The sequence below is a fragment of the Phlebotomus papatasi genome, chromosome 1 (genome assembly GCF_024763615.1).
Source record: "Phlebotomus papatasi isolate M1 chromosome 1, Ppap_2.1, whole genome shotgun sequence".
Taxonomy (NCBI): Eukaryota; Metazoa; Arthropoda; class Insecta; order Diptera; family Psychodidae; genus Phlebotomus; species Phlebotomus papatasi.
In genome coordinates, this window is record NC_077222.1 from 61735515 (window position 1) to 61879693 (window position 144179).

General features: G+C 34.0%; 10 protein-coding genes and 1 long non-coding RNA gene across 17 annotated transcripts in view; 7 read left to right on the forward strand and 4 right to left on the reverse strand.

Annotated features, from left to right (window-relative positions):
- Positions 1 to 16492: 16492 nt before the first annotated feature.
- LOC129809596 (uncharacterized) lies at positions 16493 to 42375 on the forward strand. Of its 2 annotated transcripts, XM_055859549.1 has the most exons (4): positions 16493 to 16868; positions 17110 to 19172; positions 34841 to 35373; positions 41361 to 42375. In XM_055859549.1, exons 2-3 carry the CDS (start codon positions 18880 to 18882, stop codon positions 35355 to 35357), a joined length of 810 nt encoding a protein of 269 aa, XP_055715524.1. In that variant the 5' UTR covers positions 16493 to 16868; positions 17110 to 18879; the 3' UTR covers positions 35358 to 35373; positions 41361 to 42375. The 2 variants fall into 2 exon arrangements, with proteins under 2 accessions (XP_055715524.1, XP_055715523.1); XM_055859548.1 differs by having other exon boundaries at positions 16494 to 16868; positions 34841 to 42375.
- Positions 42376 to 47807: 5432 nt separating this feature from the next.
- Positions 47808 to 60212, forward strand: LOC129809594 (hypoxia up-regulated protein 1). 2 transcript variants are annotated; one of them, XR_008752655.1, is made up of 5 exons: positions 47808 to 47981; positions 48132 to 48260; positions 48327 to 48538; positions 52646 to 55153; positions 60023 to 60212. XR_008752655.1 is itself a non-coding variant. In XM_055859546.1 (4 exons), the coding sequence occupies exons 2-4, from the start codon at positions 48141 to 48143 to the stop codon at positions 55092 to 55094; spliced, it is 2781 nt and encodes a 926-aa protein (XP_055715521.1). In that variant the 5' UTR covers positions 47808 to 47981; positions 48132 to 48140; the 3' UTR covers positions 55095 to 60212. The 2 variants fall into 2 exon arrangements, 1 of the variants encoding a protein (XP_055715521.1); XM_055859546.1 differs by having other exon boundaries at positions 52646 to 60212.
- Positions 60213 to 60220: 8 nt separating this feature from the next.
- On the reverse strand, positions 60221 to 69306 carry LOC129809595 (armadillo-like helical domain-containing protein 3). Its single transcript, XM_055859547.1, has 3 exons — positions 67868 to 69306; positions 67422 to 67781; positions 60221 to 60715 (listed from the first exon to the last, which is right to left on the reverse strand). Exons 1-3 carry the CDS (start codon positions 69177 to 69179, stop codon positions 60345 to 60347), a joined length of 2043 nt encoding a protein of 680 aa, XP_055715522.1. The 5' UTR covers positions 69180 to 69306; the 3' UTR covers positions 60221 to 60344.
- A 4374-nt stretch (positions 69307 to 73680) lies between these two features.
- LOC129809598 (uncharacterized) lies at positions 73681 to 75073 on the reverse strand. The gene is made up of 2 exons (XM_055859550.1): positions 74310 to 75073; positions 73681 to 74023 (listed from the first exon to the last, which is right to left on the reverse strand). Exons 1-2 carry the CDS (start codon positions 74975 to 74977, stop codon positions 73756 to 73758), a joined length of 936 nt encoding a protein of 311 aa, XP_055715525.1. The 5' UTR covers positions 74978 to 75073; the 3' UTR covers positions 73681 to 73755.
- Positions 75074 to 80379: 5306 nt separating this feature from the next.
- LOC129809599 (galectin-9-like) lies at positions 80380 to 81649 on the reverse strand. Its single transcript, XM_055859551.1, has 2 exons — positions 80808 to 81649; positions 80380 to 80735 (listed from the first exon to the last, which is right to left on the reverse strand). Exons 1-2 carry the CDS (start codon positions 81512 to 81514, stop codon positions 80468 to 80470), a joined length of 975 nt encoding a protein of 324 aa, XP_055715526.1. The 5' UTR covers positions 81515 to 81649; the 3' UTR covers positions 80380 to 80467.
- Positions 81650 to 89609: 7960 nt separating this feature from the next.
- On the forward strand, positions 89610 to 90546 carry LOC129809600 (vasotab). The gene is made up of 2 exons (XM_055859552.1): positions 89610 to 89740; positions 89871 to 90546. The coding sequence occupies exons 1-2, from the start codon at positions 89713 to 89715 to the stop codon at positions 90110 to 90112; spliced, it is 270 nt and encodes an 89-aa protein (XP_055715527.1). The 5' UTR covers positions 89610 to 89712; the 3' UTR covers positions 90113 to 90546.
- A 4571-nt stretch (positions 90547 to 95117) lies between these two features.
- On the forward strand, positions 95118 to 95746 carry LOC129809603 (uncharacterized). Its single transcript, XR_008752656.1, has 2 exons — positions 95118 to 95531; positions 95601 to 95746. It is a non-coding gene; the product is annotated as an uncharacterized LOC129809603 (long non-coding RNA).
- Positions 95708 to 99810, reverse strand: LOC129809602 (iron-sulfur cluster assembly scaffold protein IscU). The gene is made up of 4 exons (XM_055859555.1): positions 99635 to 99810; positions 99406 to 99525; positions 95929 to 96112; positions 95708 to 95862 (listed from the first exon to the last, which is right to left on the reverse strand). Exons 1-4 carry the CDS (start codon positions 99710 to 99712, stop codon positions 95792 to 95794), a joined length of 453 nt encoding a protein of 150 aa, XP_055715530.1. The 5' UTR covers positions 99713 to 99810; the 3' UTR covers positions 95708 to 95791.
- A 50-nt stretch (positions 99811 to 99860) lies between these two features.
- Positions 99861 to 101422, forward strand: LOC129809601 (nucleotide exchange factor Sil1). Its single transcript, XM_055859554.1, has 2 exons — positions 99861 to 100076; positions 100142 to 101422. Exons 1-2 carry the CDS (start codon positions 99959 to 99961, stop codon positions 101359 to 101361), a joined length of 1338 nt encoding a protein of 445 aa, XP_055715529.1. The 5' UTR covers positions 99861 to 99958; the 3' UTR covers positions 101362 to 101422.
- A 4845-nt stretch (positions 101423 to 106267) lies between these two features.
- Positions 106268 to 107025, forward strand: LOC129802771 (uncharacterized). Its single transcript, XM_055848891.1, has 2 exons — positions 106268 to 106427; positions 106493 to 107025. The coding sequence occupies exons 1-2, from the start codon at positions 106343 to 106345 to the stop codon at positions 107023 to 107025; spliced, it is 618 nt and encodes a 205-aa protein (XP_055704866.1). The 5' UTR covers positions 106268 to 106342.
- A 33319-nt stretch (positions 107026 to 140344) lies between these two features.
- LOC129809605 (toll-like receptor Tollo) overlaps positions 140345 to 144179 on the forward strand; it is a 6125-nt gene continuing 2290 nt past the window's right edge. Inside the window, exons 1-4 of one of the 5 annotated variants that reach the window (XM_055859557.1) lie at positions 140360 to 140610; positions 143268 to 143374; positions 143615 to 143875; positions 143990 to 144179. The exon at positions 143990 to 144179 is cut by the window's right edge and continues 2290 nt beyond it. In XM_055859557.1, coding sequence (XP_055715532.1) covers positions 143859 to 143875; positions 143990 to 144179 — 207 coding nt within the window. In that variant the 5' untranslated portion in view covers positions 140360 to 140610; positions 143268 to 143374; positions 143615 to 143858. Of the gene's footprint in view, positions 140636 to 143267; positions 143375 to 143614; positions 143876 to 143989 lie in introns of all 5 variants that reach the window. The other 4 variants (XM_055859560.1, XM_055859561.1, XM_055859558.1 and 1 more) reach the window with 4 other exon arrangements.

A 144179-nucleotide genomic window follows, 5' to 3' on the forward strand; every position in this document is an offset into this window, starting at 1 on the left:
TCTCATATGACAATTTTGCGCACCATGTTGGACTTTAGATTTAGATCATCTCTCCGCCTACACCATTGTTACATTTTTTTGTGCTTCTCCAGAAAAAAGATCAACTTAAGCTAACGTGTGAATGAGTAGCAAGAAATACACACACTCGATATATGCTCGATTTCTGACATCAATAATTTGATGGATAAATTCTTCTGAAGCATGGAATGCCTAACTCCAATACCTATTGCATGGTAAAATATGCGATTTCACAATGATAACTATTCCTGCACTCTCAGACGAAAACCATGGTGAACATCTGAAAATATGCTATTTATTGACATTACCTCATAAAATAATAAACAGACGAACGAAAAAGGAACATTTACACTGTTACGTCTTGAAGAGATAATCATGTTACAGTTGAAGAATTTATTTTTCCCAGTCAATACTTTATAATGCAAAGATTTTGAATTTTTGTATCTTTTACATCTCATTTTGTCAGCATAATTCTATCACTCATATAAACGAGATTCTAATGGAACTGATACATTGAAAATAGTGGTAAAGCGTTAAGAAAATAATTCATCTGAACTAACTCAAATTTATCGGTCGAGACTTGGGATCGATGGAGTTGGATAGGAAATTTTGAATCCTTCCATTACAAGGCCAAGCCTTACCAAAGTCGGTCCATAAATAAACTCTTTGAATTTACCTATTTTTACCTTTTTAAATTTCAAATGAATCAAATTTTTGATTCATTACAAAAAAAATCTATTCAGACAGAATTCCCACTTGGATTCACTTAAAAATTATATAATTTTCGAAAATCAAAGAAATCTTTGAGTCTGGTGTCAAGGAAAAATGATTCTGCAAGATAAGTTTAATTACCAGGAGATCACCAAAATCTGAAACCGGAATCCCTGAACATCTTAGCTTCAGACCGTTACTAAACAGAAAATATTCAAATTATAAGTCTATGAGTTCAAGACCATTTACACTGCAGTATTAGATTAAGATTGAACCGTCCCAAAATCGGATTTTGGGACAATTCAGTTTCAATCTGATGCGACGGTGTAAATGGGCTATATGAAACCGTTTAGATTATCGCTCTATATTGAGACTAAATTGTCCTAAAATCCGATTTTAGGATAATTCAATTTCAATCCATTGCTGCGGTGTAAATGGCCTCTTCGACTAAAACTGAGTACAACATCCCCATAGAAGAACTAGGCTTTCTCATATGATAGGTTTTATTAACGCAACAATATTCTTTCGTAAAGATCAAGTTCAAATATTGCATAGGGGGAGATTTGGCTACTTTGAGCTGTGGGGCTACATTGTTATACGATTTTAGTCTAACTTTGAATTTGAAATAACTTTCATTATTCTCTAATCAGAAATCTTTTTTGTATATCTCTAAAAAACTTCACGTGTTTTTTTTAATATGTTTTCCGGGTAATATTTTGATAGCTTTTTTGGTCGGCTAATAGATTTTCAAGGTCAAAGGATTAGCCCTTGAGAACATATTTTTCAATCGATTCAGACAAGTTTAAATTCATTGAATAGATATTTGAGTCCCTGACATATCTAAACTGATTTCAATCGGTTATTAACCGGTGATAAAACGGGTTATAAAATTATAAACTGATTTAAATCGGTATGAACTATTAAAACATAAAAAGAATAAAGTGGAAAAAGTTTACGAAATGCTCGAATTCATGCGCATATACCGCTAAACAACTTTCTTCATCAAAACTATTGATGCATAGAAAATTTTAGGGCATAACATCAAAAGCTATGAGTTCGAGCATACAGCAAAGCATAGACGCTTTGTCATCGTTTAAGTACTTAAAAGTTTTTTTTATATAATTTTTTTTATTTTAAAAGTAATATCACAATAACGATCTTAATATAACCAAATAAACCTCAATGAAACATAATCAAAAGCTCATATAAAACGCGTTTTTCTGTCAAAATTTAAATATCATTATGTTAGTTTATTAATTTCCGAATTATATTTACTTGTGAACCGAGAGAAAAGTTTTACTGGAAAGATTAATTGCCGTGTTACAAAAACTTTTATATGCCCAACTATGTATATATTTCACTATGTAGTAGTGCAATATTAATACTGAATTTTATTTACTTACTCGTCATTTATTAATATGGGGATTCACAATACACATTAAATAATTTAAGGTCGAATGGGATAGATAGTACTTGAAGAATTGACAGATTGTGTGTATCGAAAAGAGAAGAAAATTTACAACGGTGGAAAAAGAGCAGATTTTGAGCACGTATACCTCAATAAAATAAACAAATTAATTCGATTGACGCCTCCATGGTATTTTTTGTATTCTCAACTTTATATGTATCTGTACACACAAAAATTGTTTTTAATTTATCAATTCGTCCACAGACTTTACAATTGGCCGCGACCATACAATAATATTTGTGCTTTTGCATTAAACTTTTATGCTGCTTAAATAAATGGCGGGACTTTCCGGTATTTGGATGTTCGTTGGGGGAAAAAACAATCTCAAGGCACAATAGTGTAGTGATTTCGTTTTTTTTTTCTTCGAGGAATTTATCATACATTCTTAGCAGTGTTAGAACAAAAAAAAAAGAATATCCGCTAAATAATTCTAAATGTTTCGTCACGATGCCATATTATAATTTCCATGAAACAGAGATTGGATAATTTCTTCAAAATTTTATCCACAGTAACAGAAAAATGTTTCTGGAATTTCATTTTAGAACGATATTATTGATGATTATTTGAGATCTTTCTCTCTTTCAAACATGCCACACAAGTGCTCAACTTCTTGCCTTCTTATCATCTGTCGGCAGTCTCTTTATTTCTTTATTTTGTTAATTCTTTCATTCTCTCTTGTATCTCATTCTTCCACCTATTACACTGTATTCTCTTTATTTCACATTTTGTTATTCGCCTCTTTACACATTCAATACAAATGTACAATAAAATAATCATAATACTAATGTTATTTCTTTCAAATTCACCTCTTGGCTTTTGGTGAGAATTTGTCTCAATTATTGAACAAGATCTTATTCTTTATTTTTTATTACATTTTTGCTCGAACGCTTATGACAAAGCAATATCTGTAATTTACATTTCGAATATGAATAGTTAACGTACCGACAAAATGCGACAAAACAACCAGAAATATCAATTTTAGTAGATAATTGTACTCGTGACCTATCAGTCGTTGGTTGCATTACCGTTGTCATACCTGCAATTGTTTTATATCTGCATTTGATACAAGCTACGATACAGATGTCGCCTCTTGTGTGAAATGCTGATACAAAATAATTGCAGATACGACAACTGTCGATGCAATTGACGAAATATCAAAAACGTGTAGAAGGAGGTGGGGCTATATTGAGCTGTAGGGCTACATTGATATACGGGATATACGAGTTTTCGCATATTCTAAAAGAAACTAGATTTTACAATTATTTTATTTAGTGAAGCGAAAAACTAGAATAGTAAAATTTACCATCCTCCTTACGAAATTTTTAATATCCGAGTTAGTAAAAAGATCACCCAATAATCGGGATATTAGATCGGACAAACGAGAACAATTGTAGAAAATACGTGCATATCGTTAGAATTTAATATCTTATATGGATAGTAAATTCTAATATCCGGATAACAATATCTACTATCCTCCTTTAGATTTTACTAATTTGGACTAATTCAGACGATTCAGATGATTTAGACGATTCAGACTAATTTGGAAGTGTATACCTTGATACTCTAGTAATACCAGTACAAAATAAGTATAGAACTTCGGGAATTATTCAAGTTTTTTTTTATAAAATCTTTAAAAAAAAGTTGTGCGAATTCTTTTTTTAATTTGTCAGGTTTTCTGCATGTTGTCTAGAACCTTTAAGGGCGAGTAGTACACTATTGTTCCAAAAACAAAATAAATTTTTACTAGGGGAGACTGGGGCAAAAAGTCACAAAACGGATATTTTATTTTTTCATAGGCTACCCAAGCGCTTCAGAAATTTCTAATTAGCACAGTTTTACAGAAAATTTACCGCTCTATAACTTGGTGAAAGTAATTTTATTCTATTTTGTAAGGAAATACATTTACGGAGCCGTTTTCTAAAAGGCGATTTTGTGACCATTCTCAAAAATTCAGGGGCAAATAGTACCAGGAATGGGGTATTATCACATTTTGATTCGCTTCATTACGGGCTTCCGTAAATTTGAAAAAAAAATACCTAAAGGACATATTTTCACAGAAAATTTATTAATCTACATTTTCGTAAAACACCGTTTTCTCTATATGAACGAGAAAACCGTTTTTAATGCTATTTTAGAAAAAAAAACACATACAAAAGACTGCAAATCATTTGACCAATGCAAACAACAAGCGGCGAGACATGGTAATAACGTTTCTTTTCGCCGTGAGACATCAGAAATTGCTTCGCTTCTTGCTACTTTTTACTCTATGCCTTTTGTTACTTTTTACCCCAAGTGGCCATTTTTAATAAAAGGATTTTTGGAGAAAAGAACCTTTGTGAAATTCTAAAATAGATAGCGGATTCGTATCAAAGAATCCAAATTTTTTAGGAAATATTCACCCGTGCATCAATTTTGGAAAATAAGTAGGTAATAATTGTTAACCTCTGCAAGCAAAATATTTCAAAACTAGGGCTAAAAATTTCGCTATTTTTTATTTTCTAAATTCCTTGTTCAAATTCTAAGAAATTTACGACATTGAAGAAGGTCTATGAAGGCTATCTATAGACACAATTTTGAGGCGCTATCTTTTTTATTTTGGAAGATATTGAATTTCGAATTTTTCGATTTGTGACTTTTTGCCCCAGACTCCCCTGCAGAAAGTTATTTTGTCCTTTTTAAAGATAGTTTTTTTTATTTTTGAGAGACCGGTCTTCAACTTGTCCATAAAGGCTTAATTGGAACCAGAAAGGCTACCAATGGCAATAAGAATTGATACCTCGGCCTTTTTTGTATTCAAAAATATTTCGCAACAAGGTTTCCCTTATTTGAAATATACATGATATAGGTTGTAGGGGTTGCAATGACTTTTGGGATTTTGGAATATCGAGGTTTAAGGGGGAAGACTGAATTATTAGGCCAACAATTGCTTATTTTTCGCGGCTTTCTTTTTGGGGAATATTCATCTATTGATATAAGGCACTTTAGGCTATGAAAAATCAATTTTTTGACCTTGTACCTCAGGCTCGCTCCTTAAAAGAACGCCTCAAATAATGCATATTTTCTTACCGATTTGGACACAATTGGATTAAATCTCTACTTCAAAATCTCAATTTTGTGCACTCAGCGAATATTTATTCATGTTGGACTTCCAGAAAAGTTGTACAGAAGTGTGTTAAAAAAATATTTTTCTCACATTAGAATAAAATATCTCTTTCAATATGAATATTTTTCGCAACTCACAACCATGTCGATTACACACGGTATAAGAAATTGAGTGGGGGAAACACTCTTTCTGCGATATGGGGAATATTAATGTGGTTTACGGAGAAAAAAGAAGTGGATTTTTTTTTTTATAAACCAAGATGTATTGCTCGTTCCAAAGTACAATTTATTCCATTCAGTGAAATAGTTCAAGAGAAAATTGAGCTTGAAAGAATTGAGAAATATAGTCTTGAATTCTTTTCTGAAAATTTTACTAGATTGATTGTTTTATCTGAAATAATTCTCATGCGGAAAATTGTATTTTCAACCAAAACAATTCAGAAAGTAAGCAAAGATAATAATGAATTCGGGAAATGCCTTTTTTCCGAATTGGAACGATTTTGTTTGTTAAGTAATTATTTCTATTTATTCCTTTCTACGTTGCTGAAAGGGCATTCAGGAAGGTTTAAATGCTACTGACTTTAAGGTATTATAGCTTTCATATAAAAAAAATTGGTTAAACTAAATTTATGCTAGTCTGACAAGTGCATTATAGTACAATAAAATGTGGAGGATCAGATTTTTTATCACTTTACTTCAGAAACCCTACTAGATTTTAAGATTTCATTGCGATGAAACTTGGAAATAGAAATATAGAAATCATCTTTTAATAGCTAACATCATGAGCTGAAAGGCATGCAAATGTAAGTGATAATATTAAGAATCTCTCTAAATTACTCTTTCAGTGGAATTTCGCTCTTTTGCCACACAATCTGAAAAATAAACTTTAACAATTTTTCATGTAATGTACAGTAAAATTTTCAATATGCTATAAAAAGAGTGATTAACTTAATTATTATTATTATATTTTATTTATGTACAGTGCCACTATGTTTGTGTTTAAAAAAATTAACGAGAGCAAAGAATTTCAAGAATGTTTTCATATTTAATTCTAAAAGTATTATTTAGCATTAAAATGTTCAGATTAACAAAATTGATTAACATTTATTTATGATTATTTAATTATGAGAAAAAGCATCATATGTACATATACATACTTCTATGAAAAATTCTTAAGCTTTTTCACCGTATCTTTTTTGAGTATCGGTTTACATCATAATTTTAAAATGATGAATAGTTCAATTCCAAATTTGTTCAAAATCGCAGGAATAATGCTTTGAATATTGTGAGAATAGAAACGATTTGGGACCTGAGAAATGTGACCAATGCATAACTGATAGTGGTGATCTTAATATTCTCTTGCTAAGTGTGTAGACAAGGGTACCTATTCTGAATTGCTTCTAAACAGTTGGCTTAGTCTTACTACTCTGTACATGTTCAGAACGAGTTACAATATTTTAGAATTTCAGTATATCAAGTACATTTGTTCAGAGTAAATTTCATCATAAAATTCGCACTTAATGTACTAAAATTACAAAAATTACTTAAAAATTTCATTTATTGTTCTAACAAGTTTTATAGGCTAACTGTGCTATCACACTAGGTTTTTTTTCAATTTGTAAATTTAATTTAATTTTCAGATGACTTGTTCCTATGCTTTATTTTGCATTAAAAATCATTTGAATTGATAGATTTTCGCTTATTTATTGATATAAAGTTATACTTGATTCACAAAAACACGTCTAAAAGTGGTAAAATATCAGAAATGTGGTTGCTCAATTAAATTTGAATTCAGCAGATTAAAATGTTAAAATTGCTCATTAATTTCAATTTTATTGCAGTTAAACAAGTAGTCTTTTGAACCAAATTGTTCTTATTAAATTTATTTACTTATAATTAATATTATTTGTGGCCAAAAAATAAAATAAGTACAGTGATTAGTGATAAATTTGTACGCAAGTGAAACTTCAGTATCGGGAGTAATTTGCTAAGTTCCTCCAAATCCATTCGAAGGAAATTGTTGTGTCAAGAAATCGCAGTTGGGATGACTTCACACAGATTTTCAACAAGACTGTATGAGACTCTCTTCATGAGATCCCTTGCCTACAACCCTTAATTTTGGCTTTGGGGATTATTTTCCATAATAGATAAATGACTTATAAGACATTTTAAGTACTATCACACATTTTCCGAAGTCATTCATAATCAAAAATCTCGCGGCACTATTTAAAATTGAGCAAATTTCTAGCAAAATATGTCCTGGCTGTGAGAATTTTCAAGTAAATTCTAGAAATCTTATAATGCTCAATTGGCTTTATTGAATTTAAAATTAAATTGTGAAAATCCTAGTGTGATAGTACCCTAACGTTTCGGTCCTAGATTGAAACCTTTCTAAGGGCCTACATAACAACAAATTATGAAAATATATTTTTTTTGCAAAAGCCTATTCTTGATGGAATATTTTTATAATTTTTTAAGTGCTTTTGTAAAAAAAAAATATTATAATTTGTTATTGTGTGTAGGACCAGAGATGGCCTGAGGCTGGTCCCAATCAAGAACCGAAACATTGGCCAATAAAAACTTGAAAAGAAGAAATCAAAGACCTATATTTCAACCTTGATATCTAACTAAAGCTATTATTCATAACTAGAAACACTTATGAATTTCACCCCCGGATCAACAGACTGCCTGCCCAAAACATGATTGCTCTTTGCCTAGACTCTTACACTACCGGAAGACAAGTTAACTACCAGAACTAAAGATATACGTCCTTCACCTCCCACTCAGAAGACTATAACCATAGGGACAAGACACATTTGTGTACCCCATCAGTCTTTAAGAATACACGGGATTTACATATCGACAGAGATTGTAGTAGCGGAACCGATTTATCTTCCAATATTGATTAAAGTTTATAGATTAATTTTTAATTCATTATCAATACGTAACCAATTTAAGACGATACAGACTTGTCGGGAATTTGAAGACCTTTTAAATTATCTCATACTTACTCCAATCCCTACTCCATAATTTGTTGAGCATCAGTTGAGAAAATAAGCTACCTACAACAACTGATTAATCTTTCACCTTTAAAAATCTCAGTTTCGCATGAATTTACCCCACAATGAGGGATTATGCGGTATTTTACCATTCAGCTTTCTCATTACAAATAAATTAAATTCTAGGTTTTTTGTTAAGATATTTATTAACCCTAATCAACTTGCAATAAAGCTTTTAGTTTGCATGATTTTTTTTTTGTAAATAAGTCTCTAAGTTCATTTTGAAATTCATGCGTAAACTTCTAAGTTTTGCAAGTTAAAGAGTTAAACGTTCAATGGGTTTAGTAGTTGAGTACGGGAGACTGGGGCAAAAAGTCACAAATTGAAAATTTTAAAATTCAATATCTTCCAAGACAAAAGAGATAGCAGCTTAAATTTTTTTCCATAGATGGCCTCCATAGACCTTCTTCAAAGTCGTAAGTTTCTAAGAATTCGAACAGGGATTTCAGAAAATAAAAAAAAATATATTGAAATTTTTAGCCCTATTTTTCAAATGTTTTCTTTACAGCAGATATCAATTTTGACCTCCTTATTTTCCAAAATTGATGCACTGGTAAATATTTCCTAAATGATTTGGATTCTTTGAATACGAAACCACTATCTATTTTAGAATTATACAAAGATTCTTTTCTTCAGAAATCCTTTTATTGAAAATGACCACTTGGGGTAAAAAGTAACAAAAGGTAAGGAGCAAAAAGTAACGAAGATCGAAGCAATTTCTGATGTCTCACGGCGAGAAGAAACGTCATTTCCATGTCTTGCCGCTTTTTGTGTGCATTGGTCAAACAATTAGCTGTCTCTTGTGTGTGTTTTTTTTTTCTAAAATATCTTGAAAAGCACTTTTCTCGTTCAGATAGAGAAAACTGTGTTTTAAAAAGGTGTAGAGGAATAAATTGCCTATGAAAATATGTCACCAAGCTATTTTTTTTTAATTTACGAAAGCCCGTAATAAAGCAAATCAAAATATGATAATACCCAATGTCTGGTACTATTTGCCCCAGCATTTTTGAGAATGGTCACAAAATTACCTTTTAGAAAAAGGCTCGATAAATGTATTTCCTTACAAACAAGAGGAAAATGACTTTCACAAAGTTGTAGAGCATTTTTCCTATAAAACAGTACTAATTAGAAATTTCTAGGGCGCTAAGGTAGCTTGTAAAAAAATAAAATATTCGTTTTGTGACTTTTTGCCCCAGTCTTCCCTACTCGCTCTATGATGCAAGAGCCCCAGGTTAGAATTCCCTCACCAGGAATTCTTCTAGCATTAAAGGCGTATGAATGATTTTTGAATTGCATCCAATGCGAACTTCACTGTACTTTATTCCACGGACATGAGACTGATAATCCCATTCCTGTATAAGAATTCATAATAATGGATGTTCCGGAAAACTCGCTTACGAGAAGATCTACGTTAGGTTCTCTATAGATCGTTGTTCCAGCATCATTATTATCATGATTAATTAAAGTTAAAAATCCCTTTTTGAAAGATTTGGTACTAGTTATATTTACTTCTCAGGCACATTATGATTTTGGGACATTTTCTCGAAAAGTTTCCTTATTAATCCATTATGCTTATGCGATAGATTTACTATGCGATACACATTTCAAAAGTAAACACTTTTTGTACTATCGAAAGTGTTTTAATTTCTTTATGTTAGTTAGAGAAAAGAAAGTAGTTTACTTTTTTTCCAGTACTTAAAAAAATATGTTGAAGCGTGTATAAGAAAAAAAAGAGAGAAGAAAACGACAAGAAAATCGCTTATTTGCACTTTGTTGATAGAACACAATTTTAATGTGCGATTTATTAATAAGAAAATTGCCACTGTGGGGCATAATTGTGTGACACACTGTGAAAAATCAGCGAGATAGAAGCAGTGAACAAATAGGAGTTAGAGCAAAATATTGCGATATATTTATTACCTTGACGTGCTTAGCTGTGTAAATCCGTGAAATAAATTCACTTTGAGCTGCTTCAAGAGCATATTTTCAATGTATTCGGAATAAAGGTGTTTGTTAAAAAACGTAACTTTATTGTTTTTCTTTTTTTTATAAGGAGTAATATCTCTTCTCTGTCTGCTATATTGGTATATGCCAAATTCTACAGCATGATCTTTTAGTCTCGTGCAACACTTTGTGATGTGTTTGAATGAAAATACCAAGGAATAAATTAATGTTCCTCTAATTTTTTTTTCCCTCAAGTTTTTAATGCAATATTTATTAAAAGTACTCGTCACTTGGATAGAGTGCATTAAAATTCCACTTGCATTGCATTTCTAATGATCAATTTCCCCATATTGTTAGGCTTTAGCATGTTGCATTTGACCATTGTTCAAGTCTTTCTCTTAGATTTTAATTGCTCAGTTGTTGTGGCGAGCCAAAAAGGGGTGTGTATGTGTATAATGCAGTACAAGACAAAGGAGCTCAAATATATGGTGAAGAAGTAGAGAAAATATTGAAAGACAGTGGACATCCATTTAATTTGCAGCTTTTTTATTACCCAACTTGCGCTACACTTCTGAGCTTTTCAGCGCGGCAAACAAGTGTGAGAGCGCGTGTCCACCGATAAATCCCAAGTTCATCCGAACCCAAGAATCGCTGATGCGAATGTGGTGACGTTTGTGTACATGTGTGTGGTGTGTAGCTTGGTACTTTGGATATTAAAACAAGCTGTGCATTCCTCACTCCAGGAAAAAAAAAACACCAAAGCTTGGAATCTCCTGTACTCTCTCCCACTCATACTTCCCCTTTCACCGACAGTCCTACACCTCGCTTCAAGCCACTTCAAGCCGGCCAACAAGATAGTTGGAATGGGGCATAAAGAAGAAACGGACGCGAATGACAATAAAAGTTCTTTCCGAGGGTGAAAGCGACATACAATGAATTTATATCCTCAATGGACTTCAGGAACTCTTACCCACCCACGATGCTATAAGATTCAGTCAGATCCTAAATTCACCCACACAGAAGCCATGTCCCCTCTACTTTACGCGGCTTTCTCATCCCAAAGAGGAAAAAAAAACACCCCTCAAATGCCACAAAGTCACCAGCAACAGGAGAATTGTAATTCAGCGATAGACTGAATTATACGATTTTCATGCTTTATTAATTACACATTGGCACAGTCGAGCTCTATACACTTGGATTGTTCACACAACTTTACGTTCCCCACACGCAGTGCTCCTCTCGGTACTTTATCTTATCGGGAACACCAAATAGAAGGCACGATGGGTGTGCTCAGAAGATGTCTAATGTGCTACATGATATGGTGTAATTGTAAATGACGAAAGGAATAGAATTAATGAATATCAATCGGCAGTATAATTCTTTGATTGATTTCAAATCATTTTTTATTAAGCGAAATATCTAATCAATCGCGAAATTAAAAGTTGTATACATGAATATGAAACTTATTTATCCGGTACTACAACTCATTGCTGGCTTTAGTTTGATTCAGTACTTGTCACTATTCGAGCCCGTTACACGTCTCTATGTTCTACAGTTTCGCATTTCTATGAATTTTCAGTCTAGTCTTCTCGGATCGTAGAGTCTACATGTAAGGGCCTCAACAGACCTAAGGATTAGCCGAGAGACGGCTTAGCGTAATTATATTCGAAATAATGATCAAAATACATTTTCAGCATTTTCCACTAAGTCGTCTCTCGGCTTAAGTCGTAAGTGTGTCTAGGTCATAGGACTTTTCTAGCTGGAAAATAGACACGCTTGTAAACTAGTTGGACAGCCCACATGGACCTCTTAATTAAGTAAATACTATGGCGTACTATATTTGAGAAGATATATTTCAAAAAGAACAATAGAAATAGAATAGAACTTTATAGAATAGAATTTTATAGAACCAAGGCTTTGATAAAGCTAATAACAAAATGCAGAAGAGTTAAACTTTATAGCCTAGCCTTATATCTGAAGACTGTATAAGTCGACTCAGAAAATACTACCGTAGATGTGGGTAACTTTGCATCCGTGCTTTTCATAGGCTTTTCCTTAATTCTAGCATTTAAGGACGGTCTTTATTATTATTATTATTTGATTTTTTTTGAATTTGAATTTATTTATTTGTTTTAAATCAAACATACTTAGGGTCCGTCCCTCTTACAATGTCTGATTAGATAAAAAAAATAGAATACAAGAAAAAAAGAAAATGAGAACAATTTAAAGTGAGAAAAATTTAAATAGAGAAGAGAGAAAAAAAAAGAAACAAAGAAACTCTACCCCGACTGAAAGGCACCAGAAATGACGGCCTGCGACGTCCTAGCGCGAGGTGGATGGGAGTTGTAGATTACATCCCCCCTGACAAAAAGAGTACGCGAAAGTTGGCTCGAGCGAGCTCTCGGAACCAGGAGTCCCCGTCCCCGCTGCCTGACCGAAGCCCCCAAAGCCAGGAGCGATGCTAAAAATCCCGGCCTCCGAGAAGTAATCAAACGGAACAGGAATAAAACAGCTCTCAAACGGAGGAGAGAAGGCAGATCACAGCCAACCAGAATGTATCGATACCGTGAAATGTGATCACGAGCACGAGAGCGATTATTATTAATCGTATCGAGACACTTTATTTGTATTACAATGTAATCTTTACAGCATGCTCGTATTGGAAGAATCTACTGATCGTAGATCGCCCAGGAAAGCCTTCCTGGCATTGTGGATGCTTTTTCCATATCCCCTGATTTTTTGGGAAGAGGTGGTGCATTTTTTATTACGTTTTATCGCAGTGAAAATGTCTCTTTCTAGACATTCAGATCTTTGCACCGGGAGGGACTCGAACTCACAACTGTGAGTCAAGCCGGGGATCTATCCGCCCAAGAACCAACGGTCTTGCCCATTGCGCCACTGAGATCCGCTATGATCTTTATTAATCGGACGTAATAGATAGGATCGATAAATACAATATTTAAGAGCTAGAATAAAAGAATATCTTACAAATAGCAGGAGTGTAAGGTCACTTACAGAATGTAAAGTCACCTACAATTACGGTACTTTGAGAAATGTTATTCCTGAAATCGAGCTACATGTAGTTAAATTTTCTTGGTTATCCAGTGTCCAAGTGATAAATTTTTCAAAAAAAAACTTTACTGGTAGCATAGAAATTTGTCAACTTTAAATGGCTCTACTGAAAAGTTGTCATTCTGAAATAGGTTAGATCGAATGGAACCGTAGAAATGAGAGTAAGTACTCGTAATTACTTACTTACTTACTTAGGTGGCGGCTACGTCCCATTGAGGGACAAGGCCTCTTGCACCATCCCTCGCCATTCTCCGCGATTCAAAGCGTTATTACGTTTCGGACAAATATGTGAGGACAGACAAGATCATTAGTCAGTAAGTTCTGTTTTTTGCTCGAGTTTTAGACCGGTGGATTTAACAGATACTAAAATCTACTAGGCCTGGTTAGATTTGGTAACCTTAGGGCCCAAGTAGACTCAGGCTGATCCTTGATAGTATTTAGCCTGTAAAATTTCACAGTAGAGATTTATCCGAAACTGACATACACTGAGGGCTTAGGATCATTGATTAGAAGTCCTTTGCATAAATTTCCTTTACCTAATCCTTTACTGTCAAATTTTACAGGCTAAATATTCTCGAGGATCAGCTTGAGTCTATTTAGGCCCTTACGCGAATTTATTTTGAGATATTTAGATCGATTGCAATGGTTCATCCAAGGTAAGCGAAGTAACTACGAAAACGCAGACTTCACATCCTTGAATTTGTAGTTCCCATTTGGATATCTTGTTTGACTCATGCTCTCCGGAGATGTCGGAGTTCCTAAACCCCTTGTGTAAACCGAACATTATATCGATACTACCAAGGGATGAGTGTAGTATCCCTTGCTTCGGGCTTACAAGGTCAGAATTTGTAAATTCTTAAATATGCAACTAATAAAGATTTAGGCAAAATTTATTTCAAAAAGTATAATATAAATTTTTTGACCTGAAATTGTCAAATTGTTCAGGGCGATTTTTAATTAATATTGCATTCCATATAGTATAGTATGTTCTTTTAAAGTGACTGAAATATTATCCAAATTATGGAAAAGTTCTGGGTATGAATTCTGAGATGCGTGAGTTTTTCACGTGAGAAACTCACGGTTTTTAGATCGTTTCCTGTAGGCCTTTGGTAAATTTTTCACAAAAAATCTCACGTGAAGCACTTACACCATCTAAGAATTTACATGAAAGTTTTTACGAAAGCTTGACGAAATGCATACTAAAGGTAATCTCACAGCCGTGAATTTCTCACGTGAAAAACTCATCATCTCAGAATTCATACCCTGGCGTGAAACTATTTAAAATCCAGTCCTGTGCGTGCTCTGTAAATCCAAATGCAATGTAGTGAATATTACTGGATGGATCTAAAGAGAATTCGAACTTGGGACACTTGCACCATAGAACAAGTACTCTACCCAAGACTTTACCACTTACCCTTAGAAAATCTAAAAAAAAAAAGAACTGCTAATGCTATAAAAATTAAAGAATTGTAGAAATCATTAATACTGAAACATTTACGGTTCAAGTACCAGTGCAAGCTTACTATCAAATACTTAGTTTGGTACATTATAAATTATATTTCATGTATTTATATTTTTGATGAACGCAGTTTAATGGCTGAATAGAACTTAGAACCTTTATGTTACAAAACCCCTGATTTTCCCATTTATCTACTAATTGAGATAAAGTTAAAGAAACTTGCTATAATTCATTGGTGTATTTTAGTGTCATTGAAACTAGAAGAGCTTAAATTTTTATTTACCTGAATTAAGCACTTAAGTTCTGAAAAATTGCAACATCCGGATTACAATAGGTATAAGTTTGTTAGTTGTTACAGCCTTGGACAACCAACATACCTATGTGAAAAAGTTTTCTCTTCAATACCCAGCATATAGAGAAGTTATACGTCATACGTCTTATGTTGAAAAAAGGATTAGTCTCTATTGTGACCAGTTTTATGACGTAGGGATATTAGGGTTTAAATTGCTTTTGACTTTTAAGCCTAAAAGTTTAAGGATGGTTATCGCTTCTATTGCTACAAGCCTGGGAAAGTGCTTGGAAATGCCATCTTCACTTTAAGGTTTAACTGATAAGGGGACTGTAAATTGGAAGCCCATATCAGTGTCTTACCACAAATTTTGATTTCCTGTTGAAAGACTGTGAAGTGATACAATTGAACTGAAAACTGTGGTGAGTAGCTTTTGTATAGGTCTGACTATCCTGGTATAGTTGGTTTTAGTTGCCTCTTTAGTCGCGAAGAGTGATTTATAGTGTGCTAGAGATTCCATAAATGGTAAAATGTCGATATTTTAGCAATTTACATTCGGGAGTGTCGCATATCATTAATTATCACTATTATGACACATTGTATCATAGATCACACTTGGCCCTATAGCATATGCTCTCGTCAGCATCTCTTATATTGCTCAATTGGCTCTTTTGCTCTCTCTCTCCCTCTATCTCTTACATTCTGACTGCGTCACTAAATTAGCTACGATGGCCAAATAAGTGGTCGCGTCATAGGAATCAACATATAGACATATTTTCAATAATCTACTTGCTACTCGCCTTTAGCACGCTCTTAGGCTGCTAAGTTGACAGCTGTTGTGTTGCCTCCGTATCACCTCTCTCGCTCAACTTCTCTTTAGCATATATCAATCCTCCTGGAGCGAACAGAATATCGCTCAGTGCATATCCGCATAAAAGGCGTAAGTAAAGTGGATACTACACGGAATTGATGTCGCCGTGTGTATCATATTGTTAAAGGCGCACAATCGCTTCTGAAGTCATAAATGTGAAATAATAATTATTACCACTGACTTGTCACGCACACACAAATGCCACTGCTCATGCCCCCTCCACATTGAGAGAGCATGCCACTGAGAGAGAGAGAGAGAGCAAGGACACAACTACATCTCTCACAATGGCACCCATTACACTTGATCTGTGTGAGTGAATTGAAATTTTATTTGCCTCTCGTGCCAGATAGAGAGAAGTAAAGATATTGGGAATTGTTCATGAGTGGAGCATCAAGTGAGAAAGTGAGACTAGTAGGCTACGTATGTATAGGTTGACACGGTGAGAGCGAGAGAGAGTTGAGCGAGTTAACGCATTTAGTTGGAAACATAGCGTATGGGAGTCGAAGCAGCAGCTCAGCAGCAAAGCAACCCAATGTCGGCTACTTGGGAGCGAACGACACAGCAGTCTGAAGAAAGCGTTCCACCAGTGAAGACGCAAAATCGTACGACGTGTGGTGTTTCGAAAGTCGTTTCAACGATAGGGTACCCCCACCCCAACCTCTACACATTACTCTCTTGTGTGCAGTGTAGACACATAAGTTGAAAAGCTATTAATCTCAAAAAACTCGGAGGCGAGAAGGAGAATTTTGTGAGAGAGTAAAAAAGGAATAAGACTCATTGGAGGGTGAAAAAATAACTATTTTCGATTATTGACAATATATTTTGACAAATTAACAGACACTGTTTGTGTGAAGAGATCTTCAAAGTGTATAGTGGTATGTCGAGCATATAGTGATTATAGACAATGGACTCTAGAAGATGTGCTATTGCTGATTCTTCACGCTGACACTTTAACAAGTTTAACTGTTGTTTGTCAACGATCTTAGTTTTTTTTTTTTAATTTCAAACTCTCCTCTCCATGTTCTTAATTTTCATGTTGTAATCTAACACAACAAATTGGACTTCACACATACGTTAATTATTTTTTTGACGTAACCTACATTCTTCTGCGTAAAGTGCAAAAGACAAAAAAATACAAAAGTGGAAGAAAAAGAAAAAGGCTAGCGGCAAGGCCGAACAGTACTTCTTTGAATGTGATTTAAAGTGATTGGTGTGACTTATTGAGCCAATTTTTTTTTCTCTCTCTTGGTCTTCGAGCAATCATCTTCTGATTGGCAGCCAGTGTTCAGGCCCAACAATAAACGTAATATCGGGGTGAATAGGATAATTCACCATCTGATAGTCTTCTGAGTGTGTAATTCGGGCTAGAAGATTCTTTTAAAAATAGAGATAGTGCTTGAGAGTGAAGCTTATTGGGTGTAATATACCTTAACAGAAGGAGCTATATATGCTGCGGTTGGACTATTTTTAGGACACCAAAATATACACATCATATACATTTTTATGCTGCCGCTTTTCACTCTCAAGTGTGTTGTGTTTTTCGATTTTGTGTGATTTTGTTTTTTTTTTCGAACACAAAGAGAGGAGGGCATACGCTTGATCAAATTGTGTCAATTGCGGTCACACCACAATTAATAACTCTGTGCCCAAGCAAAAGAAGCAACAAAGAATTCAAACAAAATTACAACGTTCGAAGGACTCTATAAAAAAAAAACAACTCCTGGCAAACACCTAATGAGATTAGTGGTGATGTTAAAAAAATTAGCACAAAAGGAATAAATAGTGAACAATTTAAATTGAAATTGTTTGAAGAGAGAAACAAACTTTTATATATTGTCACGCACAATTTATATTCAATTACTATCGGAAATAAGTGAGCGATAAACTTTCAAGGTATCCGCATTTAATATTTACCGTGGATACTCAGCGGTGTACTTGATACAGCCGTTTGGAAGACAGCAGAAAAAAAAACAACAATAGAAACGCGACGGTGTTGAAATTGAAGAAATAGTGAAAGGACTGAATACAGACAAAAAGTGGTGAGAAGAATTTTTGGCAAGGTGAAAAAGTAGGTGTAGGAGCCAGTTAGAAAGGGGGAGAAGAAGTGCATCGATCTCAAAAACTATCAAGCTGAAGCAGTTCAACAGCTGATAGAGGTGAACACTGTTCTCTCGCCTGGTTTAAATGCCCCCCAAGTTTAAGTATTATAGCTTGAGTGGTATGCGTGCCTATGAGACCGCCAGCTAGAAAGTCCCTCGTTAACAATCGACCATCAACACACTCGCGAATCGACCTATGCTGTCGATGGAACATAGAGAGGAACCGTGAAGTGTGAATGCTGCATTAAATTACGCTTCATTTCAGGCGTAAGTGAATCTGTAATTGATTTGAAAATTAAAAAAAAAAACAATACTGGGATCATAACTGAATAAAGGGTATCCCAAGACCAAATTTGTGATATTGAGAGGAGGACTACGAAAAATAAAAAAGAATCCCCATAAAAGGAGCAAAAATTCCAAGGAGGGATTTTCTCAATCAAAACCGTTTTCTTCGTTCTTTTCTGCGGGGTGAACATATTTTCACACATACAGCCGCGAAGGAATGAAAAAAAAGTAATTTCATATTAAATAATAAATATAGTACCACCATATACAAACGAACCGTAAAAACCCATAAACGCTTAAGAGGGAAAACCATATCTCAACAGTACATAGTTACTATATTATCACATCTACAACAATATAAATAACACTGTGAAAAAAAGAACGTAAAGAGAGAAGTCCCATAGCCGAAGCGGTAAAGCAGAAGGCAAAGCGAGCAAAAAAAAAATCAAATACAGAGCCAACAAACAAGTGAAGGAGAAATCATCTGCACACATTGGCAAATATGACTCTCCCCACCACAACACTAAATGCTTCCGATGACGATTCGGATATGTTCGGACCGCCGCGTTCATCACCTTTACGCCACAATAGGCCACGGGTGCCGATGATTTCGGCAAAATTGCGCCTGAGAGAGGAGAGGAAAAGGATATTACAATTGTGTGCACACAAACTTGAAAAGATTAAGGACTCGGAGGCAAATCTGAGACGGAGTGTCTGCATCAATAACACATATTCACGGCTAACGGATGAAGTGAGAAGGGAGAAGCAGAGCAGATATTTAGCAAATTTACCAAAGTAAGTACCGTACCAAAAGTTACATAAAACCGTTGCCTATGATGACGATGTAGCGCCACACATAGCACTGCGGTAGATTATTTTCAGTGGGAACAGGCATTGGACGTCGAGTGGTTGGCGTTGTATGACACCACCAATGGCATATCGTGACATTAGCAAATTTTTTTTTTTGAGCATATACTCTTTCCAAGTATATAAATGCATTACTAAACAGTAGGTCCAATTTCCAGATATTCTTTCGAAAGACTGAGAGTATATATTAAAATTCTTGTAATTATATCACAGACACAAATGTGAATGTGGTGAATAGAAAGCAAATAAAGTAGCCTCGAGATGTGCTACGACAATTGTCAACGACGAATCTTTCGTGAAGAATGAAAGTTTAGAGGAGCGAATAGAGGGAGTTGAGAGAGTGCAAGGAAAATTACAGTTCTCCGTTCACAAGACGCACCCACCCATTCTATCCAATTCACAAAGTTTTCTGCTGAGATTCTTTTTTGCGCTCGTCCATTCTATCAGTTTATTAAATCCCCTGGCTGGACTTTTTGTCAGTTGATATAAGGGTCGCTGTGAAAGTTTTGGTCCATTTTTGACTTCTTACAATTTCAATTCTTCCACACTTCAATTGTTTACATTGAGAGTCATAGGTCTAGGACACTTAGGATAATCTTCCACAACTTCAGGAAATCCTTCACATTTAATCTCAAGGAGTTTCCGTGTACGATCGTAAATATAATATCTGCGCCTTCATAATGGCTTGAAAACGAAGAAGTAGGTCCATTTGAAGGATAATGTACCCCATTCAATCTTTGCGATTGATTCTTTAAACTGCTCTAAGAAACCGTATTTCGGTAATTTGGTTATGTGATCTTGTCGAGGCAGACCTAGGACAAGGTGGCTGAATCAAATTCAGAATCTTGCCTTGGAACGCCTTGGGATCGAACCCGAACATCTTCATGAAGTGGCGGAGTATCGATAAGCGTGGGCTGCTAATTTGGATGTCATGGGCCCGCGACCCCAATAGGGATATGCGGTTGAAGTTGAAAATGAATGAATGATCTTTTTGATCATAATCCAAATCTCTCCACTACGTTAAGTACGAAAGTAATGCGCATCGCCGAAACTTCAGTCCGACCGAATCATCACTTTTAGTGATTTGAACTCCTTCACCTGTTTCAAACGACTCCCTTCCATTGTGCTTCCAGGTTTTCGAGAAGACTCTTCGATCTCCGTTTTCTTATGTTCATATTATAAAAAAAAAATACTTTGAAAATCCTCAGTTATCAAGAATCCAATAACTACGGTTTATGTTCCCCCTTCTAATTGCAATAACCCCAATATTAGGCTTAACAACTGCGCCTTCCTATATCAATGAAACATAGAGACGTATTTGCATTGGAACTTATAGTTCGACCCAATACTTCGTACATGTTTCGTTTCAACTCAGCAATATTCAATAATTGGTTGTATTCGGATGGCTTCTGTTTAATGTGGTTGAGGTTTTAGTCAGGGGCAAGAAAGACGGCAAAATGTGTTTTTATCAAATAAACGCTTAAACATTACAAATGAGATACGGTTATCACAGTCAATTTATTGATTGTTGCTTCATCTAATTCCATACATTTTGTCGTCATTCTGCCATTAAATTGCTTCGTTTGGGGTGAACAAAGGCTCAAGATATTCTAGCTATTATAAAAGTTAATGCGGTACTGATGAATGTGAAAATGCAACAGTGTGTAGAGGTCCCTTTCTCACTTGAGTAATTGGTTTCAACTTTCGTGATTTGCACTTCACATGCGCAGTATGATTAATTTGATACTAAAGGTCTCAGTTTAGTTTGCACTCAGATTATCAATTGTGATAATCCATTTAGTGTGTAGGGGTCGTTGTCTCTTTGATATTCATTCAAGATTCTTTCTTTTTTTCTCTTTCTTTCTCTCTCTCTCTGTTATTCTCTTCTTTAAATTATCCCCTCTTATTGGGCACTTGGTATTATTTAGTGCTGAAAAGGCGTATGGAAACGATGGAGAACAGAGAGGAGAACGAAAAAAAAATGTAGAACACCAGAGAGAAGGAAAAGAAGAAAATTTATCTAACTGGTGGTTAACATAAGTATGACGACGTTGACGTCGTACGAGTGCTCATCTCACACTCACGCTTTTGATGAAAAAGTATACGCGGTAGAGAATTGTGAATGTTATGTAAGATGGGTGAGAACGTAATAAAATTGTAACATTTTATACAAAATTAATTAAACGCCAGAATTATAAATAACTCGCGATCATCTAATTTTAGGAACATTAGCACGTACTACATAATGCATGCAAATTCACTCCTGCGGTGCAGTATTTTCACGGATTATAAATAACTCCAATCATCATGGCTATTAAATGCATTTGACACTTGTTATTGGTCTTTTTTTTACGCCTTCACATAGTTGATATAGAGAGAAAAAAAAGGGGAGCATAAAGCTATCAGACAAAGAAAAGCAAAGGTACACGAGAAAAAGTGTGGTATCGCGAAAATTGACACAGATAGTTAACCCAACATAATTGCTCCCGTAAGAGCTGCGTAGTGTCTGGCGCAACAATTCACAGTGATTGTATTACTTTTTTTTTTATTCCTCCAAAGTCGCATTTTCAAGACTTGAATAATTTCAACATGTACAAAAATTACTAGTTTAGTTTCCTGCTACATGTATAGCATCAAGGTCTATTTATTCTACCAACACAGTCTTACCTTGAAGAATTTGTGATGAGGCTGAAAGAAGGGGTTGCGTTGTGGGACATGGTAAAATTTTACACATTTTGTCATGGGATGGGTTGCCCGAATGACCTCTTTTCCGCGTCTATTCCTTCATTTACCCGGTAACGCCCATCGATATTGGGGTATTAATATTTGATGGGTTTGGATAGGGGAAAACACATTAAAGACGTCTCTTTCTCGTATGGTAATTAGGAATCACCGGTGATTTTTCAGTAGTTACGACAATCGTATCCTATAACAATTGATTTTTTTTTAATGATGCTCTAATTGAGTTGAAATATTAAATTTGCAATTGTAAATGTATTTAACAAATTGTTTTAGTCTTATATGAGATTTATAATGCATTACATCAATTAATATGGACATTTTGCCAAGTAAACTCCGAGATTACTTTTGACACACACATGTATATAATGTACAACCGAAAAGGTATAATAGAGAGCTTATTTCAAACATTGCTAGATTGATGGCCTGGAGTAGTAAGGCATTTGGTTCCAGTGCGGTTCGAATGCTCGAAGTGCATGAGAACTTCTGCTCATATTCGAAGTTTCAGAGAGTGAGAAAAGAAGAAAAAAGAAATGGAATCTCAAACAATTTTCTCCCTATCTTTATTCCAACATTCCACTCCTCTTGATCATCCCGTGACTCTTTTTCATTCAACTTTGCATTACCATTTGCGTTGGTAAGCTATAAGTTTTCTCCTTGTTTTTTTGCCTTGCTCCCTAGCATTTCAACATATAAGTCAGTGTACAAATTTATTATTCAGCGAAAAATCTCAAGTGGTAGTTTCAACTCTAAGTTCAAAATGCTCCATTTCGTAATCGATAATTACTCATCTTGCATGCAAATATAACATGCATATCTTCCAGAATTGAGGCACATCAAATTTTTGATGGAAAATATTTTGAAATTGACTTCTATCCATCTGCATTCTCCCACTTTTGACAATAACCCGTGCGCCTCGACATTATGCCTGAGCATGTGTTTTGTTTTTTTTTTTTTTGTTTTTCATCAAATAAGTGTGGGTGCTGGCTCTTGGACCCTACTAAACAACTGTCATTTGGCCGTTGATTAGAAACGGAGTCTCGCCGAGCAAATAGGAAACGTGAAATTAATAAAGTAAATTGCTTCATTGCACTACTTCTCGTTCAATTTTTCCCCGTTGATCTCTTTCTTTTTCCTCCATCGCTCAATATGTCGACGAGAAAAATTATGACACATCGTTCATTATACGGAGTCTGACAAACACTTTATGAATATGCTCATGTTGCTGAGACTGAAAGTGATCCCCATCAATACTCCGAGCAATATTTTTTTTTGGAGAAGTATATGTATACATATATCTGTTTTTTTTACACAATGAGGAAGAATGCGGTACATCACTTAATTTTGACAAATAATTAAATCATTTTTAATATCAAATGCCTTTAATTCGGTTAATAATGAAGATAGTTACGCGGTCGTTCTTTGATTTTAGTGTCCCAGATCCTATCCGAGTTAAGGGTAAAACAGTGAATGATAGTTACTTGAAGTTTTTAAAAGTTCTGTTTGACACAGAATAAAGTGGTACTAAAATCGTCCTCGAAGTGATGTTGGCATTATATCTCCAAATCCGGGACTCGATGCGAAATATTTTTCCCTTCCAAAAATGTCAAAAACTTAAAAAACGTAAAAAATAGTAATGAATTCCAAATATAATGGGGCTTTCCTGATACTTGGAAAATGCCCTATACACTCAGTCCCGGCATTATGCACTTCGGGATTATGCAGCTGACGAGATTATGCACATACAATTATGCAAGTTTGCCTACTTTTGGGAGTCAATTTATGAAATCATTTTTGAAATACGCCTGATTGTATACTATTTTGTGACGCGGGAAATTTGAAAACATTTTGCTACTTTTTCAGAATAAAACTTTAATTTATTTTATTAAGGTAAATTTTTTTTAATTTTCTAACCATTTATTGAAGAACTCTGGCCAATAAGTACTGTTTGTTAATGCATTTCTATTAAACAGTTGAATCTTTTTGTTTGAACTACTTTTATTCCGCGCGAAATTTGTTCTACGGCCGATTTATTCAAAAGAAAGCCCCTGCGGGTATGCAATTTTTCTCGATGCATAATGCCATTTTGCGCGTTTTTTTCGGTTCCGAAAATGTGCATAATCCCGGGACCGAGTGTACTCAGCTCTTCGTTATCCGGGATTTCGATACCCGGCAAACACAGGACACGAACTCACAATTTCAAGAGCTAGTCCTAGTCTGTTAAATGGCTTGTACACACTAGAGACATTTATGTCCATATTGAAGGAAATTGCCTACGCTTGTGAAGGAAAAACTGTTATGGGACCAAAAAAATAACGTTCTTGCCCATTGAACAAAGAGATCTCTGACCAGACAATAAAAATTAGATTTAGGTCACTCACACTAAAATGTTAAACTCACGTCAACTAAATATTTTGTTAGCATTACTTTGACAAACAAGTGACAGATTGACAGTTACTCTGGCTCACTCTTACGGGAGGTTTCGAAAATATTTTTACAAACCAATTGTGATGTGCTTGGAATAAGATTAAGAAAGTGATTTTGAGCATTTCGCGAAATCCTATTCAATTCACCTCTACTTTTAATACATTGAGCTATACAATGACCATTTTATGATACTGTTGATTTTTCGTGAATACAAATTACAAACTTTCTTTATTATGTGTCAATTAATTACGTGTAACGTAGAGTATCAACGGGCATCGTCTGAAAAATCTTCAAAAATTAAATTTTGTGCTTTATAGTACTGCTGCTTTTGGTGGTGGTGTCACATTGAATATGTCTAGTAGTAAATTCAAGACTGAATTTTATTTTAACTATCTGTGGAATAACTGGTGACTGTGTATAAGTTTTATATAGCGGGCGACGGTGGTAAAAGTCAAGTCCTAAAGCACCCAACATTGGATTCGGTCACTCCACTTTCTTGTCACCTCACAAAAGTCGCCTTGTAATATCATCCATGTGTCGTTTCAATTCTCCTTCCAAGCATAATGAATACAAATTTTGTGACACTTCACCGCGACGGTTGTTTACTTTTTACGATGTCGCGAGGCAGAGAGAGAGACCATACAGTAGCATATTGATTCACAAACTGCGCACATTTTTCGTTAAATAATTTCTGGAATAAACAAAAATATTTGTCGACACGGATTGGGACAATAGTGGATGGTTCAAGTTTGCGTCGTATTATTTTAAAAAAAAAAGTTGATGTTAATGTTGGTAATCGTGTAACTTCAATTTGAAGTGATTTCCTATGCGTTGAAAATTATATTGTCGTGTGTCTTGCTTGAGACTTGAAGTGTAAGACAGAAGGCATAAAAAGAAAAAAAATGTACATGGCTTTGTACTCTCTCTCGTTTGATTTTCTCATGGACTAATACCATTTGGCAGTGTAAGCAGTGTTATATCAATAAATATCCGACATATTTGTATATTGCAATGGCTGGGGAGATTAGACATGGTAAAAAAAAATAATGCTGTGATGGAATGAAAATTCACTCAATCTAATATTGTTTTATTATTGAGAGTGGAGTTTAGCAAAAAAAAAAGAGAAGAAAAAAGAGAGAGAGAGAGACCGAGAAAAGAAAGTGGTAGAAGGGGAGAAAAAAATGAGATTGAGGCAAAAACACGAGAAAAAACATAAACAAAGCGCGCAAAAAAGAATGTGTCTTTCGTCATATCAGCTGTGTTCTGTGTTAAAAGTTAGAGTAGATTTACCTATGTACATGTATATGTGCGGAAAATCGCCGAGAAATCAGAGTGGTAGACAGGTATGAGTGTGGCACATAACACCTACGTGGGGAAGTAGTGAGTATGTAAGTTTTATTCTGGGGAGGACAGAGTGAACGCGAAGAAAAGAAAATAAGAAAAAGAAGTTGTATATATTAAACTTTCGTCTCTTGGCGGACTATAAAGCATCTCACCATGGACTCTGCAGTCAGTGAACCAAGCCACTCAATAGCGGTTCCCAATACACTTGGGGATATGTAGGCAAAAGAGCCCAGAGTATCCAAATGGATTTTCTGCACTACACTCAAAAAGATACACCCGTGCAAATCCCACTTCTGAATTGGTGAACCAATTTGCTACACTCGCACCTCTGTATATATATAACGTTCCGACTCACACTTGTGGCCGACAAGGTGAAATGGGGAGACGTGAGAAATTGAGATGGAATCAACAATAAAATGCTGCTTTAAATCAGATTAATTTACAACATAAGCTGTTAACTACCAATAGCTCGATTTGACTGAATATCGCTTTTTTTCGTTGTTATTATTCCTCTCCGCCCCTACCATTTGTATAACGTTATCGTTTCAGCGATATGCGTATAGAAAATGATCATCACAGGAGAAGAGGATGTACCATAATTCATTCTGGAAGTCACGCAAAATGTAGTTGAATTAACAAATTTCACCGTTAGTGTTTATTATTCACTTGATGTGTGTGTTTTTTTTTTCTTTTATTCTCTCCCGTCTTACCACTAAAATTTCACACACACATGAGCATACTAAGTAAAAAAAAAATGAACAGTAATATTTATGAAATAATGATAAATGTACATAAAAAAATTTGCTGCACAATCTCAAAGTGTAAAACGGTCAGAGGATTGAGTTTCTTCTTGTGCTGAGCAATTAAGAGAATTTCTCCACTCTGTTCCTCTTTGTCGTTTTTGCAGTGCGCCGGAAAAGAGGGATATTGTATATATTCTCACGGTGACACACAAGAGACCAAAATCAGATTGGAAATTCTCTTTGTTACAGCAATAGATGGAAGTTTCATGAAATTTATGTATTGTTTTGAATAAGAGTCTTAAATTATTTAAATTGAACAAATTATAGACGCAAAAACTAAATTTAACGGCTACACTTTTTTTTACTACGACGATAGCAAGAAGTGGGGCAGTTCCATACAGAAAATTTTGCTTCAGCCTTGTGAATGTTTCACTAAAGAATAGTAAACAATAATACAACTTGCTTTTATCTTATTTTAGTGCAGAATGATTTTTCTTCTGTACATTTTAATTATGTACTTTAATAAGGCTGAATGATACCTAGTTATAGTTAACATTAAACTCACCGACCGTTTTCGGTCGTTTTTTCTAGATCGCTCGTTCAAATGACACACCGCGATATGTAGGATACCGAAAAAAATTTCCTTGCAAAATTGGAAAAAATAAGAATTAAACACTGAAAAATATATTACATTCATTGCTTTAAGAAATGCATAAAGGTTGTCAGTGACATTGTACCTTTTAAATACATATTAATTTTTAAAGTTTTTAAACCGGTAAATTTAAAATAACTTCAGAAATTTATTTCAAACATTTACATTTGTGAAAGTATGATTGTTCTCATGAAAGGGTTATTGTTTAAATATTGAATAATGTACGTAAATAGCCCTATAGGACAATTTCGTCAAGAGAACCATACAAAACGGAAAAAAAGTTTTTATAGCTCCGGCACACCTTTTAGACCAGGAAAATTTCAAGAAATCAAAATTCATGTCCCTTTTCTTCTCACATGCTTTACAGTATGTCATTCTTCGCACTCCAAATCCGATTCAACTAAATTGAATTAGTTTTGATGTTTAAAATAAGAAGAAGAGTGCAAAAGTGTGAGATAGACATATGTAAAACGTGTGAGAAAGAGAGAGATTCCAATTTCGACTTCATGAAATTTTCCTGATCTAAAAGGTGTGCCGGAGACATTACTTTCCAAATTCAAGTATCAGCATTCATCGAAAAGTTTGTGAAATTATAGGAATATCCTGAATATCACCCAATACGAGATAGCGGAGCACTTTTTAATTGAGATATATTTGAAATTGGCCTATTTTCTCCAATTTTGAAAACGAATTAAAGCTTATCATAATGTATTTTAGATACACAATTGGTTTATGGAGCTACATTATATCACGGTAATGTAAAGTTCCAATCAAAAATAGAAGAAAAAAATTCAATTTTGTAGAACATCGCTCAACGGCTTTATTCGAATTTGAATTTAGTCCCCTCTAAAGTAGTATCATAGTCACCTTCGTATCTATGCTCGCTGGGATAGAAGTCGTCACTTGAGGTGTGACGTCTTGAGGAGGGCTATGCGCATGTCTATTCTATTCAGGCAGTCTCGCGCCGATCGTCTAAGAGTGCGTTTAGGGTTGCGCTGGGGTTAGCCCTCCAATGGGTAACTATAATTCTCCCGCGAGTTCTAGAACACACGTTGGTGACTCGGTCGCGATTTAATTAATAATCCTCCGGTTAATTGGGGTTTTCTACAATTTTAAAGGTGCTCCATTTCAAAGGTTCCCTACTTCCTCCCACGCACTGTATCAAAAAAAAATTTTAAAACTTTTTAAAGTACATAAATTTATTTATTAAAAAAAATGGTTTAATAAATCAAAAAATGTAATTTAGAACTCTTCATATCTTTATAAATAATTTTTAGAAATAGCTTTTAAAAATTCAAAAACTGTTATAAAGCGGTGAGGAAGTGTATAACACTTTGCGGAATATTTAAGCCCTGGAGTTCGATTTCGTATCCTGAATCATAATTCATATGTTTAAATGTTTAACGTATTACGGAACTGACCAAAAAGTATTTGTTTCGAACTTAAAAGTTCAAGCAACTGACAAAGTTTTATCAAATCCAATTCTTATATTTAAAAGTTTGCTTAATTAAAACAATTTTAAATGCGTTTAAAAAGAATCATATGAAATAGTATCAGTTCGAAAAATCCCAGTTCAGACTAAAAAGATTTAAAACTTTTTAAAAATATTAACTAATTATTGCACTTGAAAACAAGATAAAAACTCTATTAGTTTAATGAACTATAAGAACTAAGGTGGCCGAAATATTACTCAAAGCTACGTGTACATTTTTTATTAATTTTAAAATGTATTAAGAATGATTTTATAAAAAAAAAAACAAAGACACAAAAACAAACAAAACAAAGAAAGATTTGAACTGTAAAAATACTACACTTCAAATTTAAGGCTTTGGCGCTCGCTTGCAACTATGCCGAAATTTGGTACAGTTACCCTGTTAGTATTATTACTCTAAGAAATCTTTCAAACCGAAAAGTATGTTTCTTTTTCCAAAAAAACGTTTCTTAAAATTAAGTCCCAACGGCTGAATTTTTAAAATTTTCAAATGAAAATTTGAGAAAAAATAACTAAAATGTTATATCTTTATATGCTTTAAAGCTCGAATTCAATATTTTTCTTGTTACGTTTGGAAAAAGATGTTAAGGAAATATTTGAAGATTATTTTTCAATTTTAACGCGTGTTTTCTCCGTTTTCATAACGAGATCGTTGTTAAGTCGGCGGCAGACGCAAGCTATATATGTTTGGTAAATGTAATGCAGTTTTGAATTGAATTGAATTTTCGTAACTTCTTAAACCTGGTATTACAAAACAAGGTATTTGTCTCAGGATTCATTATTAATTGATATTCCTTTTGTGAGTTTCGTTTCTTAAATCTTACAGGCAATAGAATAAAGAAAAGTGTTTACCAACAGTTAGGATTAATTCAGATTACATACATAGCATCTCAAAAACTTTGATAACAAAGGAGTCATATGATAAGTACATCTTTTTTTTTTCAAAAAGCACTAAATCAATCTCTGAATTGAAAACAGACGTATTTCTCACACTCCCAGCAAAGTTTAAAGCAAAGTTTGAATTTGTAATAATGATTGTAAATCATCCTCATTAAATTTATTTGATCTTCTAATTCTCTTTGTTGTTTTCTTAGAAAATATAAAGTTCTACGACTTTTAACATAATAAAGATTACTGTTCAAATACTTGCAATAGCATCTACCTTTAATGAAACATTCTGCGAAACACTGCAAAGTGATTCAATTGAAGATTAAACCTCGACTTGCGGCTCTTCTATAGCGCGATCCCACTTGTGAACAGTGCACCAAATTGGGCGCTAATTTATGTGCGTACTAATTCAAATTCAATTGGAGGTATTTCTCGTGTGATGCATCACATAAATCCACTGCACAAATATAGATTTAGTTTGAAGGAAAAAAAAATGCGCATTGAGAAGATCAAATAATTGAAAAATCAATAAGAATATTTTGCAATGTAGCCAAACAATCGCAAGATGCAGTGTCTTTAGTATAATTCCAATCTTCTCCAATCTCTGTGCTTTAGCATCAGTGAAGAAAAAGAGCAAGTCTGGAAGGTTGGCATGAAAATAGAGCTCAAGGTGATGAAGAATCTCATGCAGTGATTTATTTCACCAAGGAAATTTCTCGATTGGATTTAAAAACACGAGACTGTTGCTAATTTACTCTGTGAGAGAGACTCATGGCTCTTTTTTTTCCTTCTCTGCACTTCTTGCCATTTGTTGCTGATTGTCCGGAAAAAAAATGATCAATTATTGTATGGAAAATTCAGTGGAAATCTTTACGGAATGAAGAATGATCGTGATGAAAATAAATCACTTTTCGCTTTACTGTTTGCTGGATAATATGTTTCTTCTGATTTTTTTTTTGCTCGCACTTTTGAAGACTTTCCTTAGGAAATTGTGAACATAAAAATGATATTAACCTCTACAATATTGGTTGACTGCGTGTTAGCAATTGATTAGGTGACCTCATTCCTACATAATATACATATGTATTGTACATAAAATACATTGTGCGGAAAAGCCTGAGGCTAAGGGGAGAGAGCATGGCAGGGGGGAGCAGAGAATGTGAATTTGTAGAAGCACTAAATAACGACGTCACGTCTGTCTTTTTCTGCCATCCAATAAATATATATATATAAACATTTTCTCCCCTGATTTAAGCCCATGCAATAACTTAACAATTAAACAACCCAAAACTGATAAGACAATTCAGCTGAAATTCCTCATATTTACATTGAAAATTTCAATGGAATATTCAGAATGGGGGAAAAAACTGAGAGAGACGGAAGGTCTTTTTTTTTGGATATGGTTGTGTGCGACGTAGAAAGTGTTTCTACGCAAATTTTTATATATATGTACATATATTTATTGTGAATAGATATTAACAACGTAATTGGAATGTGATTCTATTTGGCGTTAAAATTTTTTATTCCTCGCTATTGACGACACTATTATAGTTGTTTTTCTTACCAATTCTCCGGTGTTTGGTGGAGAACTGTAATTATTTCGTGATGTGTACTGATGTGATGACGTATTCTTTTAATGCGAAAAACACATTTTTTTGCTGATGGGCCGGGGTTTGCACCTCAGCGGGAATTTTTTTAGATTGTTTTTCTAGTGAACAAAGTAATAAATTCGTGCTAAGTCTGTCAGCAAAGTGTATGAAGCAATGAGAATTTCTTCAAAATTTTAATATTTGCTATATTAGATAACTTACAGCAAGCTTTCGGGACTGACAGATTGTAGATCGGAAAATGGGGAAAATGCTATGAAGTTAGCGTGTTTAGACTTCTTTCTTCTTCGGCATCAAAAGTAACCAACTTTCTTTTAGTTGTTTTGAATTTAATACAGATCGATAGAATGTTTTGTGTTTTGTGTGTATTATCTCAAAAAAATGTAATCACTGTTAATAGCTTAAGTAAATATTAAGTTATGCACGATCTGTGATTCAAGTTCTCTGCTGTTTTAAAGATAAGATCGGTTCCAATAAGTCGGCAGTATACGTATTCCAAGCATACTTGAGGTGAAAAGTATTATTGAATTAAATTGAATGTTGGAACTTCCTGAAGCTAATTTTTCAGAGGGTAATAATGAATTTTCCTTTTTGCGGTTTTCAATGAAGCCTTACGAGATTATAACCTGTAAAAGCTATGCAGTTAGTTACAAATTCGATTTTTACGGCGTTATCACACTTGCTCATTAAAATTTTAATGTGATTCACATTAATTGTCGCTTGTGAGCGTCCAAATATGTTATTTGTGTCTTTGAGTCACTTAATATTTGGGGTTTTTCTATTTATTGATAAAGAAGTGGGCTTGGCCTGCAAAAATAAGTTTAAATTTACCTAAAGCATAAATATTTTTCACATTAAAAAATTAAAGAGAAAATCGCATTAATTTTTCGCATTAATGCTATAAATCAATTTATATCAAATTTTGCGGGCCAAGTCTACCTTTTTATCAACAAATAGATCAAATTTTGAATATAAAATGATTCAAACACACAAATTACACATTTGGACTCTCACCAGCGACAATTAATGTGAATCATATTCAAATTTTAATGTGCAAGTGTAATAACACAGTTGGATATACCTTATGGGTATAAGCCGACATTAATTGCAATCAACAATAGGGAAAACCGGAAGTCGGGAAGAGATAATCACTCAGGGAAACACATCAACTATCTTCAGAGCTTTCGGCTCGGTCTCCAAGCCTTCATCAGTGGCCGTAGCAAAAAGAAGGAGCCGTTTTTATTTGGATCTTTAAATAAATAACAATTTTTCTAATAACTTACTCAAGTCTTGCAATCTTTCTCTGAGACTCATTCAGGGTTTTGGTCAGAATTCCCTTTTATGCCCTGGTGTAATCCTGACCAAAACCCTAAACGAGTGTCAGAGAAAGATTGCAAGACTTGAGTGAGTTAATAGAAAAATTGTTATTTATTTAAAATCCAAATAAAAACGGCTCCTTCTTTTTGCTCCAGCCACTGATGAAGGCTTGAAGACCGAGCCGAAAGCTCTGAAGATAGTTGATGTGTTTTCCTGAGTGATTATCTCTTCCCGACGACTTACGGTTTTCTCTATTGTTGATTTAGATATACCATGTGAAAAATGTTAGTTACTTTCTGAAGCTATTACCACAGAATTGGATACTTATTTCAGGATTAAATACTTCTTTTTGAGGTCCTCTACCAAAGCTTATATGGATTGGTAGACCGTAGATGTGTGTATTAAATACCAACCATTAGCTTCTAATCCTAAATGTAGCACGTAGAAAATTTTGGGGTACAATAAATGCAGGTAACTTTGACCCCCGGGGATGACAGCCCCTCTGCTGTTCGCAAGCTTTTCTTTAATTCTAGCACTTAAGGATAATCTTCACCAATTGAATATGGTAGATCGAACGTGTGAAGACTGAAGACCATCCTCAATTGCTAGAATTCAAGAAAAGCTAACGAATACCAGTGGGGCAAAATCGCTCGTATCTACAATATCTTATTAAATAATTACAACAGAAAAAAATGTCGTAAAGTTTATGATAAGTGGATTTTTTTTATAGAAGCTTTTCTCAAACCTTGGAAACTAATAGTCTCTGTCCATTGAAGAAGCGTTTACAGTTAACCTATATCGGATCCTAAGCTCCAAGTATATTTATTCAAAAAAAATGATTAACTTTTTAATATTCCATTTGTTCTAAGATGCATTATTACTAAATATTTCGATGCTGTATAGCAAACGTTGTGAACTAGTACCCGTTGTAGTGTACCTAAATTTGTAGAACCTAGACTTAGGTCATTGATTGATACACTAAGGACTTAAGCCGAGAGACGGCTTAATGGAAAATTATAGAAATTTGCTTTAACTCTTTCCGGACCACAACATATCCAGCGAACGAATTTCAGTAAAACTCACTTTATTGTAAGTCTTACTGGTCAAATATGATACTTTTGTAGAGAAAGAATTTTCTCCGCCTCTGGGAAATTGGAAAACTCATGGGAACTCTAGTCCCCTAAAGAACGCAAAAGATAGAAACTTGGACAAACTTCAATTTTCCAAAAGCCAATAATATCAATTTTGTGAATTATTTTTGCATGTCAAATAACTCCTTTACAATGTTGATCACTAAAACAAGAAGAATTATTGACCAGTATCTTGTGGGATGTCCAGGAAGTGCTGAAAAGGACACTCAGCTCCTGCTTGCCAACAGATTCCTCAAAATATTTCACACAAAAACACTTTAACACACATTTCTCTCAACAGGATGTTATTGCAGACACATTAAGCTTTCTCAAGAGCCAAAAAAACACTTCCTGGACAATAAGAATTCACCAAAATCTGGAAGAATAGGAAAAACTTCCCCGAAAGCAATCTCCTTCGCTGCCAAATGTCAAAATTATCGGCCATATTGACAAAAATTTCGCTCCCGCTTGAATTTTCTTACAAGGTTGGTGTCAAAAACCAAATGGCGGGCACTGGCGGGATAACCTTACATTTGACCTCAAGATTCTTGGGGACGAGGGTGCCCATCAACTTTGAACAAGTTTTTTGAAAATTTAAGAAAAAATTGTTTTTCGAATTTATGTAATCTGTAATTGATAGTTATCATACTTATTGGCCCCGAGAGGTTTTTCCTTATTCGGGTCTAGAAATATGAAAAAAGTCACAATATGTGCAAGGAAGCAGAAAATCGAAAATTCACGATTTTTGACCAAGAATATCTTAGCTCAGGAGTTAATTGGGATCCTGCAAAAAATATCCTAGATTTGGACATCCTTATAGTTTGTAATTATCCAGAAGAATCGGATTTTTATCGATTCTAGATAGTCTAAAAAAATTGTTGTTTCCATGGGTACCCAGTGTCCCAAAGGAGACGAAAGAGTTAATCGTTATTTCGAATATAATTACGCTAAGCCGTCTCTCGGCTAATCCTCAAGTCTGTCGAGGCCCTTATGCCCTAGACACACTTACGACTTAAGCCGAGAGACGACTTAGTGGAAAATGTCGGAAATGTAGTTTGACCATTATTTCTAATATAATTATGGTAAGCTGTCTCTCGGCTAATCCTCAAGTCTGTCACGACCCTTAGTCTTTCAAAATCAGTTGAATTCCGAATACAAATCGTCATTATAGGGCACATATTGATTTATATGAATTTCAGAAATCAACATAGAAAGACCCCTAGAAGGTGGTTTAATCTTCCCCTTTTACATTTTCAGATCAGAGACGTCCAAAACGGACAATGTCGCACAAATCAGCAGCTCATCAGGCAATACTTGTGATGTTCCCGCCACTACAGTGAAACCTAAGCGTATGTCCTCAGCGACAGACGCAGATCTCGAGACCCTAGATCGGGAAATCAATGCGTTGGACGCAGCGATGCCCCTGGTTGATCCTGAGATCACTCAAGGTGCCGAGCAACTTGAGAAGGCGCTCGTATCACGCAAGAGAACCCGAATGGAGGAGGACAACGATCGCCTGGTGCGTGAAGCCCTATCGCAATTCTACCTGCCCAGTCCACGTCTTCTATCCGGCATCGACGACTGCCCTCTGGTGGCGGAGAAGCGACCCAAGACCGACCTCGAGTTAGACCTCAATCTCGATCTCAATCAGAACCAACGTGAATTCGAGGTGATAATGGAAACACTGAGGTTGGGTGATTCCTGTGGCCAGGCAGCCATGATGAGTGACAATGGTGTGTTCCATAACTTGGTCGTGGCGTCGTTGGAAACGTGAAACAGGCCCCCATACGGTGAATTTCAGTACATCAACTAACAGTCACCATTATTGCATGATGTTTAAAGAGATGTTTGTGTTAAAAACTCTTTTACCGAAAATTCACCCGCAAATTGACCATCTTCCTCCCCTCCCCGACCCCCCCCCTGGTGACAAAAAAGTTCTAGATCAAAAGCGCGCATCCCAAAAAAGAAAAAAAGATAACAAAATGAGAGATTTTGAGACAAAGAGGATTAGGAAACTGAAAACATCATCAAAATGCAATCTACATTGCCAATTAATCAAATAATTCAACTCTTTTGAAAATGTTACCGTGCAATTTCAATGCGTCAATGCTACTTTATGATACTTTTATCCCTCCCTCGGCATCAACTTTTCTAGAGTTTTTCTTTTCTTCTTCGACTCCACTCAAATGTGCATTGTTGCAAAACATTCACTCCAACCACTTCGAGCAACATTCACATTAAGGCGTATTTCACTTTTTACAATATACTGCTTCTTTTTTTTTAAGTCTTTGACAATATACTCAAACTCTCCAAAATTGTAAAATCTTCGGCACATTTTTCAACACATTTAGACACTCACACATACCATTGGACATATATAGCTTTTCAAAAGATTTACAGGTGAAAAATTTGTAAATTAACCAAATGAAAAGTCGGTCTTAATACCCATCACCTTGACACACTAAAAATATGTCGCTGTATTCCTCAATGAAAGTAATTAATTTTGGTGCAAAACTACAATTTTTTTTTTCCTCCAAATATTATCGCTCAAGGTATATAATCAAAAATTATATTTGTGATGATAGCAATCAAATATACCATAGTGTTCTATTTTTGGGACAGGGACTGTTTTGGTGGCTATTAAACACTTAATTGAAAGTTAAATAGGGGGTGGTTGGAGAAATTTGTCTGAGCCGGAAAGAATGACTCTGGAGAAGAAGCCCGAGAATATTACTGAAAGAAAAACACACAACATAACACATTATTGAGCTGTGATATTATTTAATAAGGAATTATATAAAGTTGTGTAAAACGTAATATGACTGGATAATTGCTTAAGCGGAAGAATAGACGCATTTATTTCTTTCCCTTTCTACTCTCCCTTCTATAATTCTATTTTCGGAATAATCTTTTTTGCTGCGGAAAAGCAGAAAAGTTCGCAAAAGCAAACCTATATTTTTTCTGTTTAATTAAAATAAGAAAAAAACAACTTAAAGATACAAGTTAAAGTATAGGTTCTGTTGAATTTACGAAAAAATTTCAGATTAGATTTATATTTCAAAAAAAACTTTGTGAATTTCGAAAATATATTTGTGATTTTGAATCATGGATATGTCCATTTTATTCCAGTATTTTGTTTTTAAATTTAAAATACCTCTGAAATTGTCAAACTGACAGATAAATAAGAAGGAATATAGAATATCGAATATCACAATGTCGCATTCAATTTCGAAAGATAATAAAGCTCAAAGAACGAATTACGAATTTTGTTGCGCGATGTTCGAAACTATATCAAACGATATTCTGAAAGAAGACATTAAACGACATGTCGATAAAACCTAAAATTTACGAAAATATTGTACGTAAACATCATTGATGTCTCTCGAAGTGGTATCGATTTCTCCTAAGAGCGCTACTAATGCTAACCTGTAAGTTACCCCTTCGAGAGGGATATCCTACAGATGTGTAGTGATGAGAATTAGTTCACTAGTTCATTCAGGAAGAACGTTGAAGGTTCTGAAGAAATTGCTGATGACCAAGACGCTCATTCACCTAATTTCCTCATGGGCTTCCGTCTTTATAAATTTCTTATTAGGGGCTTTTGGTAATTTTTATGGCATTGCCACATGTAAGTTCGAAACTTGACAATGACAATTGAGCTTTCTTATCATATAAGTTCGAAAATGCAATTCAGTGATTTTTTTTTAATAAACTCCTCTTCACTTGATGGTTTACAAATACAGGGGTGACATGATAACTTATTTTCGATACTATCATCTGTCGATTCTGAAAAATTTATACGATAGCAGAACTTCCTGAAACGAATACATATATTTATAAACAGTCACATTCTTTTAAGAATGTCACAATGAATGGCCCAGCAATGCGTAAAAAGTCGACATTCACTTAATCTAATAGATATAGATTTATCGATACTATCGATTCGATAGTGTCGAAAAGTTATCATTCCACCCCAGGCCATTCTAGTCGATTTGTTTTATAAAATTCATTGTCACTTGAATTGCTGGAAATCTTAAATCTGTGACTTCTGACATGGCTATATGACTATGTCACGATTGTAGAATCATATTTTCGAAAAAGCTCTATTGAGATTCGAACTTAATTTACCATGGGACGTTGCCAAAGTGTGACAGAATTCCTCTACTGATCGGATCAAACAATTTTTACTAAAAAGTTTCAATGTTTTGAAAAGGTAATAACACCTTTAATCTTTTCGTTTATTTTTTAGCAAAAACATGTTTCATTATAGAGAATAAATAAAATCCTTGTAATTCCTATCTGTCGACATTCTATCCGAATGTCGATCGTTCTGTCGTAAACAAGTTAGCGATTTTCTGTCAAGTTTAAAATTTATAAACTTCCAAAATGTTTTTAAAACATTTAAGATATATCCCTTCTTAAACTCATAAAACACTTTAGTATTCCAAACGACTGAATAAAACCATTTAAATTCCGTTAAATAATGTTCATGGACCTATCGAAGCATTTTCGGACATATTAACATCCAAGTGATACGAAAGAGATCCTAAAATCTCATGCTAAAACTGCATGCAGAGAAAGAGGTCAGAATGCAGTACAAAGCAAAGAAGGCACAAAGAAGGAAGGGTAGATAGAGAAAAGAGTTGATTAGCAACTGAAAACTAATTGCACGCCTCTTTATATACCAGCAAAATCCACACAATATTATTTATTAGGTGTAATGATAGTAGAAATAAAAAAAAGAGAGTATATAAATCAGAGAAATCAAGGCGGGTTAGTTTATTAGCACAAAGAGAGGGCAACAAGAGGCGAAAAGAAGAAATAATATTAAAAAAAAAACGGAACAGACTACCAAAAGACACTCCGGAGCTAAAGCACTGTGAAAAGAGAAAAGAGACACAGTGAAAAAGAGGATGATAAAACTTTCACGCATCAATTCTTCGTAGTGTGTTAAGAAATGTGTGCGGTCTCTGGGGGATGGGTGTGAGCGTGTTGGTAAAATTGTAGCAAGAGGTTGACACCTGTTGCCCTTTCATATCTAATTAAAATACTAACTAATTAGATCCCAAAAAGAGTCCATTGAATGAGGGAAAAAGTGCAAGTGTTGGACAGTGCAGAGAACAATGGCTTTTGCAATTCAATTGATATTCTCAATGCAAAATTCGCGCCAAATCTCACTGGCTTGGACTTCTTCTCGCAGCACCGGAGTGTCCTCCTATTTTACCTTGTCCAAAAAAAAATGAAAGAGAAAGAATAAAATGGATAAACATGTTGCTGCTTGAGTTGAAAGACGAAAAGTGTATTGTTGAATATTTCTCCCTACTCTCGTGAATTTTTCACGCGTAAAATCAATGTGAAAATCGTTGATGAAGCAAACAACGTTGCGGTGTAGGAATTAGCACGAAAGAAAAAAATAAGCTAACAGAACAATGCTGGAAATAATGGCGCTCAATCATATTCTAAATTAGTTATTCCTGAATTCTTTGTATTCAGAGGTAAGCTTTTCGAAGTTCTAGAAGTATTCGAAATATTTTCGAAAATGCATACGAGGTGTTTGCACATCTGTCGCTTAATGGTGCTATTCCAATGAAAAAATGAGCATGCTTTTTTAGCACATTACTGTTCTAAAGTACTAAAAAGACCATGACTGTTCCCACATGTTATTTCAATTAATGTCGGTTGGAAAATCGATAAGATTAATTTATTGTTTTCACTTTCATAGTATGTTCTTTATCATGATTGACAAGATGTAAGGTTCTTCTCTCTACACAAAAACGTCATATTTTCCCCAGGTTCAAAATCACCAAATAGAAATAGTCATGACAGGAACCGACACAAAAGCAAAGTTTAACCGAAATCCGAATTCGAATATTCTCTCCGAGCAAGCTTTCACCCGATCACAATGTCATCTGACATTCAGTCAGTGTGGAGTAACGTCATGTCAGCTTTGTCGCGCAGCATTACTATTCTCTACTCGTTATTATCCTGGAAATTCCGTATGGGAACAGACATGGTCTTTTTTAGTACGTGAGAACAGTAATGTGCTAAAAAAAATATGGTCACTTTTTCATTGGAATAGCACCATAAAAGCTGATGGTACAATTTCATATAAAACAAATTCGGGCATTTGCGATCGAATTTTCATCCGAATAATCAAAAAATTCGGATAAAAAACTGTTCAAACTCGTGATTATCGTAAACTGCATAAAACCCTTCAAACACTTTTAAATGCAATTACCACCCGAATTGAAAAGTATACCGATTTTAAAAGAATCGAATTAGCAAGAGCCTACTGCACATACTACAATTTATATATTTGACATTTTTGACAAGTTATCAACTTATTATTTTTTGTCATTTTTCAAAACGATTAAACCAGATAAAAATTCTGCGACTCCATTACATTATTAATTTTAACACTGAATATTCTATATAAATTCCTAAGTTTTTAATTATCTCAAAAATAAGTTCTAGAATTCTGTATTCTTAAATAATTTTATAATAATCCGAAAATCGGGTATGGTAATCTTCTTTTTTAAATCAATTGACCTCTGAGATTCTTTATTCTCAGAATTGAAATTTCATTAAGCTACTTTCTAACTTGCTTAGTAATTCTTTTAAAAACTTACAAACTGACCTGAAAATCGATTTTAAAAGCTTTCTTTTTATCACTTAATTGACTTTTGAGATTCTTCATCCTCAAAATTTATACTCAAAGCACAAGTTTGAAAGTGTTCGATAAAATTACAATTGAAAATTAAAATTCTCTACCTTTCGAACACCCTGAGTTCTCTTTTAAGCTTTTCGAGCCTACTCAAAAATCAGTTTTAGAAATTCTTGTCCTTTTCTTTCAAATTCTGAAGTCGTTTATTCTCAAAGTTGAAATTCTTCTTATATTATTTTTGAATTGAATTAAAAATTGGTTTCATAACAAGAATTGTCAACAGAATTTTGCTAATATTAAATTCGAAAATTGTTTGTCGGGTTTCTGTCAAAAATTTGAATTTTCTATCGAACAAATCTTATTTAACAAACGGATTTACAAGACAGTTTCCTTTCTGAATATCGAATCTTCAATCGATTATTTAAATTTTTCATTTTTGAATAATTTCATATTTATTACGAAAGGACAATTTTTCATATTACAACAATACAAATAATTTCGACGTTATTTACTTGTCAGAAATGCCAAATATTTGAATCTCTAAGATACATCTAGCGCTCAAACGGCAAATACGTAAACTCATGTATGCAACCCGAATTATGTATTTTCGAACAACGTTAGAATTTCGAAAAACTACTTATGCATGCATGGAATTTCAATTTAATTTTAGTAAAAACTAAATTTCGACTGAAATAAATTTTGTATTCCAGAAAATCAATGCAAACTAGAAAATATTTTCAACTATAAAGAAATATATGCGTCACTATTTAAGCCACAATACCGTGGAAAATGCCTATTTTTCCGCTCTTTTTGCGAACTATGCTTAGAATTGTCTTATTTATTTATTTTCTCACATTGTGCTAATGATTCGAAAAAAATGTGTCTCACCACTTGATGTCTCAAGATGATATTTCACTCTCCATACCTCTCTATCTCATCTCTCTCTCCTTCTCTCTGCGCATTCTAATCAATGTTCTGAGTAAAGAATGAGAATAATTTGATGTCTGGCACGTGCAGTAAAATTCACACACGAGTCACTTTTACTGACAAATAGGATGAAGATCTAAGCGTTTTTGAACAAGTTAATAACTCTGTTTTATTTTTTTTTGATAGACACCACGATGAGGTGAGTTATTTAGACAAGTTTGTGCAGAAATAAATGTAAATAGATGAGAGAATAAGAAAAAAAAACGTAAATTGTATTTAGGACCAAAAGAACGTAAATTATTTATGCCAGAATAACAACTTATACCGTAACAAAATATAAAAGATTATTGTTAAATAAAAATGAAACATAAAAGATGAAAAAACTCCAAAAGTGCTTGAATTTAGAGATTAATTTGAAGGAAAACTAAATGGAATGAAAGTGAGAAAAAAATCATAAGATTTTGTGGGCCAGATAAATTTTGTTGTCGGACGAAAAACAAAGAAAAAATGAATAGAAAAAAAAAGATAAGATTTCTATATATTTTTATGTTCAGAGAAATTAATCAGAAAGATCTCACATTGATATCAAATTTCTGGTATTTATATTAAAAAGTGTTTTATTTTGTAACTAGTTTTTGTGTAAAGAAAAAAAAGCATTAAAAAATTGTTATTATAAAAAGTGGCACACAAAAATTCAAAGATTAGAAATCTTGTAGCAAAAAAAAAGAAAGATGAAAAAATGAGTCAGTTCCAAAAAGTAGAATGCCAATAATTATTATTAATTATCAATTAATAATAAATAAATGTGTTTATTCTTATAAATAGAGTATAAACATAGTAAAAAAAAGAAACAAAAGAAAAATGCGTGAGGAAATGATAAAGTCCTCGCAGCATTTAAAAGTAAAAAAAAAAACGAGAGAGAAAAATGAAACTTAAAGATTTATTATACAATTAATTATAAATTATTATAAATTAAAATATACAAGACGAGAAATGAAAACAATGATAGAAAAAAACCTATAAATAGAAATATATTAATTAATTGTAGTCAATTAAGGGCATCTTGTACGTTATTTGTCTCTTTTTTTTTAATTTCAATTTATAATGTATATTTTCCGTTTAATAGTTTTATTTTGTTAAAATAATTGTCATCTATGGCGTAGACAAATTACCAAAATATAAATTGAAATTTTTGTTTAGACTTCTTTTAGTTTTTTTTTTTGTATTTTGTATCTAAACTTGTGGTTACCGACGTTTTTTTTTTATACTGCAAAAATATATTACTTTTAAAAAGAATAATCAAATAACCCGATAATAGGTTTTTATTTGTATTTTTGCATTTTATTTTTTGATTTCCGCTCTTTTTATTTGACTTTTTTTTTTAGTTCTCTGAAGACTTTTATGTTTGTTTTCTCTGTGTCTCAACCTTTGACCTGCCACCCGCGACTTAAACACACACAAAAAGGTACTGAAGGGTGACGAATGATGCGATAGGAGGTAGAGCAAGAAAAAAAAGGTGAAAATGGTCAGCAAAGAAGAAGAGATGAAGAAATAAAAGAAGTGAGAGTATTTAGAGATTGAAACAAAAATATTAACTGTAGCCAGAGAAGTAAAAAAGAAAAATAATTGACACTATGCTACTATTGATGAAATACATATACTACACATAAACTATATGTATGTACTATATGGATAAATTCAATATTAAACTCAATGGGTATCATTTAATGTTGTGTAGTAGAGCTCCATCTCCCACAATAAATGTACCTGGAAAAAATGAAAACAAACGGATTTTTTTTTAATTTTTCTTTTTTTTTATTTTTGCTTCCGATGCCACGTCGAATATCTTCTCACAAGACGCCCTTTTTCCCGCCTCAACACGTAATACCTGACGAGTGAAAGTAATTGTCTCTCTCTCTCACCGTCGTATATTATTCAATTCACATCATTTCCATTTTTCCGCCGCAAATCTCTTCTCTGGGAACTTTTACACCACCATTTCTTCTCTTTCCCGCTTTTTGGAGATGCTGGAAAAGATGCAAATCTCACACGCATTACGCACTTGCGGATGGACATGGAGGAAAAGCTTAGAAAGCATTGGAGAAAGGGCGCCAAATTCACGCACAATTGGTTGATTTTGATCTCCAAGAGCGCGAAGAGCAACAGTGTGAGAGTATCCGTTGGAAATGAGCTTTGGATTTGAAAATTTAATTTGATGTTCGAAAAGTTTATGGTAAATTAAACAATTTGTCTTCACTACAATCGAAAATATTAGACACTAGTCCAGACAACAACCACAAATAAAAAAAAATCGAAAAACCCAGCATACATCAACTGTTAAGTTCTTCAACGGCACAGGAATTCAGTACTCGTATAAGGAATGTTTGAACTAAATACAAAAATAATAAATTCGTGTCGGCTTAATTGCTTAGCGCTGATCATTCACTGAGAGAAACCCGAAAAAGTTAAAATAACATTCCGGAAATGTTAATTTTACCCTGCATTATTGATCCGAAATCAGTGTAAATATTATGCAATATTACACCTTAAAAAGGTGTAAAATTAACATTTAAAAATGTTGATATATTTTTACCACCTAAAGAGTGTTAAAGTTACGAGGAAAAAAAAGTTAATCGCACTCTGTTTTTTTTTTCTCAGTGTTTATCTAAAAAAAAGCAATATTATTTGCACAAATTTTTCTGCAAGAAAAATTTGGAGAAATTGTCTGAAAGTATGCTAACAAAAAAAAGAATATTTTTATTTATAATAATTTAATTTTCAAGGACATTTGAATTCACGAGCATTTAATACTTCTCGAATAGATGAAAAAGAAACAGTGCTCATAGTAGTATGAAAAACACGCAGATCGATGTACAAGTAGCAGCTTGAAACTTTGAGAATAAAGGTAATTAATGGAATCATAAAGTCGCTTACTTACAGGCCAAGGTAAGGAGAAAATTTGAAGGAAATCTTAATGAAATTATTTAATAATTGTACTTCATGATTAACGCTCAAGGAATCCAACTTTAAATGAAATAATAATTCGAAGGGAGTTAAGAAAAGCCTCTTAACACTGTCTTGGGGCTTCTGTAACTCACATTAAAAGATAGAGTCGTAGCAGACCAAATAGGAAAAGATTATCTTAACTGATAGTATTAAGAATTTGCTGACAATGAATCACCTGAGGAAAAATAGAATTAATTAGGGACTTAGTGAGATGATGAGTGCTCAAGAATTTTGCGTTCCTCCAATCAACTGACTAATTCGCGAGGGCAATTCGGAAGCCGAAAGTACACGAAAAAATATGTACCACAGTATATGTAGATAGAATGGAAAACTGAGTAACTTATACATAAAGAGATAAAGTAAAGTTGAAGTTAAAGATTTTAGTTTTAAAATAAAAATTATTTTGAATGGAATTAAAAAAAAGTTTATGTAACTTGAGCGCTCCATTGATTCCCTAACACATACGTTGTAAGTGTTAAAGAAACTAACGGCAATGAAACAATTTAATATTATGCCCTACTTAATGCCACATTAAATAAATTCAAATGATTTTATTTTTATAAATATACATTACGATGTCAGTGCAGACAATTTTCTTCAAGAAAGCCATTTTTGACGAAAATTGCTTCCAATGTGTAGATGCCGTTCAGAGAAATAGAGTTTGGAAGAAATATCCGAACTTGACTGCTAGGAAAAAACAAAACTTCCCAAAAGTGAATTGGACAATTTTCAGAGGAATAAGTGCTCTTGGGTGCTGGACAAACCTATGAATTAAGCCAAGAGACTGCTTAACGAAATTATAATCAATATAATGATCAGATTATATTTCCTTCAGTGTCTGACTAAGCTGTCTCTCGACTTAAGCCGAGACACGACTTAGTTAATGGGAAACTGTTGGAAATAATATAATCTAATCATTATTTGATTATAATTATTGTACGCGCCAATTCTTAATTTGCGCGCGAAAGCCTAAAATCACAAGTATTCAGGGGCAGTGATTGAAAAATAAGATGATTGGCAGAAAACTAGATATACTGTAGTGATTTAGGTAACGGGAGGATATGTGGCAAAGTGATCTTTTATCTCAATTTTTCTCTTAATTTCTACCAGTCTTGGACAGTCTATAGTAAAGTGAACAAAGTGAAAAAGAGTACTTGAGCATTCGATTAAATTAAAATTATTGTACAACTATATTGGTTAAGGAAGTTAAAGAAAAAGTTTAATAATCTATTTGTCAATCTAAAGTGAATTTGCTAATAAATTGTGAAGTGAAAAAGGGGAAAACTGAATTTTAATGTCAACGTGTGAACCACGAGGAGGAAGAAAGGGAGTGAAAATTAAGGAAATTCAGGAAATTTCCAGTGATCTCACAGTCTGCTGAAGGCAGCAAATAATTTGGGATCCCGTGAAACACAGCAGGATCAAAGTTTGGTCCTCCGGATCAAACTTTGATCAAAACCGGAGCCCGGATATTAAAGCTCTTTGTTCTTTTCATTCAATAGGTAGGCTACACTGAGAGAAAACCGTGTACAACAGAGGTGTGCAAGAACCGTTTGAAACCGAAAAAATGTCAAATAAAGCTTGTTCGTCAATGGTCAAAACGCTACCTGAGCAAACTTATTTTGACGTTTATTCGGTTTCAACGGTTCTTGCACACCTCTGGTGTACAAAGCTGAGGGTAGAATATTCATTTATACATTTATTCTCCTAATTTAATAGGTGGGCTTACATTCCGAGAAATCCTCACACAAATTAGAGGGAAGAAAATTATTCAATATTTATTCATCTCATTTTATAGGTGAGAATCATACATCCCCCCTACAATTATATTAAACTAGGTTTCGGCTTAAGTCATGTGTGTGCAGCACATTGCACTGCGTTCACTGGATTACTTTGAGCCCTTTAAGCACTTTGAGGCAACAGCAGATTAAATCTCGCGCAAAAATATATCGTCAGTTAAATCAGCATTTGTCGAAACTTCATTTTTGCGATTTTGAGATATATACATATTTAGAATCGGCGAAATGTTGTTTATTAAACGCACTTGAGAAAAAGAAACTTTTATAAGCCCAATAAAAATTATTTTAAACAAAAATTATCGTAAGTGCCCTTCATTAATAAAAATTTATCAGAATTTGTCGTAACTTCCATTTTTGGGAAGTTACGACAAATTTCCATACAAAATTTTCTCTAATCAACATTTGTCGTAACTTCTTTTGCTCATTTGCATGGCTAGTAATTTGCAGCAAAATTATAATATTTGTCAAAAAAAACGTTCGCATGCTTTTCCAAATATCCGAGGTCAGTCCTAATCATACGATATTAAATCATTTTAATTCAATATTTGTGAGAAATAAGTGAGAAACCCTGCCCATCTGTCATTAATTCAAAACAAAACAAACAACGCGGCGCACAAAATTTATTCAGTAAAATTTATGAAATAAAAGCTTTTAGGGATAGGAATAACAGTTTAATTAATTAATTTAGTCAAATAAAGACGCTTATTATCACTAGAGTAAATGAAATTGATATAATGCATTTTTGAAAATTGTCGTAACTTCTAAGATTTCCATACATTGGAAGTTACGGCTTTTATAAACGATGGAAGTTACGATAAAATCTTATTGTGTTTCATCGAACATACAGTAGACCAGAGGTGTGCAAGAAAACGTTGAAACCGAATTAACGTCAAATGAAACATGTACGTCAATGGTCAAAACTCTACTATAACAAACTTATTTTGACGTTAATTCGGTTTTAACGGTTTCTTGCACACCTCTGCAGTAGACTCTCGCTTATCCGTGGACTCTTTTTCCGGGTGATATAAAAAAATCCATGAGGCAGTTGAATTTTCAAAATTTTGATGACACATTGTTCCCGTTTCGGGTTTTTTTTGTTAAGCAAATGTGCTCTATCTACTGTAATTCTTACTCACTGTAATTTTTTTAGACAGTATGCATGTGTAGGGAGACTGTCGGATTCAGTCAGGTCAGGATTCACTCCATAAATTTTCAATGTAAACAAAAAAATCGTTGGATTTCAAACAATTTAATGGGTATCACTCTCAAAATCCGTATGACATTTTGGTCCCGCTCTCACGGATAAGCGAGAGTCTACTGTATATCTCTATATCTCAGCTTTTAAATCATTTTATAAAGATTTTCTTGAGTTAAGTTACAGTTTATTAGTACCACTTTTAATATTTTGACTCAAAAGTATCGCATTCGGGGCTCATTTTTAAGAAAAATAAAGCTGAACTGAAAATATCGTTTCCTGAAGAGTTGTCAAAAGGAAGTTACGACAAATGCTGACTTAACTGACGATATTCCACAAACATTTATACACGAAAATCTCGCCTGATTTTCGCTAATATTCGTGGATACAGAGAAAAGGCAGATGGGAAAATAGGTGAAAATCGCACAAAGTGTTCTCTCACCAAGGGGAGGATACAGCTTCCATACATTTTGCCCATTCTCCTTTTATCACAAATGACTTTTTTCAGTATACTTAGCAGTTAGCAGTACCACTCAGTTTGAAGTGGTCAGCCGGGAAGTGGAGAAATTTCGAAAAATTTCTCCCCTCCATTGGAGACTTTTTCGAATTAGACCACTTTTCGACGAGAGCTGTCTGCAACGTGGGCCAATAGAAATGCTCCAGCTGATTTTACTTTCATTCTGTGAACCACGTCAGTCAAATTTCAACCAATTTTGCTGCATTCGTGCGTCTTTCCTGCCCCATAATCTATTTTGAGGCATATCGGAGGAAGCCGGAAAATTTTTCTATACATCTGTAGTTTAGATTGTAAGTAAAGTTTACGGAAAAAGCACGAGTTTTCTGAAAACATCCCTTTGGCTTTCCAAAGAGAATGTTTTTCATCAACATAACCTCACATATCATACCGTCTGTTTGATATATTTTTTTAATCTTTTCCTTTCGGTAATTTTTGTACAGAAAAATAAAATGCAGCAATTGCATTGGAAATTGTGTGCAATTGCCTGTGTTCTCCTGGGAATCTTTTGTGCAAATGGAGCCAATGGGGCTGCAGTGATGTCCGTAGATTTAGGATGTGAATGGATGAAGGTGAGTGTCTGAAAGTCTGATCCCAAGGCCCTATTTCATCATCTTTACGATATTTATTTATTGTAGGTAGCTGTAGTGTCTCCTGGAGTTCCCATGGAGATTGCTCTGAATAAGGAATCCAAGAGGAAAACAGCTTCAATGCTGGCTTTCCGAGACGGTCTCCGGATTTTTGGAGAAGATGCTCAAAGTATTGGGGTCAGATTCCCCCAGAATAGCTATGGATATTTCCTGGACTTGCTCGGAAAGAGTATTGACAATCCAGTTGTGGAATTATACAAGTAAGTTAATAACTGTTAAGAATAATAGAGACAATTTTTTCCGCTTCACCCTGTCGTAAAGAGAATGGAAGATTTTCTTCCAAGGGGTAAGTCATTTTAGAGAATCATAAACCACTTGATGCGGAACCGCCTTTCCATTCAAAGACACGATAGAAAAATGAAACCAAGAAATCACACGAGACAAAAAATCTCTTCAGCTTGAAAAGGTTTTAGTAAAATATTTTAAAAAATATGTTTAAAATCATGAATCTTAAATCGTAAATTAAACAGAATATTTAAAAATAATAAATCCCTGATAAAGTCTATTGTGAAACCCTTCTTGGTCAGATCAAACCAGTTAAGATAAGAAGATAAATTTACTTAAAAAACAAATTCGGGGAAAAAAACTTGATACTCATTTTCTAATTTAACTAATGAAACGATTCAATTTTTTCCTTTTTAAGCTGTATGGCTCCAGCTATGCAAGCCACAAAGTCAATTCAAGTTAAAAATGAGATACATTTTTAGAAATCGAAAGCTTTATAAACAAATCTAAACCCGTGATAAGCCCAGATAAGCTTATGGTAGCTGAGATTCTTTACAGATGACCTCGAAATGCGTGAAAATTCTAATGTGAATTGAATTTTGGGGGTAAAGAATCGCATCGAGTAAACTGCTATTGTCGGTCAAAATGGATAAAATTGGCCCAGAAAGTGTTAATAATCCCTTGACCGAAAGATTTCATAATTTTTCCAATTAAAAATTTTCACATCTTTGACTTTTTAAGTATGTACATTTTCTTACGGCTGATTATAAGTTTTGAACCTGACATGAGAAGCTACAGCGCGCTCCGTTTCGAGTGACATTGCCGGAACCGAAAAGAATCCCGCGAATTCACTCCAGTTACAGGGAAGTTCCGGCTAAAGAGAAAACGAACTGAAAGAATTTGATAATAATTGCCTACTATTTGGAGCTAGCGTATAAAAATCATTTTTAAATCATTTTGCATGTTTTTTAAATCGTTGGCGTTGAGAATGCAGTAGACTCTCTCTCAATTGGGCATTTGGGGCAAAATGTCGTCCGAATTGTGTAGAGATTTGGGCGTCAAAGTCATTATAAATTCCACAAAAAGGGCTCAATTTTAAAGAATCACGATAAAATAAGAGGATCTATAGCGAATTTGAGCAAATTTGCTTCAAAATTAAACTTGAAAATTGTCAACAAATTTTTTAGCCCGATTGAAAAAGAGCCAATTGAGCGAGAGTCTACTGTAGGCCGAAAAATTGGCGCCGAAAATAACTTGCATACATCACGACGTTTTCGTAAGTTATTCCAAAGATATCTCCTGTAGGTATGAAATTTTTCTGTGTCACTGGAGTTAATTCGCGGACTTTTCTTCGGTTCCAAAAAATTCTTTCAAAACGGGACACTGTACACTGAAAAAAATGCATATGCGCGTAAGATAACTTACATATACAGATACGCCGTGATGTAAGCAAAATACGTTCGATATCAATTTTTCGGCTTATTGTGAGTGTCAACGTTTTATAAGAAATATTTTATAAGAAATACACTTCAATTAACCGGGTAAAAAATATTTGAAAATGTAGCACCCAATAGTAGGCAATATATATGAAAGTAATAAAGAATCTCGATAAAACGAAGAGAAACCATAGTCAATTTGAGAATATTTGGTTTTATAGACAAACTTAGCTAAACATGAAAATTGTTACCATACTCTTGAAATGCCAGGCACCCGAATGAAAAATTAGCCCGATTGAAAAAGAGCTAATTGAGCCATTAGCCACCACTCCGAATTACTACGCTAGAATTACTCGCGGTTCTCCCGGTCCCTCTCACTATCTATGGGCAGCCTATCCCGCTTGTTGAGCGTGCTCGCAACCTGGGTGTTATTTTTAATTCATCGTTCACCTGGTCTGATCACGTGTCTCATATCAATCAGATGATATATTGCACTCTCCGTACGCTTCGGTTTTTTCGCGAGATCACGCCATTCAATACTCGCTTACTCCTTGTTAGGTCGCTCCTCATCCCAATGATGACTTATGGTGCAGGATTATTCTTTGCAGCCGACTGTGAGACACTAAGACGCTTGATGATGACCTTCAATAATTGCGTTAGATATGTTTGTGGGCTGGGCACTCGTGATCATATCTCTAGGCACCGTAACATTTTGGTGGGTTATGGTCTACCATCACTCCTCCGTCAGAGAGCGGTTTCATTTCTCTTTTATCTGATAATATCAGAAGGGCCGCGTTACATGGCCTTACTTCTGATTCCTGGGGCCTCGGCCAGGGTGCGAAGACTCTTGGTGCCGAGAGCTCTCTCTAGCCAGCTATCGCGAACTATTTTTGCTGACGGAGTTGTCCTGTTCAACTCCCTTCCCTTGCTTGCCAGATCCTCACTGGCTGGCATTGCTAGATTCTACCAGATCGAGTCAAGCTAATCTTGAATTTTTGATTTCTTGTTGCCTATTATTTTATATGTCTTTGCTTGTACCTTTACTTTTTTCTTTATTTCTCTAATCAAACCATGTAAGAGGGGCGGACCCTATCTGCTTTGATTAAAATACCCAATTGAGAGTCTACTGTACTGGTTGCGTGTTAATTGTTTCAAATAAAAAATTTATCACGTATCAAATCTTATTGGAGAAATTATCGTACTAACAAGTTCGAGATTTGTGCAGTTGTTTTCTACTCGTTATCTTTTTTTTACGTTTACTTGTTGTTTCTTTAAATTTAGCTTCAAATTTTGCCTAAATTCGCGCCCATATAGCTATATTTCATTTGGGATCCCGGTTAAAATCCCGAACGCCAAAATCCCGAAATCTAAATTCCCGAATTCTTAAAAGTGTCACAGCTACTCCTACGATTGTACCCGCGCTTGCTGGAGACAAAGGGAAATCTTCTGTGTCTTTGGAAATTATTCTAAACATTTTCCTCCATATAATTTCATCCCTTTCAGGATTTTGAAAATTCGGGATTTTGGCTTTCGGAATTTTGGCGGCCACCGTTCATTTGCCAGTTCTTAAACGGTTCTAACTGTACAGTAAAAAAAATTAACACTATTATAGTGTGTAATCTTTCACACCACTATTATAGTGTTAAATTTGGAGAAAATGTTTAATTTAAAATTGTTTAATTTAAAGTTGTTAAATTTCAAGTTGTTGAATTTGGAGTTGTTGAATTTAAAAATTGTTGAATTTTCATTTCATCTCGAAGATTTTAATTTTTTGCCATTTTAGACATTTGTAATGTTTTTTCTTGTACCCGGGATACCCCTTAATGCGAGATGATCTTCACGAATCTTTCGAATCTTCACGATATACTTATTATGCATATAAATATTTGATGTTCTATATGACTTCCCCATTGAAAGGCATCTCGATTGAAGTATATGTCTTAAATGGAAATTCAACAATTTTTACACAACTTTTGTTTAAAAATTCAACAACTATAATAAATAATGTGAAAAACTATAATCCTACTATAATAGTGCTAATTTTTAGATTTTTTTAAACAGTTTTAAATCAACAAACATTGTAAAAAAAATTGTGACTATAATTGTGAGAAATTTTACACAGATCGCAATTAAATAATTAATTTATCCAATTTAACACTATTATAGTGTTAAAATTTTACACATTTTCAAATTAAACAACATTGTTGAAAATTTTTCAACTATAATAGTGGTAATTTTCAATCACGTTACAGTAAATTACCAGAATGTTGTGTATTTTTAAACATTTTTAAATTAAACACTTAAATGGTCGATTTTGTACTATTATAGTAGTAAAATTTTACACATTTTTTTACTGTGTGGTTCAAACTTGTCAGGCATTCCAAGACCCTTCTGATTAATCTATTTTTTTTATTGGTTAAGAAAATGTTTTTTTTTTAACTTTGACCTTGAAAAATTGAAAGAATAATGCAAGGTCATTTTCATGTAATGACAAAGTCGGCTTATCTTTTAAAAATAATTCATAAATTAATAATGGGAGTATTGGGTATATTCTTTTCATTATGACTTACCCCTTTTGTCTGAGATCTCGCCATTCTTAGGGACTTTTGCAGTGATTTCCTTCTAACTTTTTTCGTCTTCCAATAGGAAACGTTTCCCTTACTACAAAATCGAATCAGATCCCAAGAGAAATACCGTTGTATTCCGAATTGGTGAGGATGTTTACAGTGTTGAGGAGTTGGTGGCTCAACTTCTGCAGAAAGCTAAGCAATTTGCCGAGGAGACGGCTGAGCAGAAGATTACGGAATGTGTCATTGTTACTCCCGGCTACTTTGGTCAGGCCGAACGGGCTGCTTTGATTTCGGCAGCCAGTTTGGCTAATTTAAAAGTGTTGCAATTGATCAATGATTACACGGCCGTTGGTCTGAACTATGGGGTATTCCGGAAGAATCAGATAAATGAAACTGCTCAGTATTATGTGTTCTACGATATGGGAGCTTACAAGACATCGGCGGCTGTTGTGAGTTTCCAAATGGTTAAGGATAAAGCCACTAGGGAGACTAATCCTGTGATCTCGGTTCTGGGTGTGGGATATGATAGGACATTGGGTGGATTGGAGATGCAATTGAGATTGAGGGATTATCTGGCTAGGGAATTTAATAAGATGAAAAAGACAAAAACGGATGTTTTTACAAATCCCCGGGCTCTGGCTAAGTTGTTCAAGGAAGCTGGAAGGGTGAAGAATGTTCTGAGTGCCAATGTTGATCACTATGCACAGATTGAGAGTTTGCTGGATGATCAGGATTTCAAGATGCAGGTGACGAGGGAACAATTTGAATCACTCTGTGGAGATTTATTTGATCGAGTACCAAGTGTTATCAATCGTGCTTTGGCAGCTTCGGGATTATCAATGGACGTGGTGACGCAGGTGATTTTATTTGGGGGTGGAACTAGGGTGCCGAAGGTCCAGGAGATCCTCAGGAAGACCATTAAGCAGGATCTGGGCAAAAATCTCAATTCTGACGAAGCTGCGGCAATGGGAGCTGTTTACAGGGCAGCTGACCTGGCTACGGGATTCCGGGTGCAGAAATTTGTGACGAAAGATGCTGTCCTGCTGCCGATTCAGGTGGTATTCGAGCGAGAGGGTGATAGTGGGAATATGAGACAGGTGAAACGAACACTTTTCGGGCCAATGAATCCCTATCCTCAGAAGAAGGTTATCACATTCAATAAACACACTTCTGACTTCACTTTTGACGTCAACTATGCGGAATTGGATCATCTGACCAAGGAGGAAATACCCTTCCTGGGTTCTCTCAATCTTTCCCGTGTGGCCCTGAGTCAGGTGCAAGAGACCCTGAAGGATCATCTGAATGACAATGTCGAATCGAAGGGAATCAAAGCGCATTTTGCCATGGATGATTCTGGAATTTTTGGTCTGTCAGGAGTTGAATTGGTTTACGAGAAGGCTGTTATTGAGACAGCGGAGGATGATGAAGAGAGTCCATTCTCAAAACTCGGCAGTACAATTAGTAAACTCTTCTCCAGTGACAAGAATGCGAAGGAAGGAGAGAAGGAAGAGAAGTCAGAAGATGCACAAAAAGAAGAAGAGAGTACTCCTGAACCTCCAACGGAGGATACCAAAGCCACAAATACCACAGAAGATGCTCCAGGAACCAATGAAACAGTCCCGGAAAAGCCAGATGCCAAGGATGAAAATGTTCAGGCGCAAAATAAAACAGAAAAGCCCAAAATTGTGACAGTTAAGCAGCCAATTCCATCAGAAGTTACTCAATTATTTACCAAACCCCTCACGGAGGAACTCTATCAGGAGTCCAAGAAGAAGATTGATGCCCTGGATGAGCAAGAGAGGCAGATAATGCGAAGAGAAACAGCTCTGAATGCTCTGGAGAGTTTTGTCATTGAAGCTGCACAGCGCCTGGACCAGGAAGAATACTCTAGTTGTGCTCTTCCCGAAGAGATTGAGGTTATTCAGAAATCCTGTGCTGAGACATCTGATTGGCTGTATGAAGATGGTAGTAGTGCTGATGCCATAACCTACGAGGATAAACTCAAGGAGCTGAAGAAGCAGACAAATGACGTATATGCAAGACACTGGGAACATTCAGAACGTCCGGAAGCACTAAAAGCACTCGAAGGGATGCTCGAGGGTTCAGAAAAATTCCTAAAATCCGCCAAAAACCTCACCAAGGATACCAATGAGGAGAAAGATGTGTTCACAACTGTTGAAATTGAGACACTGGAAAAGGCTATCCGGGAGACGACACAGTGGCGTGATCAAGAAATCAAAGAACAGGATAAACTAAAGAGAAATGAACCTGTCAGACTGACAGTAAAGTCCATAATGGAGAAGATGTCACTGCTAGATAGGGAAGTGAAGTACCTGGTGAATAAGCTGAAAATCTGGAAGCCCAAGCTGAAAGAGAAGAAATCCAAGGCCAATGAGACGGAGAAGAAGGAAGAGGAAGCAGCTGCTGTGGAGGAAGAGGAAGTTAAGGATGAGGATGGACCTCAAATTGAGGAACCCGAAGTGCCCACAGACACAGATAAGGCTGAAACTCATAGTGAACTGTAGGCTCATGCAAAACAGCCTCTTAAGGTTGTCCTCTCACAGAGCCAACCTGAACAGGATAGGTTATTGCACAACTTTTTTTTACGTTAATGTGATCAAGGCTCGTTTTGGGACACTTAAGGATTGCTGTAACTTTTGAGGAAAAAAAATCCCACATTTTTCCGGAAGATAGTATTGGAATTTTAGTGAGCTCCGCATAGAAAAATAGGCCACGCCCTCTTCAAGAGTTATGCCCTAGACACACTTACGACTTAAGCCGAGAAGCGACTTAGTGCAAAATGATGGAAATGTAGTTTGACCATTATTTACAGTAGAATCCCGCTATAGGCCATCGCTCTTCTATAGTCCACAATTTATCGACCGTTTATTTCAAAACACTGATTTTAAGTTGTCATAATTATTTTAATATTTTTGGCAAACTTTACTGAGCCCAAACAGAAGTAGATTTTGATTCTCCAATAGTGTCTTGGATGAAAGATAAATGGAACTCTATTTGCACAAAAAGTCGTTGAAGTTCGAAAAATTCAAATTCAATTTCGAATTTTCATACTAAATTTTCGAACAAGTTCTTGTAATGTGAATAACCCAGCAACGATAAAGTTCCCTGTTCGAGATGTCGCGACGGTGGCGGCCTCCCAAATGTTCAGAAAGTGGTGGCCATCAAAGAGAACTATTGCTTCAACCGCGTTCGCTTTTCCCAGCCCGTAAGGATTTACATTGGACCGAACCCTGCTTCGAACGCGTTTGCTGAACGGTGTTCAAACAGGGAACTTTCGTCGCTGGGAATGTGTAATTGTGAATGGCTCCGTTCAGTAATAACCTTTCGAAGAGACAAACCCGCTCCAAAGTCAAGCCAAACCTATTCGAAAATCTACCGAAAGCCTAAATTGCAAGTTCACGAACTGGCCGCTTTGGCGCTGATTGTTTTGTTACTTCGAATTTCGGTATTCTTGACACTTCATAAATCATAAATTTCAACAACAGTGTGCGAACATTTGCTGCCAAAAGTGAATTTTTGTGTAGTTTTGTGGAAATTCAGGATGGCAGATCGTTTTAACCCATTAAGGACGATTGGAACACCGGTGTCCCATAAAGAAAATAATTTTTCCTGACTACCTAAAGTTATTTTTTTCTTATTTCTGTACATAATTGTAAAGTAGAAGGTTAAATGAATCTAGAATATTTTTTGCAATTCTCTAGCTATTTACTATGTACACTCGACTCTTCGTTATCCGGCTGACTGGGGGACAAATGACATTTAGGTTTTTTGAATGATCAACGGTTTTTCTATTTTGTGCTGTGTGAATTTATTTTCTGTCTGACAAAGAACAAGGGAATTTTCTTCATGTGTGGTTATGTTTAATTTTTTATCACAATTATGTATGAAAAACTTCGATACAATGATAATAATACTTCAATTCACTCTGGAGAAACTTCATGTTTAGTGAAAATACTTTTGAATACATCAACCGCCAGTGTTTGGCAGCTGTCACCCGAATAACGAAGTGCCGGATAACGAAGATCTGAGTGTAGTAAATATTGAAGCTCAAAAATGGCGATTTTTTAAATTCACAAATTCATAATTGATTTTATTTATTTTTTATACTTCCAATTTTTTTTAAACAAAACCCTTTTGGCAATAAAAACTACAATACTCATAAGTCATATTTTTCATTAAAGCGAAAAATATTATTCGTTAGTATTGTCAGAAAAATTACTTAAATTTTTGGGCTATTTTTGTCCCTATCGTTCATAGAAGCACAAAATACACCGAATCAGACTCTGTTGGACTTTCCAAGGTTAGATGTAAGACTTATCATTGATTATGTTTCTCAGTTTAATTTTTATTGTTGATTTTCAGTCCGTAAAAAGTGTGTCGTCGTTAAAGGGTTAATTGCACTTTCACTCAAAGAGATGTCCTTTTTAGGAATTTGCTCATTTTTGTGTAACTCGTCGGTTTAAACGTTCGAACTTCCAACGGATTTTTTAGGTCTTCGAATCGGTAAGGGAAAAACCTCAACCGGAGAGAACTCTCAAATCGGGAAGGTTATTACTGAACGAGAGGAATGAAGAGAGCGAGAACAAGTACCACAATTACAAAGAAAGTGGAAGTCGTCGAGCAATTTCAATACTAAAAGTCGTGGATAATTTTAAAAAATTACGTGGACTATAGTGCGACCCAAGTGTCAAATCTGGAACCAAATATAGACTATAGCGAGGCTCTACTGTATACAGTAGACTCTTGTTCAATCGGGCGAAAAATTTTGTTGACAATTTTCACGTTTAATTATGAAGCTAATTTGCTGAAATACGCTGTAGTTCTTCCTATTTTATCGTGATTCTTTATAATTGAGCGCTTTTTGTGAAATTTTCAAAGATTTTGACGCCCAAATCTATCGATAAACCGGATGACATTTTGCCCCAAATGCCCAATTGAGAGAGAGTCTACTGTAATATAATTACGCTAAGTCGTCTCTCGGCTAATCCTTAGGTATGTCAAGGCCCTTACGGTTAACTGAAGTTAAGATTTTTATTTTTTTAATTCCCAGTATTTAATAAGCAATTCAAAATGCAATCGTTGATAAAAAGTAGACTGCGACTTTGCGACTTTTTGAAGAATTAAAACTAGAAAAAAGAACTAGAACTTCTTCGATTTAATGAATCAGTTGATGATATGTTCGTGGAGAGAAAAGAGGTTAGGTTTTGTTAAAGCAACGAAGGTTAAATTCTCAAGATATTTGGCCTAATTTTTTTTATACAAGGACTAAAAATCACTGCTTCCAAGGTAAAATATTGCTTTCAAAGTGAAAAAGCCTGTAGTTTAAAATTTTAGGTTATGTACGACCTATTTTTTCAGAAACTGACAAAAATACTTTAAATAGCTAAAAACTGTTTTCCTTCTGAGAATGTTCATTTAAAAATTTCCCAAAACGTTAGAGTGAAAGATTCGGACATCGGAATGGTTCTTATATTTTTAAGGTTAGGCTAAACCTAACCTAAAATCTTTGAATGAATCTAGATCAAATAAAAGAATCAGGATGATTATTTTGAGTGGTTAATAATAATAATAATGCTGGCACAACATTCCATGAAGGAACAAGGCCTTCCCGCAAGGGGATTTCTAGACACGCATTATTATTTTTTCTTGTACGGGATGAGGTTGTCAGCCCATGCCTGTGGAATCAAGTACAGTGAAGCTCACTTGATGCAATCCAAATACCTTTAACGCCAGAAAAATTCCTGGTGACCTAAAGGGGATTCGAACCCAGGACACTTGCATCATAGAGTGAGTGCTCTACCACTTGACCCATTGAATGCCCTTTGTTGCATTCACAGTTGGAGTTTTAAAAATTCGAAGATCGGTTTCGAAAGCCAAAATAAAGTAATTTTTACTTCTCGCTTCGTCCGCGTGGTGGCTGAAATACTTCATGTTCGAATTTCCAAGTGTTTCGAGTGTCAGTCTTTATTATGAGAAAAGAGACGATCGTAGTATTCTTGTTAATTATAATTCCCCTTATAATAACAGTGTTTTTTAATGGCTTCATAATATGATATTTTTCAGATTTTCTCAACCTTGTGGGAAAATTTACTTTGAAAATTCGAAATGGAATTTAAATTCATCAAACATCAACGACATTTTTGCAAATAGAGTTTCATTTACATTTTATCAAAGACGCTATTAGATAATCAAACTTCCGCTGTGAATTTGAGGTATCCCTCTCGTTCGAAACTTGAAGTCTAAAAATTGTGCATATATTTACAAATTTACAGATTTTATTAGTGCAAATTTATATTTGCCTAATTGTACGTAAAATATGCAGAATATTTAATGATCATACATAGAAAAAGAATCTGCGTAAATAGGCGCAATAATTTTTCAATTTCGAAAAGTAACAAAACTGTCAAGTGGTAGTCTTCACTTTTTTTTATCAATACAATTATTGAAGCAAGGAACTTCATAATATTTTTGTTCCATTATAATTCTCCATAATTACTTGAACAATCCTTTTGAGATCTTTTTTGTGGTATTTCGTAAACTGTAACTCTTGCAAGGAAATTTGAATTTTCGAACAAAATCGAAATTTTGTTCAAGTAGAAGTGCCATTTAACTTCTAGCCGAGACACATAGATAATTATTCATGCTCTGACAGTAAGGATTTTTTTTTTCGAAAAATGGTTCAAAAGATAGAAGGTACGATATCAGCTGATGCAAGCGTCAATAGGAGAATTTTACAACAAAAATTCTATTTTTTGAATAGGTTTCAGTAGGTTTTGAAATTTGTGAAAGTTCCTTTTCTCGAGTGCTTTAGAATTTGTTTATTGAAAATCCAAAATAAGAAAATCAACAATCTTAACGTTCAGTAATAACTTCGATTTGAGCGCCCCCTTCGGTTGAAGTTTGTACTTTACCGATTTGAAGGCATATCCCTTTAAGGGCGAGAACTTTAGATGACGGTAGGAAAAATTTCATTTTTGGGTCACCGGTGATCCAATCGTCCTTAAAGGGATATCCGAGAAAATTACCTGAAAATCCATTGGAAGTTCGAAAATGTAAGCCGACGAGTTTTACAAAATATTTTTTAAAGAAATCGGTCAAAAATATCGAAAATTCGAAATGGAAGAACATCCAACGCTAAAGTGGAGAATACGTGAACTTGCACTTTAGACTTCCCCTTGATTTTCGAATGATATGACTTGGTTTTGTCTCTTCGAAAGTTTATTACTGAACAGAGCCATTTTGACCATAATTCTTGAAGAAGGCGTGGCCTATTTTTTAGGGCAGCCCTTACAAAGTACTTATACTAGTTTTCGGCAAAATATGGCATTAGAAAGTTACAGCAATCCGTAATTGTTCGTTTTTTACCATCGTTCTCCCCTGGATCTTCTTAGAACCAGAAAACATTCTTTTTTTTTGTAAAATTTGACTTTAGGAAAAATGCAGAAGGTCGATTTTTTGTAAATCCCGCCCCCCATTGATGAAAAATCCATTCCGTCACTCACTACCAACTTTTGTCACGTTAGAGAGTGTTCTTAGGCTGAACTCTGGATGTGTGGGAACTTATGCAAGGGACATTTATTTATTGCAATGAATAAATTAAAAGAAAAATTGTACGATAAAAACACATGTCTTTGCTTTTCATTCATCATGTTAAAAACGCTCTACAACTGTACAAATTGTAAATGTTTGTGTATGGAATTCCGGGAAGGAGGCAAAGAGACACGTGAGAAAAGAGCAGGACAAGGATGGGTATCCTACTGCGGAGTCAAGTAGTAATTTGCCTGTGGAGCCGCATGGGCCTCTTTGATAGCATAGTAGATATTTTTCCGAGTATCTGTCACCACTTCACGCACCATTGACGTGAAGAAGGCAGCATGTTTTGGCTTTTCCGCATACCTTTCGTACTGATCCAGTGAATCCTGCAGCTTCAGCGTCAGATCGTAATTCTTGCGTACGACTTCAAGAATCTGATCTTCGCTGGGCGTCGAAATGTTCTGTGAATCCAACCATTCTTTGATCTTAATCTGGAAGTGCTTAATGATCGCCAGGATATTCACGAGGGATTGAAGCAGCTTCAGCACGTCATCCTTGTACTCGCAATCAGGTATTGTGGTGTACCTCAGTACTGTAAATTGAAATTTCCATAAGGTCTTTTAGAAAAAAGTTAATTTTTTTTTATGTTATAATTTACCATTTAAATTACGCTTAATTTACAAAAACTTAAAAAAAAATGAAATTTAATTAATGATTAAACAAGAAAGTCAGAATAAGACCAAGATGGATAGCAAAAATTAAATCTAGCAAAATTTAAGAAGAAAAACAGCTTATTGTAGGTGAGATTCTTAAGGTAAGCAAACTCGAGCTGCATGCAAAATCAATTTAGAACTAAAGATGAGAGAGCCTGTACAATTATGCCGAAGTAATCATCAAAATCGGTTGAGCACGCGTCGAGATAATTGAGGTTATGTGATATTGAAATGGGTTTTCGACTGTGGCGCCTCTGGTGTTGGTTCTACGAAGTTCAAATGTTCTAGAAAGTTGTAGCATTTGGTGAAGTCTTTCGTTTAAGCCAGAGGTGTGCAAGAACCGTTTGAAACCGAATAAACGTCAAATAAAACATGCACATCAATGGTCAAAACGCTACCAGAGCAAACTTATTTTGACGTTTATTCGGGTTCCAACGGTTCTTGCACACCTCTGAAGCCCTCACTCATCAAAATCAATCTAATAGAACCGGAGATATGATTTCTTGAATTTCGTGAACTTTGACCCCTCATATCTCCGGTTCTATTGTAACCATAGCGAACCCACACCACTTTTTGTAAAATTTCATAGCCTAGACAACAACATTCTAAAATTTAATCAACTTGTACAGTGGAGTTTAAATTTTGACGCTATCGCAGCGTCACCTGTGATGACTTTTTGAACTTCCATCTGAAAGTACTCATCGAGACGAAACCAAAAAGCTAAAATTTAGGTCGATATGTTAATTAGAACCGGAGATAGAGGCCGGTCAATATTCGAACTTTGACCCCTTATAGCTGGGGTCAGGAGTTATGGATCGACTTAAGTATTTTTTTGTTTGGTAGGTATAATCAGCGGCTACAACATAGGGGAAACTGGGGCACAACCAAACACGGGGTAGCACCAAACGCTGCAATTTTTTAATAGGATATTCGACTTCAGAGCATAAGACTTATACAAATTTTTAGGCATTATAGGGATGCTTGTCCACTGAAGAAATGGTTGAGATAGTTCAAATAGTTTAGAAATAAAAATTAGTGTTTGGTGCTACCCCGTGTTTGGTGGTGCCCCAGTTTCCCCTACTAAAATTTGAGCTCGATGAACAATGGAATTTTTGAGTTATTTAACTTAGTACAGTAGACTCTCTCTCAATCGGGCATATGGGGCAAAATGTCATCCAAATTTTCAAGAAATTTGGGCGTCAAAGCCATTGTAAATTCCACAAAAAACGCTCAATTATAGAGAATCACGATAAAATAAGATGAACTACAGCGAATTTGAGCGAATTTGCTTTATAATTAAACGTGAAAATTTCCAACAAAATTTTTCGCCCAATTGAAAAAGAGCCGATTGAGCGAGAGTCTACTGTAAATTGAAAAATCTTCTTTTTAATAATAGCGCCCCTAGCGGTAGTTTTATAAACTTGCGATGTTAGAAAGAAAGTGAAATTTCATGAGAGCTTTCCAAAACGCCCTCATTTTTAAAATTCTGACAAGGGTCATCAAATTCTGATTGGCTTCACATTAAGAACATAGACAGGGATGGGCATCATAAGGATTGTGTCATACTGAAAAAGTGCTAATTTTTTTTCCTTTTAAAAAAAGCACTTAGAATGATTTCATAAACTGTATATGATAAAGAAAGTCTTAGAACCAACAGGAGCAGCGGTAGCGGAGCGAGCTAGCGGATGGTGTTTAGGGTAGAGTCAGTACTTGTTCGCCAGTAAGCCCTTTTTCGCCACCTAAATGAAAATCACATTTTAAAGAGAATTATGAGTTCGTGATACGACGAAATGAGTGTTATTTCGTGACCTCTAGCCTAAAGAATCAGAAAACCATATCTGGTGCTCCATCGACTAGATTATTTGCAAGTTAATTAAAGAAATTCTCGACAAAATGAGCAGTCACCAAAAAAGTATGGAGTTCTTAATAAACTTGTCAACGCTCAAAGAAAATGTTTTGCATTATTTTATGTTTTAGCTGTACAGCATTTAATATTTTTTCACTGAAGGTCAATTTGTTATTAACTAAAATTTATTCTAATATCATTTTTAATAACGTTTTCCCAAAAAAATAAAGAAATTTGGATGTGGTGAAATAGTGCTTACTTTTTTCGGCAGTGTAAGTACTTTTCGCCACTCATTTTTCCAAGCATTTTACAAGTGGCGCTCCTCGCGGAATTTAGTTGAAACAGGCGTAATTTTCAATTGCTTTTTTGTCGCAAATAAAAAATGTGCAAAAAATCATTCGAAACACTCTAAAAATTGTCTAATATTGGTGTTAAATAAGAAAAGTACTGTGCCGTGTACTTTTGGGAGTTTTCGAAAGCTGCTGTTTCTTTTAAAATCAATTGAAAACAAGTGGCGAAAAAGTGCTTACACAATGGCGAAAAAGTGTTTACAAAGTGGCGAAAAGTACTGAAACATGCATTGTTGCAGAAAATGTACTTTATCAACCAGATACTCAAAAGTTCCCGGAAAGTCTCCTGGTTCAATAGAGAGACAATGCTTCAAAGCACCTACACACAAAATTTCATTTTATTTCGACAAAAAGTATAAGAATCACAAGGGTATCAAACCTTAAGGTGGCGAAAAGTACTTACTCTACCCTATAACGCAAAGGTCTCGAGTTCGATTCTTGCTTTGGGCCGTTTTATTGTTTATTTTTTTATCCTATTATTTTTTAAAATCAGAAATACATTTTTTATCGTTTTCTTTTTATCAATGACCGTTTTTTTTTCATTGATATAGTAATATTTGCTTTGCACTGTAATATATTCCTAATTACGCTAAGCCGTCTCTCGGCTAATCCACAGGTCTGTCAAGGCCCTAAGGGCCTAAATAGACTCAAGCTGATCCTCGAGAATATTTAGCCTGTAAAATGCGGTGGTAAAGGATTAGGTAAAGGAAATGTATGCAAAGGGGCTTCTAATTGATGTTCCTAAGCCCTCAGTGTATGACAGTTTGGGATAAATTTTTACTGTCAAATTTTACAGGCTAAACATTCTCGAGGATCAGCCTGGGTCTATTTGGGCCCTGAGGAAGGGTGGGAGTAGAGGGTCAATGCTTAAAGTTACAATTTTCATTTTTGCCGTAAACCGGAAGTCGATATCTATCTCTCTTAATTTAAGTGATATTAAGCTCCGAAGAGCGGCCAACCGGCTGCGAACAAATAAAATATTCATGTTCAGGAAGTAGCCAAAACACATTTTGGTAAAGTTTGGGCCCGATCGGAGGACATGAAATTTTGGTAGGATTTATAGTAAGTGAGATTGTTAAAAATCTCACCTAAGAGGCCCCCCAGAGTAACTTCGACTTTCGAAAATTCTATATCGAAATGGTTTTCGAACATAGGTGTCCAAGGACGAAGTATTCACCTTGACTAACGAAAACGAAAAAACATGGTTTTAAGGAAAAATGAGGGGGGGTAAGGGGAAAAAGGAAAAAACGTATGGAGATAATGGTCATTTATGAGGGGGCACCGATGACCGAAAGTGGATATCCCTTACCGTTTGTGCTCCAGGAGGGGAATTCTGTAACGCTCTGGAAATGCCATATGAAAAATTGGGTTTGAATCTCAGGAGATCTTTTTCGAAAATGCGATTCTGTAGCCGTGGCATTGCCATTTCAGCTCACGTGACATTGTCAGAAGTCACATATTTGAGGTTTCTGGCAATTCAAATGACAATGAATTTTGTTAAACAAATCAACCAAGACGTAGGGGGAGGCTTTGAACTTTCGCACACAAAAATGATGTTCAAGTTCAGTGATTTTTTCTGATTACCATGCAAACCGTATGGATTCTCCAACTATGCCAAAAAAATGTCTTACTTATAAGGTTCATAATCCCACCAAACAAAATCCCAGGAAATCCTTAGATTTTCCTCCAGAGGAAAATGAAAATTGAATGGCGATTTGTCCGATAGATGAATCAAGTTTCTATTATCGCACACGATTCACGCCATCATTGAACACCCCATTTTCACCGTAAATTTTGCACCGGACACTAAAAGTTGCACATCATTGTTTAAAGGGAACTCTAATCTACTTGATTAAACCATTTTTATAAGGAATAAAACATTTTAATATCACTTTTTTGGAACTTTTATGAGAGATGTTTTATTGACATTAAAAACCATTTTTTTGCTTGATTCTACGAGAATTTCACTCCGGAAACGGTTAAATCTGATGAATACTTTCTTGAAAAGTCCAAATATCACCAAATTTACACGAATCAATAAGTTTTTAAAGCTAAAAATTGACTAAAACTTTGCAAGCGAGAAGACCACACAAGATTCCACCATTCCTCCACGGAGCCGGATATGCACAAAAACCTTTGAATGCGCATCATTGAAGATTTCCCTGTTCCTGCAGCTGCAGGAATCGGGATTTAGCACAGATATTGAGCTTCAGCAGGTGAACAAGCTAAAATTTTCACAAAACATCTTCTTACGGACAATTTCTTTTCTTTGACATGAAAAACAACACAATAGTGAGGTTATGTCAAAGATTGTCAAAAACCAGTTGTAAACTGTGTGAGCTTATTGTAGATGTGATTCTTTCATTGCACATTCAGTTTGTGCAAGCTTGAAAAATATTTTTATATCAAAGAAATGCAAAATTGCTTAATAATTACTCAACTGCAACCTATTTGAGTCAAATTACTTCTTGTTTATCAACTTTACGATTTTTAAGTTTTCCTTTTTAGTGGTGGATCAAATCGGTAGATTACAATAGATGTGAATATGAGGGATCGCATCTAAAATGAAGTTTCTTGGAAAATGTGAGAGAAGCCATGTCTTCTATGTGCGATCGATGAATCTGAGTCAAGTTTGTGAATTTTGTTCCACCCACAAAAAGTGCCTGTTCAGCCTAAAAGATTTTTACTTAAATCTGATTCCTAATAACCCTTCTACCCTGTGTGATAGTAGTTTTTCAGAAAAGTGATATTAATTGTGCACAATCGTATGAAATATTGCACAGCAAAATTACAGTTTTGGACCTGTTTTTAATTTTTGTTTCCTAAAACTAGGGGAAAAGGATTAGACTCCCAATTTTTTCAGGAAAGGTGTGATTTAAGACTAGCTACTAAAATATATAGCCATCAGTGAAAGTTATAAAGTAATACCGGAGAAATTCGAAGTGTCCGATGGTAGCGTATGTGCGAAACATCAAAGCCTCCCCCTACTGTATTTTCATAAAATCATCAAGTAAAGAAATTTCATTAAAAATTCAATGAATTGCATTTTCGAACCCATATGATATGACAAAAAAGCTCGAATGGCATTGTCAGGTTTCGAACTCACGCGTAATAATGCCACGAAAATTACAGAATTCCCCTACTGGATGGTTATTTGGAAAGATCTTGTTAAATACTAATTTTGCCAAAATATTAATTTAAAATGATCATGGCTAGGGGCGCTAAAATCGAAAAATCAACTGTTGAAAATTCGATGTCGAATATCTTGAAACTGCTATTTTCAATTTGAATGAAGTGTTAGTATGTTGTAGCTGAGGTCGAGACCTTTCTAATGAAGGGTCATACTTTCTCCTCGCTCTACCCTGACCCGAGCTACAAATAAAAATAACTTGGCCAAACTATATTTTTGGTGTTTATTAAATTAACTGATTTCTGAGGTTGAGGCCTATCCAACGATAAGTCGCACCCTTTCCAAAGAACCTCTATTTGCTCCTACCCTTATACGGGCTTTAGACCTGAGGCTTAGCCATATGGCTTAACTTCTCTAATATCTTATCAGTGAAGATTTTTTGGAAAATTTTGACTTAGGATTGGATTATTAAGGGCAAATGACCTATTACATTTTGAAAAATCAATAAAATCGGTTGCAGTTTAAGGTTTTGAGACCCTTGGGAACTGGGCTATACCTCTAGTCTGAATACGGTCTTATACGGGCTTTAGACCTGAGGCTTAGCCATATGGCTTAAATCCTCTAATTCTTTATCAGGCAATATTTTGGAAGAAATTGTTACTCCGGATTGGATATTGAAGACAAATTATCCATTATATTTTGAAATATCAACAAAATTGTTATTTAGATTTTTGAGGCTTTCGGGAACTGGCCTAAACCTCCAGTCTGAAGCCGGTATTACCATGTCGAAATTGACCGGACTCTATCTCTAACGTACACTGAGAAAAAAAAGAGGCTGCGATTAACTTTTTTCGTCATAACTTTAACACTTTTTGGGTGTAAAAATATATCAACATTTTTTAATGTTAATTTAACATCTTTTAAGGGTAAAATCAACATGAAAGTAGGGTAACTTTAACCCATAATACACCTAAAAAGGGTAATATTTACACCATTTTCGGATCAATACTGCAGGGTAAAATAAACATTTCCGGAATGTTATTTTAACTTTTTCGGATTTCTTTCAGTGTATATAAACCGATTTCAATGATTTTTTAAAATTTTTCTTGGCCTGCTGTGCACAAACTTTTTAAAAGAAAATTACCAGTGTTAAGCCCAGATAAGCTTGTTGTAGATGAGATTCTGTTGCACTTGGAAATTGTAGGCAACTTCAGTGTTTTTATTTTTTTTACTGAAAAAAATCTGGTAAATGGACTCACCCATTGCATGAATCTCGCTGAAGACCTTCTCTTCCCGATTGAGTTCGTAGTAGAGCTCATCGTAGCTGTTGGTAGTGGCGAGGAATGTGTCGCCGTACGTGATAAAAAGGTTGAAGATATTGACAATTTGGATAGCAAGGTGAAAGATGTTGCACTTCTTCACCAGATTCTGCTCCTGTCCCACGAGAAACTTCAGCAGACCTATCAGTGCTGACCAGAGCTCCTTCCACGGATACACCAGGCGCACGCGACAGCGTTTCTGGTAGCACAGCACACGATGGATGATCCCCACGCAGAGCAGGTACAGTTCCATGGGGAATTTCTTCATGAGGTGCGACACTATGAACTCCACCAGGAGATCTGGCAGGGAAGACAGATTCTGTGAGAATGGACAGCGCAGGGGGGACATGGGCAGGGAATGGGTTCAGAGGGAGAACCAATCTCACCTAAGAGTGTGGCAGCAAGTGGTTGGGACTTGGAAATTCTCTCTCCAGGCAGTTTTCTGTGTCTCATCTGGGCCCGATGGATGAGAACTTTGAAAGTGAGATTGACATCGTGCATCATGGAATTGGCATACTGATCCTCAGAGATGCACGTGAGGATCAGGAAGCAGAGCTTCAGATTGATGGTGGAGGACTCATTTTTGTGGTCCTGCATCACAATGGAGCAGTACTGAAAGACAGCCACGAGGAGATTTGTGGGGAACTGCGTGACGTCAATGATGGGAGCTGCAGCGAGGTCTGGAACAGGTTGACTAGCATTTAGGGTATTACTGGGCGATGGTGGTGCTGAAGATTCAGCCTGACTGTGTGCCAGGGTTGGGATGAAGTTCCTATTGAGGTGCACAGCCTCGTACAGGGCCAGCAGAAGGGCATTGTTAGCACGGATCTGTTGCACTTTATCACAGCCTTCGTCCGATACAAACATATTGCCCACGATGTTGGACAGTGACGAGAACCAAGATGATGACTGGGCTTCAGCCAGATTTTGGGTATATTGTCGGCAGAATTCAATGAGGGACGAGCTAATCACTTGGCCATAGCCATTTAGTGCCAATTCATCTGCCAGTATCGACAGCTGCACGATATAGGGATTGGGTGCTTCGTACTTACGGTAATTGACCAGGAGGGTCAGGAGGATGACAATGTCATGCCCGTGTAGGGCTCTCAAAGGGGGATCACTGAGAATTCTCACAAAAGATTCGAAGATGCTGTTAATCATGATATACTCCAGCAAAACATTCTGACTCACATTGTCCGTTCCAGTGACCAGGACCAGCAAAAGCTTCAAGCACATATCCCTGGGGCAGTCCTCAGTGTCACTGACAAGGAATTCATTGCAGTGATGAACGAGCTTCTTCATTTTCTCTTCTGCCTCCGAAAACCCGACCATTGTGTTGATAATGTCAAATCCAGACTCTGTACCCGAGGAGGACTTCTTGAAGATGGCATAGATCAATGCACAGAGGGTCTGAAGAGAATTGTACACTCTCTTCGGATGATCTGATCCCAGAATGTCTATGCATCGTGTAAACAGTTCATTGATATTCCCACGGATTGCCATCAACTGCTCATTTGTCTGCTTCAGAAGTTCCGCCTCCAGGCTCTCCACATTCGGCTGCAGCAGGAAAAACTCATTCCAGAACTCAGGATTGCTATTGCTAGTGGGATCCTCTCCCCGAAATATCAGTTCATAGATGTAGACAACTTTCTCCTTGGGGCGCTTCGATCCCGATCCACTTCTCTTCCTCGACGTCATCTCGACCACAAACTATTGCACTTCTGGTGGTCAGAGAGGTCAATTTCTCGGGAAATGAAGGTGAAAAATGCAAAAATAGTACGGAATAGGTTAGAGATTTTCGCCAGAATGACGACGTCGATGCCCAATTTCGAAAAAGAAAGTGCGACATATATGAATTTAAATTCGACATTTCGATTTTTCTTTCGCAACGGTCTTTTATTTTTGACTTCAAAAAATTGGAAAAATTTATTAGGTTTTTCTTTTAATATAATTTTGTAAATATTATATATTACAATAAAAAAAAATCGTGAATTGATATTTTGGTGCATTCCCACATTCCCCAGTTTTTTAGGTCTATTTTGTGGTTAAAAACAGGAAGTATAGCGCGGAAGAGACAGACTCCTTCAGCAATAATGGCAAAATAATAATAATAAATAAATGGAAACTAAAAATAAATTCAACAAAAACCAAGATTTAGCTCATTTGTAGAGTACTTTCATTAAAAAAAACCCTACACTGTTGTTTGTTTGTTGAATGTTTATTTTTTGTTAGGGGAGGGTGGGGCAGTTCACCCCTAAATTGCAAAATGGATTTTGGGACTATTTTGCAAAAAGGTGATGAACAGAAGTAAAACTTTGTATATTCTGTGAATTACAGTTGTGTTTAGGGTTAATAAAAATAGTAACAATAATCCTTTAATTTCATTAGTCTATTGTGGAGTAATTCATATCACTTGAAAGGCAGAATGTGTGAAAGTCCCCCATAGCGGGGCACTTTCAAGACAAATATGAGGCAATTTTTGAGAAAAATAAAACGTGTTTATAGAAAACTTGCGATACCAGAATTGATTAAAATTACTATTTTAAAGTCTTCAAAGACTCTAAAACCTAAAAATATAATCTAACAAGAACTTTATAACAGAATTTTAACACTAATTAATCTTACAGAGAAAATAAAATATCGCTAGAGATTTCCAAGCCTATTTCTCATTAATTGGGCAGTTTTCTTTGAATTTTTATACGATTGAAATGTCTTTTGTAGTGCTAAGCTAATTCTGTACATTGTTGAGCCATTATATCGCTTTAGAACATGTCTTTTTTAGTATAACAGTTTTATAATAGTATTTTAAAGTCTTGAATTTTTATAATACTAAAAAAATTTACAATATCTTGCTGAAAACATTCTGAAAATATATTAAAACAATTAAATTCATCATTTTTAAGCACTTAAATATCACTGAAAGATTATTTTTTTAAATTTTTATTATGAACTTTTAGGAAATACTACTTTCCATAATTTCGAACTTTATCGACAAAACAGCTACAAAACGTTTTCAATGATCATTTTAAGTTAATTTTAATTAAAAAAGTAAATTGTTAGACACTGGAAACTTCTCAGTGTGCTTGCATGAAACTGCCCCTCACGCACTTTCGAAACTCAAATGAAAATTGTCAGAACCGTCTTAGATTACATTTAACGCTAAGTGTCTTATAATAATCATAAAACCACTGGTAATTTAATACAATTATGTTACTTCGATAGATAAGTTCAATAGTTCAGAAATTGTTGAAAATAAAACATTACAAAAAGTTTCATTTTGATGCAGTTTTATAAAATCAATTACAGAATTCAAACGCGAAGTGTCACGAAATAAATTATTTTTATGAATATGGATCTCAGTTATCTCTTCAATAACATAAAGGTTTTATCCCATTACTTTCAAAGGGATAAAAAGAATATGCAAAAATTGAAACTGCCCCGTCGTTAAACTGCCCCACCCTCCCCTAAATCTCTTAATAAGTAATCTCTTATGCTTTCCTCCAAGCTTTCCAAGAAGCCTAAAATCATTCAATAAAAAAATATTTTATGATAAATATTTCAAAGAAAAATCAAAAAATTTTAAATTCAAATTAGTTATTTTTTGTAAGGATTTTGAAGAAACTTTTTGCCAAAAAGCTACACTGTCGTTTTAGATGAGTTCTTTTATTTAATTACTCAAAGCTTTTCACATCTGCCTTAAGCTTTCCAAAAGGCCCAGAATCATTCAATTGGATTTATTAATGTGTAATGTGTATTATTTAATTTATTATTATTATTATTTATTATGTTTATTATTATTATTATTTAATGATTTAGTTTTAATTGATGTTTTCAAAAGTTGCACAAAACTTGATAATTAAAACTTCAAGTTCAAATTTGCTTTTTTAGAAGAATTTTGAGGAAGGTTTTGTCCTTTTTGTCAATTTCCTTAACCACGCAGGGGTTAAATGATCGAGGCTTGACGCGATTTTACCCCCTGAATTCAACTGAAAATCGAATTTTCACACATTCCGAGTTACAGCACTTCGAGGTCTCTTGTAAAGAATCTCAGCTACCATAAGCTTATCTGGTCTTATCACTGGCCATCTTCTATTTCAAATAGTTTAAGTACAGAAGTCAACATTCGAATCCCTTTCATTCTCACGTATTTTGCATATGACTATCTCATTCTTTCGCATACCAAATTCGATTGAGCTAAATTAAATTTGGAGTAATGTTTAAAAGAAGAAGAGTGCGAGGGAATGAGATAGACATATCGTCGCTTGCCGCAGCAACTGTGCTAACTGCATTTGATTTGTGTCAGCATTCGTTGTAAGCAACGTATCGCTGCGCGGCGTTTGCAACGATTGCAGACACAAAGCAGATGCAGTTAGCACAGTTGCTGAGGCAACCGACGATATGCAAAGCATATGAAAAAGAAAAGGATTGGAATTTCGGCTTCATGAAATTTTTCTGATCTAAAAGGTGTGCCGGAGCCATTACCCCCAAAATTCAACTCACAATCGAATTTTCACGCATTCCGAGTTGCACGCATTTTGAGGCCGCCTGTAAAAAATCTCAGCTACCATAAGCTTATCTGGGCTTATCACTGGTCATTTTCTATTTTAAAGAGTCTGAGTGGGGAAGGCCAACAAGAGAAAGAAATGTTCATTGAAATCGGTGAATAAACATTAGATATAGACATAGACATAGTAAGGGTCGGGGTACAGTGGGTTGGGGTAGAGACGGATGGCACCCATCGTTAGAAAGATCTTGATCTCAGATATAATATATACTAAAACTTTGTCAAAATCGCTTCAGAGACACCAAAAATGCAGTCCGGCCAAGACATTTTCGATTATAGCTCGTGTCAGGGAACATCGAGGGAGGAGTGCGACCCACTGTTGGAAAGGTCTCGACCTCAGCTACAACATACTAAAATTTAAAAAAAACATAATCTAATTTTCGAAATATTCGAAATTGAAATTTCGAAAATTGTTTTTTTTTTCGATTAATCGGACCTTCGATTAAATCGGATGACATTGGGGTGTAATAAGGCTTTAGTACTTCACGAGAGCTTTCCAAAACACCAAAATTTCTCGAATTCCGATAATTAGAATCGGAGATATGGCCATTTGAAAATTAAATTTTTGACCCCTTCTAGCTCGGGTCAAGGGGGTCGGGCGGTCTTATTTTTTTTATCGAAAGCTTTTAAGCTTAGCTAACTAAAATTAAAGAAAAAGCATCGTCTGGTTTTCGATTAATCGATTAATCAAAAATCGATTTTTCGATTAATCAATCCTTAGATTTAGTCGGATGAAATTGGCGTGTCACAAAGGGTGTAGTACTCCACGAGGGCTTTCCAAAACACCGAAATTTTTCCAAATCCGATAATTAGAAGCGGATATATGACCATTTGGTGGTCGGAGGGTGTTAAGTTTGGTATCGATCGAAAGCTCTTAGGTCCAGCTATAACATACTAAAATTTGAGATCGGTAGATGCCATAGGGGCTGAGTTATTGAAAAAAAAAACAAAATTTAGGGATATTCCAAAATGGCGGAATGAGGGGGTTGGGGGTGAATCTGACATCACCTACTTCTAGCCACCCATCGACATTTAACCTTTTCCGAAAACCGCTTGTCGATATCTCTTTCCGTTCTCTCTCCAGAAGTCGAAATGTAACGGACGGGACGGTACGGGACGTCCACGAAAATCGATTTTTGGCGCATTCGTGATCTATGAGTGTCAAAACATGTAAATCCAAAATTTGGGCCCGATCTGACGAGGTCGGATTTCATCTGTGACTACAAAAGCCCAAAAGCTGAGATTGTAAAGAATCTCAGCTAAAAAAGTTCATTGACATTGATTAATAAACGTTAAAGTTCGGTCTATTTTGTTAAAGTAAGGGTGAGGCTGTATGGGCTGCATTATGGCCTCTACACACTAGGGACATTTATGTCCATATTGAAAAGTTTTTCCTGAATTTACTGAATTGAATGTCCATATTGAATTTACTTCAATATGGACATAAATTTCTCTACTGTGTACAGGCCATTATACCCATATTACAAAATTGATAAAATTAGACCGAACATGAGAGAAAGAATGTTACGATCGTTACAATCCCAAGTAATCCTTCTAAATCGCCTCAGATGAAGCGAAAGTTATGAATTTTTCATAACTTTAAACAGAAATATTTAACAATACAAAACATACATATTTTCTAAATTATGCTTCAGTTTTTATTATTCTCTATTAAAATTTTCCTAATTTTCTGGTTTACAGCGTGTGATATCAGATACGAGATAGTTGCTCAAAATTTGTCAAAGTCTTGTCCTTCATCACATGATCAACCTCCGTGATACTCAATGTTAGTCCATCGTGCTCTGAACATTTAATTCCCGTAAAGTTATTCCATCGCCCTCTATAACCGTATTCACAGAAGTATGATCCATTTACTGCAATTCTAAATCCACGTTCCCCAAAACCAAAAGCAATTTTAAAGGGACGATTTAGCTCAAAAGGAAATCCTCCATATTTGTCTTCATCATTGTAGTTAAACCTACATAAAAGAAAATTAATGATCAGTTAGGGAATAATGTTGCTATTTTAATAAAAATTGGATTTTTTTTAGCATTTGATTATTCTCAAATGCCACTACATTATCGACTTTTCTGTTGGTTTCTGTCATGATTATTTAGTGATTTTACAAACACGGCGAAGATTGGGGAACGTCGATAATGCACAAACACTTGAGAACAGTGAAGTGCTAAAAAAACATGTTCATTTTTCATTGGAATAGCACTATGGAGCCACATATGTGGAATTTGTTTAAGAAGAAAACTTACTCCATTTTGCTATTAACGGTATGATTCCTGGCTACTTCACGACTGTAAAATCTCACATTGAAATGGAGTCCCTGTTTCTCAGAATGTCCTTCAAGGAAACGTATGACAAAATGGCCTTTCGGATTCCCTAGGGCTATGCCCGTTACAACAACAACATGACCAAAGTTGTAAATAGTCGGCAAATCATTGGAAAAGGAGTACCACGGTGATCGAACTTGAACAGCAGGATAAGGTGATGGATAGACCTTACGATGATCCACTTGGCGAATGTACTCAACATCCTGAAGCACTTGAAGTACAGCGATGCTTCTGTACGGTGCACGGAACATGAATTCAGTGAAAGGAACATCATTCAGGGAAATATGGAAGCGATCCACTCCAACTAATACATAAATTTTAAATTCTTGTCCAGCGACCAGAGGATTTTTTACATTGTTGTATCCTGGCGATGTCTCCTCTGCACCAAAACATTGCCCTACTCTATTATTCCTCACAACCACATTAGCTCGGAATCTTGCAGAGATATGCAGAGGAATATCTCCAAGGTTTTTGCCGGTAGCCAGGTTAAAAACCACACGATCGGCTGTGCCAGTTGACTTACCACATACAAAAAATGCATGTCCAAACTCCACAGGACAGGCCAATTGACCAGAGAATGAGGTAGTCATCTTCCTGATAGTTTTTACTACTAGATTCACAGAGGTTCTTTTGTATGTCTTTGGCGACTTTTCTAGAATCCACGCAGCAACTAATTTGAAAACTATTGGAAAATTGGCTATTTATATACCTACCACACTAATTCACTTATCAATTTTATCTTTGCAGCTTATCTTTATAAATTGAGATAGGGTCGGAGGAACGTCTGTTCGACAGGGAACCCCTATTGACACTTTTGTCAAAATATTGAAAATTATTTAATGTATTTAGTAAAATATAAGTAATATAACGTTTTTTTGTAATATACCTTTTACTATAAACAGAGATGTTCAAGTTTCGTATCCCAAATGGTACAGAGTAGGGTGTCAATAGGTGCTGACACGAGTTCTTAAAGTGTCAATAGACGTTCCTTTCACCCTATTGCCGCAATTTTTATGAATTGATTGTTGAGTGTTCCAAGAAGAAAATGATTATAGATAAACTTAATCCACTTCACATTTTTTGTGCGAAATTTATCATGTTTGTTTTTTTTTACCATTAGTAACAAGAACCATGTAATATAGTTTTTCTAAATTTTAAAACTTATAATTTTTTCAATTCAGTTGATTTAGTACTCTTCAAGAAGTGCTAAACTGAAACTAAGAATCTTAGATCATTGCTACATGCCCTGATTTGTCTCTCATAGGGGAAAGTGCTCTACCTTCAGATGAGTCAAACTTCGGACAAAATCTTTTTTTTTTAATATGTCCCTACGGTCCCTTACGGTTTGATACTGCTAACTGCCGCGGTTATTTCTCTAGCAATGATGCCTCACAGATTTCTCATAAATCACAAATATTGGAGAACTGTTACCGAGGAACCTTTAGATTGGGGCACCTTAAAATAGGAGACCAATATTTTATTTCACAGATGCCTCAATAATTAAAAGGTACCCCACTTCTCCCTATAAAATAAAGTTCTAAAACTAAATAATCTAACGAAACTTTATTTATGGTGTTTTTTTTTAAAGAAAAATGAAAATGTTTTTTAGCACATGACTTCTGCAATATCGACTTTTCTTTGTGTTGGTTCCTGTCTTGAATGTTTACCGCAGTCTTGGCGTGTTCTAAAACCACCAAACAGTCGTGACATGAACCAATACAAAGACATGTCGATTATGTAAAAGAACTTTAGAACAGTAAAGTGCTAAAAAACATGTTCATTTTTCATTGGAATATAGCTACATTACCAGAAATAAAATTACCTTGCTAATACTGAACAGATTGAGCCATTCTCAATAGATCAATACTTCTGTGTAAATATAAAAGCCGGTTTGAATTAATTTGTTCAAGTACCATACGTACACACTTTAAAGTTTCTGTTTTTTGCTTCCTGAATCAGCAGCAAGAGACACTTATGCGAGCTTTACTCGCTTTACCCCTTTACACACTTCAATTTTATGCTTTTGACTCTTTTGACATTTAAAATTTATTATAAGTTTGCAGAATTGTTGATGAAATATATTTTAAATTATAAATCTCAATTTAATAATTTATTCTTATAATTCTTATAGAATTTTAATGTAGAAAAAATATTTAGGGGAGACTGGGGTAAAAGTCACAAATCGAAAAATTCAAAATTCAATATCTTCCAAGGTAAAAAAAATCGATACCTGAGAATAAGAAAAGAACAACTCGCGAATGGCCAACTTTACAGGAGAGCGATTTAAAGCTGAGATTTGCATTTGCTAATAAATCAATTAATTTAACTTCACTTTTCTAATATTGTACATCAAACGAAAGGATTCTATAATAGCTATCTTAATTCCATAAAATTTTCACAAAATAATGTGTATTTTAATAACTATTACAATATTTTCCGAGTTGTAACATATTTTTCCTCAGCTGTCATATCAAAAACTCAGGATAAGACCCAAACAACTCGAGTTTTCCCACGCTGCCAAAAGACCCGGCTGGTCACGCATCACTTGTCAAAATTGTTTCGATATCATTCCCCATACACATCACTATCTATGTATACTAATCCATCGCGGCCATTGCTCTGAACCACCACGTGTTTTTAATCACTGTGACAGATTCATTGACAATTTCCCATTAGGTATAAACTATACCTATAAACACATTATCCTCATAGAAAATTCGATTAAATCGATATTTCGATTACCGCACTTTAAAGGGTTTTCTCGATGTACTGCCGACAGGAAAGCGAAGTACGCATGAAAAGCGTGAGAGGCGCTCGTCGTCCATTTTGTTCTTGGCGTAAAGCGCTCGCTTTGTATGACGCCAACGAAATCAGTAGCCATTTTTTAAGAGACATCCACGCAATAGTGCAACTTTAAAACCCGAGACAAAAAATCACGTAGATTACCAAGTTGGCATACTATGCTAGTTCAGATATTCTTAACAAAAAAGCAAATTTTTAATAGTTTTTCAATTCACAAGACTTCCACAGCAGTTATAGGACTTATAAATTAATTTTTTAATATATATTTTCCTATTTTCTTGTGGTTTTTGTATAAATTTTCTGAAAATTGGCAGAAAATGCCAAAGTGATTTTTCACAGATTATCGTAACAAAAAGCTAATTTCAATTGAATTTTCTTTTTCTAGCAATTTGGTAAGGATTATACAACTAATATTCGTCTGTACAATTTTTAAATTCTCATTTGTAATTTGTGAATTTTAGATTTTTTTTTGTAAAATTCCAACAGGAATTCGGGAAAGAAGAACAACTCATAAAATGCATTTTCATCTTATTTTTCTTTACTATACCATTACAAGTCTAGTCCAGTTACACATTTGAGGTCACTGGCAATTTAAATGACAATGATTTTTATTAAACAAATCAAACAAAAATCACTGAATTGAAGAGAGATTTCATTAAAAAATCAATTAATTGTATTTTCGAACACATGTGATTATGAGAACAAAAGTTCGATTGGTACGGGAAACCATTCAATGGATGACGTCCCGTTAAATAAAGAGAAGAAGAAAGTTCGGTTAGCATTGATGGGTTTCTAACTCACGCGTGACAATTCCACACAGAATTCCCCCTGTGGGAACTGTAGTGAGGGGAGATGTCGATCAGTTGGTGTGTGTCTAGGATGAGGAACTGGAAGAGGAAGAAGAAGAAGAAGAAGTGAAGTGTGGAATGGCGGCTAATTATACGAAAGAACATGTAGAAGACTTTCATGTGAAAATTGATTAATAAAAAGATATAATTATCGAACTAAGAGGAAGTGTTTCAGTGAAGTAGGATTCCCAGGGCGGGTAACCATACCAACTAGAAAAAAAAGCAACTATATATATATATATATATATATATATATATATATATATAATGCAACTATAAAATTGCATCGCGAAACCCGAGAAACCAGAAACCCTTGTTAGAACAAATGGGAATGAGTTACCCCTTGATAATAATAGATAATAATAGCATTTTACATCTATTTCGTATTCAATTTCCACTTTTTAGTTTTTGATCCATTTTTTTTAATTTTATAGAAGATTTATTAACTATTATTAACTATATTAGTTATTAACTAGTTATTACCAATTTGAAGACTATACATATTTGCAGCCAAATAATAGCTTATCCATTGTCGTGAAATCAGCCGGGATACTTTTGACAAGCAAAATGATGACGTCACACGGTCGAGTTATGCGGCTCTTACCCTGACTGAATTGAAAAATGAGTGAGATTTTGCTTTTTTAGAAAAAGCACTATAACTTTGGGAATAATTTATTTTCCAGTATAATATTCACAGGGGAATTAGAGGGTGTCAAGGAGTACCCGAAAAGCGAAAAAAACGAATTTCGCAAAAAATCGAGTTGTTTTTTTCTTATTCTCAGGTATCGAAATAGCGGCTCAAATTTTTTTCTATAGATAGCCGCCATAGACCTTCTTAAATGTCGTAAGTTTCTTAGAATTCGAACAAGAAATTTAGAAAATAAAAAATGTCGAAATTTTTAGTTCTATTTTTGAAATATTTTCCTTGCAGAAGATAACAATTATTAGGGTAAATTAAGCTAATTCAAAACCTGTTCCGAATAGAAATTTTTCGCTACTCCAAAAGGAAGCGTCATTGTTTTCATGATAAATACAGTACTAAATTATTATATTTATATATTTTCTATACCACAGTTTCATTATTTAGTTAATTTTGCTCCAAATAAAGCGAAAATCCATTCATATTCACAAATTTTAATTTGTTAATTTCTTAGAAAAATTAAAAGTGTACCTTTTCGCCATCGTATTTTTCATCGATCGACCATGTTTTCCAATGAAAAATACAATGAAGTGACTGTTGTTTATTCGTTTTGTTTAACATTTATGTCATATTTCTGGCTAATTTCAGTTAAAATATATTTTTCAAAATATATCTAAAGAATTTTCACTAAAAAGTAGCATTCTAGAAGAATCAAGGAGCAAATTTATGTAATTCTCTTCAGAAAAATATGAACTTATTGTGTTGAATCTTCGGTGAAAGTTAAAGCGTCTGGAAATAGTTTTGAATTAGGACATTTACCCTACCTATTTATGTTCCAAAATTGATGCACTGGCGAATATTTTATAAATCATTTGGATTCTTTGAATACGAATCCGCTATCTATTTTAGAATTTCACAAAGGTTCTTTTATCCAGAAATCCTTTTATTAAAAATGGCCACTTGGGGTAAAAAGTAACAAAAGGCATAGAGCAAAAAGTAACAAAAAGCGAAGCAATTTCTGTTGTCTCACGGCGAAAAGAAACGTAATTACCATGTCTCGCAGCATGTTGTTTGCATTGGTCAAACGATTTGCAGTCTTTTGTGTTTTTTTCTAAAATAGCTTGAAAAACGCTTTCCTCGTTTTCTCACTTTTCTCGCAAAGAAAACGGTGTTTTACAAAGGTGTAGATGAATAAATTTTCTATATGAAAATATGTCCTCCAGGTATTTTTTCAAATTTACGGAAACCCGTAAACAAAATTACCTTTTAGAAATCGGCTCGATAAACGTATTTCCTTACAAAATAGAGGAATATTACTTTCACAAAGTTGTAGAGCGGTAAATTTCCTATAAAACTGCGCTAATTAGAAATTTTTGAAGCGATCGAGTAGCTTGTAAAAAAATAAAATATCCGTTTTGTGACTTTTTGCCCCAGTCTTCCCTATAGTGAAGAACATCGTCTCCTCATTGTTCTCCTCACAAAACTACATTACTGAAAAGAATTCCAATTAATTAAGTCTTCAGATTTTATGATTTTTGTTCCTAGAAAATGTAAAATCTAAGCTTGTTCTTATTAATCGACCGGATGGATTACTAAGAGTGTGTGTCACACCGAACGCCTGAGATTTTTCTTTTATTTGGAAGACAAGAAAAGTGTTGTTTTTAGACCTTAAAAATAAAAACATTGTAGAATAGGGAATTAATTTTCTGAATTATGATATAGTTTTATTATTTACCACCGATCTATAAAAAAAATTGCATTTTCTAGTTTACGGTTAACTTTACATGATTTCAGAAGCGAGATAACTGCTCAAAATTCATCAAAGTCCTGTCGTGCTTTACATGATCCACCTCCATGATGCTCAGTATTAATTCATTATGCTCTGAACATTTAATTCCTGTAAAGTTATTCCATCGTCCTCTATAACCGTATTCACAGAAGTATGATCCATTTACTGCAATTCTAAATCCACGTTCCCCAAAACCAAAAGCAATTTTAAAGGGACGATTTAGCTCAAAAGGAAATCCTCCATGTCTCTCTTCATCATTCGGATTGAATCTATAGAACAGATAATTGACAAAGCGATAGAGAATCAAAAGAACTTTGTATAATTTCATTGAGAAAACTCACTCCATTGCACTGTTAACCGTGTGATTCCTGGCAACTTCGCGTTGAGAAAATCTCACATTGAAATGGAGTCCCTGTTTCTGGGTGTGACCTTCTAGGAAGCGTATGATAAAGTGTCCCTGATGATTTCCCAGGGCAATGCCCGTAACAACAACAACATGACCAGCTTTATAGGCAATCGGCAGATCATTAGAAAAAGTGCACCATTTTAAACGAACTTGAAGAGTTGGATACGGTGATGGATAGGCCTTACGATGGTCCACTTGCCGAATGTACTCAACATCCTGAAGCACTTGAAGTACAGAGATACGATTGGGAGGTGCACGAAACATAAATTCCGCGAAAGGTTCATCATTCAGGGAAATATGGAAGCGATCCGCTCCAACTAATACATAAATTTTAAATTCCTGTCCAGCAACCAGAGGATTCCTTACATTGTTGAATCCTGGAGTTTTGTCCTCTACAGCGAATATTGGCCCTGTTTTGCTATTTCTCACCACTATATTCTCTCGAAATCTCACAGAGATATGCAGAGGAATCTCTCCAAGGTGTTTGTGTGCGGCTAGATTAACATCTAAACGATTTGCTGCGCTAGTTGTTTTACCGAATACAAGAAATATATGCCCGAACTCCACAGGACAGGCCAATTGACCAGAAAATGAAGTTGTCATCTTCCTGTTATTAACTTCACTACTTGATCCACCTCCCATTCACCGAGACTCTTTTGTATGACTAAATTGGTGACTCTTTTGAGTCCAGAGCCATTGAAAAATTTTGGCCAATTTGCTATTTATATACTTCGCTAATCCACTTTATCAATTTTACCTACTGCGGCTTATCTTTGTAAGGTCATTTCACACACTATGGTCATTTTCGTCAATGGTTGTGGTAATGCAAGAACAAAAAGACATAGATTCACTAAAGTTAAAAATAGTTAAAGTTGGTACATTAGAAATACCTTTACTTTTAGTTCTAAAAATTCTCTTTTAGGTTTAAAGCGATATCAATATTACCACAAACTTTTTGTTTAAATATTTATACTTACATATAAAAGCAATTTTTTGTTACATTCGTAATTTAGTATCAATGAATACATTTATATATAATGTACGATATACTTCCAATGATCCTAACTTCTCTTTTCAAGAATTTTATCGTTAAGAAGATAATAAGTCATCCCATCAAGCAACTGTTTCATGTATTTAAAGGATATTTAAGGATTTATAAGGAAAATATAGAAAATTTAATGGAAGAGTTAGAAGTTCCTCGAGAAATCGTTTCTGGACACTAATAGCCTACAACAATGTAGAGTTAGAGAGATAACGCGAGTTTAAACAAATAACACTTACCTACAAACAATCATTCATGTAATAAGACAAATATTTTACTTAGTCAACAAATATAGTGATTAAACCTACTCTTATGCTAGCTGATTCAAAAAAGTTCTTTTTTGATGATTCAACTAATTTTAAAGCGATAAAAAATCACAATGATAAAAACACGTCAATAAAAATTTCACGAATTTCCATTCCCTTTTGTTTTTCTTAGAATAACACAAGTACTTCTTGTGTGTAGATACAAACAAATTTAAGCTAATTAGAGTCGTTAAGGATTTCTCATTTGAGGTGAAAATCGCGAGTAATGAGGAGAATTAACAATTTCCTTCTCAAAACTATATTGTTAGCAGGAGCTAAATAAGAGCTTAAACTGCCAAGTCTTCTAATATTTTGGGAATTGCAATAAATAACGTTTTTATTAATATGAGGGCTTTCCCCATTTGAAAAATCACCTTTGCATAATTTGCACTTTAGAAAAATATACAAATTTGAGTTTAAAAACTGGTTGGGAACTTTATAAAAATTTAAAATCATTGAGATGACGAATAAATCATTGTTCAACTCTTTGTGAGTGTTATCTGCTATCTGAAATGCTCTTTCATTATCTAAAAGAAAGTAATAAAAATCTAGCTGATATGATTTGTGGGAAATTTTGAAATGTTTTGTCACAGAGAAATGAAACACGTATGCATAGTGATTAATGCAGCAAGAAAATTTTGAAGATACGAATTTCACAAATGGATAAATAGTAATTTAAATCATTCATATTAAATAAACTAATATCAAATAATTGGTAGTAAAACAATATCCACATGTAATTAAATATTTAATCTCATAAAATGTTCAAGTAAATATTTATTGTTAAACCTACAAAACAATCAAAGTTCTACCCATTCCGAGAATAAGATAGTATACTAAAATACTACTTCTTTACCTCAGTTTAATTATTTACCGTCGTTGCGGGTGACTTTGCACTCGGGGGGTGACTTTGCACTCGGGGGGTGACTTTGCACTCTGCTGTTTGTGAGACTTTGAACAATTCTAGCACTTATTGATAGTCTTCGCCGATCCGGTCTACCATGTCAAAGTATATAGGGATATGTTAAGTACCAAGTAAGGCACAATGATCCTCAAAAGGATTCTTGTAGTTTCAGTAATAGTCAATGAAATCCTAGTATAGGTATTTTGTCAAAAAACAACTCCGCGAAAAAGTTATCTGAAGATGCAATTCCAAAATCGATTTCAGAGAAGTAAATTGCCCAAATCTATTCTAAATTTATCTGGCTAGAATAATCCACTTCGATTTTGTTCATTATTTTTAGTAAATTCCTTTTTTTCACTATAGTCTTCCTAAGAACGCATGATTTGTATTATAAAATTGCATATAATGGACTTTCTTAAGCTTTATTATAGAAGTATTTGACCAAAAATTATCCAATTTTTTTTATGACCTAAGAAAAAATGACCGAGATCTACAAGATGGTGTGGTCGCCATCTTGATTTGACGATTCTGTCCGCCATTTTGAATAACTGTCAAAACAAAAAACTTAACCGATTGAGCTGAAATTTTAGTATGTTCTGGCTGATGTCAAGACCTTTTCAGAACATATATGAAATCCGACCTAGGTCAAGCGATTGTCTGGATACTGGGGCTCTAAGTTCAAAATTTTGACATTTTCATTAATACAGAACTACGGAGAGCTTCTTTTATCGAAACCATCACAAAAAAGGCAGTATTATCGTTAGGTGATGAGATCTAAATAACAAACAAAAAGAAAAGTAATGTTTTTCTTTATAACAGCATATTATTTGAAGATCTGAAAAACTTTTGCAAAGATGAAGAAATAAAAAAATAAATAAATGCACTTTTCATTTATTTTTTTTTTAATTATGTAAGAGTAAATAAATATATAAAATAAAAGCCTCAACCATTTCTAATGGTTACTGAGGCATTTCGTTTAGGTTTTAAAATTCAGGATTAGAAAATAAAGATCGCCAAAATATGAATATTTCAAATCTTTAAACTTTGAGCCTCTGTATCAAAGTAAATACTTGACGTAGACCGGAACATAGATACGTTCTGAAAAGGTCTTGATATCAGCTACAACATACTAAAATTTCAACCTAATTGAACCTGTTTTAGATTTTGACAGTTATTCAAAATGGCGGACAGAAACGTCAAATCAAGATGGCGATCATGTCATCTTGTAGATCTCATGCATCTTACCCTTAGATGTGAAGATCTTCATTGTCGTTTATTATCAGAAATTATTGATTTTTTAGTATTTATTAAAAAGTGCAAAGTCACCCGCACCTTATCCCAAGTGCAAGCTTTTTTTCTTGATTTTTTTAAACATAGTAAAATTTTATAAAATTAATGCTAGTGGCACAAAATCCATTCATTAACAACTGAATACAAATAATTTTACTCAAAAACCCCCCTCCCTTCACTTTAACCATCCACTTTTATAGGGCAAAGTTGAAAAACAGCGAAAAAACGTGCAAAGTCACCCGCAACGACGGTACCTAATTTTGCTCCAAATAAAGCGAAAATCCATTCATATTCACAAATTTTAATTTGGTAATTTCACAGAAAAATTAAAAGTGTACCTTTTCATCATTGTATTTTTCATCGATTGATCATGTTTTCCAATGAAAAACACAATAAAGTGACTGTTGTTTATTTGTTTTGCTCACCATTTATGTCATATTTCTGACTAATTTTAGTTAAGTTAAGTGTTAATCTTTATTGCTACACTGGTAAAAATAAAAGGGTCAAATTGACCCTTTTCAAAAGGATGGATCGTATTTGACCCTTTGAAAGGTTCACTTATGCACATTTATCACGAATAATCATGTTTTATTGTAAACTTATTACTGATATCATATTTCTCTCATCTGAGCGAACACCAAAGATCACTTTTTCATTGTTTTTTTATTCGTTTATTCCGGAATTAAATAGATGTCAAAACCGTGACCCTTTTGAAGGGTACCTGGTGACCCTTTCAAAGAGTCAAATATGATCCATCCTTTGGAAAAGGGTCAATTTGACCCTTTTATTTTTACCAGTGTAACGGTACGTGGAGTTTTCAAATGAAATAATTACCTGTTTCGTGAAAAATGGGTTTTCTGAAGTGTCTGTAAATGCTTCAATAGGAAACCCTGGAAATATGATTTTTTTGAGATTTTCTTATTGTTTTAGATGGGAAATGGGAAAAGACCAGAAATAAGAACAAATCCTGCACTGAAGAGCAACTCAGCAAGGTTTTGGAAGCCTTTCGTCGCGGTTTCACTTACACTGTTTGTCTCCAATTAGAATTTTTCCCTTGTCTCCAATTTGGAATAATTTGTTTCCAATAGAAGCATTTTACACTCGTGTATTTTTCTTGTATTTAAAAAGTTTTCAAAATATATCTAAAGAATTTTCACTAAACAGTAACATTCTAGAAGAGTCAAGGAGCAAATTTATGTAATTCTCTTCAGAAAAAAATATGAACTTAATGTGTTGAATTTTCTTTCAAAGTTAAAGTGTCTGGAAATGGGTTTGAATTACAACATTTACCCTAGGTACCTGTATAACCGAATAGACTTCAAACATAAAAAGACATTTCAGATTTATTGTCTTCAAACATTCTTCTTATTTTTAAATTTTTAGGTCGGACACCATACAATGCTTCCCATTTCGAGTTTACGCAACCCCTTGGCGTAACGAAGGAGGGGCAGGGAAAAACTATTGCCCTCAGCTATGTGATATTAATAAAAAACAGCTTAGGATAATACTGTGACCTAAAAAGCGTATTTACTAGCATTTGAAAAATGTCTTTAGTTAAGTCTTATGAGCTTTTTAGAAAGCCTAGACACCCTTACGACTTAAGCCGAGAGACGACTTAGTGGAAAATGATGGAAATGATGTTTAACCATTATGTCGAGTATAATTACATTAAGCCGTCTCACGGCTAATTCTCAGGTCTGTCAATCATTGAATGCGGATTAAAAATCGACTTGTGGTGATTTTTTTAAGTACTGTACAAAATTTATTTTTAAAATTAGTTTTTTGAACTTTGGGGAATTCCCCGATCAAATCCCTAAAAAAACACCTGAAATATCGTCTTAGGAGAGTCTTTTTAAGGAGTCATTTAAGCTTTCTACGTCTGTTCAAACTAATAAAAATAGGATTAAAATAGAATTTTCGGAAAAAATTTAAGGGAAGTTAGGAAAAAAATTGACTTCAATTTTTATCTATTTTTTGGCGTTTTTTTTCTTTAAGAAAAACTCTTCTTGATGCCTTTAGTACGATCGCAGGCAGACTGTACGAATTACGTCAGATTTGACAATATTGGCCAAACTTAAATTAATTTTTTAAATTATAATTCTTTACAATATCCACCTCCTCACAAGAAAAACTCATTTGGAAATGGTTTAAAGGATTTTTGCGAAAATGTTCTCGTCTTTACAAATAATTTTAGATCATAAAAACCCACATAAGCTTATATTTCCGGGGTTTCTGCGGAGTTTCAGCGGGTTTCTGAGGAATTTCTGCGAAATTTCTTCGACATTTCTGCGATTTTTTTGCGGAATTTCTGTGGCATGTCTGCGGATTAGTGGACTAAAGAATAGAATTTCCTTAAAGAACGGTTTCTTAAGTGTATTTTTTTCTAAAAATCCTAGTAAAGGATTTTATCTTAAATTTTATTGATTTTTCCAAAACGGAAAATTCATTGGATTTTTCTAGTTTTTCGAGACAACTCTTTTGCGATCTCAAAACGTTTCTTATGGTGTAATCCTTCAATTTGACCTCCTTCTTAATAAAAAAAGCCCAGCTACATGCTCTTATAAAATACTATGTAATAACAACTAATATAACCTGTGAAGGAGAATATCCACCGTTTGCCTCTGGAGGTGGGTTAACAACGCTAAGACGGCGACGGTGTACGGAATAGAAAGAAAAGCAATCATCGTTTCTGTAAATCGTTGCGCTTTTTAAGGATTTGTCGATGAATAAATATCTATCTACAGTGAGTGTCAATAGTTTGTTGCCTAATGGATGTTTGAGAAATCAAGTGAAAAAAATGATAGAAAAAAATACTTTTCCAAATTTTTCTTTTTGCAGATGAGTTCCTTGTAATCCGTGGATATTATTTATAATTTTCAAAAAAAAAAATTAATTTTATTTCATATGAAAAATAATTGTTTTCCAAAAGTTGGTCATTTTTGAAAAATCAAAAGTTTGTTGCCTCATTAAAAAAACTAATTCAAAATGGTGAAAACGTGCAACCAACTTTATGTAAACCGGTTACATTTTGAGCTTATATCATTTGATAGGCAAATGGTGGATTTGTACATTTTTAAGGCTGTCAATGTTAAATATATAGGTGTAAGAGTGATGATAAATAACAAGAAATAATCAGTTTTTTGATAATTCATAATTTAGGTTATAATGGCAAATTACAAAAAGTTGAAAGGTGGGATATTGTCCAGAGATACTGCTGGAAGGAATCGGCGTCGCTTAATTGCCAAATTTTATGGAAATTCATGAAAAGTTACACATAAAATGGTCAAATATTATAGTTATGAGGCACGAGTACATCTGAAAAATGCTACTGGTAGACCCAGGGTTTCGACTCAGAAAGTCGATAACCGCATTCTAGGTATCTCTGATAGTAACCCCATGATGTTTGCTTCAAAAATTCAGAGTCGGCTGGTTACAGAAGGCATACAGGCTTCAAAACCAACCGCAATTTAATGAAAGTGGTAAGAATAATTACTTGGTTTGCAGGTTTCCATTGGTAAACAAAACCAATCTGGTTGAAAGGTTGTAAATTCACTTGGAGCATGCTAAAAACGTAAAAATAGAACCTCTTACGCAGTTTGGTTTTGCTTACCAATGAAATCTTGCGAGCCAAGTACCTATTCTTATATTTTCTTTCATTTTGAGTTTGATTTTCGAAACATTTGAAGCCTGTATGCCTTCTGTAACCAACCGACTTTGAATTTTTGAAGCAAACATCATGGGGTTACTATCAGAGATACCTAGAATGCGGTTATCGACTTTCTGAGTCGAAACCCTGGGTCTACCAGTAGCGTTTTTCAGATGTACTCGTGCCTCATAACTATAATATTTGACCATTTTATGTATAACTTTCATGAATTTCCATAAAATTTGACAATTAAGCGACGCCGATTCCTTCCAGCAGTATCTCTGGACAATATCCCACCTTTCAACTTTTTGTAATTTGCCATTTTAACGTAAATTATGAATTATCAAAAAACTGATTATTTCTTGTTATTTATCATCTCTTTTACACCTATATATTTACCATTGACAGCCTTAAAAATGTACAAATCCACCATTTGCCTATCAAATGACATAAGCTCAAAATGTAACCGGTTTACATAAAGTTGGTTGCACGTTTTCACCATTTTGAATTAGTTTTTTTTAATGAGGCAACAAACTTTTGATTTTTCAAAAATGACCAACTTTTGGAAAACAATTATTTTTGATATGAAATAAAATTAATTATTTTTTTTGAAAATTATAAATAATATCTACGGATTACAAGGAATTCATCTGTAAAAAGAAAAATTTGGAAAAGTATTTTTTTCTATCATTTTTTTCACTTGATTTCTCAAACATCCATTAGGCAACAAACTATTGACACTCACTGTATCTATAATAATTATATTCAAATTTCTGGATTCCTATATGGATTGGTATATTATAAAAAAAATAATCTCATGTTCATAATCAAGGACAACTAATTTTTCACGCGTGTTAGATAAAATTATGAAACCCATAACAAAAGATTTTTTTTCAAAATTCCCCATATTGAAACAATTTGGATAAAGAATAGACATTTTTTAGTATGACGTTGTTGTTCAATTAATATCTTTATTCTCATGATATTTCATTGATAATTTTGGACGAAGGAGGAAAAAAGTAAATAAATATAATTTGCAATTTCCAGAGAATTATGAACATGGAAGTGTCATGAAATGAAGAATAACTCTTAGAATTTCTAATGTTGTGAATTTACTTAACACGTTCTCTTTATTGCTCATAGAATTTCATGGGCAAAAAGAACATTTTAAGCCATGTTAATTGCAGTATAAATTGCGGAAAGTATTTATAATTCTTTTTTTTTTGTCCGATGGTAGAAAATTGAGTCAAAATTCATGTTGCTTTGGGATTCATGCAAATATAGTTGGAGAGGTAAATAAATTTCGCTTTCTTGCTCACAAACAAATTCCCATTAAAAATCTCTTTCAGTCATTTATTTGCACAACAATTTGGTGAGTCAAAAAATAATCGTCGATGGAGATTCACGACAAAAAATATTTTGTATACACAATTTAAGCACATTTTAATATATTTCACCTCTAAAACTATCATTTTTGATCCCACCTTTGTTTGTCTGTGGGCGCGAGTTGTGGATAATATATTACTCTCAAGTGATTCAATTTGCACGCGACAATGAGTAAATTTGTTGGGATTGACAATAAATAAAGAGGCAAATCCATACGGATAGTTTAGTCTGTTGTTAATCTCTGCAAGCAACAGTTGCGGATCAACAATGAAGTTTCTGTGCATTTTTGCTTTAGGTCAGTGATGTTATCTCCCCTGCAATTAATTTTTTCCCGCGTCATTCTATTTCTATTGTGATGTTTTATTGTTTGAACACATAAAAATTGCTTAGAATGATATTTTTACGATCATCTCCTTCCGTTTTAGTGGCTCTATTTGTGGCTCTGTCCGTTGGTGCACCAGCCCAAAAGACCAACTTCAACGAATGTCTGAAGGCCTGCGGATATCACTATTCCCCAATTTGTGCTGGTCCCAAGGAGGGAGCTGAGAAACCTCAAACATTCGGCAATATGTGCGCCCTTGAGACCTATAATTGTGAACACAAAACCGAGTGGGAGGTGAAATCCCAAGGAGAATGTCCAGGTGGTGGCGCCATTAGATTGCAGTGATATCCATTTCCTCAAAAAATTCCTCTCTATACCACAAAAAAAATTTCCCACATAAAATCAATTTCTTCCACCAAACAATTTACGTTCAATTGAACTTCCATTTGAGTTGGAAATCAACAGACGAAAACACCCTCTGACTCACAATAGTGATCCATTAGATAAGAGTTAATATAACATTGTTTGCAAAAAAAAAAAATGTAGAGATAAACTCATTGGATTTCCAGCAAAATTCCTCACGCAGTCAGTGTTATTGGAAGTGTTTTTGAGACACTGACCGAAGAGGGAAGTCAGGAAAACTAAATTAGAGATTGGTCAGGAGACAACCTAATTGTGCACAAGTTTGTGAATTCGATATACCGTCTGTATTACTATCGAGTGTTGTACATCTAATTTTGATTTGAGTGATGAATAAAAAAAAACGTTGAACAACACCATGTCCGCAAATTCTTGTTTATTCACATAAAAGTGTTTACTTTTGCCGCGGAATTTGGATATCTCTACCCAATAGCAATATCTCAAAGATGGTGATTTTGATAAATTTGTCTAAATAGAATTTTCTAGTCCTACTAATAGCCCATCGGAGCTTATATAAAATGTGATCCACTTAAAAGTTATACCTAAACACTTAAATCTTTAAAGATGACAAAGAATCTGCCGAGTGAATTACTGATAAACCATACTTTCACTGTTTCCTGGAACCAAAAGAACTATTTTTAAAACAAAAAATAAATAATAAACTTGAAAACAGCTTATATTTTTCATTTCTTAAAAGATTCATATTAAAAAAAAATTGTTCAGTTGCGTGAAATTTCCACTAACTGTCGTACTGTTATATTCAAACATTTGTCTCAATTCTAAAACCAATTTATTAGTAATAATAGAAAATATTCCAACTTAAAAAATTTAGTTTCTTCTAAAGTTTAGGAAGTTATGAGTATTTTAAAAATATTAATATAGGTCCTTATTTTAATTTGGCCTTTGAAGGACGATTGGGCTACCGGTGACCAATAGAAAAAATAATTTTATCTGGTTATCTTCTAAACAATCTTAAAGTTATTTTTTTCCAAAAGTATACGTACTCGTGCTGAGTTTCGGTCTGCGAAAACCTTCTTGATCTTAAAGGGTTAGAGGTTAAAAATTTAGAAGAAATACAATTGAACTTCGAACAAAAAAAATAGATATCGGTTCATAACCGTTTTATTACAGGTTTATAACCGATGGAACCAGTTTAAACTTACTAGAATTTTCGAGGTCTTTCCATTCCAATGACCCCAAATATGGCCAAAATCGGTTAAGAACTACAGTTTATACAGCCGTCTGACCACTTTTCTGTTCGTAAGTTTTCACTGGTAAAAATAAAAGGATCAAATTGATCCAAATTTGATCCTTTTGCAAAGGATGGATCAAATTAACATGTTCTATTATGATAAAATGTGCAATCAGAGTTTAAAATTTGATCCATCCTATGATAAAAGGATCAAATTTTGATCAATTTGATCCTTGTGTTTCAATTCTAGCACACTGGTAAAAATAAAAGGATCAAGTTGATCCAAATTTGATCCTTTTGCAAAGGATGCATCAAATTTCAAACGTTGAATGTACATTTATTACAATAGTACATGTTAATTTGATCCATTTGATCCATCCTTTCCAAAGGATCAAATTTGGATCAAAATCTATCCTTTTATTTTTACCAGTGCATTTAAGAATGGTCTTTATCGATCGGGCATAAGATAGGATCAGTGAAAACCATCTTTAAATGTTAGAAATAAAGAAAAGCTTACGAACAGCATTGTAGTAGTCATCCGTATTTACGGTGGGCGGCTCTATAGGCTTTTTTTTTATTTTTGACCTTCAAAATCCGTTTTTAGGAATGTTTCAACCTTCAACGTTATTTTCATATGTAGACGAAATGTCCACTAATGCACTACAACATAACTCGTATTAAAAAATATTTTTCAAAATTCATATGACGCGTTTTCGAGCAAACCCAAAAAGCATGGTTTTGAAGGGAAAGGAGAGGAGTGGCAGGAAAATGAAATCAATGATGCGGAGGACGACTTATAGGGTGGCGGGGCTCCTGGAAAGTCTAAAGTCTATCTCTAACAATTTGGTCTGTAGAAGTGGTAACATACAGACAAACCAACGGACGAACAAAGAGCGTCACATCATTTCTTAGAAATCGTCTGCAACACGAAGAAACAAGCTGAATGCCGATCATTTAGTATTACTACTCTTCGTATTCTTTGTATACAACTTCGGTCGTATGGTCATGTTCTAACGCATGAATGAAGTAAGATTCGTTGTGAAGAAAAATAAGACGTAAGGGTATTGATAGGGATACCAGTTTTTTTTATTCTAGCCATTACTGCACTGATGCAGGTTTGGAGTCTGAGCCGAAAGCTTTGGGAAAAGATGAGTTTTCCTGAAGGGATTCCATCTCCCGATGAATTCTATAATTCCCATCAATATAATGATGAAAGCAGGGGGCCCATCAAGCCTAATAAAAAGTGAAGCTCTTTTTCACTTTTCCTTGTAAAAATTTTGCAGATATTGCACGGCGATTTAACCCTTTCAGGACGATTGAATCACCAGTGTCCCAAAAATGAAATTTTTCCAACGGTCATCTAAAGTTGTGTATTGCTCTAAGAAGTCAGAAAAAGTGATTTTTCCTGACCCCCGATTTTTGACCCTCTCGTCTTTGAAGAGTTAAAGAAATTTGCTCGTATAGTTTTTGAATTATTTCGACGAATATAATGGAATATGTATTTTACTGCACGTACTCCACAGAGAGGGCAGTATAATCCCTCGATTTTTTCACCCCCCCCCCCCCCCAATTTCCACCTTCCACCATGTTTCCAGCACGTTTCACACGATTTCTGAGAAATGTCGTCACGCTGTTTGTCCGCCTATCCGTCTGTCCGTCCGGCTGTCGCCAGCTCCAGAGACCAAACGGTAAGAGATAGCGACTTGGGACCTTCGGGGGACCTCTCCCCATAAGTCGACCCAAGGATTATTAACATGTCCCTTTTTTTCCCCCACCCTTCGCCTTCCCATCCAAAACCATTGTTTTTGAGATTGCTCAAAAACTCGTTGTGCGATTTTTTCATTTTTGGTTATGTTTTAGAGATTACCCAGGCGAACATTTCATCTATATACCGTACGGTGAAAATACCGTTGAATCATTCCTAATAACGGTTTTTCAAGGTCAAAGGTTAAAAAGACACTAGAGAGCGCATTTATCAAGCAAATGGGGTCATGTTTGGGCTCGTTGGAAAGGTCTTGGAATTTCCGAAAAAACTGAGCCAGTTCCAATCGATTTTGAATCGGTAATGAACCGGTTCATAACCGATAAATAATTTTTATACGAAATTCAATAAAATTACTCATGAGGTGTATTTTGAGAAATATTTTGAGTGATTTATGAATCGGTTCTAATCGGTTGTGTACCGCTAAAATGGTAAATGATGCGAAAGTACTTTTGAGGTGTAGCATCTAAGTCATGAGTTCGAGCACTTCGCAAAGCATGGGACCCTTTGCCACCCCTTTAGATAGCTGTTAACGCATAATTTCGAAATTACAGTAGACTCTCTCTCAATCGGGAATATGGGGCAAAATGTCATTCGGTTTATCGATAGATTTGGGCGTCAAAGCCTTTGTAAATTCCACAAAAAGCGCTGAATTATAAAGAATCACGATAAAATAGGAAGAACTACAACGAATTTGAGCAATTAGCTTCTTAATTAAACGTGAAAATCGTCAACAAAATTTGTCGCCCGATTGAGCGAGAGTCTACTGTATATCAGATCTCTAAGTCAATTCTCTTTAGAAACAAACTTGCCATCAGGTTTCAGTGCCTCTATGCAAAAACGTATGGGAAAATGAATGTTGAGAGTCCCTTGGAAGAAAGATTCCCTGAAAAAGGTATGCTAGTCATTGTGGAAGAACCTCGAACTCCAGGCCGACCTAGGACAAGATGCCTGAATCAAATTCAAAATCTTGCCTATGATCACCTTGGGATCGACTACGAACATCTTTCTGAAGCGGCGGAAGCCACCAAAAGTTCTGTGCGGAGCCAATTAATAAATGAAAGCGAGAGCTTTTTGTATGGACTTTACAAATATTATGTTTTCTTTATTTGATTACGTTATGTTTCCGGTATAACATTTTTTAGCTTGAGGTTTTTTCTTCGAATATGGAAGGCTTTATAAATCTGCCAAATCCATCATATTTGCTTCAAACATTAATAAAATTTGCAAAGAATTTTATTTATATTAGACATTAATTTGTTTTTGAACTGAAATTGAAATATCTTCTGAGCTTGATTAAAATAGCTGTGATTTTTTTGGTAGTTATTACTGTTGCAATTTTTACAAATTGACGATTTTTGGCAAGATCACATAGGGCCACTGTTTTAATGAGATTCCTTATCAGGAGTGAGTTGACATGGAAAAATAGGCAAAAAACATGTTGATGAGATAACAAGACTTTTATATGCGGGGAACTTGGAAGTCTCCCAGGCAGTTTGTTGTATAAAAGTGGCCGCCGTGCTTTGATATTCATTCATTCTGGATTTATTCTTTGATCACAGAACTGTGTAATAAAAAAAAATAGTCAATATGCGTACCTTGTTGATCTGCCTTCTCGGTAAGTGACTTGTGATTTAAGTGGATAAGAACAATAGAATTTTTCACTTTCATGGGAAATTTCTTCAATAGGACTCTTCCTGGTCTTTGCTCTTTGTGAGGCCGAATGCCCTACAATCTGTCCTGCAATCTATGCTCCAGTTTGTGCTGATACTGAAACTGGTCAGCAAACTTTTGGAAGTCGTTGCGCAATGGATTCCTACAATTGTGGCAGGGCAACTCCTGCTACATTCCTTTACGATGGGGAATGTCACTAAACCAAAAAAAAAATCCCCGAGATCTAACATTGTTGTCATGTTATGAATAAAATCGAGTGAAGCTGCTACTTAATCAAGAGATAATTTTTTGTCTTTGCAATCCTACTTCCACTTTGCGGAATTACTTAACCGCTTTTTGCATACTTGACTCTATTTTTTTCCTGATATTTGATGGTTCTCTAATTGAGAAATCCCCATCACCAGTCAAATGAGGCCACGTTTGTCTTGAACTCTATATCGAATGGGCGATAGTGGATCAGACGCGAGCTTCTAGATAAGAACGTGCAGACAAGTGTTCGAGCATTCAGTTTTCAACCAACCTTTCAACAATGAAGACCATTTTCTTGTGCCTCTTGATCGTTTGTGTGCTCTTTGCATTCACTTGGGCACAGTGCCCAAATGCTTGCCCATTTATCTACAATCCTGTCTGTGCTGGACCTCCAGGAGAGACCCGAGGTGTACAAATGTTTGATAACGATTGTGCTTTGGAAGTTTACAATTGCGAACACCAAACAGGTAGTTTTTTTTGCGCATCAAATAATCAAAAAATCGATTATACTAAAATCCAACTTTGCTTATTTCCAGCTTGGGTGAAATACGAAGGAAGTTGCTAATTTTATTGATTTATTTCAAACGATTTATTCATTCAATGGATCAATGTGAAACTTGGGGAGTGCAATAAAAAAATCCAGTAATTTTTAAAATATTATATTCATTTTGCAACAACTAAATCTAAGGGAGTAATTTATAAATCTCAAGAAATTCATCTGCTTCTCTTACTTCTCTGTCTTTTGCTGCTTGATTTTGTAATCAGCCAGAGCTGCTTTAATAGCATCCTCTGCCAACACTAAAAATTCAACCTCAATTACCACCCATTCTGAAGATGAAAAAAAAAAATTATAAATTGACTTACTTGAGCAGTGAAGCTTCACCGGGGGCAGAGAGAGTTCTTTGGCGATGTCAGTGTTCTTGAGCTTTCCAGCCTCATCGATGGACTTCCCCTTTACCCACTCAGTAGCCAGAGAACTTGAGGCAATAGCTGATCCACACCCAAATGTCTTGAATTTTGCATCAATGATTTTTCCATTTTCATCAACCTGCGAAAGAAAATTGCCCATGGAAAAATGAATCATTGATAAACAGTTCAGTGCAAAAATTAGTGGTGCTCTTTGAAATTTATTGCACTTCCACTTCAAATGGAGTAAACGTTTTTAGTGCTCATGTTTGCAGTTTTTTTTAGTGGTTCTGGATAATATCTTCAAAGCTTCATTAGGTTTTTTTTTTAAAGTAGTTCCATTTCCATGGAGAAATTTGTTGATAAAGAACAATGGGCAAAATGGTCCAACCTTTCGCTACGAATGAAACCTATACCATCGAATAGATATTGTCAAAGGTAACAATTTTTGTTCCGGAACCAACCCCAAAAGTATGTAGGAAAAACGGGAAAAACACTAGAGCATAAAACATAAGAGTTCCTCAAATTTGAACGACGGTTCAGTTCAAAATGTCAAATTTGAGGTTATGTGAAGAAAATTTTGCGTAGAGTCTGAATTAGAACTATTTTTCTCTGTAGTTTCCTCAATATTGTATTATATTAATGTCCTCAACTAATTCCATTTCTTTAACAATAAATTATATTGATATATTCCCTAAAGTCATCTTTCTTAATTTAGAGAAAGTGCATTTCACATGAATTCCGTTACGTTTTTGAAAATATCGTTCAAATTTGAGGAACTCTACTGTATGTATAAAAATTGTGACAATATTTTTTTGCAAAACTCCTCTATGGCCCCTACACACTAGTAGAAATTTCTTTAAAAAATGCATTTTTAAAGAAAATTTCCCCTTTCCAGGATTTTTAACATTCGGGATTTTGGCTTTCGGAATTTTGGCTTTCGGGATTTTGGCTGTCATCAGTTGAAGACACATCAAGGACTCCGAAAATACCGGTGGTTTCCCATGAAGCGAAAAAAGTTTTCACTATGTTGCCCTGTAATGCTTTATGGCTTTAAAACATGATTTGTTTGTATGCGAGCTACCAAATTGTGTAGTCAGAGGGAAAATCTTAAAATATTTTTTTAAAACTTCAGTCATACATCGACTTTGGTCCGAATTTCGAGTAATAAATTGTCAAAGTTGTGAATTTTCATAACGATATCGTTAATTTCCCAAGGACTGACAGTCTTTTTTGACTTGGGTCTCGGTAATACCTATAAAATGGACCCAGTCCCATTTCTGGCGAAGGCTTGGACCAGCTCCCATACATTTCTGCCCACTGTCCTTTGTTCTAAAGTTTTTAACTCTATAAAAAAAGGGCTGTGCTGTGCCTATGTTTAAAAATACTGTACAGTGTTGAATGTTGGACACACAGAAAGCCGGGCAATAGAAGATCTTTTCAGCACACTAAAAGTGATCGAACTTTTTACTTTACTGCTCGAACTCCACAGAAAGCTCTCGATTTTTTTTTCATCTCCAGAAAGTTCCGCCCTCCAACCCCCAGGGACCAGTTTTCTCATATTGTAAGCTTCAGATTTGCCGACTATCAAACCCGGTGAGCTTATTCCCTTTTGGCATCTTTTAGTGCTATGCTAACATTTGTATATGGAGATAGCCTACATCTGTATGTTGAGATGGAATAATATTACTGCACTACAACTACCCTCTTCCCTCCCTCTTGCCCACATTACAGATATTATAGCTTGCCACCTTTGACTTCTGCTACGATCATGGAGAAAAGAGAGTTAGAACAAAGAGACATATGAGAGAGTGATTAGCTCCGATAGATCACTGACCGCTAAGGACGTGTTATGCGTGTGCAGTCCAGAGGGAGGTAGCTGTTGGAAAAGGGTGACGAAAGGCAGGTTTTTTTACTCATCCTTAGTATCCATTCCAATCGATTATGAACCGGTTTATAACCGATAAATAATTTTTATCCAGAATTCAATTATATTACCCTTGGGGTGTATTTTGGGCAATGTTTTGAGTGATTTATAAATCGGTTCAAATCTGTTATGAATCGAAAAGTAATTATCCAAAAATTTTATAACTCTCAAAACTATTTTGTGGAATCTTTTGAACCTTTTGAATGATTAATAAATCGGTTGAGAACCGGTAAACGGTAAAGAAGCGTAAGTACTTTTGAGGTATAGTATCTAAGTCACGAGCTCGAGCACTTCGCAGTCTGAGTCGCTTTGCTACCCTTTTTTTTTAAGAATATTATACCGACCGGTGACCCAGTCAAAATTTTTTCTTGCCTAGAAATTTAAGCCTCTCGTTTTTACCGTGCTATCACACTAGGATTTTTTCAATTTGCAGATTCAATTTAATTTTCAGATGAATTGTTCCTACACTGAGAAAAATCCGAAAAAGTCAAAATAACATTCCGGAAATGTTGATTTTACCTTGCAGTATTGATCCGAAAAGGGTGTAAATATTACCCTTTTTAGGTGTATTATAGGTAGTTACCCTTCTTTCATGTTGATTTTATCCTTAAAAGGTGTAAAATTAACATTAAAAAATGTTGATATTTTTACACCCAAAAAGTGTTAAAGTTATGACTAAAAAAAGTTAATCGCAGCCTCTTTTTTTCTCAAAGTATGCGTTATTTTGCATTAAACATCATTTCGCTTTCAACTTTCGCTTATTTGTTGATATAAACTAATATACCAAAACATGTTTAAATATACTAAAATAGCATAAATGTGGTTGCTCAAATTAATTTAAACTCAGCAATTTAGGCACCCTAATTTTCCTTGTTTCTTTCTGCAAATGAGGTCCAACTATGTGAAGTAGTTTCTCAAATTCTTCAGTAGCCATACGAAGAAAATTGTTGTGTCCAAAAAAATCACTAGTTGCGATATCATACATTTTTTCACTAAATCCGTGGGCAGATCTTTCTTGGATTCATTTTCTGGCCCACAATCTCTTCCTTTTACCTTGAGACACATTTTTATTGAACATGTATCCTACATAAAGAAGGAAAATTTCTTCCTCATCAAATGACAAATGACAAAATAAAAGAACTGGCAATCTGCACGGCTTTTTGAATTTAGCAAATTTCTCGCAAAAATGTGTCCTGGCTATGAAAAATTTCAAGTGGTTCTAGAAATTTTAATGCTCAATTTGCTGAATTCAATATAAAATTAAATTGCAAAAAATTCTAGTGTGATAAGACCGTTAAAGGGTTGTGTCTGCCGTTTTAAATTAAACCCTATTTAAATTATATATTAAAACTTATTATAAAAGTCATCTCTTTAATTTTACATATTTTTTTACTATCCCTGTCAATTATATATTTGTTTTTGGATTTTTTTTACAATTAATGCAATCTTAATTTAAAAAAAAATTAAAATAAAATTTGTGCTTCACTATTTCAGCATCGGTACTGTACCTTGATTTGCAATTTCATGACATCTCCACAAGCCGGAGCCCCAACAAGTCCAGTTCCAACATTCTTCTCATTCTTGTCCAGGGTTCCCACATTCCGGGGATTTTCGTAGTGATCCAGAACCTTTTGGAAAAATTGGGAAATTCAGAACGCAATAGAAATATTGTGAAATTCCTAGAGGTCAAGGATATGCGCAAAACCACTTCAATTTTCTTCATAGATTTTCACTTACATTTGCATGATACAGCATACTTGGTACACTGCGAGCCCTTGCGACCTGCAGGAGTTTGGTTGCACGGGAAATATTCATTTTTCACACAGAATTTTCACAGTAAAAATTGAGACAAAAATTGCGCGTGAAAACTTGATGGAAAAATAAGGAAGTGAGTGTCAAAAACATCTGGTGGAATGTCATAACAAAACTTCCCCTCTTTTCGATTTTCGAAATTTGGCTTTTGACAAATTTTCGACGAGATCTGTCTGACGTGTCAATGGCAGATGACGAAATTTCAGATAAAATAGTGTGTAATATAAATCCTATTTTCACTAAATCCCAATGATGAAGAGTGATTTGTTTGTGTTATTGTGCTTCTGTCTTACTTTGAGTATCACATTTTGCACTGAGGACAATGATACTTTTGTTCCCACGCGAGAATGGCAGAAGATAAAAGAAGGTAAATTTTCCATTGTTTATTTCTGGATTAGTGATAAAATTTGGGGTTTGCAATTTCCTTTCTAGGTCAGAAGGTGCCTCCTGGCCTTCACTATCGCATAAATCTGGAGACCGGCGAGAAGGAGGCCAAGATTCTCGAGGAAACAGATGAGTCAGAGAACCAGAAGAGCTCACTAACAATTGTGGAGGATGAAGTAGCTAAAGAAAATGCTTCTGACAGTCCAACACTCGAAGATGCTCTGAAGAATATTCCTGGAGACAGCTTCCAATACACTCCTGAGCAGATAAAAGACATCAAATCCAAATTCCGGACGTACGAAGATATTAAGCATGAATTGAAAGACGAGCTGAATATGGATGTTAAGACAGATGCAGAGATTGTAACGGGCTTCATAAAGAAGTATGAGGGCCTGAAGAAGGGTACCGTAAATCCTGAAGTGATTAAAATCCTAGAGGAACTGGAATATCTGGTGCATCAGATTGACAATGCAAATAATTTTGTGGATCAAAATGGGATAGAAAAGATCATCATTCCTAACATTGTCAATCAGACTAATTCTATCATCCGGACAAAAGCTCTCATGCTCCTCGGAGCTGTAATCCACAATAATCCACGAGCACAAATTTCGGCATTTGAGCGGAATGTCGGAGAGCATCTGACCAGATTGCTGGCATCATCGAAACTCGGAGATGAGCTCAGTGCAGCTATTTATGCCACTGGCAGCTTAATAAGGAAGTTCCCCCTCGCCCAAAAGGAGTCCCTCACGAAGCGAGGCATCTCAGTTCTCTTGGACATCTGGACGAAGCATGTGGACCTTAAAGTGAAGATTAAAGTCCTGACATTGATTGCTGATCTTGTCCGGGAGAGCCATGATGTTGCACTTCAGCAAAATGAACCCAGTGAGAAGGATGAAGAGAAATTTCGTCAGTATCAGCGAGTTCACATTGAGAAACTCCTGGATGAATATGAATTTTGTCCCAGATTTGAGCAGCTAATGGCTTCCTCAAAGGCCGATCTGACAAAGTGCACAGATTCCATGGAGAAGGTGATCCACAGCATGCAGCTGACCAAAGACATGTGCTTCGATACCTGGTCCCAGAGTCCTGACCTGCGACACGTGATTCTCGTTTTGAAGAATCGAGTCACTTGGCTGTCGAGTATGGAGAGGGATCCGGAAAACTTTGAATTCCTAATCGAGCTGGAGAGCGGATTTCACAGACTGCAGCACGAGATTTACATTCAGGAAGATTCCGAAAGTGACATGAGCCGAAAGGAAGAGCTATAAAAACTCTTTCAATGTATATTTCCAAGACTTTTTCCAATAAATTATTTATTTCTAGTTGTAATTTATTGAAAATTTTGAATTATTTTGCTTTGAAAATTTTTCAAAACAAAGAACCTTAAAAAGAGCACAAGGGGGAGATATTTAGGTGAAAATGTGTACACTACTTCCAGGCACTTCCACGATTTGCATGGAAGAGTCTTTCGCACTTCCAAAATTTCGCAACACTCGAAAATGTGGCAATATTTCCAGCACTTCTTGCACTTCATACACTTTTCATACTTAGAAATCAGTAATTCATATATGTAACCCTTTCGTCTCCTTTGGGACTCTGGGTACCCATGGAAACAACAATTTTTTTTGGACTATTTAAAATCGATAAAAATCCGATTCTTGTGGATAATTACAAACTATAAACGATGTCCAAATCTAGGATATTTTTTGCAGGATCCCAATTAACTCCTGAGCTAAGATATTTTTGGTCAAAAATCGTGAATTTTCGATTTTCTGCTTCCTTGCAGATACAGTAGACTCTCTCAAATTCGGGCATATGGGACCGAAATGTCAGCCGAATTAGACAGAAATTCGGGCGACAAACTCTCTGAAATGCAACGATTTTTTATTCATCTGAATATAGATATTGAGTTTACGCACTCATATATAACGTAAATTACATGAAAATCGCTCAATAATGCAAAATCACATCAAAACTTAGACAAACTATGCCAAATTTGAGCATATTTGATTCATTTGATAATCATAATCAAATTTGAAAAATGACAACAAACTTTTTTCAAATGTAACCGCTGCCCGAATTAAAAAGTAGCCCGATCTTAAAAGAGCCGAATTTGCGAGAGTCTACTGTATTGTGATTTTTTTGATATTTCTAGACCAGAATAAGGAAAAACCTCTCGGGGCCAATAAGTATGATAACTAACAATTACAGATTACATAAATTCGGAAAACAATTTTTTCTTAAATTTTCTAAAAACTTGTTCAAACTTAATGGGCACGCTCGTCCCCAAAAATCTAGAGGTCAAATGGAAGGTTATCCCGGCAATGTCCGCCATTTGCTTTTTGACACTACCCGTCAAATAATTTCGTCAGATATCTTTAAGTTTTCTGCAGAAAATATCTACAACTCTGCCGAAAATCTGCCGAGAAATCTGTAGATGTTCCTACGAATTTTATTTGGACTTGGGACAAAATTCGTCAGAAATTTTTGCAGATTTTCTAACGAATCTTGGTGCATACTCTGACGAATTTCTGTAGATATTTTGACGATTTTCTGTAGATTTTTCTACATGCCTGACTTTCCAGACAACTGTGTCAGAAAAGATGGAATATTTTTCACTGAAGTTTTGCAAAAATCAATAGAGTGATTCTCTTGGTGATTTCACAGTGTTTATATAAAATAAAGCATTATGCGATGCCGTGTTCTAAGTAGAGATAGTGAAGTGAAAACTGTAAACAGAGTGTCGACCAAAATTTCGTGTTTTTGTATCATTCGATTGGCGATTTTTAAGAAATTAGTATTTTTGCTCGTATTTTTTTACTTATCTAAAATGTGTACTCGGTAATGCTTGTTAAGCAGAGCATACAATTTTCTTTATAACTTCTATAGTTTCTTCATAAATCAACAATATTTTAGTGAAGTAATGGAGGTTATGCAGATTTTCTAGGGAGAAATTCTGCCGAGAATCTGCAGATTTTCTCTGAATGTACTAGAATATACCTTTAAAATTCAAAAAACCTCCGAGTAAAATCGGCAGGTAGAGCAATGATTTGACGGTCAGTGTTTATAGTAGTAGACTCTCTCTCAATCGGGAATATGGGGCGAAATGTCATCCGGTTTATCGATAGATTTGGGCGTGAAAGCCTTTGTAAATTCCACAAAAGGCGCTCAATTATAAAGAATCACGATAAAATAGGAAGAACTATAGCTAATTTGAGCGAATTAGCTTCATAATTAAGCGTGAAAATTCGTCAGTTAAATCAGCATTTATCGTAACTTCATTTTTGCGATTTTGGGATATATACATATTTGGAATCAGCGTAATTTTGTTTATTAAACGCACTCGAGAAAAAGAAACTTTTATAAGCCCAATAAAAATTATTTTAAACAAAAATTATCGTAAGTGCCTTTAATTAAGAAAAATTTATCAGATTTTGTCGTAACTTCCATTTTTGGAGAAGTTACGACAAATTTTCATACAAAATTTTTAGTAATCAGCATTTGTCGTAACTTCTTTTGCTCACTTTCCCTAAGCACTAGTTTGCAGAGGGAGCAATAAAATTATTCATCATTATTTTGCTCACTTGCGTGGCTTGTAATTTGCAGCAAAATTGCAATATTTCTCAATAAAACGTTTACAAACTTTTCCAAATATCCAATGACAGTGCGAATAATGCAACATTAAATCATTTTAATTCAATATTTGTGAGAAAAAAGTAAGAATAAATCCCTGCTCATCTGTCATTAATTCACAACAAAACAAGCGACGCGGCCGACGTGGCACACAAAATTTATTCAATAAAATTTATAAAATAAAAGCTTTTAGGGATAGGGATAACAGTTTAATTGACTAATTTAGTCAAATCAAGGCGCTTATTATCATTAGAATAATTCAAATTGATATAAATGCATTCTATAAAATTGTCGTAACTTCCAAGATTTCCATACATTGGAAGTTACGGCTTTATAAACGATAGAACTTACGATAAAATATTATTGTGTTTCTCCTAACATATATCTCAATATCTCAGCTTTTAAATTATTTAATAAAGATTTTCTCAAGTTAACTTACAGTTTATTAGTGCCACTTTTGTTATTTTGACTCAAAAGTATCGCATTCGGGGCTCATTTTTAAGAAAAATAATGCTGAACTGAAAATTTCGTCTCCTGAAAAGTTGTCAAAAGGAAGTTACGACAAATGCTGATTTAACTGACGAATTGTCAACAAAATTTGACGCCCGATTGAAAAAGAGCCGATTGAGTGAGAGTCGTCTACTGTAAAATAAAGAATTCTGCGACGCAGAGTGTTATACAGTAGAATATTTCTCAATTGGGCATTTGGGGCAAGATGTCATCCGGTTTATCGATAGATTTGTTCGTCAAAATCTTTGTAAATTCCACTAAAAGCGCTCAATTATAAAGAATCACGATAAAATAGGAAGAACTACAGCAAATTTGAGCAAATTACCTTCATAATTAAGCGTGAAAATTGTCAACAAAATTTTTGGCCCGATTGAAAAAGAGCCGATTGAGCGAGAGTCTACTGTAAGTAGAAAATAGTGAAGTGAAAACTTTAAGAGACCATTAACATGTTGATTTTGAAAAATTGAAGCGATTAACCCTCTAACGGGTAAGACCGCCTCCAGGCGGTCATTTTATAAATCGCATTTACTGCGATAATATTACTTATTTGATGTTGAAATATGTACAGTGTCCTCAGTTATAGTCTTACTAACTTATTTTCTGAAGCTGAACTCATTTTGACCTTTCGTTTGCTTACAATCTTCAGTTTTATGTGACAGGTCAGAGAAAAAACAACAAAATGTCGCTCGCGACATTTTGCGTTTTCAAGTGCAAAAAAAATTGTTTTAAAGTAATCTAACTGTAGTAAGAGTGTTACTTTCTGAAAGATATGCTATTATAGTTTGTATATTTCAATTGATAAGTGTGAAAAAACTAGTAGTAAGAGTTTTAGAAGAAAAAAAGGAAGACCGCCTGTGGGCGGTCTTATCCGTTTAAGGGTAAAATTTTCAAAAATTACCAATTTTTTTATTTAATTGTTTTGGTTGTTCCAATAAAATATATTATTATTTTGCAATTTATTAATCATGGAAAACAATTGAGATTACACGGAGACTGTCCAGAATGAGTAAAATGGTCGATTTCTGCGAATTAAGCGAAATTGATAAAGAAGCAGACTTCAACAGTGATGATGAGTTCCCTAATTCGTCCTTTAGTGCCCCAGATTGTGAAATAAAACCAGAAGATGAGCAATGTATTTTAAAGGACCTTCAAATTATACAAGAAGATGACGTTTTCATAGCTGATCTGTAACCTTTCGGTAAAAATCAGTCTTATTGAAACACCTTGAGCTTCATTAACGTCTAATTATAAGAGTTTTTTTCCAAAAAATTATCATTTCTTAGATAATCATACAACATTCATCCATAAAAAACGTTTAAAATTCATTTATTTTACTATTTGTTCACTATTTTTCAATAAAAATATTTCAGTTTTTTTATGCCTTAAACCGATATGACCGCCTGGAGGCGGTCTTTACCTTTTCTCACCTGGCGCCCAAACGGAAAGAGATAATGAAGAATGGATGGTAGTTTTGAGTTCAGTGGACCATTAATTACCCTAGACAAAATTATTTAACTACTTTTTTTGGATATTAAAGAAAACACCGTTAGAGGGTTAAGCTGTACTTCTTGTAGCTAGGGTGCAAACGGTGCAAACACAGGTAGAGTTTGATTCTCCAATAGTGTCTTGGATAAAAGGTAAATGGAACTGTTTGCATTGCACAGTAATTGATGTTCGAAGAATTCAGTCGAAGTTTCGAATTTTCACTAAATTTTCGGACAAGGTGGGGAAAATGAAGCATATACGAAAAATCTATATAAAAAAAGTTACTCAGTGATTATGGAGTGATTAAAAATATATGGGACAGAAGCAGTAAACCAGTAAACGTCGTTACCTAGTGTTTTCCGCATAAATAAGTGAAGACCAACACAGGACTTGAGCTTCGAAATTCGAACAGGATGTGCTCTCAGCCACCTTGCGGAAGTATCAAGAAGTAGTATTTGGCTTTCCAGATCTTCGAATTTTTCAATCTGTGAATGATAAGATTCGATATTTTAACACACACACACACATAACACCTTTCCCCCAGGACGCGGTCAACACAGAGAACTTCAGTGCTTCCTTGGTGATTGAAGAAAAGTGAGGAACGCGTGTAACCATCCCAAAATGTCTAGATTGAAATTACGTGGTGGTGGATCAAGCGTATGCTTCAATATTGGATTTTCAGCAAATATTGTCTGTGAATATTTGGGTGAGGAACACAGCTTTCGGACGTTCGATTTTTTTTTCTAATCTCGAAAAAATTCATTTTTGCAGATTTTGCCGTGAATAACATCCTCTTCCAACGAGGGCTCGAATGCCCTGAGGACTTTTCAATAATCAAGAAATACGATTTGTCCCTGTTCAAAATGAAAGAAGGCGAAACACGTGATTGGTTGAAATCGATTTTCGATGATGTTAGAATGTTGATTCACGAAGGACGATTGGAGAAGTTCTCTCTCGTAATAATTAGAAATGAAACCAAGGAAATCATTGAACGTTGGGATTTTGTTATCAAGGATGATCAAAAAACTCCAGGAAACTCAAATACCGGAAACAAAGATCTCAGTCGCATAAATCTCGAAATTCGCGAAGTAATGAGGCAAATCACTGCAAGCGTCACCTTCTTGCCGCTTTTGGACTTTCCTTGTAGTGTCGAAGTTCATGTCAAGAACGTTCCTGGTACAGTGATGCCTCCTGACTGGACAAATGTAGACGCTTCAATCGCAAATGCTCAAAAAGTTCTCCTAAAATCTTTCTCCACGGGATATCATGCTGTAGCAACTTCTGTGTGCTTCAGAGATCAATAATTCATTTTTGATAATGGTCCGTTTTGCATTTTCCAGTTTTTCGAAGTAACATTACATTATTTGCAGACACAAAAATATTGAAATTTTCCCTAAATACCTTAATTATATTCTAAACTAATTATTCTGAGCTGTATGTCCCAATGAAATTTGAAAATAAAGTGAATTAAAAAAAAAATAAATAAATTTTGCATTTCAATTTTGCAGACTTTCGCCCTAACAGCGTTTATGTCGAAATATTTCCAGAAACATTTATTTCGAAAATGCCAAGATAGCCTAGAAACAAAGCTAAGTTTCTGATAGAGAGCACCTATCATTCACAAGCAGATCTTGAAAAATTCGAAAATCCATTTGAGAAGACAAAAAATATCCATCTTTGTTCGAAATAATGAAAATTCGAAATTGAATTTAAATTCTTCGAACATCAAAGATTTTTTTTGCAAATAGGGCAAATAGGAGTTCCATTTATACCTTTTATCCAAGACACTATTGGAGAATCACAATCTATACTTGTGTTTACATCCATTGAACCTTATCCCGGTGTATCTGCGATTTCTGCCTATCTTTGAGCTCACAGGATTCCCTCTTCGAAAGCTCCGTCTATGGTCGAATATTTTGACTTTTAAGCAATTTAAAATCATATCTTGTTTTTGTTTTTTCAAGAAATATTTATAGGCATTTGGATTTGGGTGGGATCGAATTGGCCGAAATGTCACCCAAATTAGAGAGAAATTTGAGCGTCAAAGACATATTAACCCTTTAAGGACGATTGGGTCACCGGTGACCTGAAAATGATTTTTTTTTCTAGGGTAAAGTGATATAATTTGGACACACTGTTACAAGTTGGACAATTCGCCGGTACAAGTTGGACATGGCTTTTTTCTTGATAAATACAGTACAAAATTTGTTTTTAAGCACAAGGAACCAAATTATAAAACTAAAGCATTAAAAATATACAAATAAAAATGAAGTACTAAATTTATCAAGACAAAAAGCCCTGTACAACTTGTACCACTTTACCTTACGACCTTCTCTGAAGCTATGTTTTGCTTTAAAAAGTCAGAAAAAGTTATTTTTTCAGATCCCCAATTTTTGACCCTCTCGTCCTTAAAGGGTTAAAATGCCATAGGAGGTTATGCATAGTAAACCAGTTGATTTATTAATTCGTTAATAAATACAGTAGACTCTCACTCAATCGGCTCTTTTTCAATCGGGCGTCAAATTTTGTTGACAATTTTCACGTTTAATTATGAAGCTAATTCGCTCAAATTCGCTGTAGTTCTTCCTATTTTATCGTGATTCTTTATAATTGAGCAGTTTTTGTGGAATTTACAAAGGCTTTGACGCCCAAATTTATCGCTAAACCGGATGACATTTTGCCCCATATTCCCGATTGAGAGAGAGTCTACTGTAAAACCTATGAACAGTAAACTAACCAGCTTACTTATACTAAAATTACCATTAAATTTCAGGCCCAAAATGGTCTGCAAAACTTTAAAGGTGATTATCTCGGAAACTAGGATAGCTATATCCATAAAACCTTGCTTAATGTATTAGGTAAAAAAAAATATTCCAAATTGTACGCAAAACTTTTAAGTTGAAAATGGAAAAGAACCTTTAGTTTCAGAATTTTTTTCTGGCAAAAAATGAGCAATTCAGGTCAATTCATTTCGAGTGGTAAGTAATTCAAACAAGAAGTGGCTGTAGATAAGTGACGAGGTTAATTTATGGTTCCAGGAGCTCCATCTGGACCGAAGAAAAGAAAGAAAGGTTTAATTTAAAAGGTCCTCTCGAGCAGCTTTTAAATTAAAGGCGATTTATAGACATTTGACATCTTTAAGTCTGTAAAACTTTAGCGTAGAATTCGAAATTTACAGTCTTAAACTTAAAGGTTTAAATAAATTTGACACTTTAAAATTAAAGATTTTTACCACAGAATACGAATCGGTCTTTAAGTGAGCATTTAAACAGGGGGATTTTATTTCGAAACCGCCATGACACAAAAATCCCCCACTGAGCTTTAGACCGGTACATTTTTGCCGATCTTTCGACGCTTAAGATCTCCCTCTTCGAAAGCTCAATTTGTTTATGTTCGAATATTTTAACATTTCAAGCGATTTTAAAACTTTTTTTTTGTATTTCAAGAGATGTTTTTCTCGTGAACTATTTTCAAAGTTAAGAGTCGAAAAGCTGATGAAATGGGGACACGATATCGATCACTCTTCAGAATGCATCGTTTAATCTTCATTAATGGTCGAATTGTTAAAGTTGGTTTATAGAAAAATAAAAACTTACGATATTGTCTTAATTTAGCAACAACCCATTAGCATAAAATCCTGCGTTAGCACGGTTTATAGAGGATGTATGCCCCATCTCCTCTTACTTATAAAGTGTTCGTCACCAGGCATAAATATTAACTTTACCTATCTTTAACAAATTCTTTGATTGTAAAACATTGTGTGATTGACGTTCGAAACATTTCGAAATAAAATAGAAAGTCTTCCAGACTGTCTATTTTAGTTAGAGCACACTTGGAGAATTTATAACAGAGAGTGGAGAAAATTTATCTCAGAAATGAACCACTAGGGGAGATTTCCCGAGACTCATCGGTGCATAGCACAGTGGGGTGCATTTCGAAATCCCACCGTATAGAAGACGCCTAAAGGGCTATTTAAAGATTTAAGGCTTAAAGATTTATCTCAGAACTGAGGGATCTAAAAATTTAAAGCCAAATATGTATCTCGGAAAGTAGTAGTGAAAGACCCCTTAAAATTTGGTTATACTTTTATACAAAAATTGTTTTATCCCAAATGTATGCAATTAAAGCCGAATATTTTCGAAACTAGAAGAAAAGTTTTCCTTATTTTTTTAGGCAATAAAATTTAATCCCAGATTGTACGTAAAACTTTATGATGCCTAATATTCCAGAAATTAGAATAGATACACCCCTAAACTTTGCATATTTTTTTAAGCTAATCAGATACTAAATCCCCCCAAATTGCAATCAAAACTTTGAAAGTGATTAATCTAGGAAATTAGAAGAAGTTTGAAGCTGAACAACTCGGAAGTTACAAGAGATAGACCCCTAAAGTTTCCATAGGGGGGAGTGGGACACTTTTGAATTGGGGCAGTTTCGAAATTGGGCTTCTTTCTCCTGTTTTTAAATGGAATAGTGCCTTATATCATAATGTAATTTAGCTTCGGAATTGGTTTGTGGAGGTAAATTATATCATGATGAAATCCTGTTTTATTTTAAAAATAGGAGAAGAAATCCATTTCAAAGCTGCCTCAATTCAAAGATGCTCCACTTCCCCTTAAGTTTTTTGGACAAAAGTATTACAGAGTTGAACTCAAAATTTTATACAAAATTTTAAAGCTGAATATTCTTGTGAATATTTCGGAAACTAGAAGAGGTAGATTCCTTTTGACTTTGCGTAATTTTTTAAGCCTAAAAACTTAAAAAAATATATTTTAAAATGACTGGGCATATAATGTTTTTTATGGGGGTCTCCGAAGACCGAAATTCGATATCTTATACTGTTTGAGATCAAGATCGGTGACGAAATTGAAAACAAGAGGAATATGTATGCATCGACTGTTTTCTCTTTAAACTCAAGCAGTAAAATGGGGGAAATACAGCATGACGAATTTCCGTTTATAATTCAGCAGCAAGTTCCAGCAGTGGTTTGAGTTAATTCCTTTACAGTTTTGATGTACTCCAACATCTTGTAAAATAGAAAATAAGCCACAAAACGAATATATCTCCCCCATTTTAGCTCTTTAGTGTCATTAAGATTTTAGAGAAGAAGTCCTCGTGCTCATTATAGAAGTGATCATTGAGAGAATTTAGAGAATCCTTGGTTGAATCAAAAAAGTTAAGTGGCTGTTATGCAATGTCGTATTTTTCATGAAGCAACCACATAAAATGTAATGAAAAATCCCATTTGGAATTCTTTGGATGAGGGGGTGTCGTGGGAAAAACCTCTTAATGGCTGAGGGAGAGAATGAAGAGTTATGACAAACTCCAAATGAACGGCAAACTTTCCATGCTTCAGAAATTTATTCCATTCTTTGCTTTCATCATCTCTGAATTAATTGAAGACTTTGTACTGGGGAGGGTGCCGATAGTGAATAGTCTTGCAGTTAAATGTTATTCATTGTGTGGCAATAAATGCGTTTTAATCTTTCGATTTCATTCTCAGTTGCAAGAAATTGCACTTCTCTTGGCGCAAAGTTTAACTTTTCGACGATTTACCCAGGATTCATGGTATTATTTAATTAGGAAATTTTGTCCGATACAGGGTATGGGGTATTGCATTGGGACTTTTGCATTTATATAAATTCGCTATGAATATGGGTGTCATGGAGAAGAATAGAGGCAAGACAAAAGAGAAAACATTTAAATTTCAACCCAGACGAATCAACGACGTGAAATAATGTAATAGAGCTAGAAATTATTTTAGGGGAAAATTTTATTGTGTCTCTTGTATATTTGTTCATCTTCAACCCAAAAGATTCCAATAATTTTTCCATTGTTTTTCATAAAGCACAAAATATTCAAATTCAAATAAATTATTCAGATGTCTCTCCTCATGAAATAAAATAGAGTGGCTGAATCTGTTTATTGATTCTAACAGTTGTTCAATAAATCTCAATAATGGTTCGTCTTTCACTCCTTTTCTTCATTCATATTCATAATATTTTGATACTCACGTCTCTATACATTTTATTATTTTTTCCGCGAAAAAGAAAAGCTCCTAAGTAAATGAAATAAGGAGATTCCACTGAAAGACCAAACATGACGAGTGTTTTCTCCTAGAATTACATTTTGTAATTGAAATTGCCTAAAATGATTTGTTATAGAGCTTTTCGTTCCTACAATTCAATTTTCTATTGAATTACAGAAATTGTATCCCTTTAGCTAGGATCTCATTGTAAAATTACCTGTTGCTCATTCTCTTGAAATGTCCATTAGTATCAATAAATGCATATCATGCATTAACTATGTGTAACTAAATATTTAATCCCATAAACAATTTTAATTCCATTGTGTTCTTTGTTTGGCTAGAGTTTGAAAGCTCTTAATGCGTTTAAAGCTTTAGCTAATCAGAGAACATGATGGAACAATTTTGTGTAATTAAATAGTTTATTAAATATTTATAATTTATAAAATAATAAGTCAAATTAGGGTTGAAGGAACTTCGTCGAAATATTGAAATTTATTAATGGTAATCTAATAAAATTCAAGTAGGGTAAAGTGGTACAAGTTGGACAGAACTTTTTTCCATGATAAATTTAGTACTTCATTTTTATTTGTATATTTTTAATGCTTTAGTTTTATAATTTGGTTGCTTGTGCTTAAAAAGAAATTTTGTACTGTATTTATCAAGAAAAAAGCCATGTCCAACTTGTACTGGCGAATTGTCCAACTTGTAATACTATGTCCAACTTATATCACTTTACCCTAATTTACCCCTCAATTTTTATTTAAAAATATATATGTAAAAAAAATCCTAATTTCAAAGGTGCCCCACTTGCCCCTATGATCATCTTTCATTTATCTACTTTTTCCTATAAGGATAAATGTTTAATTGTCTTATCCCAAATGATACAAAATATAATGCCAATAGTTTGGGGTACGATTTCATTATAATGGTATAATCGGAAAATTTATATAATTTCACAATTTTCATGTACCGCTTTAAGCTTTCATCTCATCATACTTTTTGATTTAAAAAAAAAACAAATAAAATAATTTAGAGTGTAATTCATATTCTTATGCATTTTATTGACTCCTTAAATCAGATAATTGGCTGCCTGACATAAAATTTCACAATAAAACGCAATTAGGAAAAGATGAGGCGGTTCCAAGTCAAAAGTAACTTTTTTGAACTATTAAAATGCGCATGAATTATGTATAGAGGATACTGGGGCAACACCAAACACGGGGTAGCACCAAACACTAATTTTTATTTCTAAACTACATGGGCTATCTAGACCATTTCTTCAGTGGACAAGCATGCCTATAATATGCCTATAAATTTCCATAAGTCTTGTCCTCTGAAGTCGAATATCTGATTAAAAAATCGCAGTGTTTTTTGCTACCCCGTGTTTGGTAGTGCCCCAGTTTCCCCTATGTATATTCAATTTAACTCACACGGTTTTAGATTTTGGTCAATAGTTGGTTGGTAGTTAAATTTCGTTCACAAATATCGCTTAGGTATACCTAAATGTCATGAAAAATCACTGAATTTAAGGACGCTGAAGAACTAGTAAGTCTTATTCTAATCATCCTAAGTCAAAATTTCTTTATATAAAATCGTTTTCTAGAAATATGGCTAATTTAAATAAATCGTTCAGGAACGATTTTGATTGCTTCCAAACTACATAAACACAGAGCACAGAGTTAAATTCTGCATTGGATTCAATCGCACATTGGGATAATTTTGATTTTAGATAAGGCTACCAATGGGTAGGTTTTTGTGTCATTGCTTGCTGCTTATTTTTTATGAAATAACAATTATGTTAAATTTAATTGAATTTAAGATTTAAGTTATTTTTTATTGAACACATTCAATATTATAAAAGAACAATTTTTTATATAAGGGATTTCTCAAAATTAGTCTCAATATCCAAGAAAAATTCACATTAGGTGATTGAATTCAATTTAAGGATTTGTTTTTCGAAAATATTCCGAAGATAGATTATATTCGGGCCATCCAGTCCAGAATCATTTTTAGTTCAGAATTTTAAGATTGCTTTATTGAGTCAGATTTGCAAAGGGAGGAAACCACGATAAATATTTTTGAATGTCTTTATACGTCTTCGTTTCCTTTTTATTAATCTACAACAGTGAGAGAAGATCTCAAAATTTCGAATTAAAAATAATTCCGAATTACTTACTCCATTTTATTATATTTTTAGATTTATTTTATCCTCATAGTCTTCGCTTGATTCTATCACATTTTAGAATTGTCAATCACATAAGAAAAGTGAAGCAAATGTATCGATTACCTAGGTTTAATCGTCATTCCAAAATAATTTTTTTTGTAAATTACTCGTTGCTTGAGACTAATTGTTCACGTGATTTCTAAAATACTATCATACTTATTGCGAAATAGATTTTAGGAAATTTCCTGAGACCTTAGGGGCAACTGGAACACCTTTGAATTGGCGTACCTTTGAAAATTGTCTTTTTCTCCTATTTTGAAAGAGGGTTTGTGAAGCAAAATAATATCACGGTAAGGTCCAGTTTCATTTACAAATTAGAGAAAAAAGCCAAATTTTAAAGTTGCCCCAATTCAAAGGTGCCCTCGGTGCCCCAATTCCCTAAACGTGTGATTGAATTCAATTCTAAATCCTATACTGTTATTCCTGTTATTGATTGTGGATATTTGGGATTTTTTCTGAGTGTAATAATAACTATTTTTTGAACTTTAATAAAGAATTCAACATTGTTGTCAAGAAGACTACAAAACAGTCACCTTTTCACTCTAAAAATATCAAACTTTTTTTTTAAGAATATGAGTATTATCGTAACCAGGATTTTCTAAGTTTAGTAGACGTTGTTTTAAAAAGAATATTTTCGTTTGGATTTCCAGGAAAGGTATTTCAATTGGATGAATGGACTAAATAAAACAATGAAAAAATTTATTTTTCTTACATTTTTCCAAGAAATTCTTCCTAAAGAAGCATTTTAGACATAAAACATTAAGCTCCATAAAAAGCCCAACATGAGAGTCCTTAATTTAATCAAAGCCCTCTCCTTCTTGCATATTTGACGAGCAAAAAATGTGTGAAGTATATCCATTTGTAAAAACCATTTCGTAGTCTCATTTCGGATTGTATTATTTTATTGCTCGAATTGTAGGACGAGAACAGTAAAATACATCGAGTTTTGTGATGGATGTTAATATATAGGATAATTTAGGCAAAATTGATGGATTTTACAATATTAAATATGTTTCTGATATCATACAAACATATTTAAAGGCTTAAAGGGAATAATCCGTCCATAAAAGCGAATGGTTTTACATTCTTACAGTTGATTTTAATTTATATTAATTAAGTTTTATTTAATAAATTTCGATTTTTTTCCAGTATAATTATACTTGAGACGATTACAAACAGGCATTAAGGATAACATAGTGGTATCAACGACTAAAAAGCAAAATATTTTCTTTTATTAGGGGAAAGTACTCTACCTTCGAATGTTCATACCTTCGAATAATGTGTATTTTCTTTTATTTTTCCCAAGGGACTGGCACATTTCTATTAATTATTAGTTGGCATCATCAATTATTATTGATAATTACGTGATAATTATGTGTGTCTCTCAGGAAAACCAAAAGAAAATTCATATTATTCGAAGGCATGAACGTTTGAAGGGAGAGTATTTTCCCCTATTTGTCTTTCAACACAACAGTGTTTTTATAGCAAACTTTTAAGTAATCTTTAAAGCTATATTTTTTGAAAATGTCATTTTAACGATTTTAATATTTTAAAAATTCAGCCATTAGTAACTTAATTTTCAGAGGCTTTTTTTGAAAAATAGTTTGAGATAATAAGGGATTTATCAGAAGTAAAAAAACGATTTTTTCTGTTAGCAGACGAATTAAATTCCTATTTGAATAAGGAAATTTGGGAAAAATGAAATTTTGGATTTTCCGTATAATGTTATTTAAAAAATACACTTTTAGGTATGTTTTACATAAATTTTTTTGTCTAGTAAAGAAAATTGTGATAAAGATAATGGAAGGAAGATTTTTCAAGTAGGTACTAAACTATCTTATCTAGAAGAAGTATATGCATAATTTAAAAAAATAAATAAATAAATAAATCGGTGCATAAGTTTTCGAGAAATTTTGACTACCAATTTCAAAGAATAGTTTTTGAGACGACAAAGCTATTAAAGTTGACGCTTCCTGCTGAGAGCCCATGAAGAAATTTCTAAAATCAAATGCCTCTGTCTCATAGAGTTTTATTACAAATGACTTGAAACTTTCAAAAAATATTCTTGACATGTTGTAGTATTGTACAAAAATTAAAAAATAAAGTTTGTTTCTTTAAAATTTCAAGATTCACGTCTAATCCTTTAATTTTCAAAGAAAAGGTACAACAAAAGCACATTAAAATTTATCATATTAAGAGTTCTTCAGACTACAGACTTAGCCCAGCTCTCGAAGGTCTGGTTTTCCTAAACAACAACCCAGCAAAACTTCGATCTGCAATTCTGCACTTTTGAAATTTTAACATTTCTTGTCATTCAATCGGATACTTCGTGTGGCTTCGGGATAGTCGTGCGACTTCGTGAGCATCGCGAATTTCTTTCGTGTTTTCTAACCATTTCCTTCCCCTTCGTATTTTCTATTATGGCTGATTTAATAATATTGTATTATAACATTATAATAATATTGTAAAAAAAGAGAGCATTCACGTAAAATTGTTGAATAAAAATTGAATTTTAAATAAATTGAAATACATATTTTTATGTAGTTAAAATAATGTTTAGAAACATTAGAAAGGGTAGAAGAAATGTAGAAATCATCTAAATACTCTAAAGAAATTCTGCCGATTATTTTAAAATTTTCCATAGAAAGTCTGCAGAAAATTCTGCAGAATTTTCATACAACGATCGGATCCACCTTAGAACAAAATTCTGCAGAAATTCTGCTGATTTTTCGGCAGTTAGTAATTCAAATCTGACGAATTTCTGCAGTATTCTGCAGAATTTGCCGGGTGGGAAGCTATTGCAATTATTTTTTAATCTTTATTAAGTTAATTACTAAAAATGCATAATGTGTAGTAAAAATTTTCTTAAAAATATTGCGTATTGAGAAATTACAGCAGTTAAGCCATAAAGCTAAGTCTTAGGTCTGAAGCCCGTATTAGGGTCTAAATAAATTTAAATATTTGGCAAAAAAGATTTATTAAAAAACTGTCATATACTGTGGGCTTAGGATTATCGATTAGAGATATTTTTTATGTAAAATTCCCTTTAATCCTTCATTGCCAAATTTTGAAGGCTAAATAATAGTTTCGGGGATCAGGCAAAGTTTATTTGGGCCTATAAACTACATGGCAAAGAGACCAATGATCTCTACACACTAGAGAAATTTATGTCTATATTGAAGAGTTTTTCCTATAGAAGAATAGGCAATTTGCTTCAATGTGGACATAAATTTCTCTAGTGTGTAGATGCCATATAAGACTGCAGAATGTTAAAATTCACGATTTCAAAAAATTATTTAATTAAAAAAATATTTTCAGAATATAATTTTTATCTAATGACCATGAGCACCTCGCAAAGTTTTCTCCACATGCTACTTCTTATCTCCATGCTCTTTGGGGTTTTGGAAATGAAGCTTCTTTTCCTAAGTTAAACAAAATATATTTCAGACTCGTGAATAAACATGCAAAAATTGAAGTATAACTGTTTTGCGATGTATCCTGCATTTATTTGTTATTTACATTGAGTTTTAATTACATTTTAGAGAATATTAATATTCTGAAATATTCGTCGAAATAAAATGCAATTATTGACCCAGTCTAACGTTGATTTTTTTCTCCATAAGATTTCAATATCATGAAATTTTAAATTTTAAATTGTGTATCATATTTTTCAAGACACGAAAATAAGCAAATTATGTGAATCATGCAAATGTTAATGAAATATTATTTTTAAATTTAAATAAGAGGGAAGGTATGCACAGGTAAGGAAATAATTTATAAAAGTTTTCTGTATGTATATATTTTTTTTGCATTCTAAAGACTTTATTAAAATATGACTTTTCCTTCAAAGTTTATGGATGTTTTGTTCATATTCATTTCATCATGAAGTCCCATTATTGCTCTTCTCCTCCCATTTTAGCGATTTTAGCCTTAATTTAAAACATGTGCCCTGCCCATTTCTTTGTTTGTATACTCGCTGTACATAATTCATATAGAGATAATTTCTTTTAAGTGTTTGCCTTTATTATGCATAATATTTCCTTGTTGCGTAGACTTTCTAAAATGGCTTTTATGTTATATCTCAATTATCCTCGCTAACTTAAAACGTATTTTGTAATATACATCTTCAAATTCCAATTAAGGTAACCCAATATTTTGTCGTGTTTCTTGCCTAATTAGGAGAACTCTCGTTCTTCTTTGACTGACCCTTACAATTGAGTGTCACGAGAGCCATTAATTTTCTTCTTTCGAAAAGATTCAAGAATGTACTTTTTAAGGTGTTTTTCAAGCTATTTCAGCCATATCTTTTGTCCCTTTTTATTGAGGTGTACTAAGGCTGAATTCTCCAAAAGGACTTTCCTCACTCTTGAAGAAAATCCCAACGACACACTTTTCTATAATAATATTGTCAAAAATTCTGCCAATGTCCTAGAATCTGCTTTTGAGAATGGCAGGTAAAAGGACTCTTTTTGAATATTTTATTCTTAATTTCTTTAACTTCAACCATTGAATAATTTACGCTTTTCCACTCAGATACGTTTTACCATTATTTGCAAGAGAGGAGAGTTTTATTAATGGGTTTTTCCGGTTTTCCAAAAAGTTTCTGCGAAACAGCCAATAATCCCCTGTTTAAATATTGTGCGGTCATGTTCATAATTGAGTATTCTACATTTTCATTATACTACAAAATTCTCACTATTACAAATGAAATTTAATAATTTATGAAACCAAAAGCACATAATTGTTTAATGAAAAGAAAACAATTTTCTGAGCTCATTAAATTAATGTATAATCTGTAGTTTCTGGATAGCTGAATGCTAAATAACCTTATTACACTTATTAAAATATATTTTTTTAAACCTATTTGAGCATATTCGGTATAAGTAGATGTTAAACTAATTAGATATATTTTATAATTTAGATATTTACTTAAATCCTATGTAAATATTTATTATAAACTTCTATATTAGTATTTTTCAACCTAAAATATTATTTTGAAATACATCAAGAAATTAAGATAGTGGAATAAATATATTAAATGTTTTGAATTGTTTTCGTATAAAATTTTATATTTCAGAAGCATGTTTAAATAAGTATAAATATAATATTCAATAAAGAGTATATGTTTTTGAGGCAATTTGCATAACTCTGCATGATGTTAGCATTCTATAGGTACTCGATTCTGCACTGTTTGCATTTTTTCATTAAAAAGTAGAAGAGCAATTTATTAATTTTTTGTGATGTTTCTGGCACTAGAAAGCAAGAAAGATTATCTTAAACCGCAAATAATAAAATTCTTGCAGCTAATTAATTTGCGAAGAGAAAAATAATTAGCAAACAAGTTGGAAAATGCGAAATAATAAAAAGTTATTTAAATTTTTCTAGAATTCCTCTTTTTTTCCTCCAGAATGAGTTTTTATTATGGTTAAGCAACCCTCTTTAATTCTACAACGAGTAAGTATACCAATATTATTTTGCTCTTTCTTTCTCATAAGTTAATATTTTCTAATAATTTGAAGACAAGAGATATTTGGGTCTCGATTGTTCATTACACCTTAGGTTATGATAGAATACTTAAGAGTCAGAAAAATCGACTTGGAATCTTGAGGCTTTTCCACTCCTTAAAAATTAACTCAAGAAATTAATTTTAGGAGACAATTATACTGAAATGTTCTGTATTGATAAATTTGATGCCTCTATCTTTTAATTGATTTTGCAAAACGAATTTTTATTTTTAAATTTCAAATTCATTATACGAATCATAAATTCAAACATGGCTTGACACATGACTTCCTTATATGGGATTCAGATCTAAGGTTTAGTCACATGGCTTAGCCTAACTCTTATAATTTCTTATTAGACAAAATTTTTGGGAAAATTGTGACTTAAAATTAGATACTAAGGACAATGGTTCATTAAATTTTTCCGAAATACTAAAATTGCTTTTTTAGGCAACAGACCTAAACCTCCAAACTGAAACACGTATTAATTACTTCCCAATTATAATACATATTTTCAAAAACTTGTACTTTTAAGAAAATAACTTCATCGAAATTTAACTCAATTACTTCATTTCAAAGAAGTAAGAAAGGAAATTCATTGCCTTCTGAGAAAAAGTATTGGAGATTTATCATACCAATACAGACAAGCCTAATAAAAAGTGAAGCTATTTTTCACTTTTCCTTGTAAAAATTTTGCAGCTATTGCACCGTGGCTTAAACAAATTTGCTCGTAATTCTTGTATAATTTTGGCGAACATAATGAAATATGTATTTTTAGACAGCTTTTAATGCACGATTTCGAAATATATCGGACTGACCAGTCAATTCTCTTTAGGAAAAACTTGCCAATAGTCTTCAGTGTCTCTATTCAAAAACGTATGGAAAAATGATGTTGTCCGGTTGAAATGTCCGGTTCTCTACAATATATATCTAATCTCTACAGTCTACAATATATCCAAAAAACGAATTAAAAAATCGCGCGGTACGTTTTTGAGTAATCCCAAAAAATTGTTTTGGAGGTAGAGGAGGGGTGGAGAGAAAATGTGAGGCATGTTAATGGTGCTAATGGTTTCAGGATCGACTTATGGGAGGTCCCCTGAAGGTGCTCTATCTTGAATCATCTCATGACCTAAAGGATTACAGAAGCTGTGACATTAAACAATCCCAAAAACTAAAAATGAACGAGGATTTTGCCAGAGCTGTGGAAAAGAAGATTTATTTTGTCTGAGAACGAGAGAGTATGTAAAAAACACAGATTTATTTCGAATGCACTTATGAGTATATTTAGCCATTAGAGAATCTATCTATTATTCACAAACATATCTCCGATCTCCTCAGGCTTCACTTTATTTTAGAAGTGAACAATAGAAGAATTGCCAGCTCATATCTAATGTATTAAATTTGTATAATACATTATTAGTGCTTGCACGAAGCGTCGCAGTGTCATTTTAGAAGAATTAGTTTTCTTGAATGAACTAGACAAAATTTTCTCTTTTTCAAGTTTGCTGTTTAAAGCAAGATCATTACTTCTATTTTTAAAATCTTCACGGGATGGGAAAAACGAAGAAAGTGATTGAAATACGACGATTTGGATCCAGCCTTTTTTGGGTTTTATTGTATTGGTATGCATATATAAATATATAGGTGCAATATAATATGTATATTTACGCAAATTTATAGTGAAATTTTCGACTTGCTTGCATTTTGCTCAACGTCCCAGTCTTGTGCAAATGATAAGAATCTAATTTATAGTTTTATAAGCATAAGAGGTTTTTACAACAAAAAGCGAAGAGAAAATTGTGGTAAGAGTGGAAAAAGCGTCAAGTCAACAACTTTAGAGAAACTCCTCAATGAATATACTCCGAAAAACTAAATAGTTAACTTCATTGACGTTCAAATAGAAAATTTACCTTTTTGTCACTAGCACCAAACTCCTTAAAGTTCTTAAAGTTCAATTTAAAATTTGTTTTATAGGTTTTATCTACAATGTCTTGTATATTTTTCAAAAACAAAAACCTTTTGCAGAGAAAGTGCTAAAAATCACGCGCTAGTTTAGGTAGGGGAGACCGGGGTAGAATTAGCCATCAAATCAAATTTTTGATTGCCAATAATTTGTACAAACAATGTTTGTATGAGGCTGATAAATATTCCAATGAAAGGTAAGGGATGTATATATTTAGAATAAAGAATGGTATCCTCAATATTTTTTCGAAGGCAAACTATAAGAAACCATTATGTAATACTATACGTGGCTAATTCTACCTCGGTGTCCCCTATTGTTCCTATTGTTTCCGTCGTTTTCAGCATAAGATCGGTAAAAGTGCTGAAAAAGGCTCAAGTTTTGGAAATAATTATGAGAACAAAATAATATTTTCAATTATTTTTACAAAAATTGAGTTATTGAATTATGATCTAGCACAATTTGATTTTACGTACATCCTACCGATTTACTAATCATCTGAAGACTTACATATAGAATGAAAGATTGTGAAAGAATATATTTAAATTTCGATAAGAAAAATTAAAAATGGTCTATAAGTTAAGGGGATACGTGGGTCAAAATGACTGGAAAACAACATGTTTCCTCCATTTTTTTCATCAACATAATAAATTTTTATTTTAACTTCAGTTTTTAAGCAAATAAAAGTATAACATTTAAATTATATTTCCTGAAATTTTCGTTTAAAAATCTTAAGAACTCAGCTGGAAGGACCTGATTTTCGGAGACCTTTTCTGAAAAAAAAATAACACACTTTTCGGTGAACCAGATTTCTCAGAGTAGCGGGAAGTGAGGCACCTCTGAAATTGGCAGTTTTAAAATATTTTTAAATGAAATTCAGCCTTATTGTGATATAATTTAGCTGCACATAAACTGATTGAGAAGCTAAATTACATTATGTTATGGCTCGGTTTCACTTAAACATAGGAGAAAAATCCCAATTCCAAAGGTGCCCCACTTTCAAAGGTGCCCCACTTCCTCCTATATTCATCTGACGTCAAAAAACTAAATATTTCCTGTTAGCTGGTGAGCTTAGCTCGTACTTTAACGGTACATTTTTTTTAATGGAATTTGTATTTTTGGCAGAATTTTATAGAAAAACAAATTAATTTTCGGTATATTTTACACCACGTTTTCTCTTGTAAAATAAGTTATGATCCAGGTTAAAAAAATATACGGTTCAAGTATGAGTTAACGTATCAGCTAATAGAATTTTTAGACTTCTGATGAATATACTCTGAGAAATCTTGCGCACCGAAAAGTATGTTTATATTTCAAAAACCATCTCCAAAAACAGGTCCTAACGTCTGAATTTTAAAAATTGTGAAATGAAAATTTCAGAAAATGTGGTTAAAATGTTAATATGCTTAGCGCCCGAAATTTTTTAATATGTTGAAAAAAGATGTCAAGAAACTATGCTGTTTTTTTTAGTTTATGTGGCTCACATAACCCCTTAATGGCCTATAACAGGGTGATAATAGAGGCCAAAATTTTCGAAGTATTGATTATAATTTTTAGGCAATAAAAATAAAAGCTACATTTTCAATATAACTATGAACTTTTGTCTGAGTGCAAAGCAATATAACATGGGTGTTTATTCTTTATTTGCAATTTTGTGGGCAAAAACTAATATTCTGGAAGCTGTATAAGACAAATTTTGCATACGAAAGTATAGAATTGGGATGAAATATGGGATGTTGGACGGGCTAATTTCATTTTTTTCTTGTGTCAGCGACGTCATAGAGAGACAAGTCATCCTTGTTGAGTGTCTTGATCGAATTTCTTTAGCTTCCCCGTTGAGTGTAAACATGCCTAGAGAATGCAGCTTCTAGAGAGGGTCACGTCCCGTGTAGCTCGAAAAGACATCATGGTGATGGATGGCGAGGAGAGGAGTTATTCAGAATCTTTTTGGACATGTATAGCGTTAGGTGCCACCCTCCAGGTGAAACATGTTTACACAGGAGGAAATTGAATGAAGCATGAAAGTGCTGTGGAAATATCTTTCGTGCAAAATGGGCTGTAAGATTGACAAAACTTATTTTACAATTTTCAACTAAGAAGTCACCAAGTTTCCTTCAAAGGAGCTCCTTTATATTGGGACCCTCAATTTCCCCAAAGTGATGCGTCAAAGGAAAATGATTCGATGTTGTACAAATAGTGGAGAAAGTCATTAAATGTGTGACGTGTGTGACACTCCTATCTACATCCGAATGTCCTCGAGGGTCAATTAAATGTATGGGAAACACCCAATTATTTATAACACAGTTTCCATACTCAATCAATATAACTTTTGCAACATCATTAAAATCTTCACGCATCAGTTCCGCTAATGGAAAATCCTTCAAAAAATATTAAATTGTCAAATCACAAATTGAAATAATTCTTTCTATGTGAATTACAATGATATAATAAATATTGATCAGATTTCGGATCATAACATATTGAATTGTACATAATTTAAATATAACTTATGGAACTTATGACTTAATTAATATTGGCAGAAATGACGTTATTAATTTAATTTCCATGGATAAATGATAATGATCTTTCAATGCTTTTATTAATAATTAAAAAAAAGTCAAATGCGTTATTTTCAAGGGGTAATTCATAATCAATCAGATTGGCTCGGGTTCCCAAAAAAATGTATGGGTTCCCCGGGTTTCCTGAAAAAAATGTATGGGTTCCCCAGCCAGATTGGCTCGAGTTCCCCGAAATGAGTTACCCCTCGGTTATTTTGGATAAACATTTAAATAATCTATAAATTAGGTACAAATTAGTTATGCATCAATAAATTAAACAAAAACATATGCAACGGTTCGAATTCGGACAAAGCCAAATGTACTACCTACAAATTGGACCCATTGAGCCAATAATGTAAACTTACTGTACTTTATCAATCTACACGCAAATATTTTTTCAATCAACTTTTAGAACAAAGATACAAGTTCGAACATTTAGCAATGCTAGTACGCTTCTACATCTTTCATTGCTCGAACTCCACAGATGATTGGAAGAGATTTTTTATTATTATTATTATTATTTATTCACTCTCCAAAAATATCTACAATGTACAGTATTGCGTCCACCGCCGTCTTAGCGTTGGTGACCAACCTCCAGAGGCAAACGGTGCTTGGAATTATTATTCCAAAGTGCTAAGGGAAAATAAATAAGAATCTGTCGTTTTGTGACTAACATCCCCGATCTGGGGCACATTGGGAGAAAAAAGGGGATGTTCGGAACGCGGTTTTTCTGACATAATTTGGTATTTCTGCTAATAAAGAACTTCGGCCCTCGATCAAGTACTTTTTTAGGAACAATATCATCTGATGATTACACTGTAAATCCCTTCAGTCTTCTTCCCCGAAACGTTTTTCCATCACAGAAAAATATTTGTAAAATTGTTCGTAAATGTTTGTGAATTCCTATTAGTTACAGGATCACTTTACGCACATTTTATGTACTTTTACAAACATGTATTCGTAAAGTTCGTGAAATTTTGTCATTTGCTCGTAAATTTTTGCCAGACAAACTAAAATACATGAACAAGTGTTTGTAAAAGTACAAAATATACTCGTTAAATGATCATCTTACGAACAATGGCCTCAATTCTGAGACCAAAATCAAGATCAAAATTTCAAGCTGTCAAATATTTCCAAAATCAAGATTTCGTATTCTGACGCAAAATATTTATGGAACTTAAAATGCCTTAAGCTGTCTACACATATGAGCATTTTTTAAAAAAATTCTTTAAAAAATTTTTTAAAAAATAAGAATGAGTCGGTTTTTTTTACAAAATTGCTTACATACTAGGCAAATTTCTGTAAAAAATCCATTTTTTTACAAAAATTTTCACTAGTGTAGAGCCGATTCTTTTTAAAAACCTTTTTAGGGTTATTTTTTAAAGAATTTTTTTAAAAAATGCTCATAGTGTGTAGACAGCCTTAGCTAAGAACCAAGATTGCAAGATTTTCCACACTTAACAAAACGTCACTTCTGACAAATATCTTCAATTCTTTTGTTGAATTTGTTGAAATTTCGTCATATAAATTAAGAAAATTAATTATAGGACGTATTAAAGAATAAATGGGAGGCTATAAACGAAAGTACAGAAAGCGCAAACGAAACTTGTGACCTGTGATAAACTAAGAAATGCTTATGCGGATTAATGCTTATGTGGATTATTTTTCAGGTATCCTCAGGGTAGTGTACTTCGATATGTACATCTAATACGTACCATTTCGATTAAATTACAAGGTCAAATACAGTATTTTTCAAAATAATTCTCTTTTCGTACCATTTGTTATAGAAATATTCCTCATCAATAATCATTTCCATATGAAACTCTTCAAATTGTTATTATCTTGAGAATTCCAAGCACCTCCGAGAGGTTCTTGGAATTATTTCAAGAAAACAAGAAATTTGACGTCTTGAAATCTTGAAATATTGGTTCCAGAATTGAAAATCTTGATATCCACACGATTTCTGTCTTGGATTCCAAGACATTTGACAGATTTGACATCTTGATCTTGATTTTTTGATTTCAGAATACCAAAATCTTGAAATTTTCTTGGTCTTGATCTTGGTCTCAAAATTGAGGCCAATATTTATGAAAAAAGTACAAACTTTTACAAATTTATTTGTGTGTTATACTATTTACGAATATTTCGTAAGTCTCCAATAGGAATTCACAAACATTTACGAACAATTTTACATTTTTTTTTCTGTGTATACATTCACCATCCGAAATACTATGTGGTTTTTCTGACACTTTTCAATCTTTATACAAAATATTCTGTAAATTGGTGATAAAGCAAAATCTTGATAACTTAAAGTTGCTACAGAATACAAAAAGGTAAACTAAAGAATGGATTGTAGAATCTAATCAGTATAATTGAGTATATTAATTATATATATTAGACAGTCAAAAGATAAATTTTAATACTGCTTATAATTGTATAGTGGCTTAATCTTAATAATTAAAGAATAAATAAAAAAAAAGGATAACCTTGTCCCAAATTACTCCCATCCCAGCATCCCTGATCTCCCCTATAATACTTAGATTTTTCACTTACCCACAGGGTATCATTACTAAAAGCCAAATGGTTAAAGACAGCGACTTGGAACCTTCGGGGCCCCTGGTAAGTCGATTTACACGTCATTAACATGCCCTTTATTTCCCTGACCCCTACCTTTCACACAGTCTTCCTCTTTCCCTACAAAACCATGCATTATCGGATGATTCGAAAACGCGTCGCATGATTTACTCTTCATTTTAAGATAAATTCCAAATGTAATTAGGAATCATTCCTAGTAACGGTTTTTCGAAGTCAAAGTTTAAAAAGACTCTATGGAGTGTATTTCTCAACCAAAGGGCATTATGCTTGGGCTCGTTGGAAAAATCTTCCAAATTCTCTTGAGTTTAAACCCCCTTGGCCTTACAGACGGTACAGACTTATATTCTCTTCGCAAAAATCTTCAATTTTACTGCTAGAACTCAAAGAGAGAGCAGTTATATAATCGTGTGGCACAAAATGATTTTAAATTACCCAGAAATACTACAGGATTAAGATAATTTGAGTCATTTGAATAGCATATCAAAATTTTGCGGTTCTTCAAAATCATTTTGGAATTATAATTGTGAGAAGGCCATAAGTATTGGCAGGCCATTAGTAGTGCTGCAACCCTAGGTGGTTACAAATCGCTAAACGGTAAACAATTTTTGCTGAAAATCTGTTGTATTACTTCTAGGGCTTCTAGGCTATTTAGGGTGGTATTTTGGAGTGATTTATTTATTTATAATCGGTTATGAACCGGTAAAATGATCAAATAATGTAAAAGTACTTTTGTGGTATAGAATCTACGTCACAAGTTCGAGTATTTCGCAAATACATAGCCCATGCAAGCGCATGGAACGCTTTTTTTTTTAATTAGGGGTTCATCAATAAGATGATTGCCCCAGGAACGCTTTTCCACCCATATTTTGTAAAATTATCAGGTGAATTATACTTTAACATTATAACAGTTAATAATTTATTTTCTCTGACTTCCTTCAATGGTCTCCCTTTAAATAGAAAAATAACGGTTTCGAATAGAATTTCTTTTAAAAATGTAAGTATATGAGAGTTTTATAATTCCGACAATCTGATCTGGTCAAATCTTTGTCTTTTGGATCGATTTTAAATTCTAACCCTGACTTATATATTTTAGTTTCGTGTTTTAGCATTAAATTAATTCGCCACGAAGAATTGTTTTCTGTTTCTATTTTTTTTTGTTCTTTTTCTTAAAATTTCTGAATACTTCTTAGTACCTATGCTTTGCCCAGCGACAAATAAAATTCCCTTTCAAATCAAAAGAGCTCAAAATGTGTCTTGTAAGATGCTCGAACTCAATGGAAATTCTATGTACCACAAATCATATTATACAAGTTTGATTTGTGCCGGAGAAAATAGAAAATCTGTATTACAAAAATAAAGCAATGAAAGAGATCACATTTAAATAATTCCGATTATATGAATTTTGTGTGAATAGAGCAATATAGGTATGACGCAGTTTATTGATATTTGACGGAATTCTATATCAAGAGTCACATTTTCCACGAAAAAACCAGTATTCTGTGTCCCGATAAGGATTCAAAGGGAGCAATGACACGCTTGAGATGTATACACCCAGAAAAATCCTAAAGATGTGGCATTTTGTAGCTATATCTCTCCCGTTTGATATTCCAGAGACGATTTAATAAAATGATAAGGAATTCTGTGGTCGCGTCAAAGAAACCAACATCACATTGGATAAAGGAATTGGTCCTATTTGGCTGTGAAAGGGCTTTTTCCCCAAACTTTGGCTTTTTGCTCAAAAAACGTGTTATTCTAGCACACGCACAAAATTGTCTCTACAAAATCGCGTTGCTTTCAGAGCTTTTTGCTCCCTCAAAAGCTCCTTCTCATCCCTCAGCAAAATAAGGAAAAAAACAAGAAGCAATACATTGTAACGTGTCTTTTGCGTCTCTTCAGAAAAAAAAACAAGCATTTCAGGGGGTTTTCAATTTCTTGAACTTTTCCTAGAGCGTTGACGTGTATATATTAATTTTTTTCCGTATCCATCTTCGTGGTTGAGGGTTGTTTTTTTCATGGCAAATGTAAAAATTGTTATTGAAAAATATGACACACTCAACATCTTCCGTTGTTCTATCTTCTTTAGAGATATTGTTAAAATACGTTTTTGTGTCTTACAGAGGCAAGGACATGAAAGTGGCACAAAATCTCCATTGATTTCTCATGATATTTAATCTAGAAATTTCAGGGAATTCTTATGGACATCTTTTTCTGCAGAATTTTTGCTTAATCACTTCGTTTATAATTGAAAGATATAAAAAGGATTTGTTGCGTGCAGTCTTGGTAATAACTTACAATGCGAATGAAGCTCTTGTAGTGAATCCAAAATTTCTAGTAAAACGATGAAAGTACCATGAACAAATGGGACAGCAGTTCATGCAATGATTGTGGAAGTGTGCCATTATCTCGATTCTTAACAATTCTGTCTTCTCATTGTTACACTATATGCTCTCGCAGAACTAAAAAGACCGCTTCAAGCTTACCACAGAAACATCACAGCAAGTGATACAAATTTGACTCTATGTTTTCGTTTTTATCAAAGGGATGGGATTTCCCCTGACTTGAGGGAGAAGCATAAATTCCATCATTATACTGTCACATTTTATTTGTGATGGGTACTAAAGCTTCTATGGACTTGCATATAGTGACTCTGGGACCATTTTACAATGTGGTGAATGCACAAGGGGAGAACAATCCTGGGGCTTTCACTCAAGGATTCTCTATTCTTTTCATCCATTGCTATGGATGTGAAGTACATGGATACTGTTAGACTAAAATTGATGGCACAATTGTCCTTCATTTACTTGTACTTTATATGATACAGACGATTCTACATAATATGATTGTGTTGGCTTCTTGGTTAAACAACTAATTTTCATCGCATGAAATAGCACAAATTGTCTTAATTTTCTCCTTTCCAAGAGGATGGAACTTTCAATATTTACCATTTAAAGCCTGAGAATGGATGTTTGCAAATCAACGCTACAGAAGATAGAATCAGATTCACATGTGTATTTTGTTATAAGATAACCCAACTAACTTTAATTTCAAAAAGATATGCAAAATTCAGTTTATTATTATTTTTTCTGTAGAATATGTCTTGTCTATATTATTGTAGAACCATTTAGATTTCTAAAAACAATTTTTAGAGATTTTAATTTTTTCACAAAGTAACAGTTTTCTTTAATATAAGGTAAGTGTGCCAAATTCCGGCATAGTTGCATGCAAGCGGCAAAGTCTCAAGTTTGAAATGTAACATTTATTATTACAAATTCATTTTTTATTCCTTCTTTTTAAGGCGTTTTGCTTGGAACCTTGTAGACTGTTTATCGTCTTTATTTCCTCTAAAATCATTCTTAATAAATTTTAAAATGAATAAAAATGTAGACATTGCATTTGTGGCCTATTTCGGCCACCTTCATTCTCATAGTTCCTTGCACTTCGGGAATTCTTCTAATGTCTTTTTCATATCATCTGGTTTGCCAAAGCTACATTTTTTGTTATTCTTTTGTATTGCATAATCTTTAGAGTAAGTAAAAATTAAAAATTCATGGAAATTCGAGGAACAAAATAGGTGGCCGGAATTGCAAGCTGGCCGGAATTTGGCACACTTACCTTAGTTCCTTTGAAACCGGTTAGGAATTCGTTAAGCCAGGTTATTAAAAAAGACCGTTTAATTGGAAATATCTTTATAAGTAAAAACATTCCTTAACATTTTTTTTATTTAAATCCTTTAGTTTTCAATATCATAGAGCGAAATGGGGAATCTTTGAACTAGGGTACCTTTAGAATTGAGATTACTTCTCGTGTTTCTAAATGAAGCCCTGCTTTATCATAATGCATTTTAGTTTTATAATTGGGTTTCGGAGCTAAATTATATCATGAAAGGGTCCAGTTCCATTTAAAAAATAGGAAAAGAAGGGTGACAAGGCGTCTCAGGTTTTGAGAAGTACTCGAACGCGTGATTTAGATACTATAACTTCAAAAGTACTTTCGCATCATTTATCGTTTACCGACACAACCGATTTAACACTAGATCTACTGAGACCCGGTCAAATTGACCGGTTTAAAACCTTTTTAAAATTAACACATCGACAATGTCTCTATGAATCTTTACGATTTTTTTTTAAATATACATGTAATATATTTTGTAGTGATTAAATTTTCATTTTTTTCCACTTTTCCAAGAAAAATGTGTTGAGTAGCCTACCCTACCACGGTCTATCATTTGACCGAGCCCATTTAGAAAAACGACCATAAACGGTCGGTAGGTTTATTGTTAAAATGATTCATAAATTATTCAAAAGATCGCCGAAAATAGCTTAGGAGTAATAGAATTGGTTTTCAGATAAAAATTACTTATTGGTTTAGTATCGGTTCATTACCTGTACAGAACCGATCAGAACCGATTCAAACTTGTTGGACATTCCAAGAACTTTTCAATGAAGCAAAATATTACCCTATTCGGTTGAATTTATATTTTCTGTTATACAGTATTGGTAATTTATGGCTAAAGTGGATTAAATTATAGAATAGGTACCTTTTACTTTACGGATAACATTTTGTGATTTGCCTTTCTCATGAAAGAATAATTTATCCCTGGCTGTATATTAAAGACTACATTGGATACTACTGCAAAATCATGATTCCACTCACCTAAACAATAATATTATTTCAGTTTCAGGGTGATATACCATTTATTCAAGGTCCATGTCGTGAAAATAGAAACTCTGAGAATGGATGACTGAGCACTAAATTATGTATTGAGCACATCAATAGCTGTTTTCCTAGTGAATCAGGTGTATAATATTGGATTTGTGTTTTTTTTTTTCAATTTTCCCAATTCTCTTGAGCTTCCAAAGGAAAAATTCCCCCTGGAGTTTAAAACTTTCTCAGCACTTCTTCTTCAACAATGAACACCTTTTAACACCTATTTGGCTTCAGTACACAGCCATATGATTGATGGTAGAAAAATTATCCCTCTTATGCTAGGAAATATTTCAATAAGGTTTCAAACTCTTGTCAAAAACAATAATATCAATGCTATGTGCATGATAATCACATTTTAGATGTGAAACGTAATTGGAGGTTATGGGATTTCCTCCAAATAAACTCCATTCCCTTTCATTTCATTTTGCATTTGAACCTTTGATCTAATGGGAGAAATTTGAATATGCGCCAAAATTGTATTCCCCAAATAAATGATTCCATTCACGTATATATTTCAATTGAATTCCCGCTCAAAATCAATGAGTTTGTGTGTTGAAAAGCAACAGATTATTATTATGTAATTTTGGCATGTTTCCTTAATGAAATTACATGAAATTATCATTTGGGTTTTGGCATTGAAGAGAGACAAATTTCTAATAAAATCATATTGCATTCAATTGATAATTTACAATTCAATTATTTATCATGCAACATTAGATGCTTTTTACTAGGGGAAATGATTTAGTAGCTATTTTTAAGCAATGTAACACCTAGGAATGCATGGAAAAAATTTTCTCCTTTTTATTATTGTATAAACGTAGGGGAAAATGCCCATGTTCTGCACGGTCCCAAGCTTGATAATGACTAAATTTTTCCTGTTTTTGAATAAATATGATTCCGCAATGTATTTTAAAAACAGGATAATTTCCCCTAGTTTTTAAAATGGTGCAATGAGTCACATTTATTGAAAAACATAGGAAAAAATTACCAAATTCGTAAAGAGAAACGGAATCATTGTTTAAATTCATAGGTAATGGGCTTTATTCACCCAAAGAAGTGTTTATGTTTATGATGTATATTTTATTTATTTATTTTTTTATTATGCGATTATTTATTTATTTATTTGTTATTTAGTTACTTATTTTTATTGGGCAGATGGTCAAAATAGACTTGTGCACTCTTAGAAAAGTTTAGACGTGATTACTAATGAAAATTAGTTGTTCGGGCGATTATTATCAAATCTATTTAAAATAGTTCTTATATTCTTAAAACATTATACTCATAATAAATTTATTAGTAGTGAGAATATAAGACAATATTTACGTGGATAAGTTGCGGCAATTATTTCATAATGCTTTCATACAATTATATTTGCTTGTGTTAATTAAATGAAATCATTATCCCAACTAATATTGGTCACTAATTCCTTTTAGTTCTCACAACCAATGTAATACTACTTTTCCAATAGTAAAGAGTGGTTTTTATTTTAGTAATGCGTTGAAGCTCTTTCGAATTTTAAGCAACTAATAAGAAATATGCATCACAATGAATGCTATATAGTAACCACAACTAATATGATATAGTTATTACAGCCAATAAGATGGGTATCAACCCCATTTATTTAGTAATTGGAACTAATATGTTATAGTACCCATTACTATTTTGATTTAGTTGTGATAACTAAATGAAAAGGATACTTTAACTAACTGTGGTCAACTATTTCATTTAGTTACCCAAACAAAATATATAGTTGGGTCTATATTTACTATATTTTATAGTTCTAATAACTGCATATGAGCTTGTACGAACTAATTTTTTCTAAGAGTGTGGCCTAAGACCTTACTGGGATTAATGGGGGGAAACAAAAAAAAGAAAAATTTAGTCATTATAAAGCTTGGGACCGTGCAAAGCATGGGTACTTTCCCCTACAGGGATTTGGTGCTGAAGAGAGAAAATAAAATAAATCCATGGTTTGTGTATAATTATAATTGCAGTGAAAGGATACAGACACAGAGGTCAGAGAAAATGAGTATATCGCTCCCAAAATGAGGAGAAAAGTTCATGATAGAACACGAGATATTTTAGTGGTAGCATAAGGGGAACAAATTTAAGTTTCTATATATTCCTCTGCAAACCATCACTATATACATATTTTCTCTCGTTCTCGAATATTTGCAAAATTTGAGTATGAATCTCATGTGAAAGTGCACAATGGAAGTCCCATTTGCTTTATACCTTTTTCAATCCTTCTCAGCCAACAATAAGTATATGCTATATATAATAAATTAGATACTGGCTATGTATAATATATACATAAATAAATTCTATTCATGATGCAGAAAAGAGTTGAATTAAATTTTCAGTGACGTAACTCAAAGTCGCAAAATAAAGAAAATGGTTCGTTTAATTCAAGAATGGAGATTTAATCTTCAGGACAACAGGAAATCTGAAAAAGGTTCATTAGCTCTTTTTACCTCTCATTATCTCATTTTATCAAGTTGCACTTTATTCTACTAATACTTTATTTTTCCGCTGGTTATCATAAGTCCCAAGAGGCTTGTAATTTATATCATTCTTAATTGCGTGCTTTTTAAATCTTCATAGTTTAAGTCAAATATTTCCTGAAAAACATTAGGTAAGTTTCATTAAGGAAAATTAGGAAAGATATGAAGTGTTCGAATCAAGTGTGTACGAAGCCTGAAAGCCTTCGGGCCTTGACAGACCTGAGGATTAACCGAAAGACGGCTTAGCGTAATTATATTAGAAATAATGGTTAAACTACATTTCCATAATTTTCCACTAAGTCGTCTCTCGGCTTAAGTCGTAAGTGTGTCTAGGGCATTCCACAACTCGGAATAAATCGCTCATAAAAAGGGACAGATAATCCTAACCGGCTTATGTAGGTGAGATTCTTAACGTGAGCTAACTCGGAGTGCATGCAAATTCGATTTGGAGCTGAAGTTGGGAAACGCCATTCAGTTATCTTGAATCAAATTCGTGAAATTATACAAATTTTGTATTTAAACCAAAATATCAAGGATTTGGATGAACTGACAGAAAAGTGTTATATGGGTGAAATGTAGACCAGAATGTTCTCTATAATTTTGCCGTAGAACTTGAACTCATCGATTACTCAGAAGTCAAGATAAGCGAGGTTTTTTGTTTCTTAACTCGTTTTTTCATCCAGAGTGCCGCAAGTAGTCATTTGTTGAACTTCAACTATATCAAAGAATTGTTGTATTTTGCGGGACTTTCCATTTAAACCCCTATTTTAAGTGTCTTGGTGGAGTAGAGGCAGTCAAATTGGCATCTGAGTGATTTCAAAGCGTTATTATGAGAAAAATCAATTTTTTCACACTTAAACGGCAAAATCGGAGTGATAGCGTAGTCTGAGTGGAAAATGATGTATGGACGAAATGTAGAGACAAATGTGCTCTACAATTATGTTGAAGTAATCATCAAAATCGGTTCAGCGACAGTCGAGATAATTGAGGTTATGTGATATTGAAATTGGTTTTTCGACTGTGGCGCCCCTGGTGTTGGTCCCACGAAGTTCAAATATTCTAGAAAGTTGTAGCATTTGGTGAGATCTTTCGTTTAAGCCCTCATTCATCAAAATCGGTCACATATAACCGGAGATATGATTTTTTGAATTTCGTGAACTTTGACCCCTCATATCTCCGGTTCTATTAAAACCACAGCGCGCATACGCACCATTTTGGAAACGTCCTAGACTGGACTACAACATACTAAAATTTCATTAACTTGCACAATGCTGTTTTTGAGAAAAGTGACTTTGAATTTCGATGAATTTTGACGCTATCACAGCGCCACCTGTGGTGACTTTTTGAACTTCCATCTGAAAGTGCTCATCGAGACGAAACCAAAAAGGTAAAATTTAGGTCGCTATGTTAATTAGAACCGGAGATAGAGGCCGGTCAATGTTCGAACTTTGACCCCTTATAGCTCGGGTCAGGGGTTATGGATCGACTTAAGGTTTTTTTTGTTTGATAGGTATAATCAACGGCTACAACATACTAAATTTTCAGCCCGATGCACAATGGAATTTTTGAGTTATTTAACTTTTAAGATTTAAAAATTTTCTTTTTAAAAAAAGCGCCCCTAGCGGTGGTTTTATGAACTTGCGATGTTAGAAGGGGAAGTGGCATTTCACGAGAGCTTTCCAAAAAGCCCTCACTTTTTAAATTCTGACAATTAGAACCGGAGTTATGGCCATTTTAAGAAATTTTTTTTTGACCCTTATAGCTCGGGTCAGGGGGGTCGGGGGACCTTAAGTTTGGTATTGATGGAAAGCTCTAAGGCCCAGCTATAACATACTAAAATTTGAGTCCGCTGAATGCCATAGGGGCGGAGCTATTGAGAAAACAAAAAAAGGGGGGTCTTCAAAATGGCGGAAGGAGGGGTGGGGGGTGGGGGGTTTATGCGCCAAGTTGCAATTTTCACCCGATATATAACCTTTGCCGAAAACCGCAAGTCGATATCTTGTTTAGTTTAGGAGCTATTAAGCTCCAAAGAGCGGCCGGCCGGCCGGCCGGCCGGGAACGTAACTTAGCCACATATATATTCGGAATCAGGAAGTGCTGAAACACATTTTGGCCAAATTTGAGGTCGATCGGACGACATGAAATTTTGTTAGGATTATAGTAGGTGAGATTGTTAAGAATCTCACCTAATATTGTAATGTAGCCAGTATTCTTCTACATAAGACAAGTAGCAAGACTTTTGGCTCTCCTGTAGCCATATAGAATTTCTTGTAAAATTTTGTAAAAATATTGCCAAATCTTGCTGTTATTTTCACGAAAACATAGGATTTTTCGAGATCCCTATGTGGAGCTAAATTATACCATGGTAAGGACCAGTAAGTCATTTTTGTTTCTAAAGCGTCAGCCAAAACCCCAAAAACGTAAATCCCAAAAGTTGAAAATCCCACATAGGTCGAAATACGGAATAGCCAAAAATCCTGATGGGCCAACATCCTGAATGGATCATTAATCCCAAAAAAACAAAGTCTCCCATTAGGCGAAATTCCGAATAGGCCAAAATCTCGAACGCCAAAACACCGAATGGGTAGAAAACTTGAATAACTAAAATTTCGAATAGGTCAAAATCCCCAACAAGGAAAATCCCGAGAACCAAAATCACGAAAGATAACGCCGAAATCCCTAAAAACTAAAATCCCGAAAAACTAATATCGAAAAAGCAAAAATCCCGAATTCTTAAAAGTATTATATATAGGGGAAACTGGGGCACCACCAAACACGAGGTAGCACCAATTAACACTAATTTTTATTTCTTAACTACTTGGACTATCTCAACCATTTCTTCAGTATACAGGCATCCCTATAGTGCCTATAAATTCCTATAGGTCTTGTCCTTAGAAGTCGAATATCTGATTAAAAAATCGCAGTGTTTGGTGCTACCCCGTGTTTGGTGGTGCCCCAGTTTCCCCTAGTTATTTCCACGATTGCATCCACGCTTGTTGCAGGCAAAAGGAAACTATTCTTCACATAATTTTCACACTGCATAATTTTGTCACTTTCAGGATTTTGACTATTTGGGATTTTGGCGTTTGCGACATTGGCTTTCGGGATTTTGGCTTTTTGGGATTTTTGGAATTCTGGCTTCTGGAATTTTGGCTGGTACTGATTGAGGTAATATTTTCTGGATAGTTTCACGTTATTTTCACACTCAAATGTAAATAATTTCATTATAGTAACTGAATTTCAGAAAACCGAAAGAAAAGAAAGTTGTAGTGTATTTCTGTATTGAGAAAAAATTAAAAAAAAAAATATATTAAAAATATGTAGGGTTACGGGATTGTTTATAACCTGTCTTACTTAAGGCCTCGTCGCAATTTTTGTCAGAAAATGATTCCGAAAACTAAAACAGATGGTAAAGCGTCCCAGATTTGCGGAATTCTCGAACTCACGAGATAGAGCTCACCGTGAATTAGCTTTTCTTGCATGATCTTTTGGTATTACTGATCTACTAGAGATCAAATTGATTCATAAATCACAAAAGCATTTGAAAATCAAAAAAATCGGTACTTAACCGACTCATTACCGATGAAGACTGGTGCAACCGGGTTCGAAATTTCAATACCTCTCCAAAAAATCCAAATTTAACCAAATGTGATGAAAAATTACCCTTACAAAATGGTTGACCTTTGACCTTCAATAATGCAAAATGGCGAATTTTCCGGTCATATGTATGTTTGGGCGAAATGTTCGCCTGGTCTAGTTCTAAAACATATCCAAAAATCATTGAAAAAGCTTGGTACAATTTTGATAAAAACCGAAAAAAAAACTATTTTTAGGGAATATTAATTATTATTTGATGTAAAATTATTCAAAAATCAGTACTTAACCGGTTCATTACTGATGCAGCCGGATTTGAAATTTCAATGCCTTACCAAAAAATCTAAATTTAATCAAATCGGTTGAAAAATGGGCCCTCCAAAGTAGTTGACCTTTGACCTTCAATAATTCAAAATGGCGAATTTTTCGGTCATAGGTATGTTTGGGCGAAATGTTCGCCTGGACTACCGATAAAACATATCAGAAAATCATTGAAAAAGCTTGGGCCAATTTTGAGAAAAACCGAAAAACATGGTTTTGGAGAGAATAGAGGTGGATTGGTGAGGGGAAAAAAACGACGAGAGATATTGTTTTTTTATTCGGGGTCATCTAAGACTGGAAATCGATATCTTTTACCGTTTAAGCTCCAGAACAGTGAAAAGTTGAAAAAAGACGATTATATAACTGCTCTCTCTTTAAGTTCGAGCAGTATAAAAACTGTGATGTGCTTAATCAAATATTTTTAATTTTGTAGCTTTTTGAAATCATTTTGTGACAAAAGTTGAAAATTTGTGCAAGGAGGACCTAGGTACGGACGGGCCATAAAAGGAATTCCACAAGCCTATTCTTAGAGCAATATGCCACTCTTTTTCTTAGAAAACGCTACTCATTTAGAAATTTCTCAGGACTTCAAAATGATTTCTGAATTTAATTAACAACAAATTATAATTATGTTTGTAGCGTAAAATCGGATTTAGAACTGCATTTAAATTCTTTTGAGTGTTTATGAAATTATCGAAAAATCGTAAAATCCTCAAAACGAATTTGAAATTACCACTGTGCGATGTTTAAATGCTTTCGTTAATATTGCCATGCATGAATTGAACCGTTGAATAATTTTATTTATCAAACTAATTTGAGTTATTCAGCTAAACAAACTTTTGAGTATATATAGAATTTAAATCAGGAATTTTGCGAAACTGGTAGATTTTGCGACACATTCTCACTTTATAAAAGTGAGTTTTCAAAAAATTAGTTAAGTTCTTTTGGCTTCTGTCCTTGAGAAAGCAGAATGCAATGTTTCTTATTTGTGAAAGTTTTTCATCAAATATAGAGCACATCCCGCGTCGCAAATAAGTATGCAAATTTGAGAAGAAAAGTCTATTTTAGTTTCAAGATGGGACAAAAAAAAAAACAGATAAAATGTGCGTGCTTTTATACACGGTAGACAAAACTTGAAAGTTTGTTAAGATTAAGACATAATATTAAAATCATACGCGAACTTTTTCATTCTTCAAGGGGACTTAGTACATTTAGGATGAGGATGGTGGGTCAAACTTTATTTATTTTCATGCTCTTCCGGCTTAAACATTTCCACATTGAAGTGTGGGCAAGTCGGCAGAAAGATGAGATATGTAATACTTTTCCGGCAGTACTGTGAAATTTTATCGGGATTTTTCATGGAGGATTGTTTTTCGCAATTTTTTTTTCCTGCTTATGTTTAGGTCCATCCCCTAGGTATTAAAAGCGTCGCAGAAGCACCGATAAATTGTTAGGATATAACAGCTGGAATATACGAGCATAAAAAAATTGGGTCATATTTATACACTCTTATCACGAAATCGTTTAAATTTTGTATTATTACATTTTTGCTTCACGGATTACAATTATTAATTTGTGTGTACATTTCTCTAATGCTGAATGGTCTTCTGTCGTCTGATGGTGGTTCTAGGAAAAATGTCTCAATGGGGAATATAGAGAAAAGAATAAAAAAAAATCATTCAGTGGAAACCTCTGAGCATTCCGACAGCTTCTAAATTGTGAGAGTGGGAAAAGATGTGACTCTTTTGTGCAAAATCTCCCCGCTTTCGATAATCATTGGAAAAAGAAGAGAAATTTGATAAAGTCTCTAGGTATACGACAATAAATAAAATATTTTCGTAAGGCTGGTTTATCTTTTGTTTCTTTCAATATTTTTTTCCAAGAAGTTTTATGTGTTTTGTGGCAACTAAAATAGATTTATTATGATTCTTATTTCCGTTAAAAGAATCTGTTATTGTTATTCCAGAAAAGACAACAATTTTACGCTTGTTCATTTCGGACTAATTAATTTGTATTGACAGAAGGTCATATTACGCACTGATATATAAATTACAAGAAAAATCAATTTCAACGGAAGAATTCTTCTATGGCTTGGGAAAGAATTAATTAATGTTATTTGATATTTAAATTCGTTAAAATAACACGATACTTATTCGAAATGCAAATAAATTTTTATTTACCTATTGACTTTGTGTTTTTTCCAAGGATAAAGTTTAAAGCTTTATTTTATGAGCGATGCATAAAGTATTCAGTGTCCAAATAAGATGTATTTTGCAAATAATTTAATCAGTTCTACAGAAATATATTCGTTTACAAAGAAGAAAATTTCCTTGGCACAATTCCAAATGGAAATAAGGATACACAATTGAGCAGTTGAAAGAGAAAGCTTCAGACATTTTCTAACTGCGTCATGAAATTAACTCAATGCAGTGTCTTTAAGTTTTTGGATAAAAAGAGCTCTCAAATTAAAGTTTTATGTTTCATGGGATTGTTTCAGCAATTAAATTTAATACTCTCAGATCGCAAACACTTGAGATGAAAATTTCACAAAGTATCTGAAGTAATAGAATAAGCATGAGGAGAATTTTCATGTGTTATCGCATTTCAAATTTGTCGGTGAAACTGTGCTCCAACACTTGAGTCAGCTTAGGTCAAGTCAAGACGTTATCTCTGTGAAGCAATTGTGTGCAACTTCCAGAAATCGTGTTATTTTGCTCTTCTTCTTCATTGAATTAAATCTACAAACTTTCTTGCTTCCGAGAACAATATACTTTTTCTCTTTTGTGCCAAAAGTACGTGCTAGTGATTATCGGTGGAGGAAAATGTGAAAGTGATTCAGAAAAATTTACCACAATATCACACTTTTTTTGAAATTCACATTTTAGAATAAAAGCAAAGTAATATTAAGTGAGATTCTTCGAAGTGACACTACTGTAGTCGTGTTTTTTTTTAATTTTTTGATTCAGCATAAACTTTGTCAAACTGTTTATTGGAACTTTTTTATTTTACCAAAATCCTATAAACTTTATAAATAAAGTCCAACCGAATTTAATTCTAGCACGCCCGTTTACAGAAGTTATGGATACTTAAATTTGAACTTCATGTATTTAGAATTTTTATTTGGGGGAAGTGGGGCTACTTTGAGCTGGGGCTACATTGAAAACGCCTTCGTATATTTCTAAAGGAAGCTGAACTTAGCCATCATTTAATTTAGATTCATAAATTGTTTTTCTTTTTCTATTTAAATTACATTACTTTAACTCATTCAGTCAATGTACCAGAAATACTTGAGATAGAATGTTCATATTTTGGGATTAGTTTTCTACAGATTAATATAAATGAATATTTTGAAAAGAAAATTTTTTACCTATTATGGAGGCGCGGGAGCCCCTGTCAAACACACGTCGTAACGATCACTGAATTTAAATTCTGTGCATTAATTCATTACAAGTCTATTACTTTAGATAGAGTAACTAAGAAAACAAATTGGCAACTAGAATTCAAATCAGGAAAGAGGAAATAGGCAAATTTTAACAAATTCGACAGATTTCGTATTTTCCGTCCGCCATTTTGAGCAAAAATTTTGCATGACCTTCCGCGAAGAAAGAAAACAATAACAAAATGTATTTTTATCTCTGTCGCACTATTTTTCCCAAGTAATTGAAGGACTACTAAAGTCACTTAAAATCCATTCCCGACCAGCAATTCGGATAAAATTTGCGTAGGATGTATAACACCATGGTAAGGAATGGGTTAAAGCCTATCAGCTTCCTTCACTATATGAACAAAACCAGAAGCGTCGTTTTACTGAAAGGCTGACTCACTTTTACAAAAGCAATTGTACCAATTAAGTGAATATAATTTCTGAGAGGGTGTGGCTAAAACGAATTTTGCCATTTTACTATCATTTCAAACACATTTAATTTGTTCTAAGATGTTTTCTTTTGAAAATGTTGTACGGGAAAGCGGGGCTGCATTGATAACGCTATTTTTCGTATATTTCAAAATAACGCTAGATCGAACCAAAATTTAATTATAGGTTCACGATGCTTTTGTATATTTATATTACATTACGTTGAGGCCCAGCTTCCTTTAGAAATCTACGAAAAATTATCGTTTTCAATGTAGGACCTATCAATGTAGCCCACCTCCCCCTACTAACCCACTAACTGCGGATCTTGTTCAAGACCAAATTCATATTTATAGTATTTTATAATAAACCTTCATTAGTTGCAAGAAAGCATTTCCTTAAAAGATTTTTTTTTTAATTTCCCAGACAATATGGGCTTCAGATCTAAGGCCTAGCCATGTGGCTTAGGGTAAGTGTGCCAAATTCCGGCCAGCTTGCAATTTCGGCCACCTTTTTTGTTCCTCGAATTTCCATGAACTTTTAGATTTTACGTACTCTAGAGATTATACAATGCAAAAGAATAACAAAAAATGTAGCTTCGACAAACAAGATGACGTGAAAAAGACATTTGAAGAATTCCCGAAGTGCAAAGAACTATGAGAATGAAGGTGGCCGAAATAAGGCACCAAAGCTATGTCTATACTTTTGTTCATTTTAAAATGTATTAAGAATGATTTTAGAGTAAATAAAGACGGTAAACTCTTCACAAGGTTCCAAGCAGCACTCTTACAAAAGAAAAAATTAAAAAAATCAATTTTCGGCATGCAACTATGCCGAAATATGGCACACTTACCCTAACTGCTCTAATTTCCTATCAATTGCGATTTTTTGGAAAAATTTAACTTAGGATAGGATTATTAAAGATAAATCAATGACCTATTAAGTGTCTCAAAAATCAATAAGATTGCTTACTAATGTAGAATTTTTAGATCTTTGGGAACTGAGCTAAACCTCTAGTCGTCTAGTCTGAAGATCGCTTAAGATACAGGGAGTCCCGGAATTATACATAGGTATTTTCGAAACCAAAAAAACTGCGCGGAATGGCTTTATTATGCTATTTCAATGAAAAATTAACATATATTTTTTTTGACACATTGCTAGTCTCAAGTGTTTCTGCAGTATCGACTTTTCTTTGTTGGTTCCTGTCTCGACTGTTTTTCCCAGTCTTCGCCGTGTTCCAAAATACCAAACAGTCATGATGGGAACCAATAGAAAAGAAAAGTCAATTATTCAGAAGTTCTTGAGAACAGTAAAGTGCAAAAAAAACATAGGGGAAAGTGCTCTCCCTTCGAACGTTCATGCCTTCGAATAATATGATTTTTTTTTTGTTTTTCGTAAGAGATTTACACTAAATTATCATGGAATTATCATCAATTAATGATAAACCAACAAATATTTAATAGAAATGTGTAAGTCTCTTAGGAAAACTAAAAGGAAATTCACATAATTCGAAGGCATGAACGTTCAAAGGGAGAGTACTTTCCCCTATTCATTTTTTATTGGTATAGCACCATTAGTTACAAAAAATTTACATACCTACAAGTGATTTGTTTGAAATAAGTTGTAAAAATGCCGCAATGTATAAAAATTATTGTTGGCTGAAATTTTTCAAGCTGTTTTGCCGCTACTTTTGGCTTCTTTCAGTACCAGAAATACATTTAAAAATCATTGATTTTTATTTATAAACTACTTGGATTATGACAATCACTTCTTCAGTGGACAACCATGTCATTATCTATGAATTCACACAGGTCTGTCTTCTGAAGTCTAGGGGAAAGTACTCTCCCTTCGAACGTTCATGCCTTCGAATAATGTGAATTTCTTTTACTTTTCCTAAGATATTTCGATAGGATTGTCACATAATTATCAATAATTGATAAATAGAAATGTTTAAGTCTCTTTGGAAAACTTAAAGAAAATTCACATTATTCGAAGGTATGAACGTTCGAAGGGAGAGTACTTTCCCCTAATACCTAATTAAAAAATCGCAGTGTTCGGTTCTACCCCGTGTTTGGTGTGGCTCCAGTTACCCCTAAATCAAAATTGCATACAATATAAGTAACATCACTTAAGAATCGCACTTACCAGAAGCTCATCAAGACAAATTATTGATTCAAGAAGTATTTGTAGAATTTGTTGTTAAAAAAAAGTGTCATGGCTGGAAAAAAATAATTAAGTTTAAGAGAATTGGAGCTGCTCTTCATATTTGGGTGCACTATTCTTAAGGAGACTACAATGGGATTTTTAATGCTGTGAGTTTATCTCTTTAGTGGAATGACGATTCTCAACGAGTCTTGAGGCTATCGATTTACATGGAGTTTATTATTTGTTCTGTTGAGTTTTCATGCATATCTTAACGTTCTTAGGAGCAGAATCCTCCAGATGGCTGTTGCTATTGGTTTTCTCCTCACTTGCGATGCTGTCACGAGAATAAACCCCGAGGTTAGGGAATATGTCGTGAACATCATGAAACAATTCTTTGTGCACGAGAGTGATTTCAATGGGACGTATTTGGAATTTGTACCAAAAGCACTTCGCTGGGAACTGGCAAATGTT

Excerpts from the sequence above, each read along its gene's own strand:
- LOC129809596 (XM_055859549.1), top strand. The coding sequence starts at position 18,880 with ATGACTCTCCCCACCACAACACTAAATGCTTCCGATGACGATTCGGAT. Across the intron at positions 19,173-34,840 it reads TATTTAGCAAATTTACCAAA|ATCAGAGACGTCCAAAACGG; the intron begins GTAAGTACCGTA and ends TTACATTTTCAG.
- LOC129809594 (XM_055859546.1), top strand. The coding sequence starts at position 48,141 with ATGCAGCAATTGCATTGGAAATTGTGTGCAATTGCCTGTGTTCTCCTG. Across the intron at positions 48,261-48,326 it reads TAGGATGTGAATGGATGAAG|GTAGCTGTAGTGTCTCCTGG; the intron begins GTGAGTGTCTGA and ends TATTTATTGTAG. Across the intron at positions 48,539-52,645 it reads CCAGTTGTGGAATTATACAA|GAAACGTTTCCCTTACTACA; the intron begins GTAAGTTAATAA and ends GTCTTCCAATAG.
- LOC129809595 (XM_055859547.1), bottom strand. The coding sequence starts at position 69,179 with ATGACGTCGAGGAAGAGAAGTGGATCGGGATCGAAGCGCCCCAAGGAG. Across the intron at positions 67,782-67,867 it reads ACTTGCTGCCACACTCTTAG|ATCTCCTGGTGGAGTTCATA; the intron begins GTGAGATTGGTT and ends CTTCCCTGCCAG. Across the intron at positions 60,716-67,421 it reads CAGCGAGATTCATGCAATGG|TACTGAGGTACACCACAATA; the intron begins GTGAGTCCATTT and ends TTCAATTTACAG.
- LOC129809598 (XM_055859550.1), bottom strand. The coding sequence starts at position 74,977 with ATGACTACCTCATTCTCTGGTCAATTGGCCTGTCCTGTGGAGTTTGGA. Across the intron at positions 74,024-74,309 it reads ACCGTTAATAGCAAAATGGA|GTTTAACTACAATGATGAAG; the intron begins GTAAGTTTTCTT and ends TCTTTTATGTAG.
- LOC129809599 (XM_055859551.1), bottom strand. The coding sequence starts at position 81,514 with ATGGGAGGTGGATCAAGTAGTGAAGTTAATAACAGGAAGATGACAACT. Across the intron at positions 80,736-80,807 it reads ACGGTTAACAGTGCAATGGA|ATTCAATCCGAATGATGAAG; the intron begins GTGAGTTTTCTC and ends TCTGTTCTATAG.
- LOC129809600 (XM_055859552.1), top strand. The coding sequence starts at position 89,713 with ATGAAGTTTCTGTGCATTTTTGCTTTAG. Across the intron at positions 89,741-89,870 it reads TCTGTGCATTTTTGCTTTAG|TGGCTCTATTTGTGGCTCTG; the intron begins GTCAGTGATGTT and ends CTTCCGTTTTAG.
- LOC129809602 (XM_055859555.1), bottom strand. The coding sequence starts at position 99,712 with ATGAATATTTCCCGTGCAACCAAACTCCTGCAGGTCGCAAGGGCTCGC. Across the intron at positions 96,113-99,405 it reads TCATGAAATTGCAAATCAAG|GTTGATGAAAATGGAAAAAT; the intron begins GTACAGTACCGA and ends TTTCTTTCGCAG. Across the intron at positions 95,863-95,928 it reads GGTGAAGCTTCACTGCTCAA|TGTTGGCAGAGGATGCTATT; the intron begins GTAAGTCAATTT and ends TTGAATTTTTAG.
- LOC129809601 (XM_055859554.1), top strand. The coding sequence starts at position 99,959 with ATGATGAAGAGTGATTTGTTTGTGTTATTGTGCTTCTGTCTTACTTTG. Across the intron at positions 100,077-100,141 it reads ATGGCAGAAGATAAAAGAAG|GTCAGAAGGTGCCTCCTGGC; the intron begins GTAAATTTTCCA and ends TTTCCTTTCTAG.
- LOC129802771 (XM_055848891.1), top strand. The coding sequence starts at position 106,343 with ATGTCTAGATTGAAATTACGTGGTGGTGGATCAAGCGTATGCTTCAAT. Across the intron at positions 106,428-106,492 it reads TATTGTCTGTGAATATTTGG|ATTTTGCCGTGAATAACATC; the intron begins GTGAGGAACACA and ends TCATTTTTGCAG.